At 41.9% G+C, this 144,179-nt stretch overlaps 5 protein-coding genes and 1 long non-coding RNA gene across 14 annotated transcripts in view; 3 read left to right on the plus strand and 3 right to left on the minus strand.

The window, feature by feature from the left end:
* Positions 1 to 50,573: 50,573 nt before the first annotated feature.
* On the minus strand, positions 50,574 to 113,459 carry LOC147625179 (uncharacterized). Its single transcript, XR_015268936.1, has 4 exons — positions 113,353 to 113,459; positions 51,478 to 51,564; positions 51,338 to 51,397; positions 50,574 to 51,244 (listed from the first exon to the last, which is right to left on the minus strand). It is a non-coding gene; the product is annotated as an uncharacterized LOC147625179 (long non-coding RNA).
* Positions 60,498 to 84,655, plus strand: LOC147625180 (uncharacterized). Of its 4 annotated transcripts, none has more exons than XM_086818443.1 (5): positions 60,498 to 61,124; positions 64,374 to 64,453; positions 64,584 to 64,654; positions 83,949 to 84,056; positions 84,136 to 84,655. In XM_086818443.1, the coding sequence occupies exons 3-5, from the start codon at positions 64,621 to 64,623 to the stop codon at positions 84,522 to 84,524; spliced, it is 531 nt and encodes a 176-aa protein (XP_086674569.1). In that variant the 5' UTR covers positions 60,498 to 61,124; positions 64,374 to 64,453; positions 64,584 to 64,620; the 3' UTR covers positions 84,525 to 84,655. The 4 variants fall into 4 exon arrangements, 3 of the variants coding, with proteins under 3 accessions (XP_086674569.1, XP_086674568.1, XP_086674567.1); XM_086818442.1 differs by lacking the exon at positions 60,498 to 61,124 and adding an exon at positions 61,176 to 64,271; XR_015268935.1 differs by lacking the exons at positions 83,949 to 84,056; positions 84,136 to 84,655 and adding an exon at positions 61,305 to 64,271 and having other exon boundaries at positions 64,584 to 65,286.
* Positions 67,117 to 80,114, minus strand: LOC147625181 (uncharacterized). Its single transcript, XM_086818445.1, has 3 exons — positions 80,001 to 80,114; positions 68,582 to 68,689; positions 67,117 to 68,502 (listed from the first exon to the last, which is right to left on the minus strand). The coding sequence occupies exons 1-3, from the start codon at positions 80,092 to 80,094 to the stop codon at positions 68,258 to 68,260; spliced, it is 447 nt and encodes a 148-aa protein (XP_086674571.1). The 5' UTR covers positions 80,095 to 80,114; the 3' UTR covers positions 67,117 to 68,257.
* LOC147625182 (uncharacterized) lies at positions 84,664 to 109,239 on the minus strand. Of its 2 annotated transcripts, none has more exons than XM_086818439.1 (3): positions 109,051 to 109,239; positions 85,623 to 86,020; positions 84,664 to 85,490 (listed from the first exon to the last, which is right to left on the minus strand). In XM_086818439.1, the coding sequence occupies exons 1-3, from the start codon at positions 109,225 to 109,227 to the stop codon at positions 85,043 to 85,045; spliced, it is 1,023 nt and encodes a 340-aa protein (XP_086674565.1). In that variant the 5' UTR covers positions 109,228 to 109,239; the 3' UTR covers positions 84,664 to 85,042. The 2 variants fall into 2 exon arrangements, with proteins under 2 accessions (XP_086674565.1, XP_086674566.1); XM_086818440.1 differs by lacking the exon at positions 109,051 to 109,239 and adding an exon at positions 86,251 to 87,861 and having other exon boundaries at positions 84,666 to 85,490.
* LOC147625183 (uncharacterized) lies at positions 102,294 to 104,507 on the plus strand. The gene is made up of 2 exons (XM_086818951.1): positions 102,294 to 103,576; positions 103,700 to 104,507. The coding sequence occupies exons 1-2, from the start codon at positions 102,426 to 102,428 to the stop codon at positions 104,073 to 104,075; spliced, it is 1,527 nt and encodes a 508-aa protein (XP_086675077.1). The 5' UTR covers positions 102,294 to 102,425; the 3' UTR covers positions 104,076 to 104,507.
* A 23,071-nt stretch (positions 113,460 to 136,530) lies between the features above and the next one.
* The window catches only part of LOC147625184 (protein S-acyltransferase 10-like), a 37,945-nt gene continuing 30,296 nt past the window's right edge, over positions 136,531 to 144,179 (plus strand). The window contains exons 1-4 of one of the 5 annotated variants that reach the window (XM_086818435.1): positions 136,531 to 136,695; positions 136,991 to 137,105; positions 137,216 to 137,290; positions 137,408 to 137,482. In XM_086818435.1, the coding sequence (XP_086674561.1) occupies positions 136,677 to 136,695; positions 136,991 to 137,105; positions 137,216 to 137,290; positions 137,408 to 137,482 (284 nt within the window). In that variant the 5' untranslated portion in view covers positions 136,531 to 136,676. The remainder of the gene's footprint in view (positions 136,696 to 136,990; positions 137,106 to 137,215; positions 137,291 to 137,407; positions 137,483 to 144,179) is intronic. The other 4 variants (XR_015268934.1, XM_086818436.1, XM_086818433.1 and 1 more) reach the window with 4 other exon arrangements.

Below are 144,179 nucleotides of genomic sequence, written 5' to 3' on the forward strand. Positions count from 1 at the left end.
CAGAAGATCCAAGATACAACACTCTGCAACACTATCCTAAGCATCCAACCCACCACTGATGGCCATGACCATGAAAAATAGACACCCTGTAGTTTCTCCTTGACTTTTTGGGAATTCACATTACCATCATCAAACACCGCATGGCTATAATGTTGTGGAGGAATCGCTTGTTTAAGACTCCCATGCTTACTATCACATCTTACCACATGGTCTGAAGCATCCAAAGCCAAGCAACCATGAATCTTGGCAAAAGTAGGGAAAACAAAACTTCAATCAGAAACCTCTTAGGCTAATATTCATGGCATCAATTGTTGTTAAGGTGGGATAGTAGGGTGGAAACTTCATGGAAGTGTAATCGAAGGGAGACTTGGAGATTTGGAACGCATCACACGTGGTCTTGAAGATTTAAAACAAATGTAGCACATAGAACAATAAACATACCCTTTTCTTGCATTTTTAGGTATGTGTACCATGCGTGAGCCATATAACACAAGAGAAAAACTATGACAATACTGTTCAACTGATATCTATACACAAGTTGATGAAATTTATCGTAGTGTACTAGGGAGTCTAGTGTATAAATCATGCTCAAGCGGGCAAGCCGTCATGATGGCATGTAGCATCGGCTTAAGGGGAGGTGTAGCCCTGCACCATCGAGCTTGTAAAAGATAATATTATTAAGAATTAGTATTCGTTGTTGCAAAAATAGTATAGGTGAGTAACGGGCTATTATTACCAACACTAGATAGCTCATCTATTATTTGGTAGAGATGTTACCGGCTCTCTCAGTTCTGCTACCTCAATAGGAAGCAGTGAGGGTTTCTCTCTTATGGTGATGAGTAATGACCATTGGTATTAATAAATTCTTGCTAGTGCTAGTTCAGTTAGGCTCACTTACTACCAAATACCACTAATAGCAGCAACAGTTTTCCAAGATTCAAAAAAAGTTGAGAAGAGACTTGAGACCAATATGGTTATGTCATTTGTGGCTATTCTAGAGCATTACTGACATTGGTGCTAGTAGTAGGCATTGGTTTGTAGTAGTGTTATTTAGGTGTACTGGTGAGTATGTGGTACTCGTAATGGTAGTAGCAACTTTAAATAAACAAGTGACATTGTTTAAGAGACCATATAAAAATACCAATAAAAGGTGAGAGATGATGCATGTGCAAACTAGATCAAATCCTTGGAGGACTTTTATCAATTCCAATCGTACATTGATATGCCAAACGAATGTCATGGTGGGACCTCGCCTTGTAATGTCTCACAGTGTCTAGGTTTGCTTTTTTCAGTGAAATAAACTATTAGAAAAATGCTCCAAGTGTTGATTTTAAGATAGGGGCATACATGTACTCTAGCATTTGAGCTCACCAAATAAGGTGATCCCTATGTTGGGATGACATTTTTTAGTCTAGAGAGGCCAAGGCATTTTTGCGTGCTAATAACAATTGGCTTTATATTCAGTTAGTAGGCGGTTTGATGACGTAAGCCGCCTCTTGGTGTAGTGGTAAGGCGTTGCGCCCCCGGTATCCCAAAGGTTATCGGATCGAATCGCGCTTACAGCCTTGCCGCGAGGGATCCTCCTGCGTGAGGTGTTGGGTTTAGAGGGTAAAGGGGCTGCGTACCTTTTTGCTGCTGCTCCTCCAGACCCCCCTCTCTCTCTCTCTCTCTCTCTCTCTCTCTCTCTCTCTCTGCGGGCCCGCCTTTTTGCGCCTCCAGACCCTCTGCCTTTTTGCTCTCTCTGCAGAACTACGACCTACGTACTCTCTCATCTCCGCTCCCTCTCTCTAGAACCTCGTCCCACTCTCTCTCTCTCTCTCTCTCTCTGCCTCTGCAGAACTACCTACGTACTCTCTCCTTCTCCGCTCCCTCTCTCTAGAACCTCGGCCCACTCTCTGCTCTCTCTCTTTCTCTCTAAAACCCTGTCCCTCTCTGTCTCTCTAAAACCCCGTGTCTTCATCGCTGCCCGAGAGACGTTTCTCTCTATCCCTCTTCTCTCTCTCCCCGGTCTCTCTCTCTCTCTCTCTCAAACCCCAAGAGACCTTTTCATGGTATGTGGTTTTTTTTTTGGGGGCATGTCGATGAAAGATTAGCTATCCACGATTGAAGAAGCAAATTTTTTTCCGGAAAACAAAAGATTTTGTATTATATTAATAACTTCTCAAGTGCAATGTTATATGCTCTCAAGAAATATGATCAACCTATCTCTTAAGGATTTGTCATGACTAAATGCATCCTCCTCCTCTAGTTTGACTTTGATAGTATTCCATGGTTACCTACTAGAGAATAGCTCTCTCTCAAGGGTGTGTGAGTGTGTATGTGCAGAAAATGATAGTAGGTCTTTATATTTCTTGCTCGCCTAGGAATCGACATGTTGAAATCGATATCTTTTTTCTGGCTCATTTTTGCCGTGCTGTGCTTTCACATGATGCCTATCATGTCCATCAAGTCGGATTTTCATTTTAAGCACAGCAGAGACCCCCTGAGTGCAGGAATTGACATCTTTGCTTGTCGATTCCTAGATCCGTGTGAGCAGATGAAGAGTTGTTTGCATGCTGAGGTGGCTTGGCTTCATGATTATGCACTTGCTTTGCTTGATTGATGCTTAGTTTGTCCAAAAAGCAAGTTTTGACGCTTTTCGCCTAAGCACTTTTGCAATGTTTTGCTCTCGTCACTTCCGCGGATCAAAATTTTGAGCTATTGCGCTTCACACTTGACTTCTCATGCCTTGTGAATGCCATGGTCACCTTCTTCCCCCCTGCCTTGCCCCTGAAGCTACTCCTGGAGCATGTTTGCTTTGAAAAGCGTTCGTGCAGGCAGCGGCTTGAATTTCTTGTAGCACTTGATGTTGTTCTTGTTGTGACAGCTGTGTATTTAATTTTTCTTTGCCCTTTACGCTTGTACAATCATTGGTGTTGAAATGGGCCGGTAGTGGAGAGGTAGGGGATGGCCGTGCTGTCTTTGGCCCAGTGGAAACTCAATCAGCCTTGGTTGTCTCCGGTGCATTAGTGTCTGGCTCCACAAATCTGACCTCGTAATGCTTTTTGATTTCGGTAGAGTGGCTTGGTGTTTGTGTGTGTTGAGATGGGAAAGCCTTGTTTTCTAGCTTGACTGTTGGCTTAGGCTTTGGCACCCAAAGACGTTGTTTCCCCTCATAGTAACCCTGTGCTTTCAACAGATCTTTTCTTACCCGTTGCTACCTAGCTTTGTGCGTTTTTTCTTACAAGTGGCCGTTGATTTTCTCTTGCAGCTCTTTCTTGTTGCCAATTTGTAGGCATCCTTGTTTTTGCGACGAGCACAGTGGTGGTTGATTCCTCTTTAGAACCTGATAGTTGTGGACTTTTTTCAACTAACTTATTGCAGTGGACATATCTTCTGGGTTCATCGGCATTAGGTCTTGTAAGTATTTGGTACTCGTTGTTGGAGGTCCAATTCAACTGGCAATTGGAACGCTTCATCCAAGTCCTGCCTAAAACAACAACTTTTGAAGCTTGCTTTCATTAGCAACGTAAAAAGAGCAGTAGAACGGTTGATCTTGGATGCTCACTTTCAAGTATAATGATCCCAAGCTTTTTGTGCCTGTGTTATTTAAGCTTGTAAAATATAGCTCAGATTCCCACAATTCAAGTCGTCTCCTAGCGATATCCAAACATCCTGTGAGATCACGTTGTAGTCCGCTCTGGAATCAATTAAAGCATTCGTTGTTTGCACATGATGCTGCGTGATTAAGGTTTTAAACGATGGGACATAGTCATCATTGTCCTCCTCTGAACAGAGAGAGAATGCCACCATTCAAGCATTCAAGCACTCAACATTTGTTGTTTGGCCCTCTCAACTCTTTCTCTTTGGCTTCTTTGGCTTCTTGTTGTGCTTGCAACTTCAATAATTCTTGAGCTGCTTTCCTAGACTTGGATGCATGCATACGTTATGACATTTCATCGGGTGAGAGGTTCGTGAAAGCGTCTCAACCTACTCCAAAAGGTAATGTATTAATTAGGAAAGGTCCAAGACCTTGCATCTTTAAGTTCCATTTATGCTTTTTCAGGGTGTACAGTACTACTAGGTCTCCTTCCTTGAATTGCTTGGTTCAAAGGTTATGGTCGTGCCAACGCAAGTTTGCATTCCCGACATACAAGAAGCCTGCAAAGCGCCAAGAGGCGTTGCTCATCTAAATGTTCAAGTGATCAATGTGTTGTGACAATTCATGGCCCTATCCAAACAAGTTGGTTGGCAACACGAAGTGTAGGTACTAAGAAATCCATTGGTAATATAGCATCCACAAGTCCGTAGACAAGTTTAAAAGGTGTTGTACCAATAGACATCTTTGGAAGCTATCCTATATGCCCAGATTGTACTCTGTAACTTTTGCTCCCAGTCACTTTGTGTGCCTTCGACTATCTTTGTAAATCGTTACACAGAGCACTTTGTTCATACTTTTATCTTTCCCATGGTTGACAACGTCCCGATTTTCGGTGAATGCCCATTGTTAGCCTATGGCGGACATTGAGACGTATTACTTGTAAGTACCAGCATTCCCGACGTGCTCCCTTGATTTGGTTGCATTTGAGCAGCGATCTTCTGTAGCCTATTAGGGCACTCCGATACACGATGCGGTCCACCACAATCGTAGCATTGAAGAGGTGGTCTCATGGCCATGGTATTAAAGTTTTGCCCTCCTGTGGTGGCGAGAGCAGCCGCTTGATATACAGGCTTGACTTGCCCGAAATGATCCTCCGTGTAGTACTGGGGAGTCATTTCAAACGTATCAATCCCATATGGAACAGTGGGGTCTATATCCTCTTCATAATCCCCACACGCACTATGTGACTCACAACCCATCTGGTTTATAGGGGTAATCCTTGGATGTGGAGGTTGTGGTCCTAGCACTGGCGGTGGTAATGGCACAGGCTGGACTAGATTTGGGTTCCTTGGAACTATGTGTTGTGACGGTTGCTCGACAGGTGGTGTAGGCATCAATGCGGGTACTTGAGGTGTGTTTGACCAGGCTAGTGGTGCCTGATTTGCTAACATACGCTTAAGTACTAGACAATCCTTAGATTGATGGCCATACTTACCACATGCATTGCAATTCCCATTGAATTTGTCTATGAATGTGGAACATTCACTCGTGCTATGTGGTCCTAAGCAAACCGAACACCATTGTTGCTCTCTTCTTGGGTACATATGGCTATTTTGAGGAGCTCGATTACCCCTAAAGTATTCTTGGAGAGCCTTAGTAAGGTCAGCTACAGACATTTCGGATATCTTGGTCTCCTTGGCAATAGGTTTTATAGTCATTGGCTCGTGCCCAGATACTTGCGAACTGACAGACTTTGTCTCCGAAGATACCTTTTTACCTGCAATCATCAAGTTGTCTTCTAAATTGGATTGCATTGGCAGTGACTGCTTCCCACATCGTAAGACCTCTAATGACTAGGCCATTGTATATGTCCTCATGGCGCAATCCTCGGATGAATCTATCAAGAAGTTGGTTGTTATTGAAGCGCTCATCGGGAGTACAGCGAGAATTTAGATGCTTTAGTCGACTAATAAAGTCTCTCACTGACTCTCCTTCCTCACGTTCAGCTTTCCTAGACTTGGATGCATGCATACGTTATGACATTTCGTCGGGTGAGAGGTTCGTGAAAGCGTCTCAACCTACTCCAACAGGTAATGTATTAATCAGGAAAGGTCCAAGACCTTTAAGTTCCATTCATGCTTTTTCAGGGTGTACAGTAGTACTAGGTCTCCTTCCCTGAATTGCTTGGTTCAAATGTTATGGTCGTGCCAACGCTTTTGCATTCCCGACATACAAGAAGCTTGCAAGCGCCAAGAGGCGTTGCTCATCTAAATGTTCAAGTGATCAATGTGTTGTGAGAATTCATGGCCCTATCCAGTCAAGTTGGTTGGAAACACGAAGTGTAGGTACTAAGAAATCCATTGGTAATATAGCATCAAGTCCGTAGACAAGATTAAAAGGTGTTATACCAATAGACATCTTTGGAAGATATCCTATATGCCCAGATTGTACTCTGTAACTTTTGCTCCTGGTCACTTTGGGTGCCTTCGACTGTCTTTGTAAAGCGTTGCATAGATCACTTTGTTCATACTTTTATCTTGCCCATTGGCTTGTGGCTGACAAGGCCCCGATTTCCGGTGAATGACCATAAATTTGTTTAACAAAAATGATGACCTCATTCAAGAGATAAACACTTTGATCACTTACTATTTCTAGAGGCAAACTGTAGTGGGTAAACACATATTCATACAAGAACTTAGCCATGGTGCGGGCATCATTCCTCACAGTCGCTTTTGCTTTGACCCACTTAGTGAGGTAGTCCGTAGTAGGTAGCAACTATGATATATTCAGCATGCATCCCTTTGGCCGGAGGTTTGATGGGTCCAATAAAGTCTATGTCCCGTTTTGCAAATGCTCTGCCAGCAGTCATTATAGGCCTCAATGGCATGTTATCATGGATTGTAGGGACTCTGGAGTGCCACTGCTCGCAACGCTTTAAGAACTCCTTGGCATCGTGAAAGAGTATTGGCCACCACCAAAGCCCAGACTATAAAATGTTTTTAGCATTGGTTTCACTAGAATAGTGTCCCACAGATAGTCGAGCATGAGCGGTATGCAAGATGGGAATATATTCTTTTTTACAAACACACATGCGCAAATTCCCATCTACTCCTCACTTATAGAGTTGATTTCCTATTGTCTAGCATCAATCATTAAAGATTTTTGCTTGTGTTGAGGAATGGACTCGTCCAAAACATTTGTGGTTTTGAACTTCACAAGTTGCCCACTCCACTTGGGCATAGGGCTGATTAGGTAGAGTGTGGCATAAGGCACAGGCTTGTGCACACAGCATTGAGCGCAATTCTTGACAAAGATTGCAGCATTTTCTTGAAGGGTGCGGCCCCCAAAATCCTTGCCAAACAAGATGCAGGCGGCGAACTGTATTGTCCTTGGAGAAGTGGTGTCCAATCATACTAGCATGAGCGTTTTCTAACAAATCCTTGTAGTCGTCAAGGCAGACAACTAAGCGCAGCATATGATCATAAGCCAAGTAGTAGAGTATCATAACTCAAGGTTCATCTATATGTATGCCCGATCCATGTAGACACACGCACACAGATTTCTCCGAAAGTAGTAATTATTATTGATTATCCATAGGTATATATAGGTGAGATCTAGGTCAAGATAGGGTGACCTATATATTGCTCCAATAGTAAGGTGGTTGCAAGTAATTATTATTGTTTTCTCTGTTGTCTCATTATATCAACACAGAGTGTTAAGGTAGGTTACCCTGAGATGTTGTCCGGCTTTTCTCTTTGGGAACTTTTGTTCTTTTGATCAAATTTCTTGTTGTAATTAACCCTATAAGGAAGAGAGTATGAGAGTTAGCTAAGATTGATTGAATAATAGTGTTCCTCTTGATAATTCAGTTCTTTTTCATTGAGTAAACACTACTTGGATGGCATTCTACTTGTTGGCAATTTAGAGAGAGGTTACTTACTTCAAGTGTTATTAACCAGGCCAAGCTTTTATGTTGCATGAATACCGTGCTCGAAGAATACGATGCTTTTGGAATACTGTGCTTTACCAAAAAAGAAGTTAGCTTTTATGCATCATAACCAATTTGTCAAGAAAACCCTTAGCGAATCATGAGAAAAAAGTTAATGTGTGTATCGCATTTCTATTTTTTGGATTTATCAATTCATCTTGTTTATCCATTTATCCATCTCTTTTTTGTCAGTTCTCCTCGATCACCAGGTGTCTCAAGTACCTAGCTCCTCAAATACCATGCTCCTCGAATATCATGCTCCTCGAGTGTCATACTCGATCATTTCCTTAGTTTTTGTAATTTTTGATATATTATTTCTTGATATATTATTTCTTGATATCCATTTTTCCCTTTAATATTTTTTTCCATTTGTGTTTTGATTTTTTATCCTTTGCATATGATAATTTGTAGAAGTAGATTGCATGGTTATGTGTGATTAAATAAGTATTTATATAGCTTTTTTAAAAGAAGGTATGTATGATGGAAATTTATACAAGAGACACGGTGCAATATGATCTAACCAGTATATTGGAATATTGGTAGTTATAGATTCTGCTAGAGGTGCATTTGTCCAAGTGTTCTCTACGAGGGTGTTTCATATTGTAGTTGGTAGATTTTTACAAAGTTAAATTAAATCTTTTAGCATAATAGTTTTTAATTTATGGGTTAAGGTACTTGGATGAAAATATTCAATATTAAATTCATCGAGAATGAATGTCGAAATAGTGTCGGGAATAGTTTCCATACTAGTATTTACGGTTCAAAAAAGTGATCCGGGTTAGTGGTTGGAGGTTTATATAGTGAAATAATATGCATAGGTATTCCCTCGCTTTTGGGATATATAGCCCAATCCTTGTGTCTATCAATGACTTGTACAAGTGCAATTCTCAATTGGTGTATATGATTATGTAAGAGTTCCCAAGATACTATGCACTTATTCCTTCTAGGGGGGTTCACTATATGTAAACCCTCTATATCACGTCCGTTCAAGGCCTAATTAGAAAACCCCTTATCTATATATTTTTCATGAATTAAACACACCCTTTTTCTGTAAATACCCCCTTTGAATGGTACCCTTTTGTATGTTTTAAAAAAAAGTGTAAAAAAGGAATTTAAAAAAGCCCTTCTAGTACTATGCTTACATATTTATGAGTGACCCCCCTTCCGAGTATTCCTTGAATGATATTTTATTTTAGCCATGAGAATGTGCATGGATGCACATTTTTCCCTATGGGAGTGCAGAAGATCCAAGATACTACACTCTCCAACACTATCCTAAGCATCTAGATAATAGGAAATCAACTCTATAAGCGAGGAGTAGATGGGAATTTGCGCATGTGTGTTTGTAAAAAAGAATATATTCCCATCTTGCATACCGCTCATGCTCGACTATTTGTGGGACACTATTCTAGTGAAACCAATGCTAAAAACATTTTATAGTCTGGGCTGTGGGTGGTGGCCAATACTCTTTCATGATGCTAAGGAGTTCTTAAAACGTTGCGAGCAGTGGCGCTCCAGAGTCCCTACAATCCATGATAACATGCCATTGAGGCCTATAATGACTGGCAGAGCATTTGCAAAGCGGGGCATAGACTTTATCGGACCCATCAAACCTCCGGCCAAAAGGGATGCATGCTGAATATATCATAGTTGCTACCTACTACGGACTACCTCACTAAGTGGGTCAAAGCAAAAGCGACTGTGAGGAATGATGCCCGCACTGTTATATGTACATTATGTGTGCTATGTTATATACACATTATGTGTGCATATACTAGGAGGCTAACCCACATTAGGCTTGTGAGCATGGGAGCATGGGAACAAGCTCTAGTGGAGCATGGGTTAGGACTAACCTTAAGGTTTAAGGTTAGGGTCAGGCATCCAAGGGTCACACATGAGGAATGGAAAGTCAAGAGTCACTTGAGGGCCCTTCTATATAATAGGGGCATGGGGCACACTCAAGGGGGCTTGGAGGCTAGGAAGCTTGAGGCTTATGCTATGGTCTCTTGTGTAGAGGTCCATAACTACTCATCTACCATTTCACACTTTAGCTACATGCTATTGGATTGGAGTTATACCTACTCATCTACCATTTCACACTTTAGCTACATGCTATTGGATTGGAGTTATACCTCTTGATGGTATGGGACATCAAGGTAGAGGTATGATGTATTTTATTTATTATTCATGTGTGCATCCCTTGGGCTCGGGGGTGGTTGGGTGGTTGAGTTTATGCCTGATTTATGCATGTTTATGCATAACAATTATCTAGAGAGATCTTAGGGTTTTAACAGTGGTATCAGAGCAATCTCTATTTAATTGTTGTTGATTTTTTTTAGTAAATTTTAATATTTACTAATAAAAGACGAATCGACGTTGCGGGGGAATACCGTGAGTTAATGCTATTTTTTCCTATTTTTTATGGTTAAAATCAAGCATTAATGGAATTTTTTACAAAAATACCATAGAGTTTATGGTGGATATTTTTGTAGAATGGATTCCTTGAATTTCTAGAAATTTTAGAAATTTTTTCCTAATTTTTTAGGAATTTTTTGAGCATTTTTATGATTAAAAATGTATTTTTATACATTTTTTGCAGGTTTTTTCCGCGGGAATGCGATCGAATTTCTGTCAATTTGCTACTGAAATTCAGTAGGGGACAGCGTGTTGATGCATAAATTGCTCTCCCGTGTGCGTGGGATCCTCTCCGCCTCTCAAATCTGATATTTCCTTCATTTTTCCTTGAAATTTCTCTTAAAAAGGAATTTTTTAAATCAAACATTAATCATAATTAATGTCTAATTATGATTATGGGTTTAATTAAAAATCTTAATCAAAGATTAAGTTAATCTCAAGCTAATCTCTCTGATTAAGAGAGAGAGAGAGAAGAGATTGGAGGAGAGATGGAAATGGAGAGGAAAGGGAGGAGAGAGGGGAGAAGAGAGAGTCACTCTCTCTCTCTCTCTCAGTCCTACGCGCAGGCGACCGGGGGGGGGGGGGGGGGGCTGCGCTGCAGCCGAGCGAAAAAAAACGTCCCCCTCCCATGAAAAAATCAAAAGCTTAATAGCTTAATTAAGTTTTTTTATTTTTTTAAAAAAAATAAGTTTTTTATTAAAAAAAGGCTTTTTGATAATATTTCAGGAAAAAAGCTTAGAAAAAGCCTGAAAAAATTTCAGAAAAATTGGAATTTGAGTAAAAAAATCTCTGAAAATTCTTGAAAATTTCTTATCGAAAATTTTTTGGCTTTTCATCTGCTCACCTTCTATGTAGTCCCAATAGCCTTTTCCCATCAGGAAATTCGTCAACCTGAACCTCCAAGCATGGAAGTTATTCTTATCAAGCTTCTCAGCCACAATCTGAGTTATCCCATCATTTGACACCTTGCCAAACACACAATTTTACCAGAAATTGCACTCTGGTTTTTCTGCACAAACTGCTGTATTTTCTGCACAGCGGTACTATAGTACTCTCAAATGTCACAACCAGTGACTTCAATGTGCATACATACACCCAATAGCAACTGTAGACCTCTTTGCAGCACCCACAGTGTCTGCACAGTCAATCTGTCTTCTTGCAGTTCTTAAAACAGAGTTCTGCAGAGAATCGATGACTTACCCGCAGTGCTCGAAATCGCCTGCTTTGTGAAAAACGGAGGTCCAGACGCGCCCGAAACGCGTTTTCGGCCCAAAAAAATCTATCCAATAGGACAATATAGTTGCCCTATAGCTTTCTTCCCGCAAAGAAAGCTCCTCAATCAGAGATCGTTGCTGGTGCCTCCCGTAGAGCTCCCGACAAAGGTGTAGTCACCAACACAAATAGGGAAGAGTAGTTGAAGCTCTTACCCTCGTACCGCTTCTTGTGGTTCTCTTGCTTGCAGCTCAGCCCTTAGCACGAACCAGGCTCTGATACCATGAAAAGATGCAGGGGGAAGAGAGCTTGAGCTCTTGCAAGCACACACGCACACTCACAAAACCCTAATAGAGAACACACAAGGTGAGAGGCTAAAAATCTTCTTCTTCTCTACTCAACACTCAACACACCATATACAAGAATAAGAGTACACATAATATGAAAGATACTCAACCAATACATACACGGGTTCTCTATAGTGTGAACCCGACTAAATGAGCTGGCGCTATAACTATGCCAGTCTCTAGAATGGCTGTCACACAGCCTGTCATCCCACTGACCGCATATCACCCAAGATCTCACCAACCATGCCAGTGGTGTAAGTGTGGGGCCTATCCCCCAGGCGGGTCATCAGTGGCCACCGCCTCACTAGACGAGCTCGATATCTCAACAGAGGATACAGAGATGTATGCATCACTACCTCCCCCGGATTTATGTGAGAATTGGATGCATGTGTTGGCCACAATTGATATGAACTCAGTATTTGGAATCTGGAAACATCCCTACGACTTCTATCTACATGGTTGATTGGCAAACCTTAGATGGGGAGTCAGTGGAGAAGGTACCATGGCACAAATTCGAACCAGTAGTTAGCGCATCCGACGATGGCGGAGACAAAAATGGTACCTAGCTCGACGAAACGCATTGCTGCAAAGCTTACCAACAGATGCTCCCAATGGTTGAGATACCTTGAGGTTACAAGGGTACATGATGAATTCTCCAAGGATTGGGGCAAAGAGTTGAGTAAAATATCGTTGGAAGGGGGGAATCTAGAGAAAATCACCCTTTAAGGAACCGATACACCCAAACTTACAAAAATGGGACGCCGAAAACACAACAAAGCCTTGGCAGAGGCAGAACGTGAAGCCAAGAAAATCATGGAAAAATCCAAAAAAGACAATGAGGACAAAATGGATGTACTCTCAGTGCTGCCTGACCATTTTAAGAACTATACAATTGATGATCGAAGAGTGGTCCAGTTAACCATTAGGGTAAAAGAGGAAGGACTGTCAACATCATACGATGGCCTGGCAGAATTCAAGGAGGTTGATATTGCGGAATCAGGGAAAGAAGAAGCAAGGCCTGTATATATTGCCAAGGATTTGACCTCCGAAGCAGAGGAAGTAGAGCTTATTGCTCTTCTCAAGGAATACAAGGATTGTTTCGCCTGGAACTATACGAAAATGAAAGGGGTACCGCCCGAGGTGGTACAACATACGATTCTAATTATGGAAGGATCACGGTCTGCCGCCACCACAGGCAGAAACCATACCAGATGAATCCAAAGTATGCAACAATTGTAAAGGAGGAAATTGATAAGCTCATTAGCTGTGCTGACTTTATCTATGAGATTGAACATATGGATTGGTTATCACCCATTGTGATAGTGCCTAAAAAGAATGGAAAATTGAGAGTATGTGTTGATCTTAAGAAAGTAAATGCAACCACTCTCGAAAGGACCATTACCCATTACCGTATATTGAACATGTCTTGGAAAGAGTGGCTGGAAGGGAAGCCTATAGCTTCCCTTTCCTATAGCTTCTTGGATGGGTTTTCAGGGTACAATCAGGTGTCCATAGCACCAAAAGACCAACATAAGACTACCTTCAATACCATGTGGGGAACATTCGCTTACAAGGTCATGCCATTCGGTCTTACAGATACCCCGAAAACCTTTCAAAGATTGATGTGCATAGAATTTAAGGACTACTTGCAAAAGTGGTTGGAAGTGTTTATTGATGATCTACATGCACATTCTCGATGGGAAGATCATTTAAACTATTTGAGGAAGGTGTTTGAACGTTGCCAATTATATCGGATATCACTAAACCCTTTGAAGTGCTAGTTCTGGGTCAAGCATGGTGTGATACTAGGACACATAGTCTCAAAAAATGGCATATCCACTGATGATACCAAGGTCACGTTGATCTTGGAACTACCATGTTAAAACCCTAAGATCTCTCTAGATAATTGTTATGCATAAACATGCATAAATCAGGCATAAACTCATCCACCCGACCACCCAAGGGATGCACACATGAATTATAATGAAATATATCATACCTTTACCTTGATGTCCCATACCATCAGGAGGTATAACTCCAATCCAATAGGATGTAGCTATAGTGTGAAATGATAGGTGAGTAGTTATGATCCTCTACACAAGAGAACATAACATAACCTAGCCTCAAGCTAACATCAAGAGACCATAGCCTAAGCCTCAAGATAACATAGCATTGCCCCCCTTGAGTGTGCCCCATGCCCCTATTATATAGGAGGGCAATCAAGTGACTCTTGACTCTCCATTTCCAATGTGTGACCCTTGGATGCCTGACCTTAACCTTAATCCTTAAGGTTAGTCCTAACCCATGCTCCACTAGAGCTTGTTCCCATGCTCCCATGCTCACAAGCCTAATGTGGGTTAGCCTGCTAGTATATGCACACATAATGTGCATATAACATACTTCCCCTCTCTCAAAACATTGCAATTTTGCAATGAAAAGAAGGAGAACTGCAGTGAATAATATCAACCAACTCCCAAGTCAAATCCTCTATTTCCTTATCTTTCCCCGTAATTTTAACCTCAAGGATTAGTCAACTACAAAGTTTTCTTTCCTTGAATTCAAGTACCTTATCAGGTTCATGTGGAACATAGGATAATTCTTCGACTTCAGTTCTTGAGGAGTAACTATGTTATCCTAACCTCCCAGTTTCCCTTTGAATCTATTGAAATAAAAGACTGGATGAACTCTAACATGTGGAGGTTGGACCACAATATCTAGGAGATAAATTTGAGCATTTTCCTATTGACAAAGTCCGAGAATCTTTAAGAACATTAAAATAAACCAACGCTCCTGGTTTAAAAGACCGAGATGAGCATCCCCTATCAGCATAAAACTGTGCCCTATCTTGAGCACTCCTGATAGAATCCCGAGCTTCGGTCAGCATTTCTTGTATATCACACAAGAAATCCCTCGATGCATCAAGCTTGATGTCCTTAAGACCGACATCAATAGGTGCCCTGGTGGGTTGATACCCATAGATAAGCATGAACGGACTAAAACCAATAGCCATATGTTTAGAACTGTTATAGGCAAATTCCATCATTGGAAGTTATTTTTCCCAATTTGATGCTTTTTCCCAGAGACATATGCACGAAGCATATTCTCTACAATATGATTCATACGCTCTGTTTTCCCATTAGATTGCGGATGATCAGAGGAATTCATACTCAAAGTAGTTTCCTCGTTGTAAACCATTCAAAATAAAGTAGGAAAACATGGCATTATAACAGCAAGAACCAGGTATCCATCGGTGACCCAACGTACCCCACATCTTCTCATGCAATTATCGGTGTCCCGAGTTATCCATATCAACATAGAGAGTCATTAACGTCTTGATGAGTCATATATGTTCATCCGTAAACCATCAGGTTGACTGTATAAATCACCTAAAGGATGAAACTAGAGAAAGAAATGTCAACAAAGGAAGAATCCAAATTTCCTTAATCCGAACACAACAAGATAAACTTGTTGAACTCTAAAGAAAGAGATTTCAACAAATAAAAATACCGGCGAGATTACACTCATCAAAACATGTAGGCTATAGATATAAAAGAAGTTTATCTAGAGAATGCCTACACTATAGATTCTAATGAATTTAGAAAATGAAATTGTCTTTGAATGTTGAGGTCAACATGCTAAGTGATGTAAGCAAAGCAACAATCTTGAGCCCAAATTATCCCATAAGATAATATATGTGACGGATCGCTAGCATCCCATACCACCATGATACCACCCATACATACCTTAACAATTTGAAACTCCCTAGTATGCCGTCCACTAGGAAATATGAATAAAATCCTGTATAAAAGGAATAAGATGGCCTTATCCTAGACTTTCACATACTAAAACCTATCTCTATATACCTAAGACTACATCAAGGAATAAATCTTTTCGAGTACATCATTAGAAAAGAATTTGAATTATTGGCACCTTTTTAATGATGATAACTACCCAATAAACACAATAAAGCTAGGGTAGAAAAATAACTCACCTAGATATATAAGCAACTAGGTATCCGAGTTGGAATGTGTACAAGAGTACAAGGAATATACTCCAAAATTATGTACAAAAAACGAAGACAAATGCTACCCTCAAAGCACATGAAATTTTCCAAACAATCAAAAGATCCTTATAAAACCATGGATAAAAGCATAAAAGTTCCTCGAATCTATAAAAACCATAGTTGATGATAAAAATCAATGCATGCCATCTAATGGACATTAATCATGCCAAAAGAAGCATTAAAATTGGTGGCCAACTCATCAATCTGGAGTATATGAACGTAGTGTCATTCAAACAAAACTCCAAAGAAAGCAAGTGAAACACGTGTGTAGCACTCGTTAAAAAACCCTTAGACACAAGTGATCTAGGTAGAACCTGATGAGTCAAAATAAAACTTGAAAAACATCCAATAAAATCCACCAAAACAAACCGATCAACTCACCCATGATAGAATTTGTCTTAGGCTTAAGAAATTAAGCATAGACCACACTTAAACAAGTGTAAAATAAATTATCATGGACAACTGTCAAAGGTGAGACACACTTTGAACACACAGATTATAGCCATCATTGAAAAAATTAAGGAACATGTCCAAAAAGAATGGCTAAACAATGGTTAAAAATCATGAAAACATCGTTTAGAATTAATCCAAACAAAAATAACTACTAATACGAGGTACAATCGTATTAATAATATGCAAATAACCCGCATCTATCTAATGTCAGCACGAGAAAACATACTTCAACATTAAATAACCCTCGAAAATATTAAATTCTTGAGAAAAAGAATTATCATAATTTTTTCCAAATTTTTTCAAATTTTATAGGGCCTCAAAATACGATAATTTTGAATTCCACCAAACCTATCTTATGGCATTCCAAACCTATATTTTTTCAGAAAATTTTTAGCAATTAGATTTGCCAAAATACCATTGATATTTTAAAAAATATCAATTTCTAGGATTTTTAAAAATAATTTCTAGAATATTCCTAATTTCTCTTGAGAATCCCATCGTTCACGAAATTTCCAATTCCACCCGACAATTCTCAAATCCAATGAAAATTTATAATTTTAATGGATTTTCTAATTTTTTGGATCAAAAAATATATTTTTAAAGGAATTTGAATGGTCACGGATGCCCGAATGGACACACCACATGCCAAACACCAACCCCACATTTTCCAAAAATTTAAAATAATCTTTGTCTAATTTTTCACTAATTTTCAGGAATTTTTTGAAATTTTTAATTTACCTCGAACACATTTAGAATACGAACGGTCAAAAAATTTCAGAATTCCAATGGTTTTCCCGAAATACGGAAAGCCAATAGTTTCGGGAAAATGAAAAGACAAAAAAAATTAGAACCAAGATTTTTCAAGAAAATAATTTCAAAAAAAAATCTAGAGAAATTTTTTTTTCAAATCCCATATTTTCTCATAAATTTTAGGCTTTCTTTTCAATCTTTTTTGAAAAATTTTCAAAAGCTTTTTTGTAAATTAAAAAACACTTTTTTAATTATTATTTTTAAATAAAACTTAATTAAGCTTTAGTATAAAGCTTGAAAAAAAAATTTGTAAGGAGAGGGGGGAGGAGGGGAGGGGGACGTTTTTTGCCCGGCGGCTGCCCCCCCCCCCCCCCCGGGTGCTTGTGCGCAGAAATGAGAGAGAGGGAGAGAAATTATCTCTCCTCAATCTTCTCTCCTCTCCATCTTCTCCACTCCATTCTCTCTCCACCCTCTCCTTTTAATCAAATCATGCCTATTAAAAGGCGTTCACACGCACGAGAGAGAAATAGAAGAAAAAATTCACATTTTGGGGAAGAGAAGAACTTTACCCGCAGGGGAGATAACCCAATGCATCAATTGACTACCCCACACTGCTTTTCAACAAAAAAAAAAAATTGGTGAAAATTGAAAACATACCCACGGGGAAAACCCACAAAATGCATTAACATACATTTTAACCCAAAAAATGCTCAAAATTTTCTAAAAATTTAGGAAAACATTACTAAAAATTCTAGAAATTTAGGGAATCCATTCTATAAAAAATATTCACAGTAAAATATGTGGTATTTTTGTAAAAATTTTCATTAATACTTATTTTAAACCACAAAATAGAGAAAAATAGCATTAAACTCACGGAATTCGCCCGCAATGTCACTTCGTCCATTGAATAGTAGTAACACGCGTTCGGAAAACCTTTGGCTTTCCGTTTTCCCGAAACCTTTTGGCTTTCCGAATTCCGGAAAAACTTTTGACCTTTCGTATTCCGGAAACCTTTGACCTTTCACATTCCGAAATTTTTTTTTGTCTTTTCATTTTCCCAAAACTTTTGGCTTTCCGCATTCCGGGAAAACCGTTGGAATTCCGAAATTTTTTGATCGTTCGTATTCTAAATGCGTTCGGGGTAATTTAAAAATTTCAAAAAATTCTTGAAAATTAGTGGAAAATTAGACAAAGGTTATTTTAAATTTCGAGAAAATGTGGGGTTGGTGTTTGGCATGTGGTGTGTCCATTCGGGCGCCCGTGATCATTCAGATTCCTTTAAAATTATATTTTTTGACCCAGAAAATTAGAAAAATCCATTAAAATTGAAAATTTTCATTGGATTTGAGAATTGTCGGGCGGAATTGGAAATTTCGTGAACGATGGGATTCTCAGGAAAAATTAGGAATATTCTAAAATTATTTTTAGAAATCCTAAAATTGGTATTTTTTAAATATCAATGGTATTTTGGCAAATTTAATTGCTAAAAATTATCTGGAAAAATATAGGTTTGGAATGCCATAGGATAAGTTTGGTGGAATTCAAAATTATTATATTTTGAGGCCCTGTAAAATTTGGAAAATTTAGAGAAAAATCATGATAATTCTTTTTCTCGAGAATTTAATATTTTCGAGGGTTATTTAATGTTGAAGTACGTTTCCTCGTGCTGACATTAGATAGATACGGGTTATTCGCATATTATTAATATGATTATATCTCGTATTAATGGATATTTATGTTTGGATTAATTCTAAACGATGTATTCATGATTTTTTACCATTGTTTAGACATTCTTTTTGGACATGTTCCTTAATTTCTTTTGATGGCTATAACTTTCGTTCAAAGTGTGTTTCACCTTTGACACTTTTCCATGACAATTTATTTTGCACTTATTAAAGTGTGGATTGTGCTTAATTTCTTAAGCCTAAGACAAAGTCTATCATGGGTTAGTTGATCGGATTGTTTTGGTGGATTTTTATTGGATATTTTCCAAGTTTTACATGGACTCATCAGGTTCTGCCTAGATCACTTATGTCTAGGGTTTTCTTATTGAGAGTGCTACACACATATGTTTCACTTTCTTACTTTGGAGTCTTATTTGAACAACACAACGTTCATATACTCCGGATTGATGAGTTGGCCACCAATTTTAATGCTTCTTTTGGCATGATTTATGTCCATTAGATGGTATGCATTGATTCTTATGATCAACTATGGTTTTTATGGATTTGAGGAGCTTCTATGCTTTTATCCATGGTTTTATAAGGATCTTTTTGATCTTTTGAATATTTACATGTGCTTTGAAGGTAGCATTTGCCTTCGTTTTTTGCACATAATTTTGGACTATGTTCCTTATACTCTTGTACATATTCCAACTCGGATATCTAGTTGCTTATGTATCTAGGTGAGTTATTTGTCTACCCTAACTTTATTGTGTTTTGGGTAGTTATCATTAGAAAGGCGCCAATAATACAATTTCTTTTCTAATGATGTACTCAGAAGGAGTTATTCCTTGGTGTAGTCTCAAGTATATAGAGACAGGTTTAGTATGTGAAAGTCTGGATAAGGCCATCTTATTCCTTTAATATAGGATTTTTATTTTCCTAGACGGCATACTAGGGAGTTTCAAATTGTTAAGGTATGTATGGGTGGTATCATGGTGGTATGGGACGCTAGTGATCCCTCACATATATTATCTTATGGGATAATTTGGGCTCAAGATTGTTGCTTTGCTTACATCACTTAGCATGTTGACCTCAACATTCAAAGACAATCTTATTTTCTAAATTCACTAGAAGTTATAGTGTGAGCATTCTCTAGATAAATTTCTTTTATCTATAGCCTGCATGTTTTGATGAGGGTAATCTCATCGGCATTTTCACTTGTTGAAATCTCTTTCTTTAGAGTCCAAACAAGTTTATCTTGTTGTGTTCGGATAAGGAAATTTGGATTCTTCCTTTGTTGGCATTTCTTTCTCTAGTTCCGTACTTTATGTGATTTACACAATCAACCTGATAGGTTTACGGATGGACATATGTGACTCATCGAGACGTTGATGACTCTATGTTGATATGGGTAACTCGAGACGTCGATTATTCCATATGCAGATGTGGGTATGTCAGGGCGCCGATGAATCCCTGGTTTCTGCTGTTATAATGCCATGTTTTCCTACTTTATTCCGAAAGGTTTACAACAAAAAAGTTACTTTGAATATGAATTGTTATGATCATCCGCAGTAGTCTGATGGGCAAACAGAGTGTATGAATCAAATTATAGAGGATATGCTTCATGCATGTCTCTAGAAAATCATCATATTGGGAAATATCTTCCAATGATGGAATTTGCCTATAACAGTTCTAAATTTACGGCTATTATTTTAGTTCGTGCATACTTATGTATGGGTATCAACTCAGGGCACCTATTGATGTCAGTCTTAAGGACATCGAGCTTGATGCATCGAGGGATTTCTTACGAGATATGCAGGAAATTCTGACCGAAGCTCGGGATTCTATCAGGAGTGCTCATGATAGGGCATGGTTTTATGCTGATAGGGGACGCTCATCTCGGTCTTTTGAACCAGGAGCGTTGGTTTATTTTAATGTTCCTAAAGATTCTCAGACTTTGTCAATGGGAAAATGCTCGAATTTATCTCCTAGATATTGTGGTCCATTTCGAGTTATATATCGGATTGGCACGGTTGCGTATGAACTAAAACTATCTCCAATTGTTAGAGTTCATCCAGTCTTTCATATCGATAGATTGAAAGGAAAACTGGGAGGTGAGGATGACACAGTCACTCCTCAAGAACTCGTTGAAGTCCATGAATTATCCTATGTTCCACATGAACCTGATAAGGTACTTGAATTCAGGGAAAGGAAACTTTGTAAATGACTAATCCCTGAGGTTAAAATTAGGTGAAAAGATAAGAAAATTGAGAATTCGACTTGGAAGTCGGTTGAGATTGTTCAGCGCAGTTCTCCTTCTTTTCATTGCAAGAGTGCAATGTTTTGAGAGAGGGGAAGTATGTTATATGTACATTATGTGTGCTATGTTATATACACATTATGTGTGCATATACTAGGAGGCTAACCCACATTAGGCTTGTGAGCATGGGAGCATGGGAACAAGCTCTAGTGGAGCATGGGTTAGGACTAACCTTAAGGTTTAAGGTTAGGGTCAGGCATCCAAGGGTCACACATGAGGAATGGAAAGTCAAGAGTCACTTGAGGGCCCTTCTATATAATAGGGGCATGGGGCACACTCAAGGGGGCTTGGAGGCTAGGAAGCTTGAGGCTTATGCTATGGTCTCTTGTGTAGAGGTCCATAACTACTCATCTACCATTTCACACTTTAGCTACATGCTATTGGATTGGAGTTATACCTCTTGATGGTATGGGACATCAAGGTAGAGGTATGATGTATTTCATTTATTATTCATGTGTGCATCCCTTGGGCTCGGGGGTGGTTCGGTGGTTGAGTTTATGCCTGATTTATGCATGTTTATGCATAACAATTATCTAGAGAGATCTTAGGGTTTTAACATGCACCATGGCTAAGTTCTTGTATGAGTATGTGTTTACCCACTACAGTTTGCCTCTAGAAATAGTAAGTGATCAAAGTGTTTATTTCTTGAATGAGGTCATCATTTCTGTTAAACAAATTTATGGTCATTCACCGAAAATCGGGGCCTTATCAGCCACAAGCCAATGGGCAAGATAAAAGTATGAACAAAGTGATCTGTGCAACGCTTTACAAAGATAGTCGAAGGCACCCAAAGTGACCAGGAGCAAAAGTTACACAGTACAATCTGGGCATATAGGATAGCTTCCAAAGATGTCTATCGGTATAACACCTTTTAATCTTGTCTACGGACTTGATGCTATATTACCAATGGATTTTTCTTAGTACCTACACTTCGTGTTTCCAACCAACTTGACTGGATAAGGCCATGAATTCTCACAACACATTGATCACTTGAACATTTAGATGAGCAACGCCTCTTGGCGCTTGCAGGCTTCTTGTATGTCGGGAATGCAAAAGGGTTGGCACGACCATAACATTTGAATCAAGCAATTCAGGGAAGGAGACCTAGTACTACTGTACACCCTGAAAAAGCATAAATGGAACTTAAAGATGCAAGGTCTTGGACCTTTCCTGATTAATACATTACCTGTTGGAGTAGGTTGAGACGCTTTCACGAACCTCTCACCCGACGAAATGTCATAACGTATGCATGCATCCAAGTCTAGGAAAGCTGAACGTGAGGAAGGAGAGTCAGTGAGAGACTTTATTAGTCGACTAAAGCATCTAAATTCTCGCTGTACTCCCGATGAGCGCTTCAATAACAACCAACTTCTTGATAGATTCATCCGAGGATTGCGCCATGAGGACATATACAATGGCCTAGTCATTAGAGGTCTTACGACGTGGGAAGCAGTCACTGCCAATGCAATCCAATTTAGAAGACAACTTGATGATTGCAGGTAAAAAGGTGTCTTCGGAGACAAAGTCTGTCAGTTCGCAAGTATCTGGGCACGAGCCAATGACTATAAAACCTATTGCCAAGGAGACCAAGATATCCGAAATGTCTGTAGCTGACCTTACTAAGGCTCTCCAAGAATACTTTAGGGGTAATCGAGCTCCTCAAAATAGCCATATGTACCCAAGAAGAGAGCAACAATGGTGTTCGGTTTGCTTAGGACCACATAGCACGAGTGAATGTTCCACATTCATAGACAAATTCAATGGGAATTGCAATGCATGTGGTAAGTATGGCCATCAATCTAAGGATTGTCTAGTACTTAAGCGTATGTTAGCAAATCAGGCACCACTAGCCTGGTCAAACACACCTCAAGTACCCGCATTGATGCCTACACCACCTGTCGAGCAACCGTCACAACACATAGTTCCAAGGAACCCAAATCTAGTCCAGCCTGTGCCATTACCACCGCCAGTGCTAGGACCACAACCTCCACATCCAAGGATTACCCCTATAAACCAGATGGGTTGTGAGTCACATAGTGCGTGTGGGGATTATGAAGAGGATATAGACCCCACTGTTCCATATGGGATTGATACGTTTGAAATGACTCCCCAGTACTACACGGAGGATCATTTCGGGCAAGTCAAGCCTGTATATCAAGCGGCTGCTCTCGCCACCACAGGAGGGCAAAACTTTAATACCATGGCCATGAGACCACCTCTTCAATGCTACGATTGTGGTGGACCGCATCGTGTATCGGAGTGCCCTAATAGGCTACAGAAGATCGCTGCTCAAATGCAACCAAATCAAGGGAGCACGTCGGGAATGCTGGTACTTACAAGTAATACGTCTCAATGTCCGCCATAGGCTAACAATGGGCATTCACCGAAAATCGGGACGTTGTCAACCATGGGAAAGATAAAAGTATGAACAAAGTGCTCTGTGTAACGATTTACAAAGATAGTCGAAGGCACACAAAGTGACTGGGAGCAAAAGTTACAGAGTACAATCTGGGCATATAGGATAGCTTCCAAAGATGTCTATTGGTACAACACCTTTTAAACTTGTCTACGGACTTGTGGATGCTATATTACCAATGGATTTCTTAGTACCTACACTTCGTGTTGCCAACCAACTTGTTTGGATAGGGCCATGAATTGTCACAACACATTGATCACTTGAACATTTAGATGAGCAACGCCTCTTGGCGCTTTGCAGGCTTCTTGTATGTCGGGAATGCAAACTTGCGTTGGCACGACCATAACATTTGAACCAAGCAATTCAAGGAAGGAGACCTAGTACTACTGTACACCCTGAAAAAGCATAAATGGAACTTAAAGATGCAAGGTCTTGGACCTTTCCTAATTAATACATTACCTTTTGGAGTAGGTTGAGACGCTTTCACAAACCTCTCACCCGATGAAATGTCATAACGTATGCATGCATCCAAGTCTAGGAAAGCAGCTCAAGAATTATTGAAGTTGCAAGCACAACAAGAAGCCAAAGAAGCCAAAGAGAAAGAGTTGAGAGGGCCAAACAACAAATGTTTAGTGCTTGAATGCTTGAATGATGGCATTCTCTCTCTGTTCAGAGGAGGACAATGATGACTATGTCCCATCGTTTAAAACCTTAATCACGTAGCATCATGTGCAAACAACGAATGCTTTAATTGATTCCAGAGCGGACTACAACGTGATCTCACAGGATGTTTGGATATCGCTAGGAGACGACTTGAATTGTGGGAATCTGAGCTATATTTTACAAGCTTAAATAACACAGGCACAAAAAGCTTGGGATCATTATACTTGAAAGTGAGCATCCAAGATCAACCGTTCTACTGCTCTTTTTACGTTGCTAATGAAAGCAAGCTTCAAAAGTTGTTGTTTTAGGCAGGACTTGGATGAAGCGTTCCAATTGCCAGTTGAATTGGACCTCCAACAACGAGTACCAAATACTTACAAGACCTAATGCCGATGAACCCAGAAGATATGTCCACTGCAATAAGTTAGTTGAAAAAAGTCCACAACTATCAGGTTCTAAAGAGGAATCAACCACCACTGTGCTCGTCGCAAAAACAAGGATGCCTACAAATTGGCAACAAGAAAGAGCTGCAAGAGAAAATCAACGGCCACTTGTAAGAAAAAACGCACAAAGCTAGGTAGCAACGGGTAAGAAAAGATCTGTTGAAAGCACAGGGTTACTATGAGGGGAAACAACGTCTTTGGGTGCCAAAGCCTAAGCCAACAATAGTCAAGCTAGAAAACAAGGCTTTCCCATCTCAACACACACAAACACCAAGCCACTCTACCGAAATCAAAAAGCATTACGAGGTCAGATTTGTGGAGCCAGACACTAATGCACCGGAGACAACCAAGGCTGATTGAGTTTCCACTGGGCCAAAGACAGCACGGCCATCCCCTACCTCTCCACTACCGGCCCATTTCAACACCAATGATTGTACAAGCGTAAAGGGCAAAGAAAAATTAAATACACAGCTGTCACAACAAGAACAACATCAAGTGCTACAAGAAATTCAAGCCGCTGCCTGCACGAACGCTTTTCAAAGCAAACATGCTCCAGGAGTAGCTTCAGGGGCAAGGCAGGGGGGAAGAAGGTGACCATGGCATTCACAAGGCATGAGAAGTCAAGTGTGAAGCGCAATAGCTCAAAATTTTGATCCGCGGAAGTGACGAGAGCAAAACATTGCAAAAGTGCTTAGGCGAAAAGCGTCAAAACTTGCTTTTTGGACAAACTAAGCATCAATCAAGCAAAGCAAGTGCATAATCATGAAGCCAAGCCACCTCAGCATGCAAACAACTCTTCATCTGCTCACACGGATCTAGGAATCGACAAGCAAAGATGTCAATTCCTGCACTCAGGGGGTCTCTGCTGTGCTTAAAATGAAAATCCGACTTGATGGACATGATAGGCATCATGTGAAAGCACAGCACGGCAAAAATGAGCCAGAAAAAAGATATCGATTTCAACATGTCGATTCCTAGGCGAGCAAGAAATATAAAGACCTACTATCATTTTCTGCACATACACACTCACACACCCTTGAGAGAGAGCTATTCTCTAGTAGGTAACCATGGAATACTATCAAAGTCAAACTAGAGGAGGAGGATGCATTTAGTCATGACAAATCCTTAAGAGATAGGTTGATCATATTTCTTGAGAGCATATAACATTGCACTTGAGAAGTTATTAATATAATACAAAATCTTTTGTTTTCCGGAAAAAAATTTGCTTCTTCAATCGTGGATAGCTAATCTTTCATCGACATGCCCCAAAAAAAAAAACCACATACCATGAAAAGGTCTCTTGGGGTTTGAGAGAGAGAGAGAGAGAGACCGGGGAGAGAGAGAAGAGGGATAGAGAGAAACGTCTCTCGGGCAGCGATGAAGACACGGGGTTTTAGAGAGACAGAGAGGGACAGGGTTTTAGAGAGAAAGAGAGAGAGCAGAGAGTGGGCCGAGGTTCTAGAGAGAGGGAGCGGAGAAGGAGAGAGTACGTAGGTAGTTCTGCAGAGGCAGAGAGAGAGAGAGAGAGAGAGAGTGGGACGAGGTTCTAGAGAGAGGGAGCGGAGATGAGAGAGTACGTAGGTCGTAGTTCTGCAGAGAGAGCAAAAAGGCAGAGGGTCTGGAGGCGCAAAAAGGCGGGCCCGCAGAGAGAGAGAGAGAGAGAGAGAGAGAGAGAGAGAGAGGGGGGTCTGGAGGAGCAGCAGCAAAAAGGTACGCAGCCCCTTTACCCTCTAAACCCAACACCTCACGCAGGAGGATCCCTCGCGGCAAGGCTGTAAGCGCGATTCGATCCGATAACCTTTGGGATACCGGGGGCGCAACGCCTTACCACTACACCAAGAGGCGGCTTACGTCATCAAACCGCCTACTAACTGAATATAAAGCCAATTGTTATTAGCACGCAAAAATGCCTTGGCCTCTCTAGACTAAAAAATGTCATCCCAACATAGGGATCACCTTATTTGGTGAGCTCAAATGCTAGAGTACATGTATGCCCCTATCTTAAAATCAACACTTGGAGCATTTTTCTAATAGTTTATTTCACTGAAAAAAGCAAACCTAGACACTGTGAGACATTACAAGGCGAGGTCCCACCATGACATTCGTTTGGCATATCAATGTACGATTGGAATTGATAAAAGTCCTCCAAGGATTTGATCTAGTTTGCACATGCATCATCTCTCACCTTTTATTGGTATTTTTATATGGTCTCTTAAACAATGTCACTTGTTTATTTAAAGTTGCTACTACCATTACGAGTACCACATACTCACCAGTACACCTAAATAACACTACTACAAACCAATGCCTACTACTAGCACCAATGTCAGTAATGCTCTAGAATAGCCACAAATGACATAACCATATTGGTCTCAAGTCTCTTCTCAACTTTTTTTGAATCTTGGAAAACTGTTGCTGCTATTAGTGGTATTTGGTAGTAAGTGAGCCTAACTGAACTAGCACTAGCAAGAATTCATTAATACCAATGGTCATTACTCATCACCATAAGAGAGAAACCCTCACTGCTTCCTATTGAGGTAGCAGAACTGAGAGAGCCGGTAACATCTCTACCAAATAATAGATGAGCTATCTAGTGTTGGTAATAATAGCCCGTTACTCACCTATACTATTTTTGCAACAATGAATACTAATTCTTAATAATATTATCTTTTACAAGCTCGATGGTGCAGGGCTACACCTCCCCTTAAGCCGATGCTACATGCCATCATGACGGCTTGCCCGCTTGAGCATGATTTATACACTAGACTCCCTAGTACACTACGATAAATTTCATCAACTTGTGTATAGATATCAGTTGAACAGTATTGTCATAGTTTTTCTCTTGTGTTATATGGCTCACGCATGGTACACATACCTAAAAATGCAAGAAAAGGGTATGTTTATTGTTCTATGTGCTACATTTGTTTTAAATCTTCAAGACCACGTGTGATGCGTTCCAAATCTCCAAGTCTCCCTTCGATTACACTTCCATGAAGTTTCCACCCTACTATCCCACCTTAACAACAATTGATGCCATGAATATTAGCCTAAGAGGTTTCTGATTGAAGTTTTGTTTTCCCTACTTTTGCCAAGATTCATGGTTGCTTGGCTTTGGATGCTTCAGACCATGTGGTAAGATGTGATAGTAAGCATGGGAGTCTTAAACAAGCGATTCCTCCACAACATTATAGCCATGCGGTGTTTGATGATGGTAATGTGAATTCCCAAAAAGTCAAGGAGAAACTACAGGGTGTCTATTTTTCATGGTCATGGCCATCAGTGGTGGGTTGGATGCTTAGGATAGTGTTGCAGAGTGTTGTATCTTGGATCTTCTGCACTCCCATAGGGAAAAACGTGCATCCATGCACATTCTCATGGCTAAAATAAAATATCATGCAAGGAATACTCGGAAGGGGGGGGTCACTCATAAATATGTAAGCATAGTACTAGAAGGGCTTTTTTAAATTCCTTTTTTACACTTTTTTTTAAAACATACAAAAGGGTACCATTCAAAGGGGGTATTTACAGAAAAAGGGTGTGTTTAATTCATGAAAAATATATAGATAAGGGGTTTTCTAATTAGGCCTTGAACGGACGTGATATAGAGGGTTTACATATAGTGAACCCCCCTAGAAGGAATAAGTGCATAGTATCTTGGGAACTCTTACATAATCATATACACCAATTGAGAATTGCACTTGTACAAGTCATTGATAGACACAAGGATTGGGCTATATATCCCAAAAGCGAGGGAATACCTATGCATATTATTTCACTATGTAAACCTCCAACCACTAACTCGGATCATTTTTTGGAACCGTAAATACTAGTATGCAAACTATTCCCGACACTATTTCGACATTCATTCTCGATGAATTTAATATTGAATATTTTCATCCAAGTACCTTAACCCATAAATTAAAAACTATTATGCTAAAACATTTAATTTAACTTTGTAAAAATCTACCAATGACAATATGAAACACCCTCGTAGAAAACACTTGGACAAATGCACCTCTAGCAGAATCTATAACTACCAATATTCCAATATACTGGTTAGATCATATTGCACCGTGTCTCTTGTATAAATTTCCATCATACATACCTTCTTTTAAAAAAGCTATATAAATACTTATTTAACCACAATATCACTCATAGGCCATCATAATAATCCAAGTTCTAGATAAAAAGTTCATATCATTACATGATTAAAACTATTTCACACATAACCATGCAATCTACTTCTACAAATTATCATATGCTATATTCACAAATACAAAGGATAAAAAATCAAAACACAAATGGAAAAAAATATTAAAGGGAAAAATGGATATCAAGAAATAATATATCAAAAATTACAAAAACTAAGGAAATGATCGAGTATGACACTCGAGGAGCATGATATTCGAGGAGCATGGTATTTGAGGAGCTAGGTACTTGAGACACCTGGTGCTCGAGGAGAACTGACAAAAAAGAGATGGATAAATGGATAAACAAGATGAACTGATAAATCCAAAAAATAGAAATGTGATACACACATGAACTTTTTTCTCATGATTCGCTAAGGGTTTTCTTGACAAATTGGTTATGATGCATAAAAGCTAACTTCTTTTTTGGTAAAGCACAGTATTCCAAAAGCATCGTATACTTCGAGCACGATATTCATGCAACATAAAAGCTTGGCCCGGTTAATAACACTTGAAGTAAGTAACCTCTCTCTAAATTGCCAACAAGTAGAATGCCATCCAAGTAGTGTTTACTCAATGAAAAAGAACTGAATTATCAAGAGGAACACTATTATTCAATCAATCTTAGCTAACTCTCATACTCTCTTCCTTGTAGGGTTAATTACAACAAGAAATTTGATCAAAAGAACAAAAGCTCCCAAAGAGAAAAGCCACACAACATCTCAGGGTAACCTACCTTAACACTCTGTGTTGATATAATGAGACAATAGAGAAAACAATAATAATTACTTGCAACCACCTTACTATTGGAGAAATATATAGGTCACCCTAGCTTAACCTAGATCTCACCTATATATACCTATGGATAATCAATAATAATTACTACTTAAGGAGAAATCTGTGTGCGTGTGTCTACATGGGTCGGGCATACATATAGATGAACCTTGAGTTATGATACTCTACTACTTGGCTTATGATCATATGCTGCGCTTAGTTGTCTGCCTTGACGACTACAAGGATTTGTTAGAAAATGCTCATGCTAGTATGATTGTACACCACTTCTCTAAGGACAATACAGTTCGCCGCCCGCATCTTGTTTGGCAAGGATTTTGGGGGCCGCACCCTTCAAGAAAATGCTGCAATCTTTGTCAAGAATTACGCTCAATGTTGTGTGCACAAGCCTGTGCCTTACACCACACTCTACCTAATCAGCCCTATGCCCAAGTGGAGTGGGCAACTTGTGAAGTTCAAAACCACAAATGTTTTGGACGAGTCCATTCCTCAACACAGGCAAAAATCTTTAATGATTAATGCTAGACAATAGGAAATCAACTCTATAAGCGAGGAGTAGATGGGAATTTGCGCATGTGTGTTTGTAAAAAAGAATATATTCCCATCTTGCATACCGCTCATGCTCGACTATCTGTGGGACACTATTCTAGTGAAACCAATGCTAAAAACATTTTATAGTCTGGGCTGTGGTGGTGGCCAATACTCTTTCACGATGCCAAGGAGTTCTTAAAGCCTTACGAGCAGTGGCACTCCAGAGTCCCTACAATCCATGATAACATGCCATTGAGGCCTATAATGACTGCTGGCAGAGCATTTGCAAAACGGGGCATAGATTTTATCGGACCCATCAAACCTCCGGCCAAAGGGATGCATGCTGAATATATCATAGTTGCTACCTACTACGGACTAGCTCACTAAGTGGGTCAAAGCAAAAGCGACTGTGAGGAATGATGCCCGCACCATGGCTAAGTTCTTGTATGAATATGTGTTTACCCACTACAGTTTGCCTCTAGAAATAGTAAGTGATCAAAGTGTTTATTTCTTGAATGAGGTCATCATTTTTGTTAAACAAATTTATGGTCATTCACCGAAAATCGGGGCCTTGTCAGCCACACAAGCCAATGGGCAAGATAAAAGTATGAACAAAGTGATCTGTGCAACGCTTTACAAAGATAGTCGAAGGCACCCAAAGTGACCAGGAGCAAAAGTTACACAGTACAATCTGGGCATATAAGATAGCTTCCAAAGATGTCTATTGGTATAACACCTTTTAATCTTGTCTACGGACTTGATGCTATATTACCAATGGATTTCTTAGTACCTACACTTCGTGTTTCCAACCAACTTGACTGGATAGGGCCATGAATTCTCACACCACATTGATCACTTGAACATTTAGATGAGCAACGCCTCTTGGCGCTTTGCAGGCTTCTTGTATGTCGGGAATGCAAAAGCGTTGGCACGACCATAACATTTGAACCAAGCAATTCAGGGAAGGAGACCTAGTACTACTGTACACCCTGAAAAAGCATAAATGGAACTTAAAGATGCAAGGTCTTGGACCTTTCCTGATTAATACATTACCTTTTGGAGTAGGTTGAGACGCTTTCACGAACCTCTCACCCGACGAAATGTTATAACGTATGCATGCATCCAAGTCTAGGAAAGCTGAACGTGAGGAAGGAGAGTCAGTGAGAGACTTTATTAGTCGACTAAAGCATCTAAATTCTCGCTGTACTCCCGATGAGCGCTTCAATAACAACCAACTTCTTGATAGATTCATCCGAGGATTGCGCCATGAGGACATATACAATGGCCTAGTCATTAGAGGTCTTACGACGTGGGAAGCAGCAATCCAGTTAGAAGACAACTTGATGATTGCAGGTAAAAAGGTGTCTTCGGAGACAAAGTTTGTCAGTTCGCAAGTATCTGGGCACGAGCCAATGACTATAAAACCTATTGCCAAGGAGACCAAGATATTCGAAATGTTTGTAGCTGACCTTACTAAGGCTCTCCAAGAATACCTTAGGGGTAATCGATCTCCTCAAAATAGCCATATGTACCCAAGAAGAGAGCAACAATGGTGTTCGGTTTGCTTAGGACCACATAGCACGAGTGAATGTCCCATATTCATAGACAAATTCAATGGGAATTGCAATGCATGTGGTAAGTATGGCCATCAATCTAAGGATGGTCTAGTACTTAAGCGTATGTTAGCAAATCAGGCACCACTAGCCTGGTCAAACACACCTCAAGTACCCGCATTGATGCCTACACCACCTGTCGAGCAACCGTCACAACACATAGTTCCAAGGAACCCAAATTTAGTCCAGCCTGTGCCGTTACCACCGCCAGTGCTAGGACTGCAACCTCCACATCCAAGGATTATCCCTATAAACCAGATGGGTTGTGAGTCACATAGTGCGTGTGGGGATTATGAAGAGGATATAGACCCCACTGTTCCATATGGGATTGATACGTTTGAAATGACTCCCCAGTACTACATGGAGGATCATTTCGGGCAAGTCAAGCCTGTATATCAAGCGGCTGCTCTTGCCACAAGAGGGCAAAACCTTAATACCATGGCCATGAGACCACCTCTTCAATGCTACGATTGTGGTGGACCGCATCGTGTATCGGAGTGCCCTAATAGGGTACAGAAGATCGCTGCTCAAATGCAACCAAATCAAGGGAGCACGTCGAGAATGCCGGTACTTACAAGTAATACCTCTCAATGTCCGCCATAAGCTAACAATGGGCATTCAACGGAAATCGGGACGTTGTCAGCCATGGGAAAGATAAAAGTATGAACAAAGTGCTCTGTGCAACGCTTTACAAAGATAGTCGAAGGCACACAAAGTGACTGGGAGCAAAAGTTACACAGTACAATCTGGGCATATAGGATAGCTTCCAAAGATGTCTATTGGTACAACACCTTTTAAACTTGTCTACGGACTTGATGCTATATTACTAATGGATTTCTTAGTACCTACACTTCGTGTTGCCAAACCAACTTGTCTGGATAGGGCCATGAATTGTCACAACACATTGATCACTTGAACATTTAGATGAGCAATGCCTCTTGGCGCTTTGCAGGCTTCTTGTATGTCGGGAATGCAAAAGCGTTGGCACGACCATAACATTTGAACCAAGCAATTCAAGGAAGGAGACCTAGTACTACTGTACACCCTGAAAAAGCATAAATGGAACTTAAAGATGCAAGGTCTTGGACCTTTCCTAATTAATACATTACCTTTTGGAGTAGGTTGAGACGCTTTCACGAACCTCTCACACCCGATGAAATGTCATAACGTATGCATGCATCCAAGTCTAGGAAAGCAGCTCAAGAATTATTGAAGTTGCAAGCACAACAAGAAGCCAAAGAAGCCAAAGAGAAAGAGTTGAGAGGGCCAAACAACAAATGTTGAATACTTGAATGCTTGAATGATGGCATTCTCTCTCTGTTCAGAGGAGGACAATGATGACTATGTCCCATCGTTTAGAACCTTAATCACGCAGCATCATGTGCAAACAACGAATGCTTTAATTGACTCCAGAGCGGACTACAACATGATGTCACACGATGTTTGGATATCGCTAGGAGACGACTTGAATTCTGGTAATCTGATCTATATTTTACAAGCTTAAATAACACAAGCACAAAAAGTTTGGGATCATTATACTTGAAAGTGTCAACCGTTCTACTGCTCTTTTTACGTTGCGAATGAAAGCAAGCTTCAAAAGTTGAAGCTTGGATGAATGGTTTCAATTGCCAGTTGAATTGGACCTCCAACAACGAGTACCAAATACTTACAGGACCTAAGGCCCTTGAACCTAGAAGATATGTCCACTGCAATAAGCTAGTTGAAAAAAGTCCATAACTATCAGGTTCTAAAGAGGAATCAACCACCGCTGTGCTCGTCGCAAAAACAAGGACGCTTACAAATTGGCAACAAGAAAGAGCTGCAAGAAAAAATCAACGGCCACTTGTAAGAAAAAGCGCACAAAGCTAGGTAGCAATGGGTAAGAAAAGATCTGTTGAAAGCACAGGGTTACTATGAGGGGAAACAACGTCTTTGGGTGCCAAAGCCTAAGCCAACAATAGTCAAGCTAGAAAACAAGGCTTTCCCATCTCAACACACACAAACACCAAGCCACTCTACCGAAATCAAAAAGCATTACAAGGTCAGATTTGTGGAGCCAGACACTAATGCACCGGAGACAACCAAGGTTGATTGAGTTTCCACTGGGCAAAAGATAGCACGGCCATCCCCAACCTCTCCACTACCGGCCCATTTCAACACCAATGATTGTACAAGCATAAAGGGCAAAGAAAAATTAAATACACAGCTGTCACAACAAGAACAACATCAAGTGCTACAGGAATTCAAGCCGCGATTGTACAAGCGTAAAGGGCAAAGAAAAATTAAATACACAGCTGTCACAACAAGAACAACATCAAGTGCTACAAGAAATTCAAGCCGCTGCCTGCACGAACGCTTTTCAAAGCAAACATGCTCCAGGAGTAGCTTCAGGGGCAAGGCAGGGGGGAAGAAGGTGACCATGGCATTCACAAGGCATGAGAAGTCAAGTGTGAAGCGCAATAGCTCAAAATTTTGATCCGCGGAAGTGACGAGAGCAAAACATTGCAAAAGTGCTTAGGCGAAAAGCGTCAAAACTTGCTTTTTGGACAAACTAAGCATCAATCAAGCAAAGCAAGTGCATAATCATGAAGCCAAGCCACCTCAGCATGCAAACAACTCTTCATCTGCTCACACGGATCTAGGAATCGACAAGCAAAGATGTCAATTCCTGCACTCAGGGGGTCTCTGCTGTGCTTAAAATGAAAATCTGACTTGATGGACATGATAGGCATCATGTGAAAGCACAGCACGGCAAAAATGAGCCAGAAAAAAGATATCGATTTCAACATGTCGATTCCTAGGCGAGCAAGAAATATAAAGACCTACTATCATTTTCTGCACATACACACTCACACACCCTTGAGAGAGAGCTATTCTCTAGTAGGTAACCATGGAATACTATCAAAGTCAAACTAGAGGAGGAGGATGCATTTAGTCATGACAAATCCTTAAGAGATAGGTTGATCATATTTCTTGAGAGCATATAACATTGCACTTGAGAAGTTATTAATATAATACAAAATCTTTTGTTTTCCGGAAAAAAATTTGCTTCTTCAATCGTGGATAGCTAATCTTTCATCGACATGCCCCCAAAAAAAAAACCACATACCATGAAAAGGTCTCTTGGGGTTTGAGAGAGAGAGAGAGAGAGACCGGGGAGAGAGAGAAGAGGGATAGAGAGAAACGTCTCTCGGGCAGCGATGAAGACACGGGGTTTTAGAGAGACAGAGAGGGACAGGGTTTTAGAGAGAAAGAGAGAGAGCAGAGAGTGGGCCGAGGTTCTAGAGAGAGGGAGCGGAGAAGGAGAGAGTACGTAGGTAGTTCTGCAGAGGCAGAGAGAGAGAGAGAGAGAGAGAGTGGGACGAGGTTCTAGAGAGAGGGAGCGGAGATGAGAGAGTACGTAGGTCGTAGTTCTGCAGAGAGAGCAAAAAGGCAGAGGGTCTGGAGGCGCAAAAAGGCGGGCCCGCAGAGAGAGAGAGAGAGAGAGAGAGAGAGAGAGAGAGAGGGGGGTCTGGAGGAGCAGCAGCAAAAAGGTACGCAGCCCCTTTACCCTCTAAACCCAACACCTCACGCAGGAGGATCCCTCGCGGCAAGGCTGTAAGCGCGATTCGATCCGATAACCTTTGGGATACCGGGGGCGCAACGCCTTACCACTACACCAAGAGGCGGCTTACGTCATCAAACCGCCTACTAACTGAATATAAAGCCAATTGTTATTAGCACGCAAAAATGCCTTGGCCTCTCTAGACTAAAAAATGTCATCCCAACATAGGGATCACCTTATTTGGTGAGCTCAAATGCTAGAGTACATGTATGCCCCTATCTTAAAATCAACACTTGGAGCATTTTTCTAATAGTTTATTTCACTGAAAAAAGCAAACCTAGACACTGTGAGACATTACAAGGCGAGGTCCCACCATGACATTCGTTTGGCATATCAATGTACGATTGGAATTGATAAAAGTCCTCCAAGGATTTGATCTAGTTTGCACATGCATCATCTCTCACCTTTTATTGGTATTTTTATATGGTCTCTTAAACAATGTCACTTGTTTATTTAAAGTTGCTACTACCATTACGAGTACCACATACTCACCAGTACACCTAAATAACACTACTACAAACCAATGCCTACTACTAGCACCAATGTCAGTAATGCTCTAGAATAGCCACAAATGACATAACCATATTGGTCTCAAGTCTCTTCTCAACTTTTTTTGAATCTTGGAAAACTGTTGCTGCTATTAGTGGTATTTGGTAGTAAGTGAGCCTAACTGAACTAGCACTAGCAAGAATTTATTAATACCAATGGTCATTACTCATCACCATAAGAGAGAAACCCTCACTGCTGTTAAAAATATAAGTGAATAGGGTGTGTGTGGGAACAAGCCCTTGGTTAGAGGCTATAAAAGAGAAGATGTAATTGTGAAAGAACCTGTGAGAAGGTGAGAAGAATCTACTGGGAGAGAATAAAGGGTAGCATGAGAGAATTTAGGAAGTGTGGAGATATTCTAGGAAGTGTGGAGTTATTCTGGGAGATATTCAGGGAAAAGAGAAGAGATGGAGAGAATCAAGCAAGAGGTGGAGATATTCTGGGAGTGAATCATGGAGAAATCAATGGGATTTGATGCTTGATGTAAACTCTATAAATTGAGGCATAGCCCTAATGAGAATTTGCTGGTTTTTGAGTATCCATGCCTACATTAATCTATTTGCTAATTACCCACTAATTACGTCTTAATTATTTACTAATCACTTTATTAATGATGTTGATTCTAGTGTTTGATCTACCATAGCTCATCATTATGCTCAAATTTTAACATGGTATCAGAGCCATGCCTAGAATCACTTGGGTTTATGAGCCCATTATTTAATTAATCAAGATTAGTAGATAATTAAGAAATAATCCAATTTTTAGTTATTTTTCACTTCACCCCTTCACCCCCAGCCAGTGGAGGACTCCATTCAGCTTGCACACTCACAATTAGGGCAAGCCCTTCTAACACAAGCTAGCCAACTCACTTGGCTTCAAGCCCATCAAAACGGCGCAGCAAACCGCCAAGGCATTCAGGAGAATTCGGGATTTTGGCCGTCGCCTTTTTTCTGAGCAGTTCTTGACATTGCTACTTCATCAGATCAAATCTCTCTAATTTCTCCTAGCCCAAGGTGTATTCAAGCATGCTCTACAAGCTGGTGAAGACAGAATTCAATTTCATCAAGTCTACAGTGAGATCCAAGCTCTTCATCAAGTCTGCAGGCAGGTGACTTTGGTAAAACAGAGATTAAGCTTTCAATATTTAGTCAAATCTTGTGTTTCTTGGCTTAATCCTCTACTAGACTCATTGCTATTGATGCCTTTGAAAGCATTTGAGATCATTTGAAGTGTAAGGCACCAGATTTGGACTCCCCGCATACTCTGTTTTCTGCACACAAAACAGAGTATTAATTTGTTAATCAGTGATTAATCAATACTAATCACTGTATTTTGGTACAATTGAGGGTTCAAATTAACCATTAGGTATCTGATACAGATCCCTATAACTTCAGATTGCGATTCGGAGTTGGTTTGATACTCCAACCATTCCGTACAAATTGGTTACCCTTGATTTAATGTAATTTCTGGTAAAATTGTGCTGATAAAATTGTGATAATCATCATTTTGCATTTAACCCTTGGTTAATGCCTATAAATCTCACTCAAATTCAAGATTATTCACAGCCAGAGTTGCATTTGGGAATGCGCATGAGAATGAATGCTATACGCATTATGTATTGGGCACATTGCATCAGTGTAAAAATGGAAATAGACACTGCCCTTGACCAGAATAAGGCAAGAGGTAAGACCTCCCACATAAATTTGGGTTTGCATTGCATAATGACACAAGATAAACATAAAAAACCCAAAGGAACTGTCAGTAAAACATTGAAACATGTTGCTCACATGGAGCAAAAAAGACCTGACGGACAAGCTCATGGCCCCAGCCATAAAAGAAGAAGAATATCTCTTTCCAAGAAGAGGATCCACACCAAGGATCTAAAGAAAGATATGGACACGAGAAGAGAAGCTGCCACAAGAAGAGAAGCTGTCCCAAGGAGACTGAAAGAAGAGACGGATGCGTGGAGAGAAGCTGCCACGACAAGAAGACTGAAGAAAAGAGAAGATATGAGGCTCCAAAGAGTGAGGAGCCATGTGAAAATCTCTGAGAGAGAGAGAGAGAGAGAGACCCCACAACCCAAGGTAACCTGCCCCAACAAAGTAAAACCACCTCTGAGCCACCGATGATGTAGGCCACGTGGTAGATAGATGTATGCGTGAGCACTTTAGTCAAGGTCGCAGGCACTTATAGTAGCCTTGGACACATAGAGAGAGAGAGTGTCAAGGACTATGGAGTTTAGGGACTTGAGGCACTGGTTGCGGGCTATCAAGTAAGAGAGAGAAACTTGGTACAGGGTCCAGGTGTGCTAAGATAACTTGAGGGGAGGTGTGCTAGGCACTAGTCGCGGACTATCAAGTAAGGGGAGGCAAACTTGGTATAGGGTCTAGGTGTGCTAGGATTATTCACTTGAGGGGAGGTGTTAAAAATGTGAATAGGGTGTGTGTGGGAACAAGCCCTTGGTTAGAGGCTGTAAAAGAGAAGATGTAATTGTGAAAGAACATGTGAAAAGGTGAGAAGAATTGAATTTTCCTCTTCCACCTGTGTGTTGTTGTTGTTGTTGTTGATTCTGGGACTGTTGTTGTTGCTGCTGCTGCTGGCCATAATTCTGATTACCTGTTCGGCCACCTCCTTGACCGCATCCACGGCCTCCTCTACCTCGTCCTCTTCCTGAACTCGTGTAGAAGGCCTGTTGCTCTGAACTGTTTTTGCTTTGTGAAGACTGTTGGTCTTCACCCAAGCTCTTCTCTTCGATAATCAGCATAGACACCAAATCTGTAAAGTTGAGAATGTTTTCTCGAGTCTGAATAGACGTCTTGAACGCCTTGTATTGTGGCCCGAGACCACGTAGACAGACCTCCACCTTATCATCATCATCTACTGACACACCAATAGATACAAGGGATTCCACAATACCCTTTATCTTCAACGCATAATCATTCACAGACATGCTCTTTTTCTCCACAGTATGAAGTTCATTCTTCAACTGTATCTTACGTGCCTTGGTATTTGTTTCATAAAGCTTTACCAAGGTGTCCCACGCCTCCTTGGGGGACTTGGCATCCTGAATGTGCCCAATCATGGTGTCCTGTATACTAATGGAGAGCCAATACATAACCTTCCTGGCTCCTTGGTTCCAGTCTTTAAACTCTTTCTACAGCAGTCGGAGAACAAGCTTAATGTGGGTTAGCCTCGTAGTATATGCACACATAATGTGCATATAACATACCACCACCCACCAACTACAAAGGTGTGCAAAGGTTTATGGGTCATGTGGGTTATTATCGACGCTTTTGCAACCCCCCAATTAGGATCTTATATTCCACGTACACATCGATGCATCAAATTTTTGCAATTGGTTGCATGCTAGCCCAACCTGGTGAATTCAAGTTGGACTATCTAGTTTGCTTTGCTTACAGGATTCTTGGTAATCCATCGTAAATCGTCACCATACTACCCCCAAGCAAATGGTCATGCAGAAAGTACCAATAAGATTTTGTGTACCATCCTGACGAAAATTGTGGAAGCAAGTAGAATAGATTGGGAGCATAAGCTTACAGCAGCTCTTTGGGCCTACCGCACATCCTATAAGGTGCCAATAGGATAACTCCTTTCCGTCTAGCTTATGGTGTTGAAGCAATTATGCCAATGGAATACTTAGTCCCAAGCTTAAGAATTTCTATACAAGAACGTCTAACTGAAAATGCATTAGCTAAAAGGCTATTTTATTGGAGTTTCTCGAAAGAATGCAGGAAATAACTTGAACAACCGACCAAAGAATAAACAAATGGCTCAAAACATAGCCAAAAACTCAGAATAAATGCACTTATCACATGTGCATAAACTTGTCCATGTCACCATGCAGTTGCCTAGGACACGTGATGACACGTGTGATGTGTACACTTATTGTCAATGTGACATGTGTCTTAATGAATGCACCACTGCCACGTCTCTTCACACGTGCGAAAACTTATTCTGCATGCAGTCGTACACAAAAAATAATAATCTAGAATCACCACAACGCGATAGGGTTGTCCGATTCGTGATGTGGTGATTCTATCTTAGTACACAAAAATAATTCATTTAGAATATCTACTGTAATACCATTGCCACATGTCTATCACATATGCAGATATCATTCAGCCGCCTCTCTCATGTGCAAATTTATTGCCGATGTGACTCAACACTGCTATCTATCATGCAGCCATACACCTCTATTTTTGTGTAGGTTTGTTTATTTATACCCCATGTTTGGCAATGCGTACACTTTTTCTTTGCTCGCTCATTTCTCTCCCCTCTCTCAGTTAGCGCCTTTCCTTTGTCACGACGATTCTTGCTATCAAAGCTTTGCCCCCTCTCTCTCTCTTAGCCTGGTAAGGTAAGGCATGCACCCTAAACCCTTATATTGTATTCAAAATGTTATGCTTTTTTTTCATTTCTCATAACATTTATTCAAATCACCATAACACGATTAGGGCTATCTCCGTGCACGTTGAAATGGACTATCATGTTGTGGTGATTATATCTTAATATAAATCACCACAATGTGATAGGGTTGTGTGCACGTAGAAATGGCCTATTAGCATTGTGGTGAATCTATTTCAATGGAAAAAAATAACCTTTTTTCTTTGACTTCCAACGCGAATCACCACAACGTGATAGGGCTATATCCATGCACGTAGAAATGGCTTATTCGTGTTGTGGTGATTCTCTCTTAATACACAAAATTAATTCATTCAGAATATCTATTTTGGTTATTTCATAATTTTTATACTATTACTTTCTTACAAATCATCTCACAACATGATAGTGCTCCTTCAGCATGGGAGAAATGACCTATTCACGTTGTGGTGATTTATATAGAATTTCTCTTTTTCTAACCTTTCTTATTTTATTTCATCCACTACTGTGTTTTATGTGGTGGTTTCAGGTGGCCCGAATAAAAAGGACTTCTAGGAGGGCAACCGATGATCCCAGTGTAGCAAAGAAGATGGCTTCGTTTTCAAAGCCCTCCAAATTACAAGAAAGCTCTAGACAAAGAAGGATTTACCATTACCGTGGCACGATGATAGAGCTTAGATAGGAAATGAGATGTATGCAGTTATGCATTGCCAAGCTGCCTTTCCGAAGACTCGTCCGTGGCATCTGCGAACATTATGGACTCCAGGCATGGTGACAGCCCTCAACCCTCTCTTGCCTTAAGAGGCAGCATAGTATTTTATGATTGAGTGTTTCCAAGATAGCTACATCCTGGCAGTGCATGCACATCGCGTGACTGTCATGGACAAAGACATGTACTCGCTTCGATCGAGTGTGCTACAAATACGACCATCTCTTGTCTCCTCTCCCTATTATATTGATTCACGAATGAGAAATATCCTAGAGATCCCTCCCCTTAGAAGAGAGAGGGGGATGGAGTGAGAGTAGAAGAAGTGGTCCATGAGTGGGACACTCGTTTTGGCTTGAAAGTGAGGGGTAGACTGTATAGAGAGAACATACGGCGGCTAAATAGCAACGGCTAAATAGCAAGCACGACAAGCAATTAAATAGCTCAAAGCATTTCGTCAACAGGCTCAAAGATAACAATTGCTAGATGACTTGGATGCATAAAACCAAGAGGCGTTGCGATTTCTTGGCCCCAGTTTGATGTTTGTTTCTATGTTATGCAAGAAACTAGAATTTTTGCATTTTCTCCAGATGAGATGTAAGAGTTTTGCAAAACTATCGACATGAGGTTATAGACTTGATCGTGCTGCCTGTTCTTTTGTAAGTGTTTCTTATTTTAGTTAGAGATAGAAATTTGTACAATCTTAACTTCTTTTCATCCTGCAGGATTGATATGTTTCTTTTCTTATAGAACGATTGTAGGAAATCTGCCATTTCTAGTAGTGCAGAGTCGTGTGCTTCTGTTGGACCCATTGCTGTCGACACAACTGCATGATGGAAATGTCATTTTTTTGAATATCCTAAATTGGTTCCCTACTGACATGGTCCCTTCCATGTAGTTTTGTTGGCTTACCATGAAATGTAAGTGCCAGTATAATTTTTACACATGATATTTGCCTCATTTGGTGCTACATGTGACTAACTAGCACTACCAAACAAAGGCAACAATGTCTCATACACATCTTGTGACCGAACATTGACGTCTTTGGTACATGAAAGCAAAGGTTGAACTGCATCCTCAACAAAAACAACATCTTGACTAACCAAGATATGTTTAGATTGTGGATGATACAAATGATAGCCTTTACTTTCTACACTGTAACCAACAATTTAACAGCCTTATCATCCAATTTTCTATGATGTTGCTCTAGCACTAGAAAGACAGACTTCAACGCTTTAGTGGGACATCTATTATAAGTACATATGCAGCACACATTACAGCTTCTAGCCAAAACGCATGTGGTAGGGCTTGGCTCTTAACCATACACCTTGCCATCTCCATGAGAGAATGATTGTTTCTCTCAGCAAAATGCCATTCTGCTATGGTATAGAAGGCACTATACATTGATGTTTTATCCCATGATCCGCCAAGAATGCATTGAGCTCTTTAGACATATACTCCCCCCCTTGATCAGAACAAAGGGTGCCCACTTTATAGCCTGAAACATTTTCAGCCAAAAAGACAAACTGTTTGAAGCACATAAACACTTCAGACTTAGCTTTCATACGATACACCCATGCATGCCTGGAAAAGTCATGAAATTCATGAAGTATAAATGATTCCCAAATGATGGTGAATGCATTGGACAACATACATCACTATGTATAAGCAGCAATTTGTCCCAACAGCTCTCACAAAACAATCCTTTGGAAATGAAGCATGCTGCATCTTGCCAATAATATATCCTTCACAAACATGCTTTGATGGCACTTGCAAAAAGTAGGTAATGAAGAAACCATCTCAGATTTTTGCAAACACCTCAAACTGGCAAAATTAAGATGCCCAAAATGTGCATGCCATAGTTTTGCATCTGACAGAGCCTGCGTATCCACAATTGTGCATGCCACATCTTCCACACATCTCTCATAAAGGATTGAGCTTATACAATCCATGACATAATGAACCTGATGCCACAATTGTATCACCTACACTAAGATCATGAACTGTGCATTTGTCATCAATGAACTTCACAACTTCTTTCTAATCCCAGGCACATACAATACATCAAAAAGTGTGAAAGATCTGCCATTAGCAGTAGTCATCTCAGCATAATCTTTCCAACTTCTCTTACTAGATACTTAGAGTTGTTTGTGCATGTAATAGAATTACCAATAGGCACGCAGACTCAAGGCAAGTAAACATGTCATGCTGTGAAGTGATGTGCTTGGTAGTACCACTGTCAAAATATCATACATGTGAATCTACAACAAACATACATACATTGTGCAAAGATGGGTCATAACTGCACTGCACACAACAAATGCCCATTCTAACTCGTGCACAACATTAGTAGATTCAACTTTAGAAGTAGAGGTATCTGCAACAGCCATACCAACCTCTTTCTTCTTTGCCTTCTTGCAACCACCTTAGGACATTCCTTAATCACATGACCAAGCTCCTTACAGTAATTACACCTGACCTTCTTCTCTTTCTTCTGCTCACCCTTATCAGAATTCTTTGCACCATCTACACTTGTCACAGATTTTGGTTTAAACACACGAGTGTCATAGCAACCAGTCTAGTCTGAATCCAAAAAAAGCATGTAAATCTGGCGGCAATGACCCCCCCTTGGGATAAAACAACCCAAGGTGCCTGGTACCACTCAAGTAGCAAAAGAGTTGCTTAACTGCCTGTTGCCAATGCTTAGTGCTTGGGCTATGCATAGATCTGCTCATCTGTGAGACTACAAACTGAATATTAGGCCTCGAAATGCATACATAAATGAGGCAACCAACAACCTGCTGATAGAGAGTGGCATCAAATTAGTCTCCGGCATCATGAATGCTAAGGTGTAGGCTTGTCTCCATAGGTGTAGCAATAGGCTTACAATCCTCAAGATTGAATCTCCGGCATCAAATTAGTCTCCGGCATCATGAATGCTAAGGTGTAGGCTTGTCTCCATAGGTGTAGCAATAGGCTTACAATCCTCAAGATTGAATCTACACACACAGCAATGCCTCAATGTACTTTGTCTGACACAAAGCAATACCTCCATCACATGACTTAAACTAAATGCCCAAGTAATGATGCTATAGGTCCAAATCTGACATCTCAAAGGCTGAATTTATTTCAACCTTAAAATCAGCTATATGCATCTCGTGTGACTAGTGAGCAGCATGTCATCCACATATAGCACAATGATCAGAAGTACATCACCTTCATGCTTAACATACAAGGTGCTCTCAATTGGACTGTTACAAAAACCATGTGCAATCAAATATGCATGTATCTTCTCATACCAAGCACAAGGCGCTTGCTTTAAGCTATACAATGCTTTCCTTAATCTGCAAACCTTGGTTTCCTGCCCTTTCTGAACAAAACCACGAGGTTGTGTTACATACACCTCCTCATACAAATCACCATTTAGAAATGCAGTCTTGATGTTCAACTGATGTACATTCCAACTATGATGAGCTATCAATGCACAAATGCTACGAATGGTCGTCATACAGCAAGTGGAAGCAAAGGTCTCATCAAAATCAATGTCCTTTTACTGAGCATAACCCTTTGCTACAAGCTTAGCCTTATAGCGATCAACGCTACCATTAGGCTTACGCTTTAACTTATACACCCACTTAGTGCCAATTGCCTTTTTACCAGGAGGCAAATCACAGAAAGACCATGTGCCATTCTTGAAGATCGCATCATATTCAACACGCATTGCAGCTATCCAATTTTGCTACAAGCTTAGCCTTATAGCGATCAACGCTACCATTAGGCTTATGCTTTAACTTATACACCCACTTAGTGCCAATTGCCTTTTTACCAGGAGGCAAATCACAGAAAGACCATGTGCCATTCTTGAAGATCGCATCATATTCAACACGCATTGCAGCTATCCAATTTTTTGAATTTTGTGTCTCTTCAAACAAAACAGGCTCTTCTTCATCATACATACTCGTAACAGCCAACGTAAAACAATCCAATGCATATGATACATGCTAAGAACCAAGACGAGTACGACTAGGCAAAGGTGCATTCAATTTGCTGTCACGCAAAGTTTGCACCAGCCATTTTGGCATTGACCTGGACTCCTCAATTTCTGTTCTCTCCCCATCAAGTGCGTCATGAACATCTGCATATCAGAAATGGGCTGATTTGTAGACTCATTAGAAACATGCACATGCTGAATATTTGCCTCATTTGGTGCTACATGTGACTGACACTACCAAAACAAAGGCAACAATGTCTCATACACATCTCTGGCATGATAGTCAGTGCTCTGACCAGGATATAGCAGGCCAGTGTGCCCAGGGTCTCATCGAGCTTAGCTCTTTTTTGCACGCTGCAGCTTTGACACGATTGGGAGAGATTCGCGAGCGGGAGCATCGGCTGAGACGCAGCCTTGCTTCGCTACAGCGCCTTCAGGAGCAGCAGCCTGCATGTGAGTTAGTGGCGTCACAGCTGAGCCAGGCACGCCAGGAGGTTAGAGAGGCAGAGGAGCAGAGACTTGAGTTTTACTATCATTGTCAGGCCTCTCAGTGGACGTAGCTTGGTGATAGAGCGATTGGGGAGTTTTTTGAGATCATTGGACCCCGCCATGCTCGAGCAGGAGTCCGTCAGCTTGGTAGACCAGATGGATCGGTAGCTACTGAGCCCGGGGAGATCAGAGCCATTGCCACGGCATTCTATAGAGACCTGCTTTCAACGGAGCCAGCCACTGAGGATCGAGATGCTTGCAGGCAGACTGTGTGGGCCCATGTGCAGAGGAGGGTCACAGATCGTATGCGTACAGTTCTTGGTGCGCCTTCGCCTGGGTGTTGAGCGAGGATGGATCAGAGGGGTGGCGACTCTATATTCCACAGCTCGTAGCCAGGTGTTGATTGCAGGAGGACGGGGGCCGAGTTTTGAGCTGACCAGATCAGTCCATCAGGGGTGTCCCCTCGCCCCTTTTCTTTTTCTCTTCTTTGCGGAGCCTATGAGCATGTATTTGACGGCAGAGGAGGTTGGTTTGAGAGGACTACAGCTCCCAGTCCGGGGGGAGGACCTGCTCGATGCTGAGTTTGCAGACGACACGGGCTTATTTTTGCATGGCCAAGAGGCCAATCTTCTTCGGGCAGAGCAGTCGCTCCAGGTTTTTAGTGCAGCTTCGGGAGCATTGATCAATTGGCGCAAGACAGTGGCCTTTTGGATCAGTAGTGCTCCCACTCCGGCATATGGAGCCCGGACCCCGGTTTTAGATGGATTCCTCCTGGCACAGCAGTGCGGTATTTGGGATGCCAGATTGGACTAGATTTGTCACCTGAGCAGCAGATTGCCCCGCTTCTTCTGAGTATTCGAAAGAAGCTTTTGTATTGGAGTACAGCTCGACTATCCTTGGCTGGGAGGGTGGTGGTGGCAAATCAGGTGCTGTTAGCGACCATGTGGTACATTACGTCTTGTTGGATCTTCTCGAGCTCTTGCATCAGCCAGGTACAGAGGCTGATCAGGAACTTTCTTTGGTCTGGGCGGGACGGTCAGCCAGCCCAGGCAAAGGTTGCATGGGTAGTTATTACACTTCTGCTGGCTCAGGGAGACTTGGGCATTATAGATCCAGTCGATCACAGTAGAGCCTTATTGGGAAAGCTTATTGTTTGGGGGCTGCTTCTAGGCGCTGAGCCTTGGAAAGAGCTTCTCTTGCAGCAAGATTGCAGGCTCGGGCTCCCCCAGCAGGGGGCACTTGGGCACCAAAGATTCGTTGGATCTTCATAGAGATGAGGAGGACAGGCCTCAGTAGAGGATGGGAGGACAGATTTGCTTTGAGCATCCTGAGAGCTTGGGAGCTGCTGAGACCGGGGCTCTCTCAGCGACCTCCTTCTTGTGTTGAGGAGTGGGCCAGACAACCGCTCATCTGGAGCCCAGCGGTTCGCACAGAGCAGGGTCATATGCTGGGTTCTCGGCCTCGCCTAGCCTGGGGACCTTTAGCGCGGCAGGCCCAGCACGTAGTTTTGGAGACTGGCAGGCCTTCTGCAGCCTAGATCCAGGTGGAGAGGCTGAGTCACTTCAGAGGGGGGTTGATTATGAGGGATGATATTCAGGAGGCACTCACAGAGGAGTGGTTCACGCCTTTCGAGCTAGTGGTCCCACGGTGGATGGGAGCCTTTACACAGTTGGAGATCTTGATTGCTGTCAAAGCTTGCGCTGAGGATGGTAGATGCCTCTACTATGAGATTCAGGATGAGGGCAGACTTCAGAGAGTGGAGGTGGAGTCGCCTTTGGTTGCAGAGTGCACCTTTCAGTGGCCGCCGCTTCTCGAAAGTGGCATATTGACCCTGACCCTGCAGATGTGCTCCCGGATTGGCACATATGGGCATATGCAGCGCGCCCCTTGGCCCGACTACAGTGGGACCCTAGGGAGTACGAGTGGCATGATCCTTATGCATCCCTTGAGGCCACAGAGATCACCTTTTGTTCGGCTGGGGCGGCATATTTTGGCAGCGAGGAGGATGGTCGCTCCAGCTGCAGCGGGGCATTGGCGGCTACAGGGACTCTCACAGGACTTCCTAGAGGATTTTTGGGCTCGGCTCTAGGCTAGTCGACAGGCCCGCAGGATCTCGACTTTCCAGTGGTGGCTGGTCGCCCCATAGGGGCTCAGCAGTTGGCACCTGGCTTGTTTACAGCGGTCTTCCGACGGCCTGCGTCCCCGATGTGGCCACCCTATGGAGACACAGAGACATTGCCTTTGGGATTGCCCTCAGGCGTAGCAGATTTGGCTACGGATGCTGCGTATTCTGGCCCCCCTCTCTCCAGAGGGTATGTTTACGTAGGGTGCCGCTGCTTGGTCGACTTTGTCAAGGCTTGCTATGGGCTATGAGATGGAGCAGGACAGTCAGGCCATCAGATTCATTAGGGGCCAGCCTCGCCTGGTTTCGACACCAGATTTCTCGTCCGCCAGCTGGACACAGGAGAGGGATTTACGATGGGAGCTTCTCAGCAGCCTCACCATCTGGTTCACCTGGAGGGCCCGGTGTTTCACGGCCTTTAAGGGGAGACTGGAGCCACTAGCAGAGACTGTACGGGGGATTTGGCAGGAGTTGATCCACACCCTGCGAGGACAGTATGACCGCATCCGCCGGGGCGACTCGGATGAGGCGATCTTGCGGCGCCAGGCCTTTCACACCACCTGGCGCAGCGGCCCCTTCTATACCTTACACACGGGATCCCCCGTTGGCATTACAGGCCACCTGTTTGGCTTCCCCCCCCCCCCTATTGTATGATTTAGCCCCTCAGTCCTTTGTACTGATGCTTGTATTTTGCAGCACCTAGGGAGAGTCTCCCGGGCTGCCTTGCTGTATTCACTGCTCTATTTCTCTTATGAGCAGGAGAGATCTTTTGTAGCCCTATGGGCGTTTTTATATAACTAATGAAAGGATCTTTTCTCGAAAAAAAAAAGACTATCCAAGAAATTAGCTCTTTTGCGAGTCTTTTCCGGGCCTACACTATGCACATGGACAAATTTTCTGAAGTAGCAGCACCTCTCATAGACCTGCTCAAAGGGTAAAGGCCTGTGATCAAAAAGAGTGTGTCTCATGGGCAGCGCAGATTTAGAGGCATTCCATGCATTGAAAAAAGTAACCTCATAAGCAGTAGTCCTTAAGTTGGCATCATGGGATGATCCATTTTTGGTGATTATCGATGCTAGAAAAAATGTCATTGGTGTGGTTGTGGAGTAGGCGACAAGACCAGTGATGGCTTGCTACAGTCGCAAATTGAATGCAACAGAAAAAAAATTATTTGGTATATTATTGGGGGTGGTCACGACTCTCAAACATTGGAAACCTTTTCTTTATGGATGGGAATTCACTAATAAGCTCGATCACACCAGGCACTTAAGTGGTTACAAACTATGCCAAGTGCCCAATGGAGCGATCGTCAAGCCAAGTGGAGTCAGATATTCCAGCAATTTGGAGGCATGATTGAGTATGTCCCTGGCAAGAATAACCCTATTGCCGATGCCCTTAGTCATAAAGGTACCATGCAGACATTGCAGGAGTCCAATGTTCTAGAAATCCATGGAAAAGATCTAGACAACATGAAGGAACAATATGCGGATTCTTCAGAGTTTGGGACTTAGTATGGTTTGTCGCTCAGCGATGCACTAGGCCATTATACCATTAAGGATGGTTGGTTGTTTTACAAGAATCTGCTATGCATTCTCAAGGAGAAAAGGATGGCACTTCTCCATGATGCCCATGATTCTCTTGTTGGAGGTCATCAAGGTATCAAAAGTACCTTGGAGAAGTTTGTTCATTCATTTTATTGGCCAAAGATGTGCATGTGATAATTTCGTTATGAATGCTGAGCGAGGAAATCAAGAAGATGTTGAATTCTACATTTTGAAATGCACCCAAGCAAAGGCAAAGGCATCTCGTAAAATTTTAAATGAATAGGGGACTATGTGTCCAACAGGCTCCTATTATGTTTCAAGTTGGTACTACAGACACAACAAAATGGCCATCGTTACTTACATATTACTAGAGGATGAGCATGTTGCGAGCATGTTGCCTTGATCTTCTCACATCTTGTTAGAGCTATCATATTACTAGAGGATGAGCATGTTGCCTTGATCTTCTCACATCTTGTTGAGCTATCAAATTACTAATGGAATTGGTTGGCAAGGAGTCTAAAGTGTATTATCTTTCATCTAAAGTTCATGAGGCAATATACCATGAATTGCTTTATGAAGTGCCAGATATGTAAACCCGAAAATTTGGCCGAGTAACATAAATCTGATGTAAACTTTGGAAATTGGTCCTCATTAACATTGAAAAAAGAGGGCCCTTAATGCGAAAGTATTGTCTATTCTAACTACTTTAAAATTACAACACTTGCAACACATGCACTTGAAAATTACAACACCTTGCAACATAGAATTACAATACTTGCAACACATGCAGTTGTAACACAAAGAAGATTTTGGTATTATATTGCCTTTCAAAGTATTTGTTGGCAAGTACCCATAGAAAGTTTTGTTGCATCTGCTCTATCTAGAAAGTATTGCTTCTTTCTACAGGTACTCTTGGTATTTGACATAAGAATTCATTATCAATACTGACATGGTATCTTTGTGATTCCACATATAGCAGAGTGGAGGGTGGAAGTTCTATATAGCACCATCAGACTACTATATAGGACCGTCTAATGGTGCTATATATAGCACCATCAAACTATTATATAGGACTATCATGGTGTTATATAGCACTGTCACGGTGCTATATAGCACATATAGCATTGTCACAATGCTATATAACACCATCATACTGCTATATAGCACTATCACAGTTCTATATAGCATTGTCACAATGCTACATAACAACTTAAAGGTGCTATATAGACCCATCAGATTGGTCACAAGTAGATTGTTACATATCATTGTCAGAGTGGTATATAGCACTAACAAACTGCTATGTAGCATAGTTTAATTACTAACACTCAGACTAATGCTATTTACATCTACTGATAGAAACATAATGGATAGTAGACTACTTGATTTATTTTCTCCAACCTCTGGCTTCACATCAACCATTGGTTCAACAGGTTGTATATCAACCATTGGTTCAATAGGCTGTATATCAACCCTTACTTCAGGAATATCCTCTTTCTTTATATCTACCACAAAAACAAAACAACATTACCATATGAACACCCCATTAGCACATTTACACATGGATATTCAATAGAATGGGACTGCTTAGATAAACAAAATGATATAAACATTAGCCTACATGAAAAATACACACTAGATCTCTCATCTATTGTTGGTTCACTTGTTTCAAGTTTTGATTTTTTTAGATCTACATCTACACTCTCAACATTCTTAATATTTGTCCAAAAAATATGTATCCAAATTAGCATAATAACACTGTATTACAACACCACTTGACCATTTTGCAAAAACCACATTTTTGCATTTCCAAATTTGTGGAAATAGATTAACATGATTAAAATGATAACAAGTCATGGGAGAAGTACATCAGATAGCATAATATAACGGAGAATGATAGTTTGAGATAACACTTCATTCCGTGACTCGTAACGTCACTCAAGAAATAGTCAATGTAAAGAAGGTAGTATATAAATTCTTAGTGTCATTATAATGGAGTTGAATAGCCAAGCATGAAGTTCACTACAAAAAGTAGCTTAAGGACTAGTCCCACCATTTTCACTATAGCTTCTTGCAAATTTTGGATTTTGTACCAGTTGTATTTAGTTTTTGTTTGTTGTTTTTCCTCCTTTTCATTCCAGCAGCAAAGGGGCACATAATAATCGTCATTTGACACATCTAAAGTCTTTTGACTTGGAGGCACAGTCTCGTTGGCTCTTCTCTAAAAGCACCCTCTCTCCTACGTTCTTGCCTATCTTCTATAGGGGACCACTCTGTTTCCATTTAGCCACTTTCAAACCCTCGAGGCACATCATCTATTTGGAGTTGACATCCCATCCACTGCATCCTTGCCATGTATTTTGAATGAACGTGGCTTTTGGGTTAGAGGCTTGAGAAAATTGCTCTGTTGACATGCATATTGCATCATAAGTCAAACATTGCAAACAAAATAATTGGATCAAACTTTTAACATAGAATATAATTTATACCATATTACCATTCAATAGTGTAGTTGCAGTCTCTTTTTTTGTATGTGTACCTGGAGTGTCCTTAATGCCTACAGGGAACATAGGAAATGCTAAAATCTACCATAAAGATATAATCCTAAAGAAAGTTGAGAATTAAACAATTCTTTACCAGTAGACGTAGATGTCTTTCTTCTGTCCATTGACTACACTAACATAAGTTTGGTCCTTTTAGCTGTTTGCATGGAAGTGAATGCACCTACAACAAAGGGAAATCCATAGCCTGAACAATTGTCTTTGTCACTGATCTTTAAAATATCACCAATCCCCTGTCCAACTAAAGGAGGAGAGGGAGAAACAAGAAAAGGCTTTCTAGTCTAAGAAGCCATTGTCATCTTCACACAGAAGCTATGATGAAGACTTTCTTCTTCATACAACTTCTCCTTTTGGTCCAAAAGTTCCTACCAAAACCATGTTTACATGTAGTCAGCCATGGCTGACTACGTGTACATATAAGCACTTAAATATCTACATGATAAGCAATATTAAGCACTACTATAAAATAGTTTTGTGGTCAATCGAGTCAAAAGTGATAGAAAGTAATTGTGTGCTATGTAGAACTAAAAAGGTGCTATGTAGAATTTTTAAGCATTGTTAAGTGCTATTCAGTAACTATAGTTGCTATATAGTAGTTGTACTACTATATAGCACTTAGCATGGATATATACTATTTTTAAGTGATATATAGAAGATTAATACTTATATAGCAATGTTTATTGCTATATAGCAATAGTAATCAGTGCTATATAGCAGTGGTTTTACTGCTATGTGCTACATAGCACTATTCGGTGCTTGGAAGCATTTCTAATGTAGCTTTGTTAAGTGCTATTCACCAACCTTACTACTATATAGTAGTTGTTCCTACTATATAGAAGTTGTACTTGCTAGCAATTATACCTGCTATATAGCACTTAGCATTGTTATATAGTAGGTGTAAGTGCTATATAGAAGTGAAAAGTGCTATAAAGCACTGTTCAATGCTATATAGGAATTATACTTGCTATAAAGTAATTATACCTGCTCTATAGCACTTAGCATTGCTATATAGTAGGTGTAAGTGCTAACCTGGGCTAGTTTCTCACTTCTCTTTCGAGCTACCTTGATGCTTGTACACCTCTTCATCTCTCTCCTGGCTTGAGGACATAGGACCAAGAATCGAGACCGATTTAAATTAGGCCCTTGCTTTCGTAGATCCTCTTTCAAATTGTAAGGTTCCTCACCATGTCCTAGAGTGAAATCCATCAATCCAATTCTCCTATGCCTCTTCTTCTTCTTGTTACTCTCTGCCTCTTCCTTTTGCTTTTTCCCTTTTGCCGTTTTGGACACCTCCATGCTTTGGTGTTGCTCGTATACTCTAGATCTCTTTCCTGCATAGCACTCCACATCCTCCAAGTTCTCCTCATTCTTTTCTTTCTTTTGCTCCTCGATTTTCATGACATGTACTGCTCTATCCAGTAAGGGTGAAACATTTGCAGCTTGTCCTTGGTTCCCAGGTGGGTTAGCTCCTCTATTTTGTGCCTAGTTCCCTTTCTTGAGGGGTTGGTTAATTTACTCGTGCATTTGCTTCTCTTGGCATTAACACAGGATAAAAGGGGTATAGCTCCCCAGGGTTTCTCCTTGGGTAAGGGCATGTGTACATGGCGTGTCCTCTCTCATTGCAATTATGACATACCATTTCCTCTTTGTTGTCTCCTAGGGGGTGCACCATTTCCTCTTTGTTGTCCATGACCTCTAGGGCCATCCATTGCGCAAAACAAATGGTCAAGTCTTGAATTTGCTGAGCCAATCTATCTATAGAATTTGGCATCACTATTGAGGTCACTGTTGGTGTGGCCGGAGCTACAACCGCGGCTTCTATCCTAGCTTCCTCCATCATAGTCTTTGAGTCCTCACCTTTTGTTTCATCCCGAAACCGTGAATTTAGCCTTGTGTGAAGCTATTTGAACTGCATCTTCAAAGGTTTGTGGTTCGTTCTCCTCTACTTTTATCTTCAACACTGGATGTAGACCTGCAATAAACTTCTGCTTTTTTAAAAAGTCTACCACATCACCTGGATTTTGAATAGACCTTAGTCATCCCTCCCACAAAGTCCGAAAGCTCTTCTCGTATTTCTCATTTTCATCCAAGCTTCGCTAATGATGGGCTTCAACCGATTTCCATAACTTTGTAGAAGATGGGACTTTGTAATATTCTTCTTGGAAGAGTCGCTCTAGCTCATTGAAACTGATCACACTGGTGGTAAGCCTTTATACCATCCTAAGGCGTGCTTCCTTACTATGATGGCAAAGGCATCCTTCTTTTCATTATCAGTTACCTTTTTAATTTGCAACACAACATGCTTGAAATGTCTTCCATAAGTCTTGAGCATCTTCATCAGACTGTTCATAAAAGGCGGAGTACCCATGAAAGTGCTCTTTCACCATCCTTGCTTCTTTAATCCTTTATCGAAAAAATTTCTACTTGATTTGTTGCTTGAAGATCTCTTGGTGGTGGTGGATAAAATTGGTTATCCTTGGTAAATTGTGCCAAAGGTTCTCCTCCTAGAGTGTATGTTAGAGAAGAGAGTCTCAATTCTTAATTCCACGAGGCTTTAATCTGCTTTTGGGTCACTGCAAAGGACTGATTCTTAAACTTTCTCTTAGAGAACAAGAAGTTACCAGGAAGGCGTCTCTGGAAATATAAAGGCCTGCACTCACGTACGGACACTGTGAATGATACTTGCAAAGGACTTTGCACATATGTTTCCGCGGTCCTGTAAATTGAAGGCCGTCGTCGATGAAGCACTCCTTAGTGGGGGCACCAAAAAATGAAATATGCAAAAGGGAATATGGCCTCTATAGCACTCCCTTGAGTGTGTATGTGTGTGTGTGTATCAAAGGTATCAATATGCGTGTGCGTGTGTACATATATTATACATAAATATAAATATTCAATACACAGACACACACATATACATAAGTATATATGTATATATTTATGTGCATATTTATATATATGGCCATCCAATCTTAGACTCGACAAAGCAGTTCTATGTTATTATATCTATAATGGAGAGCTATTGTGAAAAGCAGGGAAGATGATTCGATCCTTCGTGGGTTTGTGTTAGGCTTATCAAACTCACATAGACAAATTTTTTGAACTCTCGGCTCCTCTGACGGACTTGCTCAAAGGAACCAAGACTCGACGGCAACGAATCCAGATGACCCTTGCTGGATTAAAGGCTTTTTAGGACCTAAAGACGACGTCTCAGGCTCCCTGTCTAAAGTTAGCCTCATGGGATGATTCTTTTGTTGTAAGTACCGATGCCAATAACATTGCTATTGGTGCGGTCCTTGAGCAAGAAGGCCATCTAGTTGCTTTTATGAGTCAGAAGTTGAACAATGCGGAATAGAATTACTCTATGTCTGACAAAGGACTTCTTGCAGTGACTCAAGCCCTCAAGCATTAGAAACATTTCTTGTATGGCCGAGAATTTACTATACGAACGGACTACCAGGCCTTGAAATGGTTACAAACCATGCCAAGTACCCAGTGGAGTGAGTGCCAACATTGTTGGAGTCAATTATTCCAATAGTTTGGTGGCACGATTGAGTATGTTCCAGGAAAAGCCAACCCAATGGCACACGCATTGAGCAGCACGGGGATCGTGTTGACTTTGCACCCAACCTTGCTTTCCCTTGAAGGGAAGGATCTTGACGCGATGAGGAACACGTATGCAGACTCTCTAGAGTTTGCTAAACATTGGGGAGTAGCACTTGCTTCCACAGGACCCAGCCATTTACTGATCAAAGATGGGTGGCTCTTTTACAAGAATCGCCTTTGCGTAACTCGCCCATTTTAGCCATTTCTCCTTGATGACACCCATGACGCTACCACTGGTGGTCATCGCGGCATGAATAGTACATTGGAAAAGTTAGAACGCAACATCTTTTGGCCGAAGATGCGGAGACATGTGTTTACTTATGTGAACCATTATAGGGTCTGCCAGAAGCTTAAAGTACCTCATGGAAAACAGGGCGGGTTTTTGCAACCTTATTCCGAACAGTCCTTTGAAGGACATATTGATGGACTTTGTGACCCACTTGCCGCCTAGTACAGGGAAGCAGATCACGGTCTATTTGGTGATTATTGATTGTTTTAGCAAGTTTGTTATGTTGATTCCCTGTAAGGCCAATGTTACTACAGAGGATGTGGTGCGATTGTTTATTTGGTTTTGGTATCCTGTGTATGGTTTTCTTAGTACTGTTGTTTCAGATCGAGATGCAAAGTTTACTAGTCGCGAGCTTTGTTTGATAATTTTGGTACTACTAGGCTAGTTTTTCTAGTGCTTTTCATCCCCACACCGATGGCCAGATGGAAATTTACAATCAGTTGGCCTGATGTCCTCGAGTGTTATGTGAACGACCAGCATGCTAAGTGGGAGGAATATTTGCCTTTGGTTCAGGCAGTTCTTAAAGATTATGTGTCTTCTTCCACAAGTCGAACTCCGTAATAGGTTGCGTTTGGGTGATCGTTCCAATCCCTTCTCATGAGAATGATTGAGACTGTTCCTAAAGTAGATCACGTGACCAAGTCTTACCAAAAAGTGATGGACTCAATGAAGCAGAGGCCCGCCAAAGCGCAAGAGACATATTCCAGACAGGCCAACAAGCATCGAAAGGATGTTCAATTTTCTGAGGGAGATTGGGTTTATTTGCGGATCATGAAGGAGAGGCTCAGACAGGTGGGTAGACGATGCCCAAAGTTATCTTTCCGTAGTTTTGGCCCTTTTCCCATCATGAAGAAGATCAACGATGTGGCCATGAAGCTTTGACGGTCGTAGAGTTGGACGATGCACGATGTTTTTCATGTCTGTTGGCTGAAGCATTATGTGGGACCATCGCCTACTGAAGTTTCTTATGAACCTCAGCCAAATGTCATAGATGATGTGGAAGTCATCGTTCCAGAACAGATTCTTCTACACCGTTTCAAGCATGGAAGTGGTCGACAATATTTGACGAAGTTCAAAGATAGAGGAACTCATGAAGCGGTATGGATCGATCCCAATTTCTTTGAGTACCCACCAGCATTGTTGACGGCATATCCTCACGCCATGCACCTCCCATCAACAAGTTAAGCAAGAGGGGATGTCACGTGCATCAAGGCACTTCGATGCCACGTGGACATGACAGAGCAAGACAAGTGCAGGTCTAGATGGTTTCCTATGCCTCATGTGAGCCCTGTCCGAGATGAGTCATCCAGGAACCATCTGGTCGATGTGTTGTCCCACACATGCATGCAACCCACTGTGTAGATGGAAGGCTTGTACAGGTTGCCCACTGCTTATTAGGCTACGTCGGTGTGTACAACCAAGTCTACACAGGTGAGGAGGACAGTGGAAAGAACTTGGAATCTAGAAATGAGGACCATCAAGCCTTGGCAAGGGGTTCGAGGACTTTTTGGGGGCCTTTGGGCTTCCTTGGGAAGCCCATATGGCATACGGTCCCTTCCTTGGGTAGCCACGCTAGGGGCAGCCCAAGTAGGGGCCTGATCTGCTATCAACAGTAGCCTAGCAGGCCGACCACGCTATATTAAGCCCGGATCAACAGTAACAAACAGCAATGAGCTCCCTGTAGTGGTACCTGCAAACTTTTGTATTTCACAAATACATAAACCTGCAACACATACGTAGGCTCCCCAAATCTCTGTAGGCACTTCACATATACCACCGAACTACACAACCAGTGCAAAATGTGCACAGAAACATTGTGCAGCCAAAAAACAATCAATTTCGACTGTTCTGCAGACTGTCTGTAGAAATCTTGCAGGTCAAAAACGGGGCCCGAGACACGTCCGAAACGCAAATCTGGCCGCCAAAACTTTGTCAATGTATTGACGGCACACTATAGGGTGTTCTTCTTTCTCCCAGAAGGATAACCCAATTTGACAAAGATAGACCTGCCGTGCCTACTGCTTGCTGCCCTTGCCTGGCAGCTACCTGCAAAGATTGCTTCGAAATGAAAGGGGAAGAGATGGATTTACCCTTATCCGTGTACCGCTCTTCCTTTGCTTGCCTCTTGAGCTATCTTCACCATGAACCAAGCTCTAATACCATGAGAAGAATGTGGGGGGGAGAGGGAGAGCTTCAAGTCCTTGCTTTTCTTTCTTACTCACACACACAACATAAGAGTAGACAAGCACACACAAGAGAGAGGGATGGCTGAATTTTCTTCTATTTTCTTCTTCACTCAACAATGCATAATACATAAGAGATAAGAGTACACACTATAATGTAAAGTACTCCACTACTAACATACAAAGGTCAGTCCATAGTGTGAACCCGACTATATGAGTTGGCTATAACTATGCCAATGCTCTACTAGCTGTCACCCATGGCGTATATCATAACCATAATGTTTACTAACCACGCCAGTGACATAAATGCCAATGCTCTACTAGTTGTCACCCATGATGTAGTCCACTGGCGTATATCATAACCATAATGTTTACTAACCACGCCAGTGACATAAATGCGGAACCATCACCCAGGCTGTCTATCAATGTCTGCACATGTGGAGCTCGATATCTCAACATTTTTATGAGTCCAAGCTAATCTATCTTGGAACCTAATCTTGAGACACACTCTCACATCATGAGCACAATTAGACTTCATCCACCTTAGCTTAGTTGGTTAATCAAGTAGATTAGTGTTAATCATGTAGATTAGGGTTTCTTTATTTCACTCCATAGCTATTGGAGAGCTTGATCCATGAACTTCAACATAGTATCAAAGCGAGGCCATAGCTCTCCTAATTACTCATGTTAGTTAGTTTTAGCTTAGAAAAAGGTTTAGTCACTAATCTAACTACTAATCCTTTTCTTAATCCAATCTTATCCATTCATCACTTCCAGGTGGCCAAAATTTCTCAAGCTTGGCATTGCCAGTCTCCTCAACCATTTGACAAGCCCTCTTAGCCACACCTTCTACTCATTAAGGCATCCCATCCACTCGGAGGATTCACGAAAATTTGTTGCACATTGCCCGCAAATCACATTGCTACATGCCAACTGGTCTTTCTCTTCATTCTCCCATTGTGCATCGAATTGGCCTAAGTCCTCTTAGGTGTAGGTTGTAGATGGTATAATCTCTCTACAACTCAAATCTCGTGTTGTTTCATACATTGTAGCTCCCACAACAACAAAAAAACCGATCGCCTATTTTAGCAAAAATTTGAGATTTTTCTAAGGTTTTGAGTTGATCTCTCTACATTGGACACTTGTTCTCATCAAGGGCAACAAGGCTACATAAAAGCCCCATCAAAATCCTCATGTGAGGGCTCCATTGAATCCTCATGTGAGAGATTTATTGAATCCTCCAAGTTTCCATGCCCTCTAATCTCTTGTTTAGCACTTAAACTCCATCATTAGAAACTAATTAATAGGAAGAGGTCTAATTAAGAGTTAAAACTGAGATTCTTGAGTTGCATTAGTCTTATACAAGCTTCCAATCTCATCATTTGGCATTTGGGATAGTGTCGGGAAGCATTTGGGAATATTTGACAAAAATTGTAACAAGAGGTAGACACTGCCACAAGTAGTACTTGGTAAAACCCCTCAGCAAGCATGGAAATTGCAGACACCAAGTTCAATGGTGATGGTTTCTTTACATGGCAAAAAGTTAGACCATGTACATGCTGATACGTAAGGGACTCTAGCATTTGATTGAAGAGGAGCAAGCAATCATCATGCCACTTGAAAATCATAAGGCATTGGGTGAAACGCATTGGGTGGAAGGCATTGGGTGGGAGATGATGTGATTAGTCACATTGCATGCATCATGGATGCCAAGGAGGCCTGGCAAGAGCTGAACAAAGTCTTTGCTACCGAATCCAAGAGCTTAAAGATCAATTTTCTCATGTAGTTCTACAAGCTCGATAAGAAGGACAATGAGACCATGGCGGCTCACACATCAGTAAGTTCAAAGATATCAATTAACAACTCAGTGGCTTGAAGAAAATCATTGAAGAAGATGAGCCCATTGTTGTTCATTGCTGTGTTAATTAAAAGTGTAGACACTATGAATCAATTGTTGCTACACTTAAAAATGTGCCTAACACTAAACTTCAAGATATCAAGTCATCTCTTCTGGAACATGAATCAAAACTCAAAGACAAAGGATCTCTTGCTTCACACTCGAAGGAGAAAGCACTCTACACAAAAAGTGGAAAATCTCAAAGGAACAATCAAGCTCCAAGATGCTATCATTGTGGAAAGCTCAGTCACACAAAAAATGAATGTTGCTAAGAAACATAAACCAAAATTGGTGTGTGGCTTTTATCAAAAAGTTGGACATCTAGAAGAAGATTTCTTCAAAAATGTAAATGATCACGTGAGTTCATCCCAGGAGGGGTTTTTAAATTAGCAAAATTTGAAAAAAATTACAAAAGGGGGTTTTCGATTATAGTTTTTAAAAAAAAACCCATAAGTTTCTTAAAAAAGAGGGGTCATTTTATTAGTTCATACCCTATAGGTAAAGGGTTTTTTTTAATACCTCTTGCACGTGATATGCAGCAACATTTTTTTACAAGTGCACCCCTCAAGGATTGCTATCATAAAAAGAATCAAGCAAACTACAACGAGGTCAAAGATATCTTGTAGCTCGACAAGGAGCAACTCCTCTAGAAAGAACCATTGTAATGTTTCACCCCTCTTGTCTCTACAAAAAGTGCTATAATCCAACCTTTGGGACCGATGATGTACCCAAGCTGAAGGTCATATAGCCAAAGTAGCTAGAGTGCCAAAGTAGCACATTGGGCCAAAGTAGCCTAGCAAAAAGGGAGAGAGAGGAAGAACCCAATCTAGCATCAAGGGGTGTGTTAAGAAAAATGATGCTAGTGTGCCAAAGCACCTAGTTGTACTTATCCCACATGAGCGATCTTGGAAGATGTGTACTTGCCTCATATAAAAAGGGGCCATTTCAAGCAATGGAAATCATTCACTTTGCACTCATGTCAAGTGTCTTTTAATGAGTAACCCCATCCATCTCGAGGGTTAGCAAGCCGCCCTTCCACTCTCGAAAGTCGAATTATTGATTTGGTTTTTGGAAAAAGGGGATTGTACTCAAGTATCAAGGTAAACCTCAAGGCCCCCTAGCCGGTATGTCGCATACATTCAATCAATCAAACATACCTATATCTAACATTACGCATACATGCCCTTCTCATTCGACACACCCACCCATTAAAAACAATCCTTTCCAAAACAAGGTGTGTATGTATCAAAATCCGGTTGGTGTTGACCAATCCACGAATTCCACGGCCCTTTTCTCTCCGGCTGCTCAGGTATCACAATCTTGGCCATTCACCTATCTCAGGTCAAAGTGAAGCAATACCTTGGCCATTCACCCGACTTAGGTCAAAATAGAATCATGGCCATTTGCTCAACTCCTTAGGCCCCAAAATGAACTGAAATCTCAGCTCTTTTTACCTGGCTCAGGTATCATAATCTCCGCCATTCACCCAGCTCCTCAGGCTAAAAGTAATACAGCCATATACCTAGCCCAAGTTACGATACTAATATCAGCATGCACTCTTGGTCCCACGCTAACACGATTGATTCAGCAACTTTAATCACGAGCCCAAATACCACAAGAGGGGTCTGGGAGTCATTATCGCCACACATGTCTCATCCACCGTATTAGAATACACTATTTTGATAGTTTTGGATGCCGTCTGTTTGTTGTGTTATCCGACTACTCTTGGTTGCTGCCCTCTCATAGAGGTAACATTCCTAGTTGGATTTTCTCCATTTTTGAAACTTTCAATTGGACAGTGGATAGCAAATTTGTATTGGACAAAAAATACAAAGTTTTTGCTCTGTTTTAAGCAACTAGACAGTTTTGAAAAGGCATCTGATTGCGGTCTTTTCCGCAAGGCAGTTGAGCTTTATGCATGTATGCAGGGCTGTGCAGACACATGTATCAGATGTTCGTTCATCTAAGGTGGGAAGTACTCACTTGGGTGAAAGATACATGCATAGACATTGCAGATTGCATGCTATTTTAATACTTTGGATATGGGACAGATGTATATCTGAAGTGGGAGACTTGCAAACACTCATTGATTGCAGGTCAGGTCATCGAAGACTCCATGGTTGCAATATTGTTTACTTGCTTGCAACATGGAGCCATGCATTTTTCTTATTGTCTTCTTGTTGTTGATTTGGACATTATGGTAGAGTCATCATCTATGATATGATTAACATCAAGAAGCTAGAGGGAACTAGCAACTTTGATGTGTGGCAGACACAATGCATGAACATACTATATATCAAAGAGCAGTATATCCCATTTAGGAATAGGGCAGGAACCCTGATGATATGTTGGATGCTGAATGGTGGAGGTTGAACACACTTGCTAAAGCCACTATCGTGTTGACATGCTCCAATGACATCATTGTCATGAGCATATTAAATGTGGCCAACTGCATGGGATGTATAGCAGAGACTAGAGACATTGTATGCACAACAAGTCATGTCATTTAGCATGGGCTGAATTTGGATGATGAGGTAGAGGGTACCATTATGTAGGAAGATATGAACCAGTAGAATACAGCAGGTTCAAAGGCCTCTAGTGCCATGCATGTCAGAGGTAGATAGCAGGACAAAGAAAAGGGTAAAAGAGGCAAATCTAGAAGCAAGTCTAGATTTAAAAAGGACATTGAATGCTTTCACTGTGGGAAGAAAGGACATTACAAGAGTCAATGTCACAAGCTGCAGGCTGACAAAAAGGCAGGGAAAGTAGAGTCTAAGGATAAGAAAGGGGATGATGACAAAGACAAGGACAAAGGAAAGGGCAAAGCTAAGGCAAGTGTTCTTTCATTCACTTCTCCGGATTCTCATGAGTGGTGACACGCCAAGGTGGTGTTACCATTGAGGATATTGATGCCACTATGGATGAGTATATAGCAGGACAAGAGATCCTTTATATGTCTTCTCATGATGACCAGCCTCTGCTAGCTAGCCATGGACACTACTATGCATACTTGGCTTCTTGACTCTGGGGCTTCATTTCATGTTACTCCACATCATGAATGGTTCACAAAGGGCCAATCTTTCTTGGAGATGATCATGAGCTACGTATTGCAGGCATTGGTGATATTGACCTACAGGTTGGTCATGGATGCATTTTTACTCTTCATGGTGTAAGACATGTGCCTAAGCTTAAGAAGAATCTAATCAGCACTAGTCAGCTTGACTTGAGTGATCATGTACTCTCCTTTGGAAATGGAAAGTGGAAAATCTGTAAAGGGTCTTTGGTCCTGGCAAGGGGATCATTGATTCTTATTTTCAGTAAGTCCAAGACCCACCTTGATAAAGTGGGCCTATACATCGTAGGGTCTTCCAAGACATCACCTGTATCTGCACACAACCTCATGTTCCTCTCCAATGGCACTGTGATAGGCTTACAACCTGTCCTACCATGCTTGGACAACATGTCCAAGCCATACTGCCTTTGCACCAAAAAAATACCATGAGGTGATCTCACCACAACTTGCAGTCCACGTTTGGGTGGTCAGATGCTAGTGGCACAACATTGTTTCAATTGATGCAAAAACTATTGTGAAGTGGGAATTGTATGCCTAATTCTCGAGCAGAAGCAAAGAAATTAATATCTACTGTTGGATTGGATTACACATGTATCCATGCATGTCCAAATGTGTCCGTGCTATATCAAGATGAATTTGAAGCACTTTTGGTGTGTCCTAAATGTGGATTGAATCATTATCATCAGGATCTTCAGGGCACCCAGGTCCCATATAAGATAGTGAGGCGTTTTTCAATTATTCCAAGGATACATCATATGTTTCGATGTAAATCTATTGCGTGCATGATGTCTTGGCATAAAAAGGGACGATCCAGGGATGGTATATTGAGAGTACCAGCGGATAGTAAGGCTTGGAAACATATAGAAGAACAATGGCCAGAGTTTGCCAAGAGCCTAGGAATCTTAGATTTGGCCTTGCAGATGGTGTTAATCTGTTTGGATTGAGGTCCACGAGGTGGTCTACATGGCCAATGGTTCTAGTCAATTATAATTTACCACCATGGTTGTGTATAAAAAAAGGTCATCTACTTCTATCTCTTATTAAACCTAGAAAGAAGAAACCCTCTAATCTACAAGTGTATCTTGCACCACTAATAAAGAAGTTGCAAATAACGTGGAATGGTATTGATGTGGATAATTCCAGATCTGGATCTAATAAATTCTTCAACTTGAAGGCAATTCTTATGTGGACAATGCATGACTATCCAGGGTATGGAGATGCTGCAGGGTTGTCAGTTTCAGGTTACCATGCATGTCCGCCATGTGGGTTGAGCTTAAGTGTAGAAGATCTAGACAACTTGGCAAGAATGTTTATGAAGGCCATCAAAAGTATTTTGATGAGGGATCTCCAAACCGTCGTAATGTACATGAGGCAAAGCCACCTGTATGGATGGCTAAAGAGTGGTTTGAGCATTGGCAAACTTGGGATGACGGTGGAACAAAGCCTCTTGGTATGAAAACACTAAGTTGTTTTCATGCTTTGCCATATTGGCACAATCTACTCATCAATCATCTTCTTGATCCAATGCATATATTTAAGAATGTGGGCCAATCGCTATGGGATCATATTTCTAGCAAATGAGACAGTATAGCATCTCATAAAGACTTGGAAGAAGTTAACCGAGCGCCACATCTATGGGTTGATGGAAGTGATAATTTACCAAAGGCGCCTTGGGTATAACAAAGAAGAGGAGATTATAGTGTGGGAAGTAATTGAGAGCTTTTGCACACCAACAGGTATTATGTGATCTCTCAAAGGTTGCTTCACTGTGGACAAATCATTATCTGGATTGGAGACCCACGATTGGCATAAACTACTACAAGTATAATCTTTTATTCTTTTGTAATTATGAATTTATGATATCAATCAATTTAATTATATTAAAATTATATCAAGTGACATGTTTTATGTTTTTGACTTTTAGTTTATATTACCAATTGCTACCCATGGATGTTTGACGGATCTAGTACGCAAATGTATATACAAGCCGGGAGAACTTGTAAGGTATGAGTATATACATATATGTGTGTGTGTGTGTGTATGTAGATGAGTGTGTCAATAAAGACACGTGCAACATATAATGAAATAGCTATATGAATATAGGAGTTGAAATTTCTTTTTTTTTTTGTTACAGATGGATATCTTGTAAAGAAATCAACCCACAAACTATTATGCGTGCCAGAGAAAATGCTATTAAGACAGTATGTATGTTGGAAGAGCATTTTCCTACTAGTATTCTCAATATTCAAGTGCACTTGCTTGTACATTTGGTCGATGAAGTGGAGATTGCAGGGACTGTGCATGCTAGATGGATGTTTTTCTTAGAGAGGTTTATGAAAACTCTCAAAGTATTTGTGAGACAAAGATCTCGTGTAGAGGGTTATATCTTTAAGCAAATAGTCTGAAGGTAGAAGTGAGTAGATATTTATGATGCATCACATACTTAGCTCCGCTCCATGTGTATATAGCAACAATAGCTGTTGGTCGGTTTGCTCTAGAAAGAGGACAAATGTAATAAATGAGTAATAATGTTCACACTTGCTAATAAGTGACCTTGTGGGCTGGTCGGCTGCCCATGTGGCAGCCCGGCCAGCCATCCCTTGAGGAAAGTGGAAGGAGGCTTGTAGGGCTGAAGCGATGAAGAGGCTGCCCATCATCAAGAGAAACACAAGATGCTGAAGTTGCCCATGCCACAACAAATGAAAACGCAGGGTTGTAGAGAGGGCTGCAACATAGTTGATTCTTCAGGGAGTTATATAACCCTTTGGGTTGAAGTTTGATGGCCAGATTTACATTTCGGGTACGTTTCGACCTCCATTTTTGAGATAATAGGCATTCGAGTGCGCACTGCGATGGGTAAGTTTTGATTCTATGCAGAATACGATTTTTTACTACAGGATAAAACTATGGATGTGTAGACACTATGCATACTACACATAAGTGTTACAAAGGCATTGGGTGTATGTATGCAAAATGGAGTCACTGGTTGTTGACTGATCGGGTGTAGTACAATACCACTATGAGAAAACAACAATTGTGTAGGTGACATAGGAGTGTTGTTTTTGTGGTTTGTTTTGATATTGTAGACAAGATGTCAGATGGCATCAACTAGATTATCAGTCAAAAGCTTGACAAGAACAACTTTCATGCTTGGAAGTTTAGGATGACCAATTTCTTGATGGGTAAAGGATTTTGGGACTATGTGGAAGGATTAATGTATCTGTGGGGATGATGATTACTTGGTAAGTGTCTATTTGAATGGGCTTGGAAAAGAATATAAGCCATTCAAGACATCTATTTACTATCAAGAAAAATGTTTCCAAGAAGAGAAGACTCTAGGCGAAGACTCTTCTACATAAAGCAAGAACACATCAGAACATGCTTTCTACTCCAATTTAGGTAGAGGCCAAGGAATAGGTCATGGTCGAGGCTAGGGTGGTGTGGCCAATCTGGAAATCAAAATTATGGAAAATAATAGTCAAATAACTCATAGCAACAACCATACACAGGTGATGGACGAGGCAAGTCTTAAGGCAGGGGGAGCCACATAGGACATGGCAATTAGAATAAACAATAGTCAAGAGTAGATTTTAGGGACTGCCATTATTGTGGCAAACTAGGCCATTGGGATAGAGAATGCAAAAAGAAGCAAAGCAACATGAAGAATGAGAGATTGTAGCAAACCAATTATGCATCTTCAAGCAAGTAGGTTGAAGAGACATGAGCATTTATTTGTTGTGGTAGCACATGATAAATTAAGTGATTGCAGATGTATCCACAAGTGTTGAATGATGTATGGTATGTGGATTTGGAAGCCTCTAACCACATGACTTCTCATGGTGGTGAGTGGTTTAGAGATATGAAAAATTTGGATAGACTAGGTTGTGTAGAGACAGGAGATGACATAGCTCATCCCATTGCTCATGTCAAGAATGTGCCATTAGCTATGCAAGATGGCAAGATAAAGTACTTGTCTAATGTACTTCATGTGTCCAACATCACAAAGATCTTAGTTTTTGTTAGGCAAATGATTGAGCAGGGTTTGGAGGTACGCTTCAATACGTATCGATTTTGATTTGGCCATGTATAGTGCTATAAATTTTTTTTTAAAAAAATATATGAAAGAATGAAGGGAATCACAATCAAAATCAATTTTTGTGGGAAAGGAACACACGAGTGGGCATATGGATGACTTCTTCCAAAAGGAGGTCACTAAATGAAGAGCTTTACCCACTTTCAATGGTAAATGAAAGTGAAAAAAGGAAGCTAAAACATGGATTGATTAGTTACAAGACCATTTCAAAACCTGCAATTTCAATGAAGAGGCCAAGGCAAAGACTGTAGTTCTCTTATTTGAAGGTCTTGCTAAACTTTGATAGAAATTAATTATGCATAGTTGTGATTTAAAGGACACAATGAGATAACTTGGCAAGAGACACATGATTCGCCATTATGTTCATTGGAGTATCATTGGGTACAAAATGAATGGATTATTTGATATGAAAGTAAAAAGTTGTTTCGATTTCAAAATATCATGATAAGTTTTGGGAATGCAAAAAAGGGTATATATTGCATACTGAGATGCTCACCTATCATCGAGCTCAAGAGAGAGAGATCTCATCATGGCAGCATGTAGGCAGCAACAACGGGTGCGCAGCGTGTGTGTGTAGGCACCTGCGCAACTGTACTGCAGTGGTCAGTGGTTATGTTGCCGTCGGCATCCGCATCCGAGTTGAGGCTCAGCTATACCGTGTTATCTAGGTAGCTATGGCGGTGGCCATACGCTCACTTGGATACCAAATGTTGGAAACCAAAACCTTTTTGCGCTAATGTGAATCCGAGAAGAAGAAGAAATAATAGAAAATATCCCCTAGCATGAATAACTCTCCTCCCATCCATATCCCCTTGGTGCATACCAAAATGGGGTAGACCTCGTTCACCGACGCTCAACTCGCGAACTTGCAACCAACTCGGGCATATATACACACAAACGACCTCCAAACGCACCCTCAAAACCCCCCTAGCATGGAGAACTCTTGCATCCTGCCTGGCCGTGACTGGTGTTGGTCGGGCACCCTTGTCACGCCTCGGACGCTTACCCATTTTCATGCCGGATCCTCTAGGCCTTTTCAATTGCTTGCTAATCCCTCATATGATTTCTCCTTGTCTTTCAACCTTGCAATTTACCATGTTCATTATTATGTTTTTACTAGGAGTTTATATTAGCAGGGCATTTCTTAAATAGAAAACTCCAATGAATATTCTCAGCTGGAAAAGCATCAAAGCATAGGTAAATGGAATCATGCATGGTGCATAAGAAAAAATCTTGTCCCAATCAGAAAGGTACCATACTCCATGGAATTTAACCTGATAAGAAGAACAATTTTCTACAGACAAGCCTTCCACCACTTTGAGTTATCAAGCATTTTAAATGTAGCTCTCATGGGGCAAGCATGTGAGTATACAAAAATAAGGCTCCCAAATCTTTTGGATTGACACATAGTGTGCCAACTTATCAGAGTAAGACCTCTATATTGAAAGTGACTACTGAAGAATCTGCAAAACAAAGAGTTGAATGATTGTAGCTTGTTGCTTCCTGTCCAAAAAGGGAATAAAGTTCCCAGTCCTATAGGGTATGATTACCCTAGCCTAGTGTATGGATTTAGTATATGTATGGATTTAATACATTATCTTCAAATAAATCAAACTTAACCTCCACGGGGGGAACGACCTGTGTGCAAAGCAGCTCCGAAGCCTGCACAGGGACTCTCATAAGCAATTGCTCTGCTTCACTTAGTAGAGGGCCTGTCAACTGTGATGCTGATATAGATGCAATGCAGGGCGGTATACAGCCTGGACACCCCCGGGACCAAGAAAAGCTTGGCCTGTCTGATTGCGCAGCAACTCCTCAATGAACCATAAGGGTTTAATCAAACCCTGTGGACTTGCCCGAGCTCGTGCGGCATCCTGGATGGGTAAGCCAGGGTGAATCAAAGACACAGCATAGTTCAACCCAATCAACTTCCCTGTTCCAGTGTGGAACACATGACCACCTGTCACATTTAAGACAAATATATAAATATATATATAATAAAACAATATATTATAGAAACAAAATTAAGCAATACATACCTGAATCTCCCGGTACACACCCTCCGCCACCGCCAACGGAACACGTGTCGAGTAGAACCGTAGAGATGCTCCCTCGTGTGCCGGTCCACGTGAGGACCCATTGACCACCTCATAATGTATGAAGTAAATTGAGTAATCAATCAATTACTCCTGTGTTTAACTTCGAGTAATGTGCTAACACTTAAGAAGACAATGAAATTGCATGTAAACAGGCCCAAAAGTAAAATAAAACATCCAAAGCCCTAAGATAATCGAGTGCCTTTTTACTAGAGGGCTGTTGAAAGACCTATTAAGTGAGGCTACAAATACTCTCCCAAATAAAATCCAGGCACTAAACTGAATTCTTGAGAATGTATAAGTTCATAATGTCCTTCAAAAAAAAAAAACTATTTAAACGAGCTGCTGAGTAACCATAATGCAATCTAACAAAACTTATAGAGGAAATCAATGAAACAAACAAAGTACATAGTGCTTTTAGAAGCATAGATCTTTCAAAAATGTTAGCACTGTTAACTAGAGCCACTACTAGTATAAACAAAGTAAATTCACTAGGCATGTTTAAGATGAAGCATGTCACCACTTATGACACATGAGTCAAGTGTCGTACAGGAAACCCTACCCATATAGAGCAGGGACAGAAAACCGTAACTGGTCGTACAGCCCAAGAAACTCCGAGTACACACAGTCCGTTCCAGTTCAACACATCACTTATGCAGTCCGTACAGGAACAATTGAAAGCCCCAATAGAGAGAAACCCTTGTTGACAATCCGTACAGTTTGCAGACAGATGGCCAAGAAAAAGCAGATCTTGCCAAGCAAAAGTTGATCGCATGTTCCACATTGATCAAAAAGCGACTTTGAAAAGTTATGAGAAAGTTAAGTTTGTTTCTTCCTAGTTGTAACATATAAGCACTACGAGAAAAAGTTGTAAAATCAAAGTGAAAAAGCTACAATCAAAGCAAAAAACCTTCACGTGCCCACAACTGCTACATGCTAGTCGGCCATGTTGATGGTGTTCACCACTGCTTCATGCTAGTCGGCCATTATGGGGCTGTGAATGTGTGGTTATGGTGCCATAGGCAACCCTAATACTCTCTAAGGGCTGCCTATTGTTGGCTGCCCTAAAGGTGTACCAAAAGGTGACACATATGTGCTTCTACATGCTGCTATATGCTCCTATACCTAACCCTAGGAAGACCTACATGCTTCATGGTTCTCCAAGTGGGTTAAGAGGACTAACACTAACCCTCTATGGCTAGAAGGTACTACATAGCTTGTGCCTCACTCATCCCGGACTAGGGCACACAATGGGTCACGGCATACGACAAATGACTCCTAACAAGTACTAATGTTATACAAATGCTTGCACTAATAAGAGTAATGTTGAGCCAATGTGTCACTGTGCATCACAGTGCAAGGTGCACATGACATAAGTATTGCAAACTTGGATGATCTATCTTATCACAAATTCTACTCCAAGCAAGTAATGTTTCTAGATGGTGAGGGAATGAGGTAAGAAGTATGACAGGGACAATCTGCCCAAGAAAACGCTTGAGGAGTAGGCCAAAGACCAAGCAGACAACCGATGTTTCTTCTGCTATACTTTGGGGCATGGTAAAAGAGATTGTACCAAGTGGTAGGCCGAAAAAGCCGCCAAAAGTCCCAGCTCTACAGTAGTCACCACCACAACTCCACCTCCTGTCGTCCACCTTCTCCATAGTTGGCTACGAAAATGATCTGTACCACGATTCCTTTTCATTCAGATGTGGACGGGTTCACACCTGGTATCCACACACAAATTACTTGGAAAGCTCAACAATTTAAGTTTCAGGTTCACAAGGCCCCATTAGGCATTAGAGAGCTCTCCAAAAGATCTCCATCACATAAATCACCTCCTACTTCCCCTACAAATGTCGTCCACCTTTTGTCCGCCTTAAACTCAGTACCACCAATGGTATTTGATGGTAAGCAAGAAGGCGAGACTAGCGTGCAGGCCATGAAGGCAATGAATGCAACAGAGGTGTTAGGGTTAGGGTTTAGAGAAGCTTCAAACAGGCGTGGAAGCCAACAGAGAGAGAGAACACGACTTCAATATTATGCTTGATAGAAAAAGTGAAGTACAATAGCCACATAATAGTGACCTAAAGAGATGTGTTCACATGTCCGGCCATAAAATGTGCCGGGTGGACCAAAACACCTATAAACTGCATATAAGTGAAACTGAGCTAAACTAGGGGAAAAGACCTCCACTAACTGAAGTAAAAAGTGCCCCAGTAATCTACCGATGATCACTAGCACTCCTTTGGGTGCATACACAGCATAAAACCCAACAAACCCCCCTGGAGTGATATGTGATCACTGGACATCATCCACCAAAAGGAAACAAATTCAAAGCACTGCGGAATGCTTCAAATTTCGGACGTGGTAATGCCTTGGTGAAGATGTCTGCCACATTCTGATCTGTAGGACAGTAGATCAGACTGATATCTCCGCCTGGAGTCTCTCCCGAACAAAATGATAGTGAATCTCAATGTGTTTCGTGCGAGCATGAAACACAGGATTCCTGGCCACAGCAATGGCACTCTGACTATCAGTATAGATAGGTGTAGGCTCCTCCACTGAAATATCCATATCAGTCATGAGACGACGCAGCCAAACACACTCAACAGTAGAAGTGTAGGCTGCTCTGTACTCTGCCTCACAAGACGAAGTGGCCACTGTGGTATGTTTCTTGCTTAGCCAAGAAATGCATGAAGAGCCAAGAAAGAAACAATTTCCACTAGTGGAATGTCTGGTATCAAAATCACCAGCCCAATCTGAATCACTGTAAGCGTATAACTGCATGTCACCCCCCTCAGGATAAAGCAATCCAAGAGACAAGGTACCCTGCAAATAACGGAATACACGCTTCACAGCTTGCCAATGTGACAACCGCGCGGGCTGTGCATAAATCTGCTCAACTGAGAGACTGCATACTGAATATTTGGCCTTGTATTACACAAGTAAATGAGGCACCCAACAGCCTGAGCATATGTAGTGGCATCAAATGAAATACTGTCATCTTGTAGTGACAGTTTCATCCCACGCTCCATAGGAGTACTAATAGGCTTGCAATCCTGAAATTTAAACTTCTCCAGAAGTTTAGCAACATACCGTGATTGCAACAACCCAATGCCTCTGTTATCCTGCACAAACTGTATGCCCAAATAGTAACGTACAAGCCCCAAGTCAGACATGTCAAATGTCTGTTGCAGTATCTCTTTAAAAGCTGCAATTTTGTCATCATTTGATCCCATGAGCAAGAGATCATCCACATAAAGACTGATGACCAGCAGATCTGTCTCTTCTTTCTTTACATACAGAGTGGCTTCTGATGGACTGTTCACAAATCCCTGAGTGAGTAGGAAAGCATCTATTTTTGCATACCAAGCTCGTGGAGCTTGTTTCAAACCATACAAGGCCTTTTTTAGCCTGCAAACTTTCCCCTCATGACCATGTTCTGCAAAACCCATGGGCTGAAATACATAAACTTCCTCCTCGAGGTCCCCATGTAGGAATGCAGTCTTTATGTCCAACTGGTGAACAACCCAACCACGATGTGCAGCCAATGCAATGACACACCTAAGTGTCGACATACGGGATGTAGAAGCAAATGTCTCCTCATAATCAATGCCCTTCTTCTGTGCATAGCCCTTTGCAACTAGACGGGCTTTGTACCTGTCAATGGATCCATCTGCATGTCTTTTCAACTTATAGACCCATTTAGTACCAATTGCTTTCTTGCCTTTGGGCAGATCAACCAAATCCCATGTTTGATTCCTTTTAATAGAATCAAGCTCATCCTGCATGGCTTTGTTCCAATGCACATTATCTCGTGCATCCACAAATGAATCAGGCTCATCATCATCCTGTAAACTGGCTGCCATAACCAGATTCAAATCCATGATGTGTGCATGCTCATTGGTCCTTGTCTCCCTACGAGTACGACCAGCAAGAGGACCCTCTAAATGGCTGTCCTGTAATGTCCTCAAATACCATCTAGGTATGTGTCTGACCTGTGGTGCCTGCTGCCCCATATTTGGTTCAGCTTCTGGCTCATTTTGCTGCTGAATTTCTGCACCACCTACATCATTTGCTGGCTGTCCTGTACCCTCATTAGTTGGATCACCAATTGTGGAATGAAACTCCATAGGTAGTAGACCTTCAAACACATCATTTGCAGCCTGATTTGCCTCATAACCAGCCATGGATATTTCTGATTTTTCATCAAAAATCACATCCCGACTAGTGAATATCTTCATGGATAGTGGGTCATATAACCAGTAGCCCTTGCTCTCACGGCTATACCCAACAAAAATGCATTTTGTGGCTTTATCATCCAGCTTCCTCCTCAACTCTTTGGGTATGTGTGCATATGCAAGACACCCAAAGATACGAAAAATGCGATACAGAAGGCTTGCGGCCATGCCAAGCCTCAAAAGGAGTAATAGAAACCAATGCCTTTGTGGGACATCGATTCAAAATATGACAAGCACACATGACTGCTTCCACCCAAAAGATATGTGGTAGCCTTTTTGCCTTTAGCATACATCTGGCCATCTCCATGAGTGACCGATTCTTCCTTTCTGCAACCCCATTCTGCTGTGGAGTGTAAGGAGTAGTATACTGATGTTTTATACCTCTACTCCCAAGAAAAGAATTCAGCATATGTGACATATATTCCCCCCCTCGGTCAGAACGGAGAGTCTTGACCTTGCATCCTGACTCTGTCTCAGCAAGTGCTACAAAGGCCAAAAATGCATCATATACCTGTGATTTCTGTGTCAAAGGATAGACCCAGCATATACGAGAGAAGTCATCAATAAATGTTGCAAAATAAAAGCAACCACCTAATGACTTCGTTTGCATGGGACCACAAAGATCACTGTGTATAAGCTACAACTTTGCAGTTGCTCTTAGAGCCTGATCACGTGGGAAGGAAAACCTATGCATTTTTCCCAAAATACATCCTTCACAAATGTGATCTGGAGGCTTCTCCATGAGAGGTAGATCTGTAAACATGTTATGTCGCTGCATAAGCATAAGACTACCAAAATTTACATGCCCCATGCGAGCATGCCATAACTCCGCATCAACCATAGCTGGAGTAAGAGTGAATGCATTATAAGCAGACTGATCCACTGGCTGAAATGCATCCAACTGATAAAGTCCATGACATAATGTACCAGTAAGCATCAAGGTCAAGGCATTAGCTGTGTCTCTGACCATGCATTTATCATCATCAAAGTGGACTTGCATACCACAATGTGCTAAAGAAGAAATGGACAACAAATTCTTCTTTATCCCTGGTACATATAAGGCATCTGTAAGGCGGAGAATGGAGCCATCAATGGCTGTGAGCTGAATCTCCCCAATGCCACGAACTGGATATGAAGCATTGTTGGCACACTGAACAGTTTTGCCAACAGGGGCAGGGCCAACATGACTAAACAAATCCCTGCGAGATGTGATATGCTTTGAGGCACCACTATCAAAATACCAAGTACATGCATGCTCTGTCAAACTGAGTGCCTGTGAAGACCAAGAGGCATCATAGCTGCATGTATAAAAACAGTAATCCCTGTCCTCAACAAAAGAAGCAGTCTCTGGAGGAGCTTTAGAAGCATCATTAATAGACATCCCAGCTTCCTTTGCTTTCTCTTTGGCAATCCTCTTCCTACATTCCGTGATGTAGTGACCTGGCTTCTTACAGTAATGACATTTGCCCTTCTTCTTGGGCTGTCCATCACCTTTCTTGGTATCCTGTGAAGAACCACCATCACCTGAATTTTGATTCGAACTCTTTGGCTGAGTTTTTCCTTTCCCCTTTTGACCTGTAGTAAATGCTTGTTCAGCATTTGTGTTCATATTCATATTCTTCCTCATTTGCTCCTCTTGTAGCAAGAGAGCAACAAGTTCCTGATACTTGAGGGGTTCAACAGCATTCCTCATGCTGAGGTTCAAAGAGGTATGAAAAGCCAAGTAAGATCTTGGCAAAGAGTGCAAGATAGTGGACACAAGCTGTGTCTCAGGAATAATCTCATCCACATTGATGAGTTGCTCTCTCAAATCCTGCAACTTGTTTAAGTGGCTAGACATATCATCTCCTTCATTCATTTTTTGATTTTTCAGCTCTCTTTTCAAAAATGAGATCCTAGCCTCATTATGAGCAGCATACATCTGCTCCAAAGTCACCCATGCATTCTGTGAAGAGCCAGCTGAACGAATATGAGGTATAATGGACCTCTGTACTGACAATGCAATGAGTGGCATCCCTGGCATCCCATGTCTTTTGAGCATTTGTTCTTTGAACAGGCAATGGCTGCCCTGGAGCCTGTACCTGTTGTCCTCGTCCACGAGCACCCCCTTGGGGAGGAGTCTCTGGAGCCAATGGACCTGGACGTGGTTCATCACCACTAACAAAATCCCAAAGACCTTTTGCCACAAGCACATTTTTCAGCATAAAACTCCACAAGGAGTAGTTCGTGCCATCCAATTTGTCTTCCTTAGACAAATACGTGAATACATCACTTTGCTGTTGATTTGCCATTATGCCTACGCACAATGTTGTACCTGTGTATCAAAATACCCAATAGCAAAAACCCTGAAAATAATTGTACTCCACTGAATACAGTTCACCCAAATATGCCTGCACTCTCAATCCTCTAAATGTGCAGCTCAATGCACCAATGACTGAGTAGAGCAGCAAATGGCATACACAATGCCAAAATGCCCCAAAAATGCCCAAATTTACTGCACCCAAACTGTGCAAAAAACCTGTATAGTTAGTTCTTTGCTAGAAAGTCTGCTTGTATTTGCCTGTAGATTTTCACAGAGAAAATAAAAATGCTCAATATTCAAAACTTGTAATGCTTACCACAGTTGTATTGAGTAATGAACAAGTACAGTTGACTGTACTATGCAGGTACAGTCTACTGGTTCTGTACGGAAGCAGGTATGGAAGTTGCAGTCGTATCACAGTAGGTACAGTCGAAGCAGTACAGTATTGAAGCTTCAGTCGAATGTACAGAAGGTACAGTCGACTGGTACAGAAGCAGGTACGCAGCACTGAATGCTGCACGGCTGTCTGCGCAGGTTTGTACGGAGGACTGTACAGAGCAAGGCGACCAGATGCTGAAGGCGGCGCTGACAGGTGTACGGGGCAGGTACAGTACCTGAAGGCGGCGCAGTCTGGGCAGGTACAGTACCTGAAGGCGGCGCAGTTTGTGTACGGGCAAGTACAGTACCTGAAGGCGGCGCTAACTGTACGGAAGCACCTGTCTTGCTGCGCAGAGCTGGAACAGTACGGGCAGGCAGAGTTGTACGGCGAATGACAGTAGCTGTCAGTGAATTCGTACGGACAGCTGACAGCGTGGGTGTTTGGTGGCTATGGCCTGTATAGATGGCTCTGATACCAAATGAAGGCAATGAATGCAACAGAGGTGTTAGGGTTAGGGTTTAGAGAAGCTTCAAACACGCGTGGAAGCCAAGAGAGAGAGAGAGAGAACACGACTTCAGTATTATGCTTGATAGAAAAAGTGAAGTACAATAGCCACATAATAGTGACCTAAAGAGATGTGTTCACATGTCCGGCCATAAAATGTGCCGGGTGGACCAAAACACCTATAAACTGCATATAAGTGAAACTGAGCTAAACTGGGGAAAAAAACCTCCACTAACTGAAGTAAAAAGTGCCCCAGTAATCTACTGATGATCACTAGCACTCCTCTGGGTGCATACACAGCATAAAACCCAACAGGCCAAGGGCCTTATCCAAGCCTATGATGCAACGAAGGGACAAAGATTTATAGTCATGTTCGACATGGGTAGCTTTGAGGATGCCATCTATCCGTAGTTGGCTACGAAGATGAGCTATATCATGATTCCTTTTCATTCAGATGTGGACACACCTAATATCCGCACACAAATCACTCAAAAAGCTCAACAATTTGAGTATCAGGTTCACAAGGTCTCATTCAGGCGTTAGAGAGCTCTCCAAAAGATCATTGTCACATAAATAGCCTCTTTCATGAAAACCAAAAGGAGAAAAAACTTATAACCACACCAAAATTAATAATTAAAAAGAATAGAGTGACAATATCAGAATTCACGCTCCTGCAAGAGGAGTACCCAAACAAAATGTAAGGTTCTCCAAACTCGCACGCTCTAACTGTAAGGTCGACTGATGCAGTGATTCTATTGATCTGCGTTGTGACTTTCAGAACAATGTAATCGTGGGGCACATTCATTGTCAGCACTTGGCATTGTATGTCCTGAAGAATAAATGATGATCATTATACCAAGAACTAGTAAGAATAAGAAGTGGTATGAACACTAATTATAAGAATTTACCTCCTGTGGATCTTGAAGCCAGGTTGTATAAACTTTTCTAATACATGCGTCGCCTTGAAAGCAATGGAAACATGATAAGATACAAGGGGACTCTGGCCCTTGGACCAAGACCCCTGGAACGGGCTCAATTGAGGGCTCCCTTGATATTACAATACAATATCTTGCTAATGGCCTAACTTCAGCCATGCGGCAAGAGAGCTTTGTGGATGCTCCAAGAGAAAGAAAGAGAGAGGTTTGAAATTCTTTTGGTTGGGGATTGTATAGTGGCAACGCACGGATCAAATACTAGTCACATGTTTAAAAACTTATGCTAGGTTATTTACCCAGCATATCAAACGCATGACTACAATTTATGGCACTAAAAACCTTGACCACGTTTGGACAAACAGTATGACACAAAACACAATCAAAGGTACAACTGGTCAGATTACTCAACAACATACACACTTCTCGATGTTCCCGTCGTGACTCCTCGTGAGTTCACTCTTTTCACCTCCCTCTAGAATGATGCCAGTTGTTCTGTATGTTTGGTCTGCGACCAAATGTCAGACAATTGTGTAGATGTAGGTATGCATCATGAAAGCATTATCGCTAACGGCCCCCCTTGCCAGCAAGCAAGCCCGAGATTTGTCGCGTAAGAACCCTCGAACAGGCGAGGTAAGCCCGTTTGTCTCTCACTGCAAACAAAAAACCAAGGTTTCCACTTGCATGGTGAAGTCCAGGGTAAACCAGGATTTCTTCACAATCTAGGGTTCTACAGTAAAGTAGCGTTCCATACTAAACCAGGAAATTAGGGTTTTGTTTGTCATCTAGGGTTTATCGGGAGAACTAGGGCACCATCGATGCAACTAGTGTCTTTGCAGAGACAGGTTTCATCCAGGCTTTTGCAGTGAAACCAGGGTATCATTGTTTTCCGGCTTTTTTGGTATGATACATTGCAGTACTTGCCGTGACCATTCTGTTAGAAGTGAAGCTTTGCTTTTTCTTTCTCCTTTAGAGCCAGTACCTCAGCTGCTTTTTTGCATCTCGTAACATTCTTATATCCTCAATCTTATCATCCTTACGTTCTGAAGCCAATTTGGATTTTTTAATCATACACCGCTAATCTGATTGAGGTGGACAAGCTTAGCAAAGTGATGATGTTTGGGAGACAAAGGCAAGTAGGCAGCGCCTTCCAAGTTTTGGCTTTGTCGTTTTATGCTAACATCTTTCAAAGAACTTTTTCAGTTAGCCATTTATCAAAATCAGATCTTTGGATTTTGTTCACTTTGCAAAATATTTTGTGCAACCTTGTCGGCTACTTTTATGTGATTGCCAGCTGAGTTTTTGTTAGAGTTTTTGTTAAACAGTAGAGTCAACTTTTGTAAAAACGAGTAGCTTTAGAAGTACAAAAGTGGACATTAATGTCCATATAGTTCTAAGATTATCACCACCAAGTTACGGTGATTGTATATCACTACTATCAGTAGAGGCCGACATCTATTTTTCTCCCCCCCTCTGGCCTTAGGTCCTAGATCCTCACAGTTATTGTTTTTTATCACTTGTAGGCGATACTGCTGAGGAAGCACCTTATGGGGTTTTGAACTCAAGACCTCTTGATCCTAGACAATCACCTTAACCACTTGAGCTATCATCTCATTGACAATTAAGATTATTGTAAAAATTGAGTGCCAATATGAGAAAGCCCAATCTAGTTAATATACACGTTATAGGCAAAAGTCTGTGAACTTCACTTCTTTTCGTTTTCATAGTGGGAGGCGATTGCAGGCTCGCGCCATCATCATTTGCTGTGTTTCTACCTCTTCCACCCTCTCATTCTTCTGAATTTGTTCATTTGTTGTGCTGTGCTACTACACAAATTTCCTAATGTGCTACAAAGTTTTAACCCTCTCAGGATATGACAAGTTTTTTACCTCGTTATTAGGCATGGCTGAAGTTAGGCCATTAGCAAGATATTGTATTGTAATATCAAGGGGGCCCTCAATTGAGCCTGTTCCAGGGGTCTTGGTCCAAGGGCCAGAGTCCCCTTGTATCTTATCATGTTTCCATTGCTTTCAAGGAGACGCATGTGTTGGAAAAGTTTATACAGCCTGGCTTCAAGGTCCACAAGAGGTAAATTCTTATAATTAGTGTTCATACCACTTCTTAATCTTACTAGTTCTTGGTATAATGATCATCATTTATTCTTCAGGAAATACAATGCCAAGTGCTGACAATGAATGTGCACCACTATTTCATTGTATTGAAAGTCACGACGTAGATCAATAGAATGATTGCACCAGTCGACCTTTCAGTTAGAGCGTGCGAGTTTGGAGAACCTTACATTTTGTTTGGGTACTCCTCCTACAGGAGCGTGAATTCTGGTATTATCACTCTATTCTTTTTAATTATTAATTTTGGTGTGGTTATAAGTTTTTTCTCCTTTTGGTTTTCATGAAAGAGCTTATTTATGTGTCAGTGATCTTTTGGAGAGCTCTCTAACGCCTGAATGAGACCTTGTCAACCTGAAACTCAAATTGTTGAGCTTTTCGAGTGATTTGTGTGCGGATATTAGGTGTGTCCACATCTGAATGAAAAGGAATCATGATATAGCTCATCTTCGTAGCCAACTACGGATAGATGGCATCCTCAAAGCTACCCATGTCGAACATGACTATAAATCTTTGTCCCTTCGTTGCATCATAGGCTTGGATAAGAAGGCAAGACTAGCGTGCAGGCCAAGGGACAAAGATTTATAGTCATGTTCGACATGGGTAGCTTTGAGGATGCCATGTATCCGTAGTTGGCTACGAAGATGAGCTATATCATGATTCCTTTTCATTCAGATGTGGACACACCTAATATCCGCACACAAATCACTCGAAAAGCTCATCAATTTGAGTTTTAGGTTCACAAGGTCTCATTCAGGCGTTAGAGAGCTCTCCAAAAGATCACTGTCACATAAATAACCTCTTTCATGAAAACCAAAAGGAGAAAAAACTTATAACCACACCAAAATTAATAATTAAAAAGAATAGAGTGACAATACCAGAATTCACGCTCCTGCAGGAGGAGTACCCAAACAAAATGTAAGGTTCTCCAAACTCGCACGCTCTAACTGAAAGGTCGACTGGTGCAATCATTCTATTGATCTACGTCGTGACTTTCAATACAATGAAATAGTGGTGCACATTCATTGTCAGCACTTGGCATTGTATTTCCTGAAGAATAAATGATGATCATTATACCAAGAACTAGTAAGATTAAGAAGTGGTATGAACACTAATTATAAGAATTTACCTCTTGTGGACCTTGAAGCCAGGCTGTATAAACTTTTCCAACACATGCGTCTCCTTGAAAGCAATGGAAACATGATAAGATACAAGGGGACTCTGGCCCTTGGACCAAGACCCCTGGAACGGGCTCAATTGAGGGCCCCCTTGATATTACAATACAATATCTTGCTAATGGCCTAACTTCAGCCATGCCTAATAAAGAGGTAGAAAACTTGTCAGATCCTGAGAGGGTTAAAACTTTGTAGCACATTAGAAAATTTGTGTAGCAGCACAGCACAACAAATGAACAAATTCAGAAGAATGAGAGGGTGGAAGAGGTAGAAACACAGCAAATGATGATGGCGCGAGCCTACAATCGCCTCCCACTATGAAAACTAAAAGAAGTGAAGTTCACAGACTTTTGCCTATAACGTGTATATTAACTAGATTGGGCTTTCTCATATTGGCACTCAATTTTTACAATAGTCTTAATTGTCAATGAGATGATAGCTCAAGTAGTTAAGGTCATTGTCTAGGATCAAGAGGTCTTGAGTTCAAAACCCCATAAGGTGCTTCCTCAGCAGTATCGCCTACAAGTGATGAAAAACAATAACTGTGAGGATCTAGGACCTAAGGCCAGAGGGGGGGAGAAAAAGAGGTGTCGGCCTCTACTGATAGTAGTGATATACAATCACCGTAACTTGGTGGTGACAATCTTAGAACTATATGGGCATTAATGTCCACTTTTATACTTCTAAAGCTACTCGTTCTTACAAAAGTTGACTCTACTGTTTAACAAAAACTCAGCTGGCAATCACATAAAAGTAGCCGACAAGGTTGCACAAAATATTTTGCAAAGTGAACAAAATCCAAAGATCTGATTTCGATACAAGGTTTTTAGTGCCATAAATTGTAGTCATGTGTTTGATATGTTGGGTAAATAACCTAGCATAAGTTTTTAAACATGTGACTAGTATTTGATCCGTGCGTTGCTACTATACAACCCCCAACCAAAAGAATTTCAAACCTCTCTCTTTCTTTCTCTTGGAGCATCCACAAAGCTCTCTTGCCGCATGGCCATTAGCAAGATATTGTATTGTAATATCAAGGGGGCCCTCAATTGAGCCCGTTCCAGGGGTCTTGGTCCAAGGGCCAGAGTCCCCTTGTATCTTATCATGTTTCCATTGTTTTCAAGGAGACGCATGTATTGGAAAAGTTTATACAGCCTGGCTTCAAGGTCCACACGAGGTAAATTCTTATAATTAGTGTTCATACCACTTCTTATTCTTACTAGTTCTTGGTATAATGATCATCATTTATTCTTCAGGAAATACAATGCCAAGTGCTGACAATGAATGTGCCCCACGATTTCAATGTACTGAAAGTCACGACGCAGATCAATAGAATGACTGCACCAGTCGACCTTTCAGTTAGAGCGTGCGAGTTTGGAGAACCTTACATTTTGTTTGGGTACTCCTCCTGTAGGAGCGTGAATTCTGGTATTGTCACTCTGTTCTTTTTAATTATTAATTTTGGTGTGGTTATAAGTTTTTTCTCCTTTTGGTTTTCATGAAAGACGCTATTTATGTGACAGTGATCTTTTGGAGAGCTCTCTAACGCCTGAATGAGACCTTGTGAACCTGAAACTCAAATTGTTGAGCTTTTCGAGTGATTTGTGTGCGGATATTAGGTGTGTCCACATCTAAATGAAAAGGAATCATGATATAGCTCATCTTCGTAGCCAACTACGGATAGAGCATCCTCAAAGCTACCCATGTCGAACATGACTATAAATCTTTGTCCCTTCGTTGCATCATAGGCTTGGATAAGGCCCTTGGCCTGCACGCTAGTCTCGCCTTCTTGCTTACCATCAAATACCATTGGTGGTACTGAGTTTAAGGCGGACAAAAGGTGGACGACATTTGTAGGGGAAGTAGGAGGTAATTTATGTGATGGTGATCTTTTGGAGAGCTCTCTAATGCCTAATGGGACCTTGTGAACCTGAAACTTAAATTGTTGAGCTTTCCAAGTAATTTGTGCGTGGATACCAGGTGTGAACCCGTCCACATCTGAATGAAAAGGAATCGTGGTACAGATCATTTTCGTAGCCAACTATGGAGAAGGTGGATGACAGGAGGTGGAGTTGTGGTGGTGACTACTGTAGAGCTGGGACTTTTGGCGGCTTTTTCGGCCTGCCACTTGGTACAATCTCTTTTACCATGCCCCAAAGTATAGCAGAAGAAACATCGGTTGTCTGCTTGGTCTTTGGCCTACTCCTCAAGCGTTTTCTTGGGCAGATTGTCCCTGTCATACTTCTTACCTCATTCCCTCACCATCTAGAAACATTACTTGCTTGGAGTAGAATTTGTGATAAGACAGATCATCCAAGTTTGCAATACTTATGTCATGTGCACCTTGCACTGTGATGCACAGTGACACATTGGCTCAACATTACTCTTATTAGTGCAAGCATTTGTATAACATTAGTACTTGTTAGGAGTCATTTGTCGTATGCCGTGACCCATTGTGTGCCCTAGTCCGGGATGAGTGAGTCACAAGCTATGTAGTACCTTCTAGCCATAGAGGGTTAGTGTTAGTCCTCTTAACCCACTTGGAGAACCATGAAGCATGTAGGTCTTCCTAGGGTTAGGTATAGGAGCATATAGCAGCATGTAGAAGCACATATGTGTCACCTTTTGGTACACCTTTAGGGCAGCCAACAATAGGCAGCCCTTAGAGAGTATTAGAGTTGCCTATGGCACCATAACCACACATTCACAGCCCCATAATGGCCGACTAGCATGAAGCAGTGGTGAACACCATCAACATGGCCGACTAGCATGTAGCAGTTGTGGGCACATGAAGGTTTTTTGCTTTGATTGTAGCTTTTTCACTTTGATTTTACAACTTTTTCTCGTAGTGCTTATATGTTACAACCAGGAAGAAACAAACTTAACTTTCTCATAACTTTTCAAAGTCGCTTTTTGATCAATGTGGAACATGCGATCAACTTTTACTTGGCAAGATCTGCTTTTTCTTGGCCATCTGTCTGCAAACTGTACGGATTGTCAACAAGGGTTTCTCTCTATTGGGGCTTTCAATTGTTCCTGTACGGACTGCATAAGTGATGTGTTGAACTGGAACGGACTGTGTGTACTCGGAGTTTCTTGGGCTGTACGACCAGTTACAGTTTTCTGTCCCTGCTCTATATGGGTACGGTTTCCTGTACGACACTGAATCATGTGTCATAAGTGGTGACATGCTTCATCTTAAACATGCCTAGTGAATTTACTTTGTTTATACTAGTAGTGGCTCTAGTTAACAGTGCTAACATTTTTGAAAGATCTATGCTTCTAAAAGCACTATGTACTTTGTTTGTTTCATTGATTTCCTCTATAAGTTTTGTTAGATTGCGTTATGGTTACTCAGCAGCTCGTTTAAATAGTTTTTTTTTTTGAAGGACATTATGAACTTATACATTCTCAAGAATTCAGTTTAGTGCCTGGATTTTATTTGGGAGAGTATTTGTAGCCTCACTTAATAGGTCTTTCAACAACCCTCTAGTAAAAAGGCACTCGATTATCTTAGGGCTTTGGATGGTTTATTTTACTTTTGGGCCTGTTTACATGCAATTTCATTGTCTTCTTAAGTGTTAGCACATTACTCGAAGTTAAACACAGGAGTAATTGATTGATTACTCAATTTACTTCATACATTATCAGGTGGTCAGTGGGTCCTCATGTGGACCGGCACACGAGGGAGCATCTCTACGGTTCTACTCGACACGTGTTCCGTTGGCGGTGGCGGAGGGTGTGTACCGGGAGATTCAGGTATGTATTGCTTGATTTTGTTTCTATAATATATTGTTTTATTATATATATATTTATATATTTGTCTTAAATGTGACAGGTGGTCCTGTGTTCCACACTGGAACAGGGAAGTTGATTGGGTTGAACTATGCTGTGTCTTTGATTCACCCTGGCTTACCCATCCAGGATGCCGCACGAGCTCGGGCAAGTCCACAGGGTTTGATTAAACCCTTATGGTTCATTGAGGAGTTGTTGCGCAATCAGACAGGCCAAGCTTTTCTTGGTCCCGGGGGTGTCCAGGCTGTATACAGCCCTGCATCTGTATCAGCATCACAGTTGACAGGCCCTCTACCAAGTGAAGCAGAGCAATTGCTTATGAGAGTCCCTGTTGTGCAGGCTTCGGAGCTGCTTTGCACACATGTCGTTCCCCCAGTGGAGGTTAAGTTTGATTTATTTGAAGATAATGTATCAAATCCATACATATACTAAATCCATACACTAGGCTAGGGTAATCATACCCTTTAGGACTGGGAACTTTATTCCCCTTTTGGACAGGAAGCAAACAAGCTACAATCATTCAACTCTTTGTTTTGCAAATTCTTCAGTAGTCACTTTCAATATAGAGGTCTTACTCTTACAAAACCCTCAAACAGATAACCTTATGTATGATGAACATAGCCATTCCTCAAAGCCTTGAAACACACTTCTTCCTTCAAATGATTGTCTTAAGGAGTGCTTAGCGAAAACGTCCCCTAGGAATGCTTAGAAAAAGCATCATACAATACCTTGAGAAGAAAGAAGGCACATACCCAATAGTGAGCCCCTGCTAAAAAATGCAAAGCAGCGCACATCACCACATGTTGCCTCATCTGAGGACATAATTCAGCATATCACCACGCTCTCGCTGCGACATTTGACATGTCACCCATGACCTGTCGAGTCCAAAGCTGTCTTCACTCTGATTTGGCATGCTGTATGGTAACGACCAGAGAAAGCTGTTACCCAATTCAAGCAGACCCCCCATTCAAGATTTTCTTGATGCTCACCCTCTGCTCTGAAGACAATCGGGTGGGGAACTTGACGTCAAACTTTATCCTGAGATTTCCTTTCTTACCTTGCTCTTTTGCAATGGGCATGCCTTCATTGGGGATGACCTTCTCATAGCCAGGATAGATGACCTCAGTGCACGGCACGGTAAGTGTCTTTCCATTCAAGAGGGGGATGGAGATGGTGGTACCGCACAAAGCATCCAAAAGTGCAATCTTCTGAACCACCACTAAATCGTTCCCATCCCTTTTAAACACTTCATGCAGTTTCTCATCAATCACAAAAACAACATCCACCGGGATTATCCCCAACTTCTCGTTTCCTTTCTCTGGGAAAGTGATTTTGGTACCCTTCTTCCAGCCAGGTTTTATGTTGATGGTCAAAACCTCTTCAACAGTATTTGCCATCCTGTTTAGCCCATATTGAATGGGAAAGGGGCATTAGCTTGTTCTAAGAGGGTATGTTAGAGAGTAATATACACACATATCCGTAAAAGAAGAAAAACAGCAAGAAACATGGTGGTGGATTGTGTGTACTCACCCACCAGCACCCAATATGTTGCGGGATATCCTCATCTTTCTCGCAGACCCATTATAAAGCTCTTCCAAAGAGCAAGGGAGCTTGTTTTCAACAGGGGATGCTTTCCTCAGCCCACTTGGGCTACCTTCATTGAAGTTTCTGAACACATTGTCAGTGCCATAAGACCCATCTGCGTATGGTGAACGCCCACTCTTGCTTCGGCTGGCATAAGAACTGCTCTTCATGCCTGAGAAGGCATTCGAAGCTCCAAAAACCTCAGAAAACAGATCTTCTGCATTCTGATTGTAATTGAATGGGCTTTGGGCATTGCCATTTGAATCTGCATGTGCTGGCATGTCTTGTAACCCTTCTTCTCCATAGCGATCATAGATGGATCGCTTGTAGGCATCACTCAAAACCTACAAGCAGAACTGGTTTAACATAAATAGACCGTAACTTGATTCTCATTAAACTCTAAGCAGAGCCAATCCAGACCATAAATAAACTCCATTACGGAGACCCTAATTAAACTCTGATAAGACCCTAACTATGCTATATACAATCCTGTGTCATAACCCATGATTATAGTCTAATCGGACCCTCATTATGCTTGAGAGCCCATGTTTCAGATGAGGGGGAAAAGGGCTACCTCATAAGCCTCTGAGGTTTGCTTGAAATTGGCCTCGGCCTCCTTTTTGTTGCCTGGATTCTTATCAGGATGCCATTTCATAGCTAGCCTTCGGTAGGCTTTCTTGAGATCATCCTCGGAAGCGTTGCGCCCAACTTTCAGAACGTTGTAGTAATCAGCACCCATCTCCCGATTTCACAATCTGGCAATCATAGACATGACGATTTGCGCTAATTCGCCTATCATGGGGTTCACTTGAAGCAGAAGTCCTAAACCTGCCCTAATATAGGCACCTGTACAGAAGCCCTTGAACTGTGGAAAGCCAGGAGCTCTGATTAAGAGAGTGATAATCCTCAGAACCTGTACCGTGGCGAGATGTGGTTTCGCTTCCTGCAGAAACAAAAGCCCTGGAATCGGACTAAACCTAAATGGGGAACTGAAAAATCCTAGAATACCAGGCCTGCAGGCAGCAGCCCGACTGCTGCCCAAGGCCCCTAGGGGGCTGCCCCAAGCCCTGGCAGCCACCCAAGAGGCTGCCCCAAGGGCTGGTGGGCTGCCCACAACCTTTGGGCTCCCACGAATGCTAGTTGGACTTCCTCTTCCAGTCCTACAGCCTTCTACAAACCCTAACACATGTGCCTAGCAACCAACCACCTCCCCACGTACAATGCAGAGTGAATGTTTCCTCTCTCTTGGGCGGGCACACCCACATAGCAGCCCTCACTCATACATACAGGAGGTGACCATACTGTTAACACCCCCTCTCAGCTCCTGGATGTAGCACCAGAACCAGTGAGCTGAAGTGACTGCCAATGAAGAAGCTCCATGTCCCAAACACTTCGAGACAGCAAGTGTGGCCTCCATGATGTTGCCCGGGAACAAGATGGGCACCCCTGACACCACCTAAATGGGTACTAAACCTGGAGAAATAATGCTATCACCCCCTCCGTGATCCTGGGTGTGGAACAAGTCCTCAAGGAGCTGTAACCGCTGAATCCCTGGACTCAATCCATACTACTCCAAGACAATGCTCCGCAAGCAAAATATCCATCTCCAACCCAAATCTGTGTCACACCAAACCACAAACTGAAGCCTTCCTCTAGTACCGCTTCCAAACCCTTCCGAGAGAACAGGGGCATCCTTTAGTCTCTGTGGTCCTCGATCCTCTAGCACCTACTGCATTCTTGATGAGTACCAACCATTGCAATCCCCAAGATCCAAGATCCCCCTCTGAAGCTCTGCATGCTCCAAAGTCCAAGTATAGAAAGTGTTTGCCCCCTCTGAAAAGAGAGCATCCTGTCAAACTTACCTGGATGTACAAGCCCTCCGTCCAGTTGACAAAACCTGATGTCAAACTCACCTGGATGACCAATCCTGTCACTCGTCCAGCTGACAAATCCGATGTCAAACTCACCTAGAAGAACAATCCTGTCACCCGTCTAGCTGACAAATCCACACCTCTATCTCGATGAACCTGTATAACCTGCCCTGTTGTGATGGGACTTCGCTCCTCACACACCCCATGAGACACCCAAACACGTGGCAACAATGAAGCTCTTTGGTGTTAACACTGACACTCCACAGTTGACAAGCTCCCAACCAACTGTTCAAGGTGTCATAGTACCATGTCACACTGCTCTTGTGAGTCGTGACACTAACACAATAGCACCACCTCTACAATGCGAACAATATCACAACTCTTTCCAAGTTGTGACTTCCTTCGTCTGCATTCGAAATGCCCCAAGCCGAAGTGATTCCACAGGATCTGCAATCCTGCGTGCCAATGAGTTTTCCTTGGGCTAACTCATAAACCTTGCCAAAGAAGGCCAACCGGAGAACAAATGTCCAACCTGGTGTTGAGCAACCAGATAAGTGACCTGTCAAGTTCTCGGTACAGTGAAGCATCCACCAGCTCATAGGCATCAAGAGCTGAAAACTTCACAATCCAATCCAGAGTAGCAGATAAGGGTGTGCAATCCTTCATACCATGGCCACAAGAAGCACCTGCACGTACTGCTTCTAGGAGGTGTACATCCCCCTCATAATCTGCCAAGTTTCTATCCAAGAAGGCAATGAAGAATACCCACGTCAATCATCCCAAACTCTGTGCAATGCTATCATCCAAGCATTGTGTCAAGAGCCCCATCTAGCCAAGTAGATGCTCTGTCTCCCAGGTCCTGAGTCATCAACCTGTAGTTGACGTGTACGTACACACCAATCAGTCCCTGTTCCAATGAGAACGTCCAAGGCCAAAATCCAGCTCAATTTGACGAACTCATACAATGCCAATGCATATCATCATCCGCAGCAACCTCAAGAGATCTCAGTTGGCTCCTACGGCTCTCACAAGGCAATAACATCCACTGCCTGAGCCTGCTGCCAAGGATCAACTGTTTCCAAGATCTCCGAGTGACCTCACCCCAACATCTGGCTAGCCTCTCTCTACAACCAACTGGTCCCTGAGTGCCTGTTGCAGATCCTCAAAGTTGAGGTGCCCAAAGCGGGAATGTAATCGCTTTTGGTTCCTGGACATCTGTCCAATCAAAACTTCCGAGCCCTCATCTGAACATAGGTACCAAGGTGATACTTCCGACTGGAAAACACAATCACCAACCACCACCTGAAGAAGAGCAAGGAACCCCGTCCCAAAATGACGATACCGGTTGCCAAACACAACCACTAACCACCTCCTGAGTAAGAATCCTGGTCCAAGGTGATAATTCCAGCTGAAAAATAGCCCTCAATTGCTCCCTAAGAAGCAACACCAACCTCGGGATACAAGGGCCCCTCCATAGGTGCAGGTACCAAGGCTTTCCAAGGTTGAAAACACAGCACACAAGCCTCCTGCTGATATCCAAGCTGAAAACGCAGGTACCAAGGCCCTCCAAGGCTGAAAACACAGCACACAAGCCTCCTGCTGATATCCAAGCTGAAAATGCAGGTACCAAGGCCCTCCAAGGCTGAAAACACAGCACACAAGCCTCCTGCTGATATCCAAGGCTGAAACCACAGCCTAGTAGAAGTCCATGCCTCCCCTTCCACTGTCCAAGGCTGAAAACACAGCCTAGTAGAAGTCCAAGCCTCCTCCTTTGTTGTCCAAGGCTGAGAGCACAGCCTAGTAGAGGTCCAAGCTTCCCAACAATCGCCTGGCTCCCAGGATCAATACAACGATGAAGACGGGAGCGTGCCCGATGCACGATGAAGTATGGGATATGGGAGTGGCACTATGTTTGATCCAACTATATGGATCAACTAGGTGTCCGGGCAACTCGGAAAAATACAATACTCACTGGAAAACACAGCCCCCTCTACTGTCCAAGGCTGAGAGCACAACCTAGTAGAGGTCTCAGGGCTGGAAACGCAAGTCTCTTCCTCTTCGTAGCTGAAAAACGCAGGTCGAAGGGGTCTCCTTTGTTGAAAACACAGACCAAGATCCCTCTTGACGTTGCTGAAAATGCAGCCAGCCAACTCCTCCTCCACAAGCCAAAGACACCACCGAGATCAAGCCGCCTCGGGCTCTGATACCATGTCAGAGTGTGCAGCGGAGGTGAAAAGAAACAATGGCACAAGGGAGAGAGGGAGATTGAAGAGCAATGCTGAATCAAATGTATTATGAAAGCATGAGAGACTCTGCGATGGTACGCGTGTACCCTGTGAGTAGAGACTCAACCCTCGACACTTCCTTGATATGACCAAGATCTAGACAAGATCTCATGACCAAGTGATGACCTCAATAAATGAGTGACCAAGGCAATGAACAAGCCTTGTGATGATCTGCCTCCCCCAATGACAAGAAGACAAGCCAAAGGCAAGAAGACTAGATGAATAAATGATGAAGATGGCTGGTCCTTTATATAGGACCCAAGGCTGCTGGTCGGCCAGCAGCAGGCCTGGTCGGGCAGCAGTAAATGCCATTTATACATGGTCGGGCAGCGTTAATGGGCAATAGGGCCTGGTCGGGCAGCATCAGGCCTGGTCGGGCTGCAGGCAGCAGCCCGACTGCTGCCCAAGGCCCCTAGGGGGCTGCCCCAAGCCCTGGCAGCCACCCAAGAGGTTGCCCCAAGGGCTGGTGGGCTGCCCACAACCTTTGGGCTCCCACGAATGCTAGTTGGACTTCCTCTTCCAGTCCTACAGCCTTCTACAGACCCTAACACATGTGCCTAGCAACCAACTACCTCCCCATGTACAGTGCAGAGTGAATGTTTCCTCTCTCTTGGGCGGGCACACCCACATAGCAGCCCTCACTCATACATACAGGAAGTGACCATACTGTTAACAGGCACATGCTTTAGGCTTTATCCTTGGCTCCTTTTGTCATTTTTGAGTCTTTCCATGCATTGTATTTTGTGCCCCCTGGGCCTATTTTGTATCTATTATGAACGCCTTGGCCATTCAGTCTTTGATCGACATATTTTGCCTAATATGACTCAAAAGCTTATCTTTTTTGTGCAAAATTGTGTTTATTTCTATGTACTTGCAGAGTAGAAAAATTATAGAGGAGGAAAAATTAAAAAGAATCCCACATTCTCTGAGTCTCCCGATACCTTTGGATAACTGACTTGTCATCGATTGGTGATACTGCTCATGGTGGATAACGCCAAGCCAGTCTAGTGGTTCATGGGGTGCGAGGAAGTGAAAAGTTAAAGAGAAGATGATAGGGTAGATGAGAAGAGTTTGGCGAGGCTAGATCTGCAATTGTGGAAGAGGTTTGATGAAGAGAAGCAGAAACCTCACAGTCTTGCAAAGTTACTTACCTTTGAGAAAAAGCATATTATCCCTTGCTTTTCTTGAAAAAGCTGGCCTCTTGTTTTTATGAAAAAAAAGCTGATCCCTTGCTTTTAAAAAAAAAGATGGCCCCTTGCTTTTATGGAAAAAGCTGGCCTCTTGCTTTTATGAAAAAAGCCAATCCCTTGCTTTTAAGAAAAAAGCTGGCCCCTTGCTTTTATGGAAAAAGCTGGTCTCTTGCTTTTATGAAAAAAGCTGATCCCTTGCTTTTTTTAAAAAAAACTGGCCCCTCGCTTTTATGGAAAAGCTAGCCCCTTGCTTTAAAAAAAAAAGCTGGCCATAAACTTAGCCGTAGCTTTTTCTCATAACTCAAAATGCTTAATCTCTTCTCTCCACGCTCTCTCTCTCTCTCTCCCCTCCGTGCACAGCCCTGTTGCCTGCCATGCATGCTGTTGACATGCTGTCGACCTGCTTTCCATGCTACACGAGGCTGCCCACGATGGCCAGGGCACCCACACTTATGCTTTCTCTTTATGCATGCTGCTGCTGCACATGCCTTTCTGCACGTGCTGCCTACAACCATGCGCATCTCTCCCCTCCCTTGGCTACTCACACATACTGCTGCCCATGCTTTTGTCTTGCTATCCGCTTCCTATGGCCATGCCCATCAGCACATAGCTTGTGCTTTTGCTGGTTGGCCTCTGCTGAGAGGTCCCCCAGCCCTGAAGCACTTCCTCTATGGCTGCAAACAGGCACCCATGCCATCACCTACTACCTTGCAGGTGTGTGGAAGCATCACACGACAAAAACTTAGGGTTTTGTGCATCTTAGGTCTGCTGTCCAGCCTGTACATGCATAACTGCTGTGACAAAGCTCTCCCCTCTCTCGTGCTCCCAGCCCATGCTTTCCACCATCCCAATCTGCTGTTATGGTAGCATGTGAGGTAGCTTGGATGCAAAAGCTACTTGTAGATATGGATGAGCCCTTGGATAGGGCTATTATCATTTTTTGTGACAAAATAAGTAGTATACAGTTGGCCAATAACCCAGTGTATCATGCTAGGACCAAGCACATTGAGGTGCTAGAGAAGGTTCTAGAAAGTGATGTTGATTTAGTTTATGTCACCACATAGGATTAGATAGCCGACATTTTTACAAAGCCATTGGGTACAGAGAAGCTCCACAGGTTTAAGAGCTTACTTGGAGTGCATGGCATGGGGTTGAGCTCGAGGGAGAGTGTTGAGATATCAAGCTCCATATGTGCGGACATTGATGGGGACAACCTAGGTGACGGTTTTGCATTTATGTCACTGGCATGGTTGGTAGACATTATGGTTATGATATACACCAGTGGAGTACATCATGGGTGATAGCTATAGTAGAGCATTGGCATAGTTATAGTGTCATCTCATATAGTCGGGTTCACACCATAGACCGACCTTTTGTATGTTAGTAGTGGAGTACTTTACATTATATTGTGTACTCTTATCTTTTAGATATTATGCATTGTTGAGTGAAGAAGAAGATAGAAGAAAATTGAGCCATTCCTCTCTCGTGTGTGCTTGTCTACTCTTGTGTTGTGTGTGTGAGTAAGAAAGAAAGCAAGGACTTGAAGCTCTCCCTCTCCCCTGCATTCTTCTCAGTTTTCAGTAAATGTGGGTGACATCCTGGTTAGAGACTCCCCAGAATAGATAAAAAAACCCAAGGAAAAGGGGAAGGAACAGGTTTGAGGGCAAGTTAGAAAATTCAAGCACCAATCAAAGTAATGCCAGAGAAGGCTCTCACATTGTTACAAAATGGGTTGGAGAATGCTTCGAGATAGAGCTAGAATTGCTCAAAGAATGCTCCAACACCACAAAGAACTAGAGGTTCTCAGTGAAGGCTGCCACCACACAGACTTACAGAGTGTAAATATAAAGGATCCAAAGATGAGGAAGAATTGGAAGCACTATTGCAGGGCAACAATTAAAAGAATGGCTGGAACAAGAAAGACAAAAAAGAAGAAACAGTGTCAGCAGAGCAGTAATAAGCGTCAAAGAGGGCCAATTAGAAGAAGTGAACTTAGGATCCCCGAAAGAAGAGAAAAAAGTTTGGATAAGTATGGAATTGGATAAGTAGTTTAGAGAACAATTACTAAAACTTCTAAAAGAATATAAGGATGTGTTTACCTGCATATAGTGACATGGAAGGAATAGACCTAGGATTCTACTAGCATCGCATAAATATAAAGGAAGATGCCATCCCGGTGAGAGACAACAAAGATACAGGATAAACCCCAACTATGCCAAACAAGTGAAGAAAGAAATAGACAAACAACTAAAGGTGGGTTTCATCTATCCTGTGGAAAAAGCCACCTAGGTATCTCCCATAGTCATTGTGCTAAAAAAGAATTTGAAAATCAGGGTGTGTGTAGACTACTAAAAGTTAAATGTTGCAACTGGATGATGTGGCACGAAGGGAGATATACTCTTTCCTAGATGGTTTTAGTGGTTATAATCAGGTAAAAATGGCACCCAAAGATAAAGAGAAAATAACTGTCATCACCAAATGGGGAGTTTTCCAAGCTCTTGTAGTGAAACATTTTTACCTCTTCTTGAGAGTGAGTTTTTCCCATCCAGACACAGATCTGCTCGAACTCATCGGAGGAGGAGCAGAGTCATCATCATCATCTGATTGAGAATATACAGCTGGAGGTGTAATAGAGGCAGGGGAGGAGGAGGAGGCGGCAGAGGAAGAAGAAGCTCACCACCCCCCTTAGAAGATGGAGGAGTCTCTTCGAACACTACATCACGGCTCACAACAACTTTGCCTGCCTACTGATCATATAGACGATATGCCTTGGACACTGAATTGGATCCGAGAAAAGTCCTGCGTTGAGACTTCGAGTCTAACTTGGATCGATGCTCCTTAGGCACATGTACATACGCCGAACAACCAAATACCTGCAAATGAACAACAAAGGGCTTCTCACCATGGAAAGCTTGATATGGAGTTTTATTGCAAAAGAGAGAGAGAGAAGCTGTATAAACTTTGCTATATACAAGATCCAGTACAATAAAGGTGTGGGGGGCAAGGGTGATATTTATATCACCCCTCAATTCTGGTCGGCCAGCCTAAAAGCAGCTGACAGAACCTTGGACGTCCACGATTGCTAAAAATAGCAAGTTGGCTAGCATAATCCAGTCGACCTGGACAGGTAGAGTCGGCCTGCACAAAATTTGCCCCACGGCCAAAAAAAAAACATGGGAAAAAATGGGGAAAAATGATAAGAGCTCCTTGGTGGGCACACCCACAACAAAGGCCCTCTGTGAGCACTATGGTACAAACAGGAGATGACTGCTAACACTCCCTCTCAGCTCCTGGATGTGAAACCAACCCCAGTGAGCTGGAGTGGTTGGAGCATACCTTGAGGTAGAGACTTCGTGAAGAGAGGTCCGCCGCATTGTCCTCTGTCGAACAAAACACTAGCAAGATGTCATCGTCAAAAAACTTCTCATGAACAAAGTGAGTCTGGATGACCGTGGGTCCCGCCAGGGGAAACCCAATCTCGCCAAGTAACCTCTACAACCTCACCACCTCGCAAGCAGCACCACAAGCAGCCTGGTACTCTACCTCTGTAGACAACAAGGCAAAAGTTGGTTGCCTCTTGTTGCTGCTCCAAGAAACAGCTCCTGAGCCAAGGATAAATTTGTAGCTTGATGTGGATCTCCTCGTGTCTGGATCTCCTCTCCAATCTGAGTCACTCCAACCATGGAGGTTGTGTGGGAGAGAGAAGAATTAGGGTTAGGTTAATTCATGTGTGGGAGACATACACAGAGAAACAACAAGGGAGAGAGAGAGAGAGTTGTGGGGATAAGTCAACTCATCAATAGCATGAGTGTGTGACTCCCCTATCACACATGTATATTGCACTAGTACACATAGTGCGCTTAGTACATTAAAAGTACTAAGTGTACTATGTACTATAACTTATGGGCTTGTACACACTATAAGGGTGGGCATTATGCCTTTACCCCAACAACCTCCCACTTAAAGGCAAAGTGCCCTTAAGTAAAGGAAAAGAAAAATCAGCATGTACATGATAATATACAAGGCCATATCAAGGCTGAAACTGGCCTCATCCAATGCCCATCAAGTGTCTGCAATGAGCAAACCGCTCCGGAGGCAAACTCTTTTGTCAACAGATCAGCCGGGTTGTCATCCGTGTGAATCTTAACAAGCTGAATTTGCTTGTTCTCTATCACCTCTCTGATGAAGTGATACTTCACATCCACATGCTTCGTCTTTGCATGAAAGACAGGGTTCTTTGCCAACTGGATGGCACTCTGACTGTCACAATGCAACAATGAAATATCCCCTGTATAACCCAAATCAACCACTAACCGAGATAGCCATAATGCCTCCTTGCAAGCCTCTGTGGGTGGCTGCAATATACTCGGCCTCTGTAGTAGATAAGGCAGTGCACTTCTGCATCCTGGATATCCATGACACAGCACCTCCTGTGAATGTAAACACATAACCGGTAGTAGACTTCCAGTTATCTGGATGACCGGCATAATCCGAATCCGTGTAACCATGCACTAATGCATCCTGTTTGCCAAAGCAAATGCACATATCCTGTGTGCCCTTCAGGTATCTCATGACACCTTTCACTGCTTCCCAATGCTTCTTGCCAGGGTTGGCCATGTATCTAGAAACCACTCCCACTGCAAATGCAATGTCCGGCCTAGTAGCAACCATGGCATACATGAGACTGCCACAAGCTGAAGCATACGGAACCTTGGCCATATCAGCCCTGTCTCTATCCGACTGTGGGCTGTCCATAGCACTGAGTTTCACATATGGAGGCAAAGGAGTACTAGTCTTCTTCCCCCCGTCCATATTGAACCTCTGCAAGACTTTGCCAATGTATTCCTTCTGAGACAAATACAACACATGCTGATTTCTGTCCTGAAGTGTCCGCATGCCCAAGATGTGATTTGCATCACCCAAATCCTTCATATCAAAGGTTTGATGCAGCCTCTGCTTCAAGGTATCCATCTCCTTACGAGAATTCCCGGCAATCAACATATCATCAACATACAAGATGAGGATCAATAGACTGCCATCCAAAGCTTTCTTGGTGTACAAGCAGTGATCTATGTCACTTCTCCTGAATTTCTGAGATTTCATGAATGTATCAAATTTATGATACCATTCTCTTGGTGCCTGTTTGAGCCCATAAAGACTCTTTTTCAGCTTGCATACAAGCTTCTCCTTTCCACTCACTGCATAACCCTCTGGCTGCTGCATATATATCTCCTCATGGAGATCACCGTGAAGAAAAGCAGTCTTCACATCCATCTGAATCAAGTCCAGATCATCATGTGCAACCAAAGCTAACACAGCTCTAAGTGTGGTCATTTTGACCACTGGAGAGAAGATCTCCTCAAAGTCCACACCATATTCCTGCTTGAAGCCCTTAGGCACTAACCTGGCTTTGTATCTTGGCTTTGCATCAGGTGCAACTTTGAGCCTGTAAACCCACTTGCATGGCAAAACCTTCTTGCCTGCAAGCAAAGGCACCAACTTCCATGTTCCATTTTTGTGCAGAGAATCCATCTCTGACTTCATGGCACGCTCCCAAAGAGCCTTGTCTGCCCTCTGTAAAGCCTCCTTATAACATGAGGGCTCCCCACAGTCAGTAAGCATCAAGTAGTCAACCCCTGGAACAAACCTGTCAGGGGCTCTGGAGGGTCTAGTGGACCTCCGTACCCAATGACCATCATTTGCAGGTTGCTGTCCAGCCTGCATATCACCCATTGGTGGCTCCTGTTCCATGCCATAAGGCTGAAATATCATGCCCGGTATCTCCTCCAATTGTGGTATATCCATAGGGATATCTTCAGCCATCTGTGGCTGTCCATTTGGACCATTTTCAGCACCATTTAAGGGCTGGTTTTCCTGCTGTAATGGCTGATTTACAGCCCTTTGTTGTTGTCCATGATGTCCATCATCATCAAAGATGACTTTGCCAGGCTCTTGTTGCCTTGCAAGCTCCTTATACATGCATGTTTCATCAAAAATGACATTATGATCTTTCTATTCATGGGATCCCAAAGTCTATACCCCATTTCACCTCTGTCACCATATCCTAGGAATATGCATTTGTGAGACTTAGGATCAAGTTTGGTGCGCATTTCCCTGCGTATGTGCACGTACGCAACGCAACCAAACACTCTCAAGTGCTTGTATGACGGAGGCTTCCCTGTCCATACTTCTTCTGGCACTTTCCCACCAAGCCTCGTGTTAGGTGACCTGTTTATAAGGTGAACGGCTGTCATAACAGCTTCAGCCCAAAAACCATGAGGTAATGCAGCATGTGACAACATAGAACGGACCTTCTCCTGAATGGTCCTGTTCATCCTCTCTGCTGTCCCGTTTTGTGGAGGATCATAAGGAGTAGAGAGCTCCCTCTTGATGCCTTTAGCATCACAAAAGTCTTGAAACTATTTGGACATGTACTCTCCACCATTGTCGGAACGCAAAGCCTTCAGTGTTTTGCCAGTTTGATTCTCAACAAGAGCAAAAAACTTCTGAAACACTGCGAATGTATCACTCTTCAAACGAAGAGGATAAACCCACACCTTGCGTGTGGCATCATCAATAAATGACACAAAATATTTTGCCCCTCCCAAAGAAAGCTGAGACATCTCACATACATCTGTATGCACAAGCTCTAACTGAGCATCTTTCTGTCCAAGAGCTTTCTTGTGGGGGCACTGTAGTTGCCTACCATATATACAATGCTCACAAAACTGAAAACTTGAAAACTTTAGAGAAGGCAAGTAACCCAAACGAGACAATTGCTCCATTCCCTTGACACTCATGTGTCCCAACCGGCTATGCCACATAGAAATTTCCGGCAGCTCGGTTGCATTTACATTAGCATGGTGACAAACACCTGCATGCATACATATGAAGAGTAGTCGGGGCAGCCATCACAAAAGCTCGGGCTCAATCTCAGAAGAAAAACACACAAACTTGGAAGAAGTGTCCACCACAGGTACCGGATGCCACCAATCCTCAAACTAGAACACCAACAATTGCAAGAAACACCTGTAGAGGAAAAACCGCAGCACGAGAAGTGCTGCTGCCCTAAAACAGAGCAGCCGACAGGTGTATAGGGGGTCTTAGGGGTCGAAACCGGTGATGGATGACCACAAGCTGCAGTGGAGAAGCGCCGGGAAGAGGCCAGCCGACCAGCAGCGGAGCTGAGAAGAAAAACGCAAAGATGAAGGTGCTGAAAACTGAGGAGAAACTAGGGCCGCAGAGTCACTCTGAACCTAGAGCGATGATACCATGAAAGAGTGCACAGAGCGGAAACATACAAACACTAGAGTATGCTGAGAGAGAGTGCAAGAGAGAGAAATATGAAGCAACTATGCTGAATATACTGCAATGAAACAATCCCGAGCAAGAGACATAAAAGGTCTCATCAGTGAGGGATACAAATCAAGACTATAAGATGAAAAGTGAGGAGGCAAGCCCGCCTATAAATAGGGCATGAATGGGGCTGGCCGACTAGATATCAGTCATCTGACTTGGGAAAAATGCCAGAAAAATATGGAAAAATAGGGGTGGCCAGCCCACAACCAAGGGCCATTAAAGGGACCAAAAGGGAATTCCAAACATGAGCAGAAACTGGGATGAATGTGCTAACACTACTCCCCCTCTCACTCCCACCAGTACCACAACTGCTCTTCACTCACTAGATCCAGTTTGAGAGGATCTTAGTGGTCCTTGGACGGCATGATACGATAGAGATGCTTCATGGACATCCTGTGTCCATACTCTTTGATAGAGGAGCCTCAGAGGACATCATTAGAGACTATGTGGTTGAGCAGTTGAAGTTGCCTACAACGGTGGACACCAGTGGCGTGGCCCTAGCCACCGCCGGGAGAGGCAAGCGAAGGAAAGTGAACTAGTTTTGGTTTGCGGAGAACTTGGAGGATGCCTTTTTGGCTTTTGTGGAGGTTTTTGAAAGTCACACGTTCAAGGTGGCACCTTTGGATCAAGTAGATATTATTCTAGGCCACCCATGGTTGAATGTCCATGCAAACGTTGTCTACTATAAGGAGCATAGGTTGACATTCCATGATATATCCAGCCACTCCTCAGAGGTGATTGGGGAATCCTTACCATCTCATACAGGCCTAGTCACAATTATATCCACCCTTCTGTTGAAATGGGTGGTACGCAAGGGTGGGCATGTATGTATGGTATATGTCCGAGCTATTGAGCCAGACGATTTGGAGGATTTGGTAGCAGATAGACATTTGGCGGTAGATAGACAATGCATTTTGGACGAGCATGGACAGTTGTTTAGTGTCGATTTGCTTGAGTAGATATCTTCGTCACAGCCTAAGGACCACATTGATCTCGTTCTTGGTGTAGAGACCTCATGTCGTACCCCATATTGGATGAGTTGTCCCGAGATGACAGAGTTCAAGTAGCAGCTTAAGGGAATGTTGGCGGAAGGCTTGGTCTGTCTGAGCTCCTCACCATTTGGAGCTCTAGTTCTCTTGGTCAAGGAGGGTTCTCTGACGGAGGATCGGGTATTTTGTTGGACTTTGATTGAGCAAGTGTGTTTTGAGAAGCTCAAAGTTATATTGTCATCTACTCTCCTTCTTCGAGGCTTTCACGGTTTTCTGTGACGCTAGTGAAGGAGGCCTTGAAGTAGTGTTGTAGTAGCTTGGGCACTTGGTTGAAGAGCTGAAAGCTATGTGGTGTTGAGTTGCGATATGACGGGGAGCTCCTTGCAACCACTAGTTTGTCGGAATGCACAATGGAAAATGAGACGACTGTTGTGAGAAACAAAACGCAAAAGTGTAGAGAGAGAGAGAAGCTGTATAAACTCTGCTATATACACAGATCCGGTACAATAAGGAGTGTGGGGGCAAGGATGGTATTTATACCACCCTATGATGTTGGTCGGCCAGCCCAAAAACAACCAACAACATTAAATCATGTCCACGACTGGCCAGTCGGCTAGCAAATACACAGTCAGCCAAGACCAAAAACCAAGTTAGCCAAGATAGAAGGAGTCGGCCAACAATAGAGGGCCCTCATGATAAAAAAACATGGAAAAATGGAGAGAACACTGAGGCGGGCACACCCACAACAAAGACCCTCACTGAGTAATATGGTACATACAGGAGATGACTGCTAACACTCCCTCTCAGCTCTTGGATGTGGAACCTGTCAGAATACGTAGCGGAGATGATGACCAGATCTGGGAACACGAGCAAAAATGCATGCAAAAAAATACAGCACAAGAGAGAGAGAGAGAGAGAGAGAGAGAGAGAGAGAGAGGCGTGTAACTCTGCTCTATATACACAAGAAGATCCCGGAGTATGATACAAAATGGTATGGGGGCTGGGGGCCTATTTATATGTCTTATGTCCTCTATTATTCATGGTCCTTTTGATCCCACTTCTGTGGACGAGCCTCTTTCACAAGAGCCTTGGCGCCGTGCTATGCAAGCAGAGCTGGATGCTATTGAACAAAATAGCACTTGGATTTTGGTGCCTAGGCCACACCAGCGTAAGGTGATTGGTGTGCGATGGATCTTCAAAACAAAGTACCGAGCTGATGGCAGCTTGGACAAGCACAAGGAGAGGTTGGTTGTTGCCAAGGGCTATGCTCAACGCCCTAGAGTCGACTTCGATGAGACCTTCACTCTGGATGGCTCGGATGACTACCATTCGCATCGTTCTTGCTCTTATAGGACATCATAGATGGCCCGTATTCCAAATGGACATCAAGTCGGCTTTCCTGAATGGAGAGCTTACACAAGAAGTGTATGTTGATCAACCGCCGGGATTTGAGGTTCCGAGCAGACAAGATCAAGTGTACCAACTGAAGAAACCTTTCTATAGTCTGAAGTAGGCTCCGCGGGCTTGGTACTAGCGGATTGATGAGTTCTTTCAGAAGCTTGGCCTACGCCATTCTCATGCAAATTCAAACCTTTATAACCTCCTTGAGAGGGGGTTGGCTGTTATCATTGTGGTCTATGTTGATGACCTCATCTTTACAGATTCTTATTCTGTGAGAATCCGTTCAGTCATGGATGCTTTGGAGACAGAGTTTGAGATGACGGATCTTGGCCTTTTGCATTATTTTCTTGGCTTTGAGATTTGCCAAACCCCTAAGGTATTTAATTCTCTCAGCAGAAGTACACATGGGAGATACTTGACAAGTTTCAGATGACTGGATGCAGATCAGTATCTTCTCCTATGGATACTAGTGAGAAGCTTTCTCTTCTTGATGCTTCTCCAAGGATTGATCAGGGACAATATCGGGTTCTCGTCAATTCTTTGGTTTGGTTGACCTATTCCCGATTGGACATTTGTTTCGCAGTCAGCCTATTGAATTCTTTCACATCCAAACATAGTTACGGGAAACGTACGTTTCAGGAGAAAAAACAGCAGAAACGCCGTTTCGGGGCAGTTTCAGGACAGAAACGCCGTTTCTGGGGGAAACGTTTCCCCTGGGGGGAAACGGCGCGTTTCCCCGTTTCAGACCTGGCAGAAACGTTTCCCCGGAGGGGAAACGAGCCGTTTCAGCCTGGGAACCCTGATATACCTTTTTTTTGCTGCGCAGCCCGCCATTCTGCCGCCGCCGCCTGTTCGCCGCTCCTCCCTTGCTTGCTTGCTGCCTGGTTTGTGTCCTCCATACTGCCCAAGGCTCAAGCCTTCTCCTCCCGAGTGCCCAAGGCTCGCCGCTCAAGCCTCAAGTGCCCTCCGCCTTCAGCCCTCTCGAGTCTCTTCACTCTTGTCCTCCACGGTGCGCAGGCCCAAGCCCCTTCGATCTCCTGTGAAGGTAAGCTGCAGTAGCCTCCGCAACTTGCACGCTTGCCTTGTTCTCGCCACGGCTGAGAGAGGCACCGTGAGCGAAGTCACGCAGTCGGATTATTGGTGGCAACAAGTTGAACTTGAGGGCAAGTATGATACCAAAAAAGGAGGAGCCCGTAAGTGGAGATGCAGGTTTTGTGGATTGCGTAGAGGTGGGAGCCCTCACAGGGTGAAATGCCATCTTCTTGGCATTAAGGGAGAGGGTATTGCAATCTGCTTGCAAGTACCTCAAGAACAAAAAGAGAGGATGCAACGGGAGGTGGAAGCATTGCGTAGCTCAAAGAGGACAAAGACCATGGCATCCACAGGTGCAGGAGCTACTTCAGGTTCAAGTCCTCATGTGGCTGCTGCATTTCGAAGTCCTCTTCCTTCTTGTGCTACTGTTTCTTCTTCTGGGAGTGCACACGTTCACACACCAAATGCTCCTTCACCTATCCAGCCTCCCAGACATAAGCAAAGCAGCTTATACACATCATGGCACCCGCAAAGAAAGGCACAAGTAGATGCATCTGTGGCTCGTTTTTTTTATTCATGTGGGATTAGTTTCAATGCAGCTAGATCTGATTATTTCAAGGAGATGGTGTCTGAAATTGCTGCATTTGGTCCCACATATGTCCCTCCAACATATGATGCATTAAGGGAGAAGCTTCTACAGGATGAGGTGGTGGCAGTGAATCAAGCCATTGAGCCTGTCAAGGAAAAGTGGCACAAGTATGGAGTGACTTTGGTGGCTGATGGCTGGAGCGATGTACGAAGTCACTCATTGGAGGGCATTCTTGCATATTGTCGAGGGTCTTCACTATATATACACTCTTTAGAGTGTGGAGTGCAGCAAAAAACAGCCAATGTATTAGTGGAAATGTGGGCAGAATCTGTGGAATATGTGGGGCCATCCAATGTTTTGCAACTTGTTTCAGATGGTGAAAATACCAACAAGGCAGCGGGCGCATTATTGGAACAAAGTTACTCTCATATTCAATGGAGTGCATGTGTTGCTCATTGTTTGAATAATCTTTTGAAAGACATTGGCAAATTAGATTGGGTGAAGAATATTATTGCAAGTGGAAGAGAGGCGGTTAACTTTATCACACGACATCACTTTTCTCTTTCATTGTACCGCAAGTTTGCAAGAAAGGAGCTCTTGAAGTATGCAGAGACAAGATTTGCATATAATTTTGTGATGCTTCAAAGGCTCATTGAAATGAGACCTGCACTTAAACAGGTTGTGGCAAGCCCTGAGTGGGATGCATGGCCCACTTCAAAGCAAGCACTTGGGCTGTATTGCTATGATTTGTGTATTGGCAGTGATGATTTTTGGGGTGATGCATCACATGTCATTGATTTGTGTATGCCTATTGTCAAATTGCTAAAAAAGGTGGATGGAGATGTGCCTTTCATTGGTAAGGTATATGAGGGGATGGATCGTATGATTGAAAATATTAGAGAGAAAGAGAAAGATCCCCAAAGATTGAGGGAGTTGGAAGAGTTGGCTGTGAGTAGGTGGAATCAATATTACTCTCCGATTCATGCAGCTGCCTTTGTGTTGGACCCGGAGTTTCAACACAAGGCAAGTTCACAACAGAGTGATGCAGAGGTGGTGCGTGGTTGGAACCTCACTCTCCAAAAGATGGTATTAACTCCGGATGCTCGAAGAACGGTGAAGGACCAACTTGCAAATTACCGCAATAAGGAGGGCATCTTTGGATGGGAAGATGCACAACATGACAGGTAATCATAAATCATTGTAATTTTCAGATTTCAATTATAGGGTGGATCTAGTACTAAATGCAATTTACATTGTGCATGCTTAGTACTACATACATCTGAATTTTTTTTGTTTTGCAAATTCAGATTTAAAGTTGGGGCTGTCACATGGTGGGAGGATTATGGAGCTGATTCCCCTGAGCTACAACGGCTTGCCATTCAGATTCTTAGCCAGGGTTGTAGCTCCTCTTCTTGTGAGCGCTTGTGGAGTAGCTTCGCCCACATCCATACAAAGAAGAGGAACCGTCTCGAAGTACACAGGGCTAATGATCTTGTCTTTGTTAATGCAAACTTGCGTTTGCTTAACAAGATGAGACAGGAGTATACACATGACAAGTATATTGGTTTTCATAGACCAGATGGGACCAATGGTACTGATGATGATGATGATGATTCCATGCTAGAGGAGGAGGTTGAGGTTGAAGAGGAGGATCCCATAGATCCGCCAGATGTTGATGTATAGGTCTTATGGGCCAAGGCTTAGGGCCTACACTTTTTGGGCTTTTTAGCTTTGTAGTATGTAGTATGTACTGAGTACTCTTTCATTTTTGTTTTGGAAGCTGAGATGGAACTTGGAATTTTGCAATGCCATTTTGTTACTCTTGAGTCATTATGCAAATTGTAAATGCATGACACATGTGGTGTATATACTATAGTTTATAATGTATTGGAATTTGGAAATTTGGAATTTGGCATTGATGATTGATCATTGGTTGAACTTTAGTGTTGTCTTTCTTCATGTATTCTCAAATGTGAGTACTAAATGGTGGCTCCTTTTCCCTCTCGTAAAAGCCCCTTGCTGACGTGGCGTTTCCCCGTTTCAGCCCTTTCAAAAAATCCCGAAACGTTTCCGTTTCGCTCCTTGCCGTTTCCCGAAACGTTTCCGTTTCCCGTAACTATGCATCCAAACCCCGTCAACAGCATTGGCGGTGTGCTCTCAGAGTTCTTCGGTACTTGCGTGGTACTTTGGACTTTGGCATCTTCTATGGCCAACGGTGCACTCTTCTTGGATGGTCTGACTCAGATTGGATTGGAGATCCAAATACTCGGCGTTCGAGCACTGGTTGTGTTTTTTCACTTGGGTCAGGAGCCATTTCATGGAGCAGTAAAAAGCAGCCTACTATGGTGCTTTCCACTACAGAGGCAAAGTATCGTGAAGTTTGTTACGCCTACATGTGAGGCGATTTGGTTGCGGAGATTATTGGGAGAACTTGACTTTCCTCCTACTGGATCTACTCTTCTTTGGTGTGACAATCAGAGTTGCATCGCCATCGCCAAGAACCCTGTGTTTCGTGCTCGTACGAAACACATTGAGATTTAGTATCACTATGTTCGTGAACGGGTTCTTGCTGGAGATATGCGTTTAGAGTATTGTCCTTTAGCAGAGAATGCGGCAGATTTGTTCACCAAGCCGGTTTCTCAAGCTTCCTTGGCTCCTCATCTTCGGCTTCTTGGAGTTTGTTCAGCATCTAGTGCTGAGAGAGGGTGTTAGCACATTCATCCCCAGACAGTCCCTTCCAATATGCTCGATGGAATCACAATAAAAGCATTGTCCGGCAGCCATCTTGGCGCAATGCTCTTCAAGTTTGAGACGATTCATCGAGGCTCCCCCGCTTGCCTTGTCCTTATCATCATCCTTAGCCTTGGACTGGCTACCCTTGTCTTTGCCTTTCTATTGCCCCTATTGTTGGGTCCCAAAGTAAAAACTCTCCCACATCTAGAGGGTTGCAACAAGACGAACTGCATTCGAAAGATCATGAGACCGATATGCACGGACGTCTGCGTACAAAGACGGTTTCAAACCATCCACACATTGCTCAACTTGCTCCGACCCCACCGAACAGTCCTTGTAAGCGTGAGCAAAAGCTTCCAAAAACAAGCGAGATAGTGATTCGCCATGTTTTTGCATAAAATACTCCCACTCTTCAATTCACGTTGGTTATTTACGAGAATAAACTGCTTCAATTCACGTTGGTTATTTACGAGAATAAACTGCTTCAAGACCACCTTGCGGCAATCATCCCAACAAGTGTCACCGGCACGCCCGTGCCTAATCCTCAACATGAACAACCTAATCCCTAATTAGTATAGCATATAGACAGCATTTAGGATATCATTATCATCAACAATATATCATCATCAGCAATAGCAACATTACCAACATCAGCAACAATGTCATCAACATAAGTAGCAACATCATCATCATCATGGAGGCATGGGGCTTCTGTCCGTTGGCTGTCGATAGCCAACAAAAGCTCTTGCAATAGGTGGGACAGCACTTAGGCCAAGGCCAACAAGGAGGGGCAACAAAAGAAGTGAAGCGTAGAATTTATGGCATTTATTGCCCATTCCCTTGTCCAGTACTTGGCCGCCAACCTCTGCTATTGGCCGACCAGCACTCCAAGCATATATAAATACATCAAGTCATAAATCTAGTTTACCAAGTCATTTTCATCATTTCATCCATCATAGAAGTAATCAGTTGAAGTCATGTAAAAGGCCAAGGGTCACCCTCTTTGGAGCTGAACTAGCGCTCAATCATGTACATACTTTCAGCAACCTTTTTGTACCATATAGTACAAAGAAAACCTTGACACCAATCTCTCTCTCTTCTTCTCTCTCCTCTATCTTAATCATGTTTGTTTCAACATCTTGTTCTTAATCAGGTTTAGGGTTGTGGATCAGTACAGCAACACTTCCACGCATGCAACATTGGTATCACAACATTCAAGCTCAACCCACTAAGCATAGTCCCAAGGAAAGTGCACAGTTCCAACAAAAGAGTGCAACAAGGTAGTAGATGGAGCGGTCTGCAACAACAAGCGAAGTGTCAAATCCCGAAATCTCTCCGAGAAGGAAACCTGCAATACAAACCATGAAAAGCAAGACAATGCAACAAACCCTAACCCTAGAAGGCAAAGCGGAAGAAACATATCTGGGTGCAGGCACTCACCACCCAACCATGACAGCCATGAGCGAGGCTCACAAACTTGGCTGTCCCCACCGAGCCACAAGCTAGAGCGTCATGCTCCCATGAGTGCCCTGCCATCGTCCTCATCCGCTGTACTCTACCACCCGGGGTTGTCCCCCAAGGACGAAGGTCTCCTGCGCGATGGTGCTCCTGCTGCTCCTCCACACGCTCTACACTCCTGTGCTCCATCTGTCGGTGTGTGCCCAACTGGTACCCCCTCCCCCCCAATAAATAGGGAAGGAACGCCCAAAAAGCACACGCAATCAATAGCGGACCAAAAAGCACACGTCTGTCCACAACATATCACACTCTAGCTCGTCAATCTGCCTGCCCCTAGTGTGCACATGACATACTTCCCTTCCTCAAAAGAGCTCACTCTTGAGCTCAAGAGAAAGAACTCAAGGAGAAGTTGTCACACTAGCAACACTAGAGAAACACCCTCTATCGATCGAAACCAGTAGTCTCAAGGACAATCCGACTAAGAGATCGACCTGCGCAAGTAACATGACATGAGCATCAATTCCTAGTCACAAAAGCCTAATCCGGAGCAAATGGATCATCTGAGTAACTCGAAGGTGACAATGCTACCAGTACCAAAGGTAAGCAACCACTGTCCTAAAGAGGTATCCCGAAATCAAAAGTATCTTCCATTTGACTATCATGCTTTCATCTTGATGTCCTCTATAACTCTGGTCTGGAGAAAACCACAAAACTGGAAAACCCAGAACCTACTATTGAAGCCTGAACCAAGTGGAACACAACAGTAGTCTCTTCCCAAACAAGAGAAGAACCAATCTTCTAGAAAAGATCATCAATATGTACTTCGTCAACTCGGAAGTCTAACTTCCCAAACAGACCTCGGAATGTCTTGGACATGAAAGGAACAAGTGTTCCAACAGACCTGGTTATGACGTAAGCTAGCATCTATCATTACTGTATGTATCAAAAGTAAAGTATTTATCCCTCAAAAATGTTGAGATAGCCTTGTGTTTGTAGGCACAGAGTCTGCATGAAGTCTTGACAATCTGGCGTAGCCCCGTAACATGCAATGGATCATGGCGTCCCATACCACCATGATACACCCCATACCCGTGCTACGAGGCAGGTATACTTAGAATAGCGTGAATATATCTGTACACACCCTTACTATGGACATAAAACTAGAAGACCAACATAACCTTAAGGACTGTAAGGCTGAAAAGGTACATATTGGGTATTGTCGCATAGCCGTCTTGTCATGCAATCTGACAATGAATCCCAACATGTAAACTTAACCTAGATGCCCTCTATCAAATATCCGTGTAGCCACAGTGGCAATGTGTGCCCAACTATTCCTTAATCGTACATATGAAGATAAGTCTTGCCTATCAAAGTCCAACAACGAAAACGATGGTCATTCCAATATCTATAGGGCATTAGGTTTATGTCCTGCATGTTACAAGCCCATGACTAACTCTTGTCTGTATGGCCACAAAATTCTTGGAGTAGAAACTCCTATGTGTACCAAGAATAACTTCATATACGAGCAAAACAAGATACAATACTATGCTTCTACTATCATTCCATATGCATGTCTCTGGTACGAACACATACCTCTTAACATGCAGCTTCAAATCAGGGATACGACAAACCACATGCATCGAGTCGTGCAAGTACACCTTTGATTCCATACACAAGCATGTCCTACTTCACCTTGAGATGAGAGTCAAAACTTACCCCCAAATCTGTGAAGAACAAACTTTTGCGAGAAAAAGGAAAGAAAAAGTTCAAGAGAAGAAAGGTTTCGTGGAAACCCACTTGCTGCTAGACTGCTCAAGAAAAAACCCGTACTTTTTTTATTCTTTTTCTTAATGGCCAGGTGAGTTTTTAACTTTGTTTGTTTTTTTTTTCTCCAAAATAAAACTAGCTGCCTAAGAAAGCAACTCGGCCTGCTTTCTTGGCTGCCTACCTGCGCCATAGAGAGAGAGGAATCCCGATCCGACTACACCCATCTGGGTTGTCCATCATGCCTTGCCCTAGTCTGCCTGCTGCTGCAGGGTTCTTGACCTGCCCGCCCTAACCACACTCTTGGGCTACCCACTGGCCACACTCTTGGGCTACCCACCAATGGCCGCAGGTCAACCTGACCTTGCCGAGCCCAGGCGGAACCTTCTTCCCTGCCCGCAGGCTGCCCGCAATCAAAGCTGGGCTTTTGCATGTCACCTCGACCTGCTCGCACCCCCAAGGTTGGCCGCCATTGTTCCCATATCTGCCCGCACTCGAGCTGGGCCCTTTCACTGCCCATAGGCACAACACTGTCCTACGGTCTACCCTTGGAAAAAAGACTGTCTGAGCAGTCTTGGCTGCACAGCCGCCAGCTCTCTCTCTCTCTCTCTCTCTCTCTCTCTCTCTCTCTCTCTCTCACACACACACACATCTTGCAACAAACCTACACATGTACGCTGCAAGAAACATCGAGAGAACTCACCCGAAGGTGTCCCGCTCGGGTCTTCCTCGCGGAGAGGCTTGTCAAATCCCGAGATCTCTCCGAGAAGGAAACCTGCAATACAAACCATGAAAAATAAGACAAAGCAACAAACCCTAACCCTAGAAGGCAAAGCGGAAGAAACATATCTGGGAGCAGGCATACTCGCCACCCAACCATGACAACCGTGAGCGAGGCCCACAAACTTGGCTGTCTCCACCGGGCGTCATACTCTCATGAGTGCCCTGCCATCATCCTCATCCGGTGTACTCTCCCACTTGGGGTTGTCTCCCAAGGGCGACGGCCTCCTGTGCTATGGTGCTCCTGCTCCACGCGCTCTACACTCCTTTGCTCCATCTGTCGGTGTGTGCCCGACTGGTACCCCTCCCCCCAATAAATAGGGAAGGAATGCCCAAAAAGCGCACACTATCAATAGCGGACCAAAAAGCACATGTCCAGCCACAACATATCACACTCTAGCTCGCCAATCTGCCTGCCCATAGCGTGCACATGACACGAAGCTAGAGAAAGCATTCCCTGAGGGTATGTACTCAGAACAAGTACATCATTAAGTTCTCAAAGGCGTAGCGATCGGCTCCGACAGGCGACCCACCACTGTGTTAAGGGCAAGGGAAAGCAAGCATTGGACAACAATGGAACAAATGCAATTCTTCAGCAAGACTTGGAAGTGGAGATCAAGAGTGAAAGGTATTCAAACAAAAAAATCAAAGTCAGAGTCAGAAGTAGCAGGTCAAAGTTAGAAGTCCAGGGAGGAAGGATGACAGAGTGTCCACCCCGTCATCAAGTTTAGCAGGAGGGGATGTCACGTGCACAACCGTGCCATGGCTAATCCTCAACATGAACAACCTAATCCCTAATCGGTATAGCAGATAGACAGCATTAAGATCATCATTACTATCAGCAAAATGGCATCATCAACAGTGGCCACAATACCAACATCAGCATCAATGTCATCAACATTGGCAACACCATCATCATCATTGAGGCATGGGGCTTCTGTCAGCTAGCTATTGACAGCCCAAAAAAAGCTCTTGCAGCAGGTCAGACAGCAATTAGACCAAGGCCAACAAGGAGAGATAGTAGAAGAAGTGAAGCGTAGAATTTATGGCATTTATTGCCCATTCCCTTGTCCAATGCCTCACCAACAGTCTCTGCTAGCCGACTAGCACTCCAAGCATATATAAATACATCGAGTCATAAATCCAGTTCACCAAGTCATTTTCATCATTTCATCCATCATAGAAGTAATCACTAGAAGTCATGTAAAATGCCACTTTGAGACTGACCTAGGACTCAGTCATGTACATGCATTCACCAACCTTTTTGTACCATATAATACAAAGAAAAGCTTGACACCAATCTCTCTCTCTTCTTCTCTCTCCTCTGTCTTAATCATGTTTATTTCAATATCTTGTAAGTTGTTCTTAATCAGGCTTAGGGCTGTGGACCAATACAACAAAGCTTCTGTGCACGCAACATTGGTACAAAAAGATTGCTGAATGCATGAGCCTGACTAAGCCCTCAGTCAACCCCAAAAGGGGTGATCCTAGCCTTTTGCATGACTTCAACTCATTACTTCTATGATGGATGAAATGGTGAACTAGATTCATAGTTGTCATAGTACGAAAATACGACACCGTATGGGAATTTTTGGTACGATATGACATTTTGAGATACCGTACGATAAAATACGGGTTTTTTTTTATAACTTACAAACTATGGAGCTTCAAGCTTGGATGTGAGGGAAGATTGGGGGAGGTAGTGCTTGAGAAACCAGAACACGGAGATGTGTCTCTCCCAGTTGGATCTCCCAATTGTCTCCAAAAAAGAGCCTACATGGATAATGCGATGCCAAAGGTCTCCAAGTGTAGTGTATATGACTAAGGGACCATCCTTGCACAGATACGGGCAGTGCATCTAGGGTGATAGGTTTAGGGACTCCTCTGTAGATCAAAATGGCTCTGTCAAAATCTTCTCCCTCATACATAACTTGAGGATCTGACTGTCTAGCCTACCTATACCAAGGATCTCCAAGTGATGTAGCAAGATTCTCCCCTCATCCTACTAATCAAGTGTACACCACCTTGCCATGTTTTTTTAGGTCTCTCAACAACCCCATAAGGAATGCTGAGTGGACACAAAAGTTGCAAAGTATTGCGGGCATTTGGGATCTTCCATCTTTAATTATTAAGCACGATTTCTATTTTTGTTGAGCATTTGGATCTATTTCTCAAATGGGAGGGGGAAAACATATATATGTACGTACATACATACGTACATATGTATGTATTTGTCGGACCGAGAGCGAAACTCATCGATACATCCTTGCCTACATTCAAAGGAGTGAAAAATATTCTTCCAAAAAGATTTTCCAATTCGTCCTCGGAATCGCCCAACACTTGCTCTAAAGCACAAGCCCTTGTAGATTCCAAACCTGGAATACTAGGAGGTCAAGGTGCCGACTCCATCTAGACGAGACAAATAAATATAGCCTCTATTTTAGCCATCTACGCATCCATGGATGCCTTCATGCCGAGAAGCAAATCAATGAGCCGTGAATCGATGACAAATATCAAGTGATCAAGGACTTGGTGAGAGGGATTTCCACCCTACGTGATGAGTAAGGGTTTGTTGGTGGGACAAGAAAGCATAGTATACCCCAATTAATCCCGAACTTGTGCACTCCTGGAATCTAGGTGCTCTACCCTATCCAGGCAATCAAAGCAGACAGGTACCAAAAAAGAAAAGAAATTTGTAGGTTTCCTAGGCCTTTGATATCAACTATAGAACGCTTGCGCCTGTATGCTCGGGTTTTCCAGAGATAGAAAGAAGAGTGTGTCAGAATCACACATACAACACACACGAGTCCTAAACTACTTCTCTCTATTATATACAAGAAAGAAGTAGAACAATTGATGTAGCTGAGGATCAAGACATCAAATCACAACCCTATGACCTACTGAACACTCCTGGCTAGCACTTCGCCTACAAAGAAACGCTCTGTGAAGTCCAACATTGAGGAAAGAAGATGAATATGACGACTAAGCTACCCACAAATATATATATATATATATACGCATCAATGCTCGTAATCGGCTAGTAGTATTGATGTCAGTCGCCTGAATCCAATTGCCACATCATCACCTTGCCATGTCATCATTTCCACGTGGTGGGTCGCGTGTCATCTGCGCAGTCTGCCTCTACATGTCAACTGCTATCAAATGACTGTGCCCTGCATACTCATAGGTGTGTCACACTTTGGACCATTATGAGTTCTTTTCACTTGTGCTCACTTGTTATTATTATCGGTCTTTTTTACTAAATAAGGGATTACTTGAACTTGCCCTCTAAATTTAACTTATTTCTCATGGTAGGGGTGGACAATACTTGAGTGATATTTTGTATAGTGATGCAAAAAGGATCAATGGACCTTCTTAAAAACAACTTGAGCATCAACTCAATGTATTAGAAAGGCAAACAAATATCCCCTAGTATATTGCCAAAAATAGCACACTCAAATGCAACTGCTAGGTGAGAGGTGGCACACAAAAATAACTTCTTCTTTTTTTGCAAGAAAGTGACTTCTATTAAGTATGAAAAAGTCTATACAAAATCATTGCCATAAGATGGAAAATCTCATCACAAGACGCACTGATGGTGCCAAGAGATTCTAGCGGGAGTCTCTTAAAAGAATATACCATGGTCCCACTCTAAAGGTGATCTAGGGCACACAGATTCATGATATTATGTGCATCTCTAGCATTTGGGGAGAGATTGTCTACTATTCACACCCTTCAGGCCACGTGGACTCTTATTCAAGCACCCTCTAGAGCAGCAAACAAAAAAGCCTATTTTTCTGTAGGCAGTATGGGTTATTTGAAGCGACAGGCTGAGCACTAAGTGTACAATGGGAAGGATTACACGCTTAAGATCCATACAACGTTCTTAGGCATGGTTCACATGTGATAGACAAGTTCACACGTCATGCATGGTTCACAAGCATGCCGTACCTATCCATCTTCTTGCTTCATGTCTCAAAAGGCCTGAATTTACCCTTGTATTCAGAGACCGTACGCAAATGTCTACCTCATGGTGTACAAAGTTGGCAGTTGCAAGGTGGATGGGTATGACACATGCCAGCCTCGTCGCTCAGAATGATTCCTCTCTCTTTCTCTTTCTTCCAAACACACACACACACACACACGTGTAACAAAACAACTAACAGAGCACGACAGCGCGCGAGCGCGACAAGACAGCTAACAGAGCACGAGAAAATTGGCATACCTGATGAATCGGAACCTAAGAGGTTCAGAATGGCCGAAGCGCGCGCAAGAGAGAGAGAGAGAGAGAGGGAGGAGCTCTGTTTGAAGAAGCCTTCACACAATTCGAGAAGCTGCTGGACGAGGACCTTGGGTTTCCTTTCCTCTATCAATTAAATTAGTATTTTTTCTTCCAGCGAACGTTATCAAACCTTAACTTCTCCGTAACGCTGCATTTCTACTTTTCTTTTTTTAGTTTGGTAAAGCTTCAAAAGAGCTTGAGTTAATTAGTGTTCCCCAAGGTTGTAAACTATTGTTTTTTTTAATCTGTAGGGACTTGGTGACTCTTTTTTTTTATCAATAAAGTATTTATATTAACTATTCAAATCAGTCATACATCATACATCACCCGACTATCAAACTCTTTCATATATCACCCCCACAACCACAACTATCTACTCCTTTTTTATCTCATTCAAAATTTTACAACGAAATTCCCATCTTTCATCTTCACATAAAAAACTAGACTCATCCCATGAGATCTAATATCCCAATAATAAGCAAGCCTCCATCATGGCCTCAATAGTGCAGCCCCGGGGAGACTGTTTTACCAATATTCCTCCATGCTTTGACTACACCTTGACAATAGGTCTAGTACCAACAGGGTTCTCAATAAAAGCCACAAAAGTATGATCCAATTGTTTTTCTTTGCGGTACCATCTCTGAGTTTTGGGGCCAAATCTAGGAGGCCTTTTCTTCTCAATCCAGCACCTCACTTGTATCCAACAAATCCACATTAGGGAGAGACCCCTAGTATGCATGAAGCTCTACCAAGATAACAGGGAAATAATCAAGGTATATTCCTCTGTAGATTCTAAATCAACAAATCCAGCTCCAAAGACTTAATTTTATTTACATTACATACAGACCAACACATGCATATACATTTATACATCAACTCAGTATCCTGTAATCCTGTACATGTAATCTTCAAAAAAACAATTTCATTTTTGCTAGTCCAAATTTCCCATAAAGTGCAAGTTCTAACAATGTTAAAAACCAATCCACTGAGCTCATCACACTAATTCCCCACTTCCCAAGTAACCAGTCCTCCCAAAAAATTTACATATTCAAACCCTTTTGTATCCACCTAGTCATTTTGCACCATGTGCTCCTTAAAGCAGGGCAGTCCCAAAACACATGCTTGCCACTTTCCATAGAAGACATGCATCTAAGGCAAATACCACAGACCCGAAATTTCCTAGGAACCTAACAATTCCATATCAAGTTTCATCTCTTTTTCCAGCTAGAAGCACTCCACTTAACATTCCATATTTTGTTATAGTACATAACATTAGCATCCCCTTTTCTCATTGCTGCATAAATGTCCCTAGTTTTGCCCTCCTTTAATTTAACACCATTCTTCCAAGACCAGTCCTTGATCCAAATTGAGATATCAGTGGCTATGGAGCATAATTCACTATGCAGCAACTCCAACACCTGAATCATCACGTCTCACTCTTTCCTAGTTAACTGAAACTCCATAGATAATAGATTTATCTCTTTCCACCCAGCAATATCTCTATCCTGAACAGACTGCTTGCAAGCAGGTTTGGGCATTGGAGACCTATCACTCTATTGACTATGATGTTTATTAAAGGTAGGTCTATTTATGATAACATCTTTGCTGCTCTTTTGGGGAGAGATGTGGCCATTAAAACTCAGCAGAAATGTATTATGATGCAATTAGACCTTGAGAAAGCCTGTGTGATAGGATACAGTGTTGCAAGAGTGATGGGAAGTGACTTGGTGACTCCTAATAAGAGTGAGAAAGAGGATCTAATGTGTGGCGACTTAGCATCTATTAATAAGAGTGAGAAAGAGGATCTAGAGTGAGAAAGAGGATCTACATATCCATTTCCATGTAGATATTGCAAAGGTGAAGTTTATAGGATAGGTTTGACAAGCTATCTACTCTTATAGTCAACATAACTATTATAACAAAGTTAATTGATACAAAGACTAGGTTGCTTGACTTGATGCATTCTCACCCCAGTGACCTAGGCATTTCTTCAAACACCCATAGAGATACTACATTTGCTACCCATGTACGGAGTCCACAACGAAAAAAAGAAACTAAATTATACCGAAAAAAGACCATTTTTAGTCTGCGAAATAACACCTCAAGGTACCATGCATACTAAAATCCTTGATGGAATTGAAACCGTAGGCTTTCTTAATTAAGCTCATTAAATGTTTCTACTAGTGGCCATAGTTAAAGATACATATTAATCATTATGTGACACATTGTTTACAATGCTAGGTTAAATTTAAGCGTGTGAAGTCACCAGGATTGTTACATATGTTGCATGTTCTAGAGAGGAAATGGTAGAGTATTTCCATGGATTTCATTGTGGGTTTACCCATAACCAAGAAAGGTTACAATTCTATCTTTGTAATTGTGGATAGATTATCTAAGATGGCACATTTTGTTCCTATTATGAACAAAGTTGAAGCCTGGCACAAGCTAAATTATTTGTTTTGATTACATGGCTTGCCAGAATCCATTGTGTCGGCCCGGATAGAGAGCCATGGTTTACAAGTAATTTTGGCATAATGATTTTAGTAAACTTGGCACACAACTCTACATGAGTAGTGGTGATCATCCACAGACTGATGGTCAAACCAAGAGAGTCAACCAAATCTTGGAGAATATGTTAACAGCTTATGTCAAGGAACATTGGAAAAAGTACTTACCTTATTGGAGTTTGCGTATAATTCACACAAGCATTCCTCTACAAACTTTTCTCTATTTGAAAGTGAATCATGGGCATAATCCATTGATGCCAGGTACAATTAAAGGCATGGTTCAGTATGCTAATCCTAAGTGGATAGCTCATTCTGTTATAGAGGGGGAGAAAGTGTTTCTACTTGTTCCTCGGAGGACTGAGGCCCTTCATGTGGGTAAATCTACTAAGTTGTCGCCTAGATATTGTGGGCCATGGATGATTTTGAAATGAGCCAAAGATGTGGCTTATAAATTGGACTTACCACAAGACTGTCATGTCCACCCAATATTTCATGTGAGTCAATTGAAGTGTTATCTTTACGATTAATGGTATGATTACTTTGTAGGAACCTGATCAAGAAGGTCACGGGCCATAACAGATCCTGGAATGAAGAGAGAGATAATTGTGAAATTGTACTCTTTGGGAGTTCCTTGTAAAATGGAAATTGTACTCTTTGGGAGTTCCTTGTAAAATGGAAATTGTACTCTGGGAGTTCCTTGTAAAATGGAAATTGTACTCTTTGGGAGTTCCTTGTAAAATGGAAATTGTACTCTTTAGGAGTTCCTTGTAAAATGGAAATTGTACTCTTTGGGAGTTCCTTGTAAAATGGAAAGGACATTCCTTGCTTGGGAAACAGAGTTTCAGTTTTGTGAGCGTTATCCTTAATTTGTCATCGAAAGACGATGATTCCTAAAAGGGGGAAAGAATGTTATGACCCTTACATGTGGCACCACGTGGGCCTTACACGTGGGATGCATACACCCCAAGACACAGGATTTTCACACTAGAAATGCATGGAACATGTGAGCATTACATGGGAAAACCAATGGCTCATACTATTGCACATCACCTCTTGTATTAATAAGTGTAAACGAGTAATGCTCGTGGGGCTAGCAGGGACACAAGAGGCATGTGAGTATGGTGTGTGGCCGTTTTAGGTACACACTGGACGCCCATGGTATGCCTAGCTAGGTCTTGTTTAGCTATTTTTGAGTTCTTCTTCTTCTCTCTCATGTTTAGCTAGGTCTTGTTTAGCTATTTTTGAGTTCTTCTTCGTCTCTCTCATGTTTTTTGCATGAGTTAAGATTCACAGAGCTCGGTTGCCTTGCATGGAGGCCTGATAGAATGCACATAAGGGTGTACATACCACCATGGATCCTTGAGCAATTAGCTTAAAGAAGATTGTATATTACAAAAGTTTGTTAATGAGATATGTCCATAGGCTTATATACTTGGGCCCCTTTTCACACTACACTTATTAATGTCCTAAATTTACACTTGACCATGGTCTTTGGCCCATATCATATTAAGGGACTAAGGTTACGTAGAAGGGGAAGAGAAAGGTGTGAGTGTGAATGGACTTAAGGTCCACTAGCTCATCTATTTAAAGGTGGAGCTATGAGGCATTTTGTATTGAGCAAGGCCTAGTTGTATTCATGAACAACTTAATAAGCAAGAGATTGTTCTTGTATTTTGTGAGCCTTTTTCCTTCACACACTTGATCTAGCATGAGCACCACGTTTTCTCAACATGGTATCTAGAGCCTAGGTCCCTTGTGGTGTAGATTAGGTCAAAAGTTTCACTTTTTTCTCATCTTCCCTTGTGTGGAGCTCAACCCTCTGCTGGTGGAGGCCTTCCAGCAACTTGTGTCCAGCAACTTGTGGAGGCAAGATCTCGGGGAGATCTCAACTGAAGAGTTGTAGAAGACACCTGGGCGTTCATGGTCGTACAACCAATTGAAGGATTTGGTGCTTCTCCGCCGCCGCGAGATTCCCCCTGTAGCAAACCGGTGCCATTTTTTGTTGCAGTGCTGGCCGTACAGCAATACGCCGGTTGTAGGCCACCATTAGGCAAGGGGCTTGAGGGCTTTAGTAGTCCACTCATCACTGAGGACTCCACAGCTCAAGTTTGAGCTTCAACCATGCTCTGACGCGTCGGCTACAGACAAAAAACCAGGCGTCCTTCATCTTCTCCATGAAGCTTTCCATTAAAGCTTCATAAGTGGTGTTTTTCTTGCTCTAATCACCTTCTCCCTTGCTCTAATCATCCAAGTGATGTTGTGAATGAGTGTTGCTGATCTTTCTCTTGATTTTGAAGAGTGGCCAACCACATGAGGTATCCATAAGCCTCATTCTCATCAAGCTGCATCATCAACATCAACTTTCAAGCTTTCAAAGCTTTCAAAGTGTGCTTATGAGCACTAATAGTGTTATTTAACACTAATTAATTTGTTAATCCAACAAAGGAAAGTTATTATAAAGTGTTCTTAAACACTAATAGTGTTATTAAACACTAATGGTGAACTAATCACCAAAATAAGTATCATTAGATACTAAAAATGTACTTTTAAGCACTAATTGTGTTTTCTACACACTAATAGTGATCTTAATCACCAACCAAAGTGTTCTTTAACACTAATGAAGCTAATCCCCATCAAAATTAGTAATTAAGCACAAACCCTAAGTGTTAAACCATAAAAATTACTATTTTAATCTCCTATTTATGCAACATTCTCAACTTGATTAGGGTTGTTGCACTCTCATAAGCCTCTCTCTTTCTAATTAAGCCTAAATATCATAAATTTTTGGTTTTTTCTTCTTCATAATCAGCCCATTACTCTCTCATAATTTCTTTCAATACCCAATGTCAAAGGACAACACTCAAATCAAGAAGTTCTCAGGAGAGAGCTTCCACACTTGGCAAGTCCTTGTCAAGTACAAGATGATGTCCAAAGGCTTTTGGACATTCATCTCCGGCATCAAGGTTATTGATCGAACAAAGGCTGAAGATGTTGAAGATGATGAGAGGGCACAAGCCATCATCATGCTTCATCTTGATGAGGCACTTATCCACCATGTGGAACAGCTTCCGACTCTGCAAAGGAGAAATGGGATGAGCTTGATAAGCTCTATGGAGCTCGTGGGTGGTAAGAATTCCAAGATCTCACTCAGAATCGAATTTTTCAGCTTGGAACTCAAAGAGGGAGATGGCATTGGAGCCTTCATCTCTCACTTGAAGGGCCTTATGGCTCAACTTGCATCAGTGAATGTGAGAATGGATGAAGATGATGCAGTGGCTGTTTTGCTCAAAGCAGTCAAGGTGTACCCCACCTTAGTCACCACCCTGGAGAACATACCTAATCCCACCCTTTAAGGAGTCATTAAATCATGTCTTGATGAAGAAAAGAGGCCAAAGGGAGCAGCTGAGTCTTCAAATGCAACCACTTCATCGACCATCGAACAAGCTTTGTCACATCAAGTGGTCAAAGTAAGATGTGCCCATTGCAAAAAGGTGGGTCATTTGGCAAATAATTGTCGGATTAAATATCCCAACAAAATGAAATGTAATAAGTGTAAACAAACGGGACATATCACTTCTAAATGTCCTAACAAAGAGTCAGAGGCAAACTTTGTATAAGCCTCTACCTCTGCTGAGAAATTGTTTTAATTCTCAATGTAATCACACCTATATTCCAAACCTTGTACGCCTAATGTTATAAAGGCATCCTATGTCCAATACCACCTATTCCATCCTTTCATAGTTGGTATTGAGGGGGGGTATTAAGGGACTAAGGTTATGTAGAAGGGGAAGAGAAGGGTGTGAGTGTGAATGGACTTAAGGTCTACTAGCTTATCTATTCAAGGGTAGAGCTATGAGGCATTTTGTATTGAGAAAGGCCTAGTTGTATTCATAAACAACTTAATAAGCAAGAGATTGTTCTTGTATTTTGTGAGCCTTTTTCCTCCACACACTTGATCTAGCATGAGCACCACGTTTTCTCAACATATCATTATATACATGACATTAGTAACCATGGTACAAGGGCTAGGAGATAGGATGGCCATGTGGTGTGAAAGGGCGATCATGTATATAAGTGAAAAAAAGGAATAATTATGTAACTAATCACTTGCTAATCCTAGCTATAGTGGCTTCTCCCCTTTGAGAACATGAGTAAGCCCTCCTCCATGAGTGCTACCGTGCAAACTCTGGTTCATGAGTGTTCCCCTCTCCTCACTAATCTTCTCAAAGGGGAGAAGTCACTATAGCTAGGATTACTAAGTTATAATTATCATTAACAAGTGACTAGCTACATCATTATTCTTTTTTTCACTTATATACATGATACCCTTTTACACCACACTTAAAAGTGTCCATGGGCATGGGCATGGCCATCCTATCCCCTAGCCCTTAAACCCGTTAATAGACATGTATTCTTGGCCTTGGGACAAAATAGACATGAGACTCTTCCACTTTATTGCACAACAGATGTGCTCTATTTTATAAGCCTCCCTATATGTGAGGAGTAACCATTGTCCATGGGCATGTCCATCCTATCCCCTAGCCCTTAAACCCTTTAACAGACACGGATTCTTGGCCTTGGGACCAAATAGACATGAGATGCTTCCACTTTATTGCACAACATATTGGCTCTATTTTATAAGCCCCTCTGTATGTGAGGAGTAACCATTGTGGTGAGCACTCAGGCACCCGACAATTTTGAGTTTAGACACTAGATGGTGGCCAGATGGTTAGCACACACCTTATGTAGATTTGGAACTCTACTAAGTAGGATGCATGCTTGTGCGAGCTATTTGACCACATTAGTGAGTGCTAGAAAAAAAAGCCAAGGACACATTCTTCACAGGTTGCTAAGGCTCGTTTAAGGTTTTAGGTGGTGGTCCTGGGAGCTACGCAAAAGCCCCAACTAGACTTTATTGTATCCTAATATGGCCCCGCTCAAAATAATAAGGGTGGTTGGTAATTTTGGACTAAGTCGTGGGTTGGACGTGCTCGACACACATCCATGTTAACCTTGTGTACTATATATAAAGTATTATATATAGAATAGCTTAGCAACCTTAGTTTATCATCAAGCTCATTGTGTTTAAGCACTCTTGTACTACACAATACATCCTTTATCTAGAGTCTTCAAATCTCCTTACCCATGTGCTCCTTACTTGGAGCACATGGGTGTGCACACATCCCCATCAATTTGTAATCAAAGTTTGTATGCAGTAATATATTATTTACTCTTCACTTCTTTCTATAATTATGTGATTTGTATTGTGTTGATCCTACTTTTGCTATTGTGTTTTCTTACATGGTATAAGAGTAGAGGCTCTAGGCAAAGCTTGTTTTGGTATTTTGCTATTTGAAGGCAGCTTTAGAGAGCTAGACTAACTTGTAGATTCGACAAGATGGGAAAACTTGTAAATAACATAGCCGCTCTTGTCCATCCTCCACCATTTGGGTATAAAAAGTTGGATGGGACAAACTACATGCTCTAGAAGTTTAAGGTCAAGTCTATTCTTGATTCATATGAGTTGTGAAAAACCACAACTAGGGTTGATGCAAAGCTGGGTCCTACTCTGGATCACCAAGTCTACTCTACAGACCATACCACTAGATCCTTCTCTCACTTTGGCATGGAGGCAAAGGAATGCAAATACGCTATGTGCTATAATATTCGACTTGACTTTGGATCTCCTTTTTCTCAAGCAGGTTAACTCTATGAGGAGCTTTACATAGCAGTGAGCTACTAGGAATTATTTCAATTTTATGGTCTTTTGGACAAGGTCTTGGTGGTAAGCCAAGTGGTAAATCATATATGAAGTAATTAGAGAATTTAGAGACAAAAGGGTCATGAGACACATTTGATTTAGAGTCATCCTGGGTAGTAAGCTGGTTGACAATAAAAAATGTCTCCTCCTTTTTTTGTACAGCTCTTTTTGCTTGAGTATGAGTAAAAAATGGGCCTAATTCACCCTTGTTTTGGCATTGAAGACAAATTTCTTGGTCATGTTGTATTAACCATATGGTATGGGTGTCATAGTCAATATGGGGGTTATGTTCATGTCTCCATGGCATACCTAAGATGACATCCCCACCTTGTAAAAGTGCCACTAGGAATGTTCTCTTTTCTTTTAGTAAACCCATCTGTAATTCTAAATCTTTAACCTCCTTGGTGCAGCTGTACCTTGAAATGCAGCTTTTACCTTGTCACTAGAGTATTCTCTTTTCTTTTAGTAAACCCATCTGTAATTCTAAATCTTTAACCTCCTTGGTGCAGTTGTACTTACCTTGAAATGCAGCTTTTACCTTGTCACTAGAGTACGATGCATCTAGGTTAAGTGCTTTCAATGCTTTTTTAGAAATAAAATCATGCGAACTACCATCATCATGCAATATAGAAATTGATTTTCCTTTTATTTTTCCTTGAATTCTCAATAAAGCATGAATTGAAAACTTACCTTGATCTAAATAGTCGGGATCAGAGTTATCCTCTTGCTTGAAAGAATCTTCGTTGTCGTCTTCAATAACATTGAGTCGAGCCATCGATGTGGAATTCTTCTTTTTGTCAGGGCAATCCTGTGCAAGGTGTCCTTCCTTATGACAATTGTAGCATTTGAAGATTCGATTCTTTGGTTGTCCATTCGAAGGTTTGTTGTTGTTGTCCTTCCGAGTACCTCCTTTAGCCATACCTTTACCCTTTTGCATCCTAGATTTATCAAAAGTACTAGAAGGGAAAGAAGATTTTGTAGATTTTGTAAAAGATTTATCCTGCATCTTGAAATCTCTAACGTTCTGAATATTTAAGGTAAGGTCCATAGCAATACTAAAATCATGTGGATGAAACATGTTAACGTCAACCCTAATGGTAGACTGCAATAAATTTTCTATGTTGCTCTTTTTCCTTAACTTTTTTAATTACTTGAACTTGTAAAAGAATATCCCAAAATTTGTCAATATAAGCTTGGACATTCTCTTTATCAATCATCTGGCATAGAGTGTCCCATCGTTGACATGCTTTAGCTTTGTACTGTCGATGGTAGAAAATGTTTCTTTAAGAGTTTCTGAAACTCTTTCCATGTTGATGGTCGATGTTTTCCTTGCTTAATTACGTTCCACCATAAAGCCGCACTTTTGATCAGATGATTACAAGCACATTTAATTTTATCCTTTTCTGAGAACTTCTCGCTAGAGAAATAGTCATCTAGTTGGCTAATCCATGCAATGAGGACTCATGCATCCTTCTTGCCATATAATTTTGGAAAGTGAATGTCTTTCGACTAATTCATGAGTCTTTCTTATAATTTTGAGCATGCAATGTAGCGTTAACATTGTGTTTAACATGATCACTTTCCTCCTCATCTGGGTCAGAAGACTTAGAAGCATCACATTTGTGTTTGGTACGCTTGACTTGATGCTCTAACTTTTGTCGGAGTTCTCATTCACCAGCAATTTGTTCTTGTAGTGCTAAGATTTGTTCTTGTACCGTGGGTGGTATGGGTAAGGTAGCCATTGCAAATAAATAAAGATGGAGAATTTAGCCTTTGAATTCGTTTACGAATGATTGGCTTAGATTTCTTCCTTCAAGAAATTTGAGATTTTTGAATTGTTGCCTTTTCGGAGAGTGATGAGTTCTCTTGAATTGCATTTTAAGGGTAGGCTTTATAGGCTTTTAAAGCTTATTGGTAAAGTTTTATGCAAAGCATTCTAGGCTTTTAAGAGAAACAAAGGAGTCTCTCTCTTCTTGGAACTCGCCGCCTGGATGCGCCACAAAGGAAGTAGAGGGGTTATATATATATATATATATATATATATATATATATATATATATATATAAAATATATATATATATATGGATGCACCACAAAGGAAGTAGAGGGGTTATATATATATATATATATATATATATATATATATATATATGTATATATATATATATATATATATATATATATATATATATGTATATATATATATATATATATATGTATATATATATGTATATATGTATATATATATATATATATACAGAGAGAGAGAGAGAGAGAGAGAGAGAGAGCTTGTATTATAAAGCTCTCTTTAAAAAAAAAGCTTATAAAGCTTTGGGATGACTGGCTTAAGTGCTCTTGCTCACTTTTGCTATAGATCAAGATGTCATTAAAGAACATAAGTGCTCACTTGTAAAGGAAGGCTAATGCACTTTGTTCATTAATGCTTGAAATGTAGTTGGTGCATTACACAATCCAAATGGCATGAGCAAGCAATGATAAAGGCCTCTTTTGGTATGGAAAGCACTTATGTGCTCATCACCCTCTTTGATCCTCGAGTGATGATATCCTAACCTCGAGTTAATCTTAAAGAAGTAGCATGCATCTTACAACTCATCCAATAAATCATCAATCGATGGAATAGGGAATATATTCTTGGTTTTTGACTTGTTTAGATCCCTATACATCCAAAAGGTGCCATCTTTCTTCTTAAGCCTCAATGTACTTGCATCCTTGCAACCTTGTACAAAGTGGTTATATTGTCCTTGTCATCATGAACACACATAGAGAAGGAGTCATGAATCTACACTGACTATGTATTAAGGCTTGGGAAGCAAGTTTATCAACCATATAGTACATTAGTGAGTGGTTTGGAGCTATTTGGAAGCATATGCATCTTTTCTTGTGCAAGATTTGTGCTATTCTTGCTTGGATGGATTCAAACCCTAGCTATGGAAATCTTGCACAAGACTTCACATATTTGAAAAAATCCCTCAAGATTTGGTCATAATCTTGTCATTAGTGCTTGAAATGGACTATTGATGAGGTACTATGATAGAATCTTGTCACATTAGTGCTTCAAATGGACTATTGATGAGTTGCTATGATAGAATCTTACCATTTGTATAATTCTTAATGCTTTCTTGATGCACAAACCCTAGCTATGGCTTTCTTGCATCCATAAAGCAAGTTTATGAGCATTTGTCCTAAATCTTGCTCATGTCATTACTCTTTCACATGCTATTTTCTCAAACTTGTGACAGCTAAAAAAAAGGACAATTAAAGTTAGGTAGTTGTAGGATAGGTGCATGGGTCAATAAGTACTTCAAAGTTTTGAAGGATTTTTGCTGGCTGTCATCCCATTGAAAAACTAGCTTCTTGTTGAAAAACTAGCTTCTTGTTGCAAAGCAAGATAGTCAATGGGAGAGCAATGAGCGATATATTTTTAATGAATTTGCAATAAAAACCTGCTAGACCTAGAAAAGATCTAACTTCATGGGCGTTTTTAGGAGTAGGCCAATCTTGAATGGTTTGGACTTTCTTAGGGTCCACTCGAATACCATCGGCCACCGATACAATATGGCCATCTCAGTTTGAAAGAAAGAACATTTGTTAGGGTTAGCATATAATTGATTTTCCCTTAACAAATCAAAGACAATACTTAAGTGATCCTTATGTTCTTCTTCAGAGAGTCTGTAAACAAGAATATCATCAAGGAAAACAATCACAAAGTTTTAATAATCTATTAAAAAAATTTTCATCATGCGTGCAAATGTGGCAGGAGCATTAATGAGACCAAAGGGCATGACAACGAACTCATAATGTCCTAATTGTGTACGGAAAGTAGTCTTTAAGTCAATTTTACTAAATACACTTGCACCTTTCAATTTATCTAATAGATAATCAATTCTAGGTATTGGGTAACAATTCTTAACAATCACTTTATTTAGTGCTCTATAGTCTATGCACATCCTGAAGGTTTTATTCTTTTTCTGCACAAGCAAGACAGGCGCACCAAACGGGGAACTACTAGGGTGAATGAGACCTTTGTCAAGCAATTCAACTACTTGACGTTGCATTTCTTGTTGAAGCAAAGGGCCATGTCTATATGGTGCTTTGTGAGGGGGTTGAATGCCTGGAAGAAGTTCTACCTTATGGTCTAAGTCACCACGAGAAGGAGGTAGATGGGGAGGATAGTCATATGGAAAACAATCATTAAATGAAGAAAGAATTTTTTGTTGTTGTGGGTGGTGAAAGATAAGATTCTTTTGTTTCCACTTCAGTAACATAAATCATGTACGCTTTCTCATGTTTTCTTAATGCACAACATGCTTGTGTGTGAGAGATGAGTGGAAACATTTCAAGAGAAGAGTGACTAGATAAAGAGAGAGATTGATTATTGAAATTGAAAGACATCCATTAGATACAATTTTATTTGGAAAAGTGGGTGCACGAGTGTTGTCAGTACGTGGAGTAAGAAAAGGTTTACGAAAGTTACGATTGTTTGTTACCCAAGATGATTGTCGATTTTAAGTTGCCGCTTGTGGTTGTTGAAATTGAGTAGCCTTTTGAGAAGAGCGAACCATCCAGGCAATAGATTGAAACTCTTTCTTCGCGTCGTGAGCAAAAGAAATTGCCTCATAGAGTTAAGAGGGTTTCAAAGTATTAATTTTTGCTTGTATACCACGTTGAAAACCATCTTTGTATTTGCGTTGAAGTGAATCCTCAGGCACATCTTCGAGCATGCGAAGGAGTAATAGCCGTTGCCGAAAACGCTTAGTATATTGTCTCACATTTTCACCTTCAATCCATGAGAAATTCGACCATGCATGGTGTGTGTGAAGATGAAACTGAGGTGGTAAGAATGATTCTTTGACCTTCTCTTGGAATGAGGCCCAAGTGGTAGGGCGATCAATGCTATTGCGGAGCATGTTTCACCATAAAGTAGCTTTATCATTCATGTGGTTGGTGGCATATTTGATTTTGTCATGCTCGAAAAACTTTTCTTCGGCAAAGTAGTCATCAAATTGACTCAACCATGATAAAACAAATTTTCCATCTTTGCGACCATCGAAGCGAGAAAAAGTAAAGGAGCGACGACTTATCTTTTGTTCTTTGCGGGTTTGTTGAGCGTCGAACACGGCTCACAAAATTTTAGCAATTCGGTCATCCTCAGTGCCCGTCTCGCAGCAGTTGCTTGTCTCGCAGTCTTGTAATTGGCGTTCTGCATCTTGAAGTTGTTGTTGCAACAAATAAATTTGTTGTTCCAGAGTAGCTTAAGGAAAAGGGGTATCCATATCGGAATTGTGTTGCAAACGAATCATCGCTTGATGATGGCATATGAGTGGAGGTTTGTCAATTTAGAGAAGAGAGAAAGAGATTGAAAGACATTTTACTTCTCCCCTCCACGATTGTATAGAGAAGAGAGAGATCTATATTTCTTTGGGTTTTTTTCTCTTTTTTTAAAAATATATTTTTTATATGCTACATTGTTGCTATGTCATGGCTGTATGTTCATTGTTAATCACTGTCGTTTCTTCGTCTTGTGGAGGCATGCTGCATTGTTGCTATGTCATGGTTGTATGTTCATTGTTAATCACTGTCGTTTCTTCGTCTTGTGGAGGCATGCTGCGCGTTGCCTATGGAGACTTCGGTTTGTTGTTATGGTGGCTGTGGCTAGGCTATATGCACACTCGCTGCTATGTGGCCCATGCGGTGGCTGTAGCCATGCTACGGTTGGACAAGCAACCACATGAGACAGGAAACCTCCTCTCCCTCTTTCTTTGTAACATGTCGGACTCTCTCGATGCACGCACGGTATTGTAAGGAAACACTCGCTTGCTTGTGTGTGCGTCGTTATCGGGTGTTATTGCTGTCAGCGTTGTTGCACATGCTGCATGTGGTTGGCAGCCAGCGCGGCCATTTATGAGGTCCGTCGTCGGTGGGATTCTCGGTGGTTATGCACCCGACCCTTTCTTGTAGTGTTCACTGTGCGCTTGTTGAGAGAGAGTTCACTCCTCTCATGTGGGCTGCTTGCGCCGTTATCCTTGGCCATCGGTGTTGATGTTAGTGTTAGCCATGCGGTTGCTTATGACACGACTGCTAGTATTGTTCACTTTTTGCTATATGGTCTGCACTCAATGATGTGGTGTACGCTTAAGCATATAGATGAATTTCGAGGAAGAGAGAGAGAGAAACCACTGGTTAATAGCTTTGTACTTGTGCTGTGATACCAATGTTGTTAATAGATCTCCATAAACAAGAAGGAGATAAATATAGCAACTATGCACGACAAAGTGGTTCAATCTCCTCCCATGCATGAGTGAGCACGTTTCCTCATGTATGTATTTATGTATTAGCAAAAAGCAAGTGCTCACAAATATAGCTTAATACATTCCACTTTGGGCCATTAATATCAAAAAGTAACTTGGTCCCCAAGCTGGTCTATTTACATTAAAATTGTAGCAATTTAATTAAATGAAACTATGAGCGGGCGACCATCGTTGCACATCAAAATGTGACGGGGCCAAAATCCATTGCACCCACGCTACTCCGTGCACTGATCTGCTCACCAAAAACATAAGACACATTAAATATCGCTTATCCGCCCAACATGATGCGACTACTACTCCGTGCTCTCATGTGTAGCCAGTCATGACCATGTGGCAAATGAGCGTACCATAAATATCACATAAAATATCAAATAATGCCACAATTCTCATTTCCATAACACTTGTGAATGCAATTTTTCATTCTGTGACACTCACCAATGAAATTATCCTTCATGTTGACTTGTGAAATTGCCCTTCATGCAATGAAGGCTCACTTTTGAAACTTTCTTTTGCACCATGAAAACTCACTTGTGAGAGTATCCTTCATGCCATAAGGACTCTCATAAAACAACCTTTCATAGTGTTAAGACATACATTCATTGTGGATCTACCACACCAACAAGAGCTTCCGAGACTAGGACTCACTCATAAAACCACCTTTCATAATGTTAAGACATACATTCATTGTGGATCTACCACACCAACAAGAGCTTCCTACTAGGACTCACTCATAAAACCACCTTTCATATTGTTAAGACATATATTCATGTGGTGGATCTTCGACACACCAACAAGAGCTTCCTACTAGGAGACAAGGCTATCTCAAAAAGATTTTCACAGATGGATTTGTATTTGTCAATAATGGACTAAGGAGACTAAAGTGAAATGAGAGAGTGGAGTAGGATTAAGAATAGATATGTGGTTGTGAAACTCAGAGAATAATTTTGTTGTAAGCTTCTGTATACAAACTTTTTAAAAAATTTACGAGATTTTTTTGAAATCTAAATCATTGGGGGAAATTTTAAAAAGAAAGAAGAAGCACACTTTTAAAAAGAAGGGCACAAGGAGTCCCAAAATTCCATCATTAGATTTTAAAAAAATTTTGGGTGTAGAATTTGACACCTTTGACATAAAAATTGCACTTAGAAGGCCTAAGAATGGTAGAATCGACTGTAAATATGCCTATGTTCCAACCCTCTTTCTTTGGATGATGTTTAGGAAAAAGAGGGGTGTTGCCAGTTTCTGGACTGTCAGGTTGGACTAGAACCAATTGTAAACAAGCCTATGTTTTGACCATCTTTCTTTGCAAGATGTTCAGGAAAGAGGGGTGCTGAACATCATGCAGAGAAAGATGGTCGAAAGATAGGTGTGTTTACAGTCAATTCTACCATTCTTAGGTCTTTGCGTTACGAGAATATATTTTAAGCTCTCTTAAAAGTATTGTTCTACCCTCTTAGATAATTTGGGGATGTTTGGATTATCTTTGCATCATGCCAAATCATGCTAATATCATGGGTGATGCCATTATAAATATTAATATATTTGTTATATATTGACGTATGGTTGGGGCCTCCAATGTTTGTTTTATAGTTGGTTTGTATGGAAGGGTGATTCCTGGGTTATAAGAATACACACAATAATATTTGTTGGCACACATTTTTGTAAACAATCTTTGTATATACATGTGCTAGCTTGTGCACATTATGATTTATGTTGGAAAGCTTTGACCTTAGACTGGAACTTTGATATTTTTGTAAAGCCTGATATACTTTAACCCTAGCCTCAATTTATGGACACTCTATTTTAAGCATAAGAGAGTGTCGTGCAAGTAAAAGCACCTTGTTGTATTTTTGGAGGCTATGACCTATTTTGGAATAAAAGAATTATGTAAATACTCATGTGTGGGGAGAGGCCGCATGCATGAGATTGTACCCAATGTTGAGTCATTATCTTGAGTTAAGTATTTTATTTGTTATTCATTAAATTCTTGAATATGTCGAATTTATGGTCTTTGACGAGTTAATTGGAATGCATAGTTTATTTTCTTGCAAGTTCCTATTTTTTTTATTTTCCTAGAAATGGATTCATGTCAAGTATCAAAGTATCAGTGGTATTTGAGCTATGGGTCTAGGAAGATGGAGACAAGATTTAAAAGCTTGAAAGCTTGAATCAAAGGTCTTCAAGAGTTGCAGGCTTTTAACCAAAGGACAAAGACCAAAAGACAAACCGTCCTTTCTCTTGAAAAGTGGTTTTTCCCAACTCTTAGCCTCTACATGATCCAACCGTATGGATGAATTCAGTAATTTAAGGAGGCTTGAGCCCATCAACTTGCTAAACCTCTACTTCGGATGGAAATCCATAATGGAAGGTGGAAAATCGCCTATAAATCAATTTTGTGTGAAGAAGCACTAATTTACAGTTAATAGTGGAAATATGTTTGGATTAAAGAAGTTTAATCAAAGTGGAGAAATCCAAGTTTGTTAATTGGGAAATTGAAGCAATTAAATTTCCCTTAGCAATTGAATTTCCCTTTCCTTTTTATCATTCGTAGGCAGCGAGGCGGGCGAAAAAAGGGGATGAATTGGATTTGTCTCACAGTTGCGCTACGCGGTGGTGCCGAGAAGAAGGCACATTTATTTCTTATTTGTTAAAGCTTAGGCTTTAAGCCTTAAAGGCTTTAAAGCTAGTTTTAAATATAAGCTTAAAGGTAGTTTTAAATATCAGCTTTCATAAAAGCTTAATATAACTCTCAAAAATAAAATCTTTCAAAGCTTATGATAAAGCCTCAAAACCCCTCATATTAAAAAAGAAGAAGAAGAAAGAGAGCTCAACAAAAGGAAATTTCAAGTTTGCTGAATTTGCAGGAAATTATAGAAAAGATTTTATCTCTCTTTCAAAAAATTGGAAGGCCTCTTTCAACCAAAATTCTGGGCATCATCGAAGGGATAAAAAATCGAAGGTTTTTTGGAGGTGTTATCTTTGATTCTCGTTTCTTCAACACATCAAGCTTCGATAGGATTTTTGGATACTCAAAAAATTTGAAGTGCCTTTAAAAATCTTGCCAAAGCTGCACGAAACTCAAGCTTCTCAACCACACTCAGGATTCATTTGGAATTGGAGTAAAAGGACGGTGCTAAGATCAACCTTTTGACAAACTTCAAACCTGAATTCAACACAACTCAAGAGCTAAGTTTCTCTTCTTTATTTATTTATCTGCTTCATAAAATTACACTTTATTTATTTATTTATTTGCAATGGCCAATCTACCTACACCACCCACTATGCAAGAGAAAATCTTTGCACTTCAAGAGCAAATTGCAAGTGAGCGTGAACTCCGACGCAAGCTGGAGTGCCATGTGAAGCATTGTAAGCGCAAGCATGCCTCTTCTAACTCTGACACGAGGAGGAAAGTGATCATGTTAGTTGCATTGTCAAAGCTACTTTGCGTGCTCAGAGTTCCCAAAAAGATTCATGCATTAGCTGAAAGGCATTCACTTTCCAGAACTATGATGGCAAGAAAGGTACTTATTGCATGGCCCAATTAATTGGATGACTATTTTTTGAGTGAAAATTTCTTAGAAAAGGATAAGATTAAGTATGCTTGTAATCATTTGATTGAAAGTGCTGCTTTATGGTGGAATGTGATCAAGTGGAGTAAACATTGATCTACGCATGGAAAGAGTTCCAAAAACTTTTAAAGAAGCACTTTCTACTAAAGCTCGTCAACGATGGGAAACCTTATGCCAAGTCAAGAAAGAGAATGTCCAAGCCTATATCGATAAATTTTGGGACATTATATTTACAAGTTCAAGTGATCAAGAAGGTCAAAGCACTTTTAAAGAAGCACTTTCTACTAAAGCTCGTCCTTTTAAAGAAGCACTTTCTACTAAAGCTCGTCAACAACGGGATACCTTATGCCAAGTCATGAAAGAGAATGTCCAAGCCTATATCGATAAATTTTGGGACATTATATTTACAGGTTCAAGTGATCGAGAAGGTCAAAGTAACAGAGCAGAGAAAAAAATTCACTGCTAGTATCAAGCCTACTATTAGGGTTGATGTCAATATGTTTCATCCTCATAGTCTTAGTTTTGCTATGGATCTTGCTCTAAATTCCAAACGTAAAACTTCTATTTCTAGAGATTCTAGAATGGAGAAAAAGTCTTTTACAAAGTCTTCTAAACCATCTTTTCCTTTAAGTAATTTTAATAAATCCAGGATGCTCAAGGGAAAAGATATAACCAAAGGAGATATTCAAAAAGACAATAACAACAAACCCTCAAATTGTCAGTTGAAGAATCGAATCGTCAAGTGTTTTAGATGTCACACAAGGAAGGACACTTTGTGCTAGACTGTTTAGAGAAGAAAAAGAAATCCGAAACGTGTGCCTTGACGCAACGTTAGTGAAGAGGATGACGATGATTCTTTCAAGCAAGAGGGTAATTTCGATCCTGACTATTCGGATGAAGGTAAGATTTCAATTCATGCTTTATTGAGAATTCAGGGGGGCAAATAAAAGGAAAACCAATTTATATATTGCATGATTTGGTAGTTCACATGACTTCATTTTTGGAAAGGCATTGTAAGCCCTTCACATGACTCTAGTTATAAAGTGAAAGCTGCATTTCAAGGTACTAACTACAACTACACTAAAGAGATTAAGAATCTAGAATTAGAAATGGATTGATTGAAAGAAAAGAGAACATTCCTAGTTGCTCCTTTGCAAGGTGTTAATGATATCTTAGGAATGCCATGGACACATGAACGTAATCTTCAGATTGATTATGAAACCCATACAATGTGGTTAATGGAAGGTGATAAATAAATTTGTCTCCAACGTTAGACCAAGGGTGACTTAGGTCCACTTTTAACTTATACCTAAGCAAAAAGAAGTGTAAGGAAAAAGGAGATAACATTTTTTATTCTTGTTAACCAGCTTAGTGCTCGGGCTGACTCTAAACCAAACTATTAGAATTACGGTTAGGGTTGCAACAATGCACACACACAAGATAGAGAAGCTTGAGAGTACATAAACTCACGAGATTAGAATAAACAAATGTGTGCTAGATACAAAAGATAAGTACACACCCCAAAATGAGTAGATAAGAGGGTGTACAAATGCACGGAGGAAAAAACGTCCTAGTGAGGGAAAAAGTACCCTAGCAGTCCTAAGTGTGTTCACACACATCACTACCATATAATGCTACCATATAATGCTACAAATCCTCCCTGGAGTGATGATGTGAACATGTACAGGGTATGGCCGATCAATCTTGAAAAGGAAGTAAGCCCAAAGCTTTACAAAAATCTTCAAGCTTTTCACAAGGAAGAGCCTTTGTAAATAAATTTGCCATGTTGTCATGTGTAGGCACATAGACCAAGCTAATCTTTGCTGCAGAGAGTCTTTCCTTGACATAGTGGTAATGCACCTCAATGTGCTTAGTGCGAGCATGAAACGTTGGGTTCCTTGCAACGGCTATCAATGAAAATTGTAGTGCTAGACGACTGTCCAACACCCAACTCAGCCATAAGACGTTTGAGCCACACACACTCAACTGTAGCTGTAAAAGCGACCCTGTACTCAGATTCACGACTAGAAGTGGCCACTGTAGGCTACTTCTTGTTGAGCCATGATATACATGAATCATCAAGGTGAAAGAAAAACCCACTAGTGGACACTCGTGTGTCATAACATCCAGCCCAATCTGAATCACTGAAAGCATGCAGTTGTGACTCACCCCCTTTGGATAAAATAATCCAAAATACTGAGTTCCCTATAAATAGTAGAAAACCCGCTTAATAGCCTGCCAATGCTTTGTATCTAGGCTATGCATAAATTTGCTGAACTGTGAGACCGCATACTGTATATTTGGCCTCGTGTTGCACATATAAAGAAGGGATCCAATAGCCTGCTGATACAAACTAGCATCAAAAGAGTCTCCTGCATCTTGAAGACTAAGTCAAGTACCTGTCTCCATAGATGTAGCCACAGGTTTACAGTCTTCAAGATTAAACCTCTTTAATAGCTTATGTATATATTTAGACTGCAGCATAACAATGCCATCATTGCACTACATAAACTGAATTCTCAGATAGTACATCTCAAACGATGATTGCAAATCAGTCTTAAAGGCTGAAATCTGATCTATATCGAGTCCCGTGGCAACATGTCATTAACATATAGAACGATGACCAAAATGGTGTCCTTACTCCTCTCTGTTAGACTGTTGCAAAAACATTTGCAACCAAGGATGCATGAATCTTCTCATACCATGCTCTAGGCGCCTGCTTAAGGCCATAAAGAGCCTTTTTCAACCTGCATAATTTAGACTCTTCTTCTTTCACAACAAAACCAACAGGCTACGATACATACAAGATGGGTGCCTGGGAAATAATTTTGTGCTTTCCTTGAAATCCTTTGTTCTTTTCAACAAACCTGCAATTGAGGGCAATTGCAAACTTAAGCAAGAGGGAATGTTATGAGAATATATTATAAGCTCTCTTAAAAATATTATTCTACCCTCTTAGATAATTCGGGGATGCTTGGATTATCTTTACATCATGCCAAATCATGTTAATATCATGGGTGATGCCATTATAAATATTAATATGTTTGGTATACATTGACGTTTGGTTGGGGCCTCCAATGTTTGTTACAGTTAGTTTGTTATGGAAGGATGATTCCTAGGTCACTTACACTTGGCAAACATGTGTGTGGTGATGGTTTGTATAATTATGAAATATTTGTTTACCAATTTGTTGTTGGTTATTTTATAAGTGAAGATGATTCAGAAGATTGGGGAGAATACGCACAATAATATTTATTGGCATGCATTTTTGTAAACAAGCTTTGTATATACATGTGCTAGCTTGTGCACATTTTGATTTATTTTGGAAAGCTTTGATTTATCAAGCTTAGACTTGAACTTCAATATTTTTGTAAAGCGTGATATGCTTTAACCCTAGCCTCATTTTATGGACACTCTATTTTGAGCATAAGAGAGTGCCGTGTAAGTAAAAACACCTTTTTGTATTTTTGGAGGCTATGGCCTATTTTGGAATGAAAGAATTACGTAAATACTCATGTGTGGAGAGAGGCCATATACATGAGGGGGGATGAATGTACCCAATGTTGAGTCGTTATCTTGAGCTAAATATTTTATTTGTTATTCATTCAATTCTTAAATATGTTAAATTTGTGGTCTTTGATGAGTTAATTGGGTTGAATAATCTTTGATGAGTTAATTGGGTTGAATAATCTATTTTCTTGCATGTTCCTATTTTCTCTATTTTCCTAGGAATGGATCCATGTCACTTCCTGAGCTCATTTTTGATGTCAAAAGTGGCAAATTCTATAGTCAAAAAAAGTTTTGAATCGAATGTATATATTTAAGTCCCTTAGAGTCCCCTAGCCCCTTAAATAATATAGGTTATGTGTAAACATTTTGAGTGATAGGTAAATATATTGTTACTATGGTATTGATCTTGATGTTATAAACTTGGTGTGATAGTCTTGAGAGTTGAAAAAAAGTTCGCAAAATTTGGAAAAAAGCTCCCATATAGAAGCTTGCAAAAAAAGTCATACTCGTGAAACTCTAAATAATGATTGTAGTAGGTAGGAGGGGGGGGGGGGAGGGGGGGAAAGAAGGCCTAATGGGCAGCTGCCTTAGGCCTTGTCTAACCTTTAGCATAGTAATTAATATGCCCATGTAGCTAGTGATGCTTGCCCCTAGGGAAGACACTGGTGCACCCACGACGAGTGGGTTTGAAATTCTCTTGGTTGGGTTCTCAATAAAATAGAATGAAAATGAGTCTCAATCTCATGCATGTTACCTACACATAGAAATCTTGAGTGTAGATTACATGGCTTCAAGGCTTTTTTTCTAGGTTTGTGATATTTTTTTTCTTATGAAATACTTATAAAAATAGCATGTTTAACAAGCATGGATTTGCCATGCTTGTTAAACATGTGAGTGCATAATCAAGGAACCACAACTTGGATAAGGCAAAGTGGTGTTCTCCACCTTGGCTGTTTGCACAGCAGTAGTTCAGTGGATAGAGCGATTGTATTATTCCCCAAGGTTGTGGGTTCAAATCAGAGAGAAAGATGGATCTTGCAAAATGAATGTAGATTGTCAACACGGAAGTAGTTCAGTGGATAGAGCGATTGTATTATTTGCCAAGGTTGTGGGTTCAAATGGTGCTCGCGAAGGTGGAGATGTCCTTGTAACTTGAGGGCTGATGGGGGTGTGTGTTGTAACCACCACATCCTAGTTGTAATAAAAATAGAAATAGTAGATTAATAGCCAAACCTTAAAAAAAAAGAATATAGAGTGATGGTTTGATTTTGTATCCAAATCTAAGATGCTAAGCAAATACATAGTCCATTATTAGTGTTCACGGAAAAAACATGCAAAAACTGTTTACAATGGACCCGATTCTCGTGTTGGCCATTTTTTAAAAATCAATTAAAAAAAAACCCTGAACACGGCTAGTACCAAAGCAGGCCAATAAACACAAATAAATGAAAATTAAATTATCGTACATAGTACGCAAGACGCGCACGCATAATCCTGAGCAATCTTTTCTTTTTTCTTTTTTCTTCAATCAATTACAAACCCTGAGCTGCTGCCGCCCAGACGGTCTCATGCAGATTGTACGCCCACAGCAATGGCGAACTCCACAGAGTGTAAGCATTGACTTGCTCTACAAATTCTGTCTTTTTAATTGGAAAATAAACCCATACATACAAGCATGCTCCCTCCATCCATGCTTGCATGCATAAATTCACACATACTGTACAATGTATGTATACATACAAGCATGCTCCATCCATCCATGCTTGCATCCATAAACTCATACATACTGTACAATGTATGTATACGTTAATGATCCATGCATGTGTAAATCCATACATACTTACATTGATACATACGTATATGCACATACATATGTATAACTTGTGTGTGTACACTGTCTAGCAGCACAAGGGCCATCATGGGCGACAAGACTTAGTATGATTTTTCTACACTTGTTCTATGTTGCCGCCTTGTTCGCTTTCAATTCAGAGCTACGGCAAGCAACATTGCTACATCCATGGTTTGTGATTTTTTCCCTACTTTTCTATATTAAAAAAGTATAGGGTTTCATAATGCTAGACACAAAATGATGCTATGTCACAAAAATGATTCTATCTATCTTGTACACAGGCTCATAGCACTATATCTTGCATTGCTCATCATCACACTCTTTCACTATTGGTTCACGGCAGGCTCGAATCCAGGGTGACTTGAGTGAATATTTTTTAATTATCTTGTTTGAGCTCATGTAGGGCATGTGCTGTGTAAGGTCATTGCCATCTGTTTGTAACTTATGAGATTTGTTTCATTGATGTGTGTAAGGTACCTTGTGGAGGAGTTGAACAAAGATCTAGATGCTGAAGCTCAGTTGAAGAGAACCTCAACTGATTCAAGTTGGTATTATCATGACCTTCAAAAATATCACTATTAGTCTAGTTTAAAGGGGCAGTAGAGCTCTTTTTTTGTGTAATTGCTAGATTGCAATCAGAAAGTGCTAGTTCTGGATGGCGGTGATGGGACTGGTGTTTGTGGAGTTGGAGGCAGCAACTGTAAACCACTATGACTAATCCATCATCCTTAGAAAGGCACCCATGACCAAACACATACACATGGACCACTTCAGTCATGTCTAAATCTGTTGCGAGACAAGTAACATAAAAACAATTTCGGCAGAATGGACCATAAAAGATCAGCCCACCACAACAAATGTCATGTTTAAGGCTCATGACCAATGACAAAAATCATATCCGCTAAAATTCAATATGCATTAGCATTGAGTTCTATCATTGAGAGCAGAGTGCTTCTTGGGGAACTTCTTAGAGGGGACCCAACAGGAGGGGATCTTGTGGAACTTCATAGAGGGGATTCTACAAGAGCATGGGATTCATTGAGACTTGAATTTGCCGTAGTTCTGCTCTTTCCAGGTTAGCTCATAGCAGGGTCATCATTTCTGGCTGTATAGGGGATACTCTATATGTATCCGGACTCTTCTGACGGTCTATCTTTATTTGGAGGGCAAAGTTCTGGGTTCCCCTGATTGCAAAAAAGTAGGACATTTTGCAAAACAGGATCTTAGGAGGCACCATATGTCTTGTCTCCTTTCTTCTTTTCCCTCCTTTATGGGCAGAGTGGAATGGAACTTATGCTTCTGGTGAAGCATTGTTAGCTTGAGTGCAAAGGAAGGTCAAGAGGTCAAGGTTCATGCTGAGTGTTCCTGATCTCAAGGAGATTGTCACTATCCAAGGTGCATTGTGTCAAGGAACCCCTCTCATGCATTGAGCTACTGGATTTTCCACATTCTCTTCCACATGGGAATGCCAAGAAAATGATGGCCTTTGCCATACGTGGCTGCGACAGAGAGTTAGAACTTAGGCGGCATCTGGAGCAGTCAGGTAGGCCTGGACAGTAGCACCCAGGTGTCAGGCAGCCACCTGGGCAGCCACAGCATATATGCAAGTCGTGGGCTGTCCTCTACAGGCCGACGAAGAATTACTGAAGCTATCACATTCAACCTGATGTAAAATGCAATGAGGAGAAAGCCGAGACCGAAGGTAAAGCATACCAAAACAAGAGATAGAGCTTGAAACAAGAGTTGAATGGGAGGCAAATTCCAGGCAAAAGATATTAGAGGGTAGAACTCAAATCGCTAAAGTTAATATGGTCTCTGCAAGAGATCCAGAAGAAGAGGAGGCAGAAATTGAGCCTACTAAGATACACACAGAAATACCGACCAATAGAGGGACTCCTTTGTTCGCACTGCTAGACATGGGTGCATGTCACAATTTCATGTCATATAAAACTTGGTATAATCTAGGACAACCAAACTTGAATTTGGCTAATGCAAGTGCCAATGCTAAGAGCAATACACACAAGTTGTGGGTCAGAAGAATGGCATTCCCAAGCTGCTAGATTCATCCCAAGAAAACAGCAAGTAGCATCTTGTCATGCATATCTAGCATTAACACACACTAGGATTGTAGTAGGGTTGGTTGCCCAGCACACTAAAGTGGTTATTCTCCTCTGGATAGTATGTTTGGAGTCCTCTAGGAAACTTTGGGCTGATTTTACGAAACCCGTTTGAAACGCATTTGAAACTTTTAGGAAACCTGTTTGAAACAACCCCCTAACTATTATGGTCCTAGGCTTGTCGAGTGCGATCCCTCTTGCGATGGGTATCACGGGGGAGCTCAGAGTAGTCAGCGAGGTAGGTGGAGTAGATGTGGCGATAAGCAAAGATGTTATCCAAACCCCGGACTATGCGGCGAGCTTGATGAGGATGTCATGTGTATCGCGCACTTGGATGCCATGTGGACATATTTGATACCACGGTGCAGGACCTGGAGTGGAAACTGGTCCCATGTGAGCCCAAGTCCGGGATGAGTTAGCCAGGGTTCCACTCTAAGCGTCCAAGGTCAGGTGTACAAGTCTTGTACATGGTCTTGGTCAGGTGTGCATTGTCCTGCACAGGAAGCATTGCTAGTTTGTACTGTGAGTCTCCCTCTGGAATGATGTCATGTGTCTTGAGTGTTTGGTTTGCAACCAGCTGCCAGGCATCTGTCTAGAAGCATGAAGTTGCGTGTAGAAAGGGGGCAGCCCTTAGGGCTACCCCAAAAAAGGGGTTGTATCCCTTGAACATGGGCATGGGGTAGGCATTAGGCCACCCAAGGGGGCCAAGATGGCCCATGGCCTTTGCCCTCTAGCCAGGAAGGCTAGGCATGTGTGGCCAGCCTTAGGAGGCTGTGGCCCAGTCGGCCAGCCAAAGGATGGGCTTTGGCAGCCTGTCGGCCAGCTTTGGAGCCAGCCGACATGCCTTAGAGGCCAGCCCAGCCAGGCGGCCTAGGCATATGGGCTGCCCAGCACAGCCAGCGCAGGCCATAGTGGCTGCCTGCAGCCAGTCAGGACAGCGCACAAGGGCCAGCAAGCAGGGTGTGAAACAGTCGCCAGAATAAAAGGGTTTTTCCTTGGTTGTGGAGAAATACAAAACATGCTGTCCTCTGTTTGAGCCAGCCAACCAGCATTAGTAAGGGTTATAAATAGCCAAGCATAGATCTCAGTCAGTCATCTCATTATTGAATTATTCACAAGGGGTTGCTATATTCCAAGGGTCAGAAGGGTCAGGACAGCCAAGGGAGTGCTACAGCCAAGGGGAAGGGTGCAGGTCAAGAACAGGTCATCAGATCTACAGATTTGCGTTATTGTATTCTAATAAAGCAAATACACCATTGGTGGTGGAGGCCCTACACAGGGTTTTCAGGATCCAATACTGTGGCTGACTCTCTCTCTCTCTCTCTCTCTATTTGTGCACATCTCTTTGCGTTATCTTCGTCTCGAAAGATTGCTGAATTCTGAACATCGAATTTACCGATTCTATCCACCCAGCGTCTGCATGTTACATTGGTATCCAGAGCTTGCTTCAAGTGTGAAGATTCAGCCAGAAAACCAGAAAAAAAAAGAAAGATTTTTTTTTTCCGCTTGTGTGGTTGGTTTCTAGACTCCGGCGGACCACCCCTTTCGGTGTGACTCTTGTCCATAGAATGACGGTTGGTTTTTAGCCTCTGGAAAGTCTCCCATAGTGGATGGTTTTGTTGCGTTCCGGAAAGAAAGTGCATATTCCCACTATGGCGAGCTTTGATGAAGAGAGAACAAAGAACTTCGGAACAAGGAGCACCAGGCAGTCCTTTGAGGGCGGCAAACATGAGTGTGCACGACATGTTCCAGACAATGATGGGAGCAATCGTAGATCAGAGCACCAAATTGGAAGAGCAGAAGGCAGAGATCTTGGCCCTGGAAGAAAGAACATGTTTTCCAGGCTCTTTTTCTCGGTCTCCTCCTCTCTCTCCGTCTCTTTTCCACATCCCGATAGTAGATCCTCTACCTGATAACCCTTCTAAGGGGTTACTGCCATAGCCGACTTCGACACTTGAGTTGTAGATGCGAGCATTGGAGATTTGATTGATGGAAGACCGTGTGGCAACCTCCCATGCTGCTTCACAAGAAGACTCCAGGTGACGTGTGGAGAACGAAAGATTTCTTGCCGTGTTAGACGCAAGAGCGACACCAGCTTCTTCCTCGAGTCATTCTCTCGAGAGGATGAACTTCAATAAGTTTAATGGTAAACTCGACCTGTTAGTATATGTTCAATGCTCGTCTCTCAGCATGTATCTCACATTGATATATGGTGCACATTTGTACGGCCCCCATTATGAGGAGAAGCCATTGGTGCACATATCTTTAGTGGGAATCTTAACTTAGATGCTGGAAGGGGTCGTAGTTGTGACCGTTGATGGTTAGAAGATGATGAGGGGTACAAGCGTTAGCTGGGGTATAGGGAATATTCCCTTGGATACTAATTTCATCATTAGGTGGGCGGTGGTCAGTTGGGATGCGTTATGAATACGTGGGTGGTGAGCCGCGTCAATGCAACATAGTCGCCCACGTCTTGAAAGTGTCCACCGCACTACCTGGAGCACTATAAATGGACATAGTTGGCACAAGCTAAGGTATCCAATGCTTGTGAGCATATATTCCTTGTACTCTGAGTATGCCCTCCATCCAGAGTCTATCTAGATCTCCATCTAAGCACTACACTAGAGCGCGCAGGTGGACAACACCATCATATTGTACCTATCTCTTGTTTGGTATAATTTGAAGTTCAAAATTCTCTCCATCTCTCTATTGCATTGTCTAGTGTACTTTCTCTTGCTGTATCTTTTTTTGCTGTGCCATTTTCTTACATGGTTGGTTGCATCAATTTGAAGCTTTTTTTGTTGCTGGAAGAAAAAATGATACTGAGAGAGTGATCTTTGGCTAGTTAGTATTGAGAAGGTGAGGCCATTCCATCATGAACCCAATGGGCTCATGTACACGCCAGATTAGGTAAGGAAGCTTATGTCTGGGACGAGTTTGTCTTAGATCTTAAGTGGCGGTTTCTACCGCCCCATTACCTTGAGTGAATCAATGATGAGTTCGGGGGGAGCGTCAAATACGTAACTCTCCAGTTTGCCAACAAAATTTCGAACTCATGTTTGCAATTAGTAGGCATTTCTGACAAGGACAAGAAAGGACAGTTGGACAGCAAATCCAATGGGAAGTGTGTATGTTTCGGCTAGCCACCTTCGAAGATGCACTTTCGCTTGCACAGAGTGCTGAGATGAAGTGTATGGTGGAAAACCCAAGACTTCCTAGCCTTCCACTCAAATGGGGTATCCGGAGTCTCCTCCTTGTCAGCAGGATCGCACCGAGTCCACTCCCCCGGGTCCCATTGGAGGCGCGTGATGGGCTGGCTGTCCCAAATCCATAAACGCCGGAGTCTCTCCCTAGCCACCTTGGCTGGTGGTGGTCAATGTGCCACTCGTGCATGGAATCCGATCACCCTCACCCTCTATAACGTGTGTCCCTTGAAGTCCTCCAAGGGGGGTTTTGATCTCACTAATCTGCCATGAGGTTGAATCGAAAAAGTGAGCACGGCGGAGCTCTCATCTGCACCATGAACTACCAGGAGAATATTATGCTTGGTAAACACTCCTAGCCATTGCGGGGGAATAGGGTCAGCCACTCTGGAGCGATGGCAGAGTTGATGTCGAGGCTGAGTGTCTCTGCCCTGGATCCTAGTCGGGGGGCCTCTCTCCTGAAGTCCTCCAAGGGGGGTTTTGATCTCACTAATCTGCCATGAGGTTGAATCGAAAAAGTGAGCACGGCGGAGCTCTCATCTGCGCCATGAACTACCAGGAGAATATCATGCTTGGTAAACACTCCTAGCCATTGCGGGGGAATAGGGTCAGCCACTCTGGAGCGATGGCAGAGTTGATGTCGAGGCTGAGTGTCTCTGCCCTGGATCCTAGTCGGGGGGCCTCTCTCTTGGGCTAGTGGGGGAAGTTGTGTGAATGTAAGCCAATCTCCAAGGGACCTAGCGGGGCCCGTGCTCAAAGCTCGCCAGGACACATGAGGCCGAGCCCCTAGCATGTGACCACTAGGTGAACGGATTAGGGGGCTTAAAATCAAGGGCTGTCGGAGACACTCCTTGGAGGCTACAGGAACAGACTGCTAGAGGGCCGGCTTGAGGTGGTCCCAAGCTTGTAATAGACTAGCTGCAAATCTGTCCTCAAAAGCTGGGCTAAAGCCACGGATCCACATCTAGTGCTTTGTAACCAAGGGATCCCAGACTTGGTGTACGGGTGGATATCCTTGTCAGGAGGAAATCCTTCCATGGCTCACCTCCTAGAAGAAGTACTCTAACAACCAACTTGCCGAGAAGAGCACGGCTCTGAATTGCGGGGTCGATTATGCCCAGGCCCCCTTTGTGGTGTGGCTATATGGTCACTCTCCAAGCCACCTTGGCCTAGGTAGGCTTTTCGTCGCTACTAGCCCACATAAAGTTCTGGATGAACCGTTGAACCTGACCAATGCAGGCATGTGAGAAAGCCCAACAAGAAGTAATATACCACATGGTGGTAAGAAGAACTTGGTTCTCCCTCGCTGAACTCCAATATAGAAGCTTCTTCCAAATGCTGAGAAGAAGAGGGGCTAATTGTTTCTTTGGGGAGATATCAATCTCCACTTGGAAATCAAGATGACGGGACTGGAGTGCCCCTCGAGATCCAACGAAAGCCTCAACCCGACGCTAAGTTGGGGCGGCCGGAGAGCCAACCCAAAATCCACACGACTTGTGCCAGTTGATTTGCGCTCCCGATGCATGACAAAAGATCTCTATTGCCTCTGCAAATCTGTGAAGATTCCCCATGTATCGTGATAAGGATGCTGCTGTGTCATCTGCGAACTCTGAGTCTAGCAGCTCCTCATGTGCATGGATGGGGAGATGCAATCCCTAGAGCCCAATCTCCTAAGCTGAGAGAAAATTGCTCATGGCCTCGGCAACAAATAGAAAGAGATAGGGTGCTAGAGGGCAGCCTTGCCGGACTGAGCGAGAAAGGAGAAATTTGTCACCTCTGGTTCCTTGAATGAGAACTTGACTGTTGTGAGAGGCCGAGTAAAGTCCGGAAACACCACAGATCCACTCCTTTGGAAAACTCATCTGGCACATCGTCCCTTCCAGAAAGACCCAATAAACTCTATCATAGGCTTTCTCGAAATCCAT

This window comes from Cibotium barometz, chromosome 24 (assembly GCF_041138505.1).
Source record: "Cibotium barometz isolate CiBa-2024 chromosome 24, ASM4113850v1, whole genome shotgun sequence".
Taxonomy (NCBI): domain Eukaryota; kingdom Viridiplantae; phylum Streptophyta; class Polypodiopsida; order Cyatheales; family Cibotiaceae; genus Cibotium; species Cibotium barometz.

Excerpts from the sequence above, each read along its gene's own strand:
- LOC147625181 (XM_086818445.1), bottom strand. The coding sequence starts at position 80,094 with ATGATTGCACCAGTCGACCTTTCAGTTAGAGCGTGCGAGTTTGGAGAA. Across the intron at positions 68,690-80,000 it reads CTGCAGGAGCGTGAATTCTG|GTGGTCAATGGGTCCTCACG; the intron begins GTATTGTCACTC and ends ATACATTATGAG. Across the intron at positions 68,503-68,581 it reads GTGTGTACCGGGAGATTCAG|GTGGTCATGTGTTCCACACT; the intron begins GTATGTATTGCT and ends TAAATGTGACAG.
- LOC147625183 (XM_086818951.1), top strand. The coding sequence starts at position 102,426 with ATGGTGTCTGAAATTGCTGCATTTGGTCCCACATATGTCCCTCCAACA. Across the intron at positions 103,577-103,699 it reads GAAGATGCACAACATGACAG|ATTTAAAGTTGGGGCTGTCA; the intron begins GTAATCATAAAT and ends TTGCAAATTCAG.
- LOC147625182 (XM_086818439.1), bottom strand. The coding sequence starts at position 109,227 with ATGGTTGGGTGGCGAGTATGCCTGCTCCCAGATATGTTTCTTCCGCTT. Across the intron at positions 86,021-109,050 it reads CCCGAGCGGGACACCTTCGG|GTTTTGAGTGATGCCTACAA; the intron begins GTGAGTTCTCTC and ends TTCTGCTTGTAG. Across the intron at positions 85,491-85,622 it reads AACATATTGGGTGCTGGTGG|GATGGCAAATACTGTTGAAG; the intron begins GTGAGTACACAC and ends TGGGCTAAACAG.
- LOC147625180 (XM_086818441.1), top strand. The coding sequence starts at position 81,578 with ATGAATGTGCCCCACGATTTCAATGTACTGAAAGTCACGACGCAGATC. Across the intron at positions 81,726-83,948 it reads CTGTAGGAGCGTGAATTCTG|GTGGTCAGTGGGTCCTCATG; the intron begins GTATTGTCACTC and ends ATACATTATCAG. Across the intron at positions 84,057-84,135 it reads GTGTGTACCGGGAGATTCAG|GTGGTCCTGTGTTCCACACT; the intron begins GTATGTATTGCT and ends TAAATGTGACAG.